The sequence below is a fragment of the Camarhynchus parvulus genome, chromosome 5 (genome assembly GCF_901933205.1).
Source record: "Camarhynchus parvulus chromosome 5, STF_HiC, whole genome shotgun sequence".
NCBI classification, from domain to species: domain Eukaryota; kingdom Metazoa; phylum Chordata; class Aves; order Passeriformes; family Thraupidae; genus Camarhynchus; species Camarhynchus parvulus.
In genome coordinates, this window is record NC_044575.1 from 44,201,472 (window position 1) to 44,311,213 (window position 109,742).

The window sequence follows — 109,742 nt, forward strand, 5'->3', positions numbered from 1 at the left end:
GATGGCTGCTGCACCCTTGCAGAAGAAAACTTTAGTTTACAGTACAGGCTGGTGTTCCTGAGTTGCTTGAAGATGCAGGAATTAGCATCTTAAAAGAATAGGCCAGCTGTTACAGTGCTTTTGAAGGTTAGGTTATTGTTACATAGTAATACAGTGACTGAGTTTTGAATTTGAAAGAGAAGGTGAACTCCTGAATGTGCCCTGTGCCTTTGACTTCTCTTCCATAAGCAGGAGCAGTCCAGGAAAACAGTGCCTGTTTTGAGGTAACTCTTACCAGATTGGGTAATGTCAGTTACTTGGACATTTGAATTATCTTATAAAATCTGGTGTAACTAAATTCAAAATAAAACTCTTCAGAGAAAACCATGTTACTAGGGAACACTGCACCCCTCTCTGGGGAAGGTCTGATTTCACATTGCCTTTGTCACTCTGTGCTGCACAGTAGGAGGGACGTGTCCTGGCTTGCACCAAGGAGTTTGGGACCAAAGTGCCCTGAGAGTGAGGTGGTTCAGTTGTTCACTGCATGGAGGGGAGGTATACAGGAAGGGCAGCTGAGTGCAGCTGTGTGAGTGCACAGCTCGTGCACTACACCGTGTGCCCCACTTGGGAAGGAACTAAGACATGCCCCAGCCCTGCTGCACCTCTGGCTTTTGTGTGCAGCAGATGTTTGGGGATTTTGCTCCAAGTATGAGCTTTTTACTCAATTTTTTTTCCCTCAGACTTTTTCCTAACTGCAAATTTGCTGATAAATGTCTGTTCATCCATCCAAACTGTAAATACGATGCAAAGTGCACTAAGCCAGACTGTCCTTACACTCACGCCAGTCGACGAACCCCCCATCCATCTCCTAAACCAGGTGAGCACATCTTATTTTCTGAGCTTTCAGTGATAGTGCTAAAGAGACAACAGTATTTTTGGAAACAGAAACTGACAGTGATGAAAAAAAAAATTTTTTGCTTGAGTTGACCTACAACTCTTAGTGCAAGATGAAGAATAATAATCCAGTGTTACTGCAAGAACTGTTACCAGAAAAATCCTCCAATGCTCTTACGCAGGAGTCCATATGAAGGCTGTGCAAGGCCAAAGTGGTGACTTGCACAAGTTGTCTGTTTCTTTGAAGGGATTAGCCAGCACTGCAGTTTTGCTCAGATTTTTTTCTTAAATTGGACACATGTTGTACCGAGGGCTTGTGACACACACTGAAAACAGAGGCTCCTGCTTTTGAACATTTTTTTCATTAATGCTAGTGTAGGAGTGAAGTAGGTGTAGTGATAAGATGACTTTTGGGGTGAGGTTACTTGATGAAGGCAGTAGCTGTGTGATGTGGGTTGGTGTTGAGCCTTTGAACCATGCTGAGGTGCAGGGCCTTTACTGCATGATCTTTTGGAAGTAATTTAGCCCCTAGTCACAGTTCATGCAGTTTTATTACCTTGCCAGACCCCAAGCACAATGTGCTTGTCTTCTGTTATCATTTCCAGCAGCTCCTCCATATTTCTGGAAAGTGCAGTGCCTGTGCTTCTCAGTTTGGTCAGTTGAAACTCTAACAGGCTTCCTGCTGTCTAAATTTAACATCTGAGATTGTCTGCCTACCAGAATCTCTGTGCAATTTGCTGGAAGTTTTGCCTTGACCATGGTACTTCCTGTCCCGAAATGGTGAAAGAACCAAATTAAATGATTACCTAATAGCCTTGTTTTACTCCAGGATCTACTAACTGCATTGGGAAGTGCTGTCTCTATATCTTGCTGAATTTTGGTGTATTATAAAACGGAATTTTTAGCAGAAAGATTGATATATTTGAGATTGTGCAGAGCTGTCTTGAAAAGGCAATATATTCTGATCCAGACTCACTTCCTGATCTTTTTGTTTCTGCTATTAGCACCCGTGCCCACACTGTCCATACCCTCCAGTAGTCCACTGTGCAAGTTTTTTCCAGCTTGTAAGAAAATGGAGTGTCCATTTTACCACCCAAAAGTAAGATATATCTCCTATCTTCCTTCCTTTTTAGAAAGAGACTTGAAACATGCTACTTTGGGGCATGAAATGTTACCAGGATTTAACACTTTTTGCTTTTACTGTTCACATTTTAACTTTGCCTTGTAAGGAGAATACACAAAAGTAGTGACTTAAGGAATTTGGAAAATTATACTTTTAACTTACCTTTTTACCAAATGCTGCTGGGGAGCTTCAAACAGGCCATATCTCTTCAAAATATACCTAGCCAGGATGCTGGGACCTTTTGGGAAGGAATATGTCTCAAGACTCTTGAATCTTCCTTCACATAACTGCAACATGCAAAAACTTTAAAGATTGCCCAGTTACCCTAAATTTATTAATGTAATCTTTATACTACAGGAGTCTATTACTTGGGTACTTCTATAGAATTGTGTCCCTGCATCTAATGCCAGGAAGTGTAGTGCTTTTTTTCAAAATACCCATGCTCAGATAGTATTAGCCAGATATTCTGGCTTTTCTCCCCCCTCAGGTAATGGTGTGTCATGCTCCCAAGTTGTGCACAGAGATCAATTCAAGCTGAACTCTGTAAACTCTTGCGAGCAAAGGAATTTCCACAAGTCAGTGCAGTGGCAGTTTTGGAGCATGAAGTTCATAGTTGGTACTTCTTAAAAAGGATTTTTTGTCACTGGGTTGAGCTGGTTGCACTGGTGGAGGTGGGTGTTGGCTCAGTTGCAGGTGAGATGTGTCACACAGCAATACCAGGGTCACAGTGCATTTCAGCATGTTCAGGAGTTCAGGCAGCCAGCACTGAGCAGCCTCTTCTGAAATACTTTTGGTTTCAGCATTGTAGGTTTAATACACAGTGTACAAGACCAGACTGCACTTTCTACCATCCCACTGTCGCTGTACCTCCACGCCATGCCTTGAAATGGACTCGAACTCAAGCCAGGTGAGAAATACTCTAAACCTAACCAAGAAAAAGAAAAGGTGTGTTATGACATTAATGTAGTTTTACTCACAGAAGTAATGCGTGTGTGAGAAACAGCAAAGATGTATGAAGAAACATACCCCTTATGGGCAGCTTTCTTTTGAAGACAACCCTGTGCTGTTGTTTGGTAGTAGTTGTATAAACATTAACTAATGTGATGCAGGCCTGATAAACAAGTGCCCTGCAGCTGAGACAGAGCAGTCACTGGAATCCTGACCTGGACAGGTGGTGTTTTCTGAGTTGTATTTGAATAAAGCTGAAGATTCTTTTACCATTGTTTTATCTTATGTCTAAGCTGTCTTTTCCACAATAGGTTCAGCTGTTTTCTTGGAGTGTTTCTGGCAGAGCAGCTCCTTCCTGTCATCTGCCTGTGATTTCATAAACCAGTAGCAGACTTCCCAAAGCTGCAGCTATGGGCCTGCCATAAGGCTCATGTGATTTAATGATCCAATCTCCTCTGCAAAGGTTTTAACCATTAGAGGGGTAGGGCACAGAGCAATTCTCAAATCATCTTTACAGAGGGGCAGAATTGCTTCTTATGGAATTGTTTTTTACTTCCTCCTCAGTGAATGAATATGATACAGCCTGGGACTGAGCTTTGCCTTCTCTGGACAGTAGAGGACAGGAGGATCAACCACCAGGACACAGGATGCTAGGAAAGACTCATACATTTTGGACTTTGAATATACATTGTTTTCATAAAACGAGGTTGATTGCATACTTGAAATGTCTCTAATTTTCCAAGTTTGTAAGTTTGGACAATTTTACATTTTTTTTACGCTGTAAGAAAAAAACATCTGTGTAAGAAAAGTTTTACTTTAAGTTCCATTAAAAACCTTCAAAGCACATTTTGTGTTCTGTTTGTGTAATGTTCCTTGTTTAAGGGTTGGTGTGTTGAAGAATAAAGTATGGTAGCAGAAGCACTTAGAAAGCTTATTCCTGTGTTGGGATCATCCTGGAAGTACTTTTTGTGCAAGTGTTTGGTACAGTGCACATGGCTGCACTGCTGTCCCAGCACCCAGGGACTGGGTAAAGACAAATGCTTTGTCTTTTGGCTGTTGTTCCAGTGCAGTGGTTGTCACAGTCCTTCTGCTCTTTAAAATGGGAAAAAAAAAGACAAAGGAAACAAGCAGCTTCATAAGCCAGAACAATTAAAGAATTACTGATACTGATACTGTTCGCCACTTAAAAAGCCTATGAATTGCCACTTCACTTGAAAATAGATACTCTGAGATGTCTCCATTTATACCCAGAAGAAAGAAAGTACCACTGAACTTCTAAGGAATTCTTTTTTCCTTCTGAGCACACTGTGGTTTTCTCCTTACAGAAAAATAATGCACACACATGCCCATAAATACAGTTCAGTGATATTAAAATGATTAAAAGTGTTGAACAGTAACATAAATGCACTTTTTTATTAAATCTTTTTTTATATTTTGGGGAACTACATTTTCACAAAAATATACAAAAGAATTTCTTTTTACAAATATTTACATTCAATATCAGAAAAACAATGATAGCTACATATTTTAAACTTAAATTTGACAAATATAGTCTTGAATTCTGAAACTTAACACTCCAGGAAAAGTATTTTTAATTTTTTTTAAATGAAGTACTCAAAGTTCATATTCAAATTTTTAAAAATCTTAATTAATGCAAAATCTGACATTTAATTTTTATATATATATATGCATATATATATATATATATATATATATACTTTAAATAAACATACAACATTGTTACAAGAATTAGATGTTCATGGTGGAAACCAAAATGGAGTACACTTAAACCTGTGATCCATATAATAGGTGACCATACCTTTGGACTAGTTTAAAATACCTTTTTTTTTTTTTTTTTTTTTTTTTGTTAAAGCAAGAGGGATTATCTGACACACTCCATAATGAAACAACAAATCTGAACAGACAACTGCATTTTAAGCTTAAAGAACTACAGTAAAATATTTTTGTAGGGTGACCTGACAGGGGGCTGGAGAGGAGAGGAGAGGATGTGCTCTGGTGTTGCACAGAGCACTGCTGGAATGGGTTTCCAGATGAAAGACTGCAAAGAACATTATTTTTCTACAGAATTTCCCAATGCCTTCATTAGCTGTCCCTTGCAGAAATAGCTGCCACCATGAAGCTATTTTCCATGTGAGATGAGGAGACAAGAATTTGTAAGGGCAGCAGAAGACCAGGACCATCTCCATTGCTGCATTTCCACTGCTGTGCTGGGCTGTCACCAACCCACAGTGTTCAGTGTGAGAAAAGCTTTTCCTCTGCTAAAAACAGTGAACAAACCAAGCTACAAAGCTAAACCTGCATTTTTAAAAAAAATTAAATGGTTCTAATGCATTTACTTAGTTTGTTACATTTTCAAGTTATCATTTTGGGGTGGAGTGTATTCTAATACGGAATTTGACATTAAAAATGCTTTAGCTTGCTTCACAAATCAGTAATGCAGCTTTTCCAATACTTTATTCTGTATACCTATAACTGAACTAAAAAGCAGAAATTAAGCTAATTACCAGATACTGCTTAAAAAAATTAAGCTATTTTGCACCTGAAACCACAACACCAGGGTACATAGTAGCAAGAAAAGGAAAAACAGACCAGAAATGTGTCAAGTACTACCCAACAGCACCAATGTTTCACAAAAGTACAGGAAACCATTGTTATTTCATGCAATGTGTGTCTGTGTTCACGCCTGGAGTTCCTTTAGAAAGGATATTTACTGGATTCCAAAACAATACAGTGTCACACATGTCCTGGGTGCAACTGGTGGTTGAAAAAATCATGGTGTTATGGCAGTACCACTTCCAGCTCCATTGCATGGAGAGATCCATGGAATGGGTCCAATGGATCCCCCCTTCTCCCCCGTCTCAAGAATTTGCAATTAAGTTAATAGAAAATTAATTTTCAGCAACAGAATGCTTAGGATTGGCTTTAGCCATTACAAATGACCACCAGCAAATCTGTGGTTAAAGTTGGCCTTCTCAGCCACTACATTGGAAAAATAAACTTATTTGGTGGCTGGGAGGGGGGAGCTGGGACTTCTGTGGGAAGGAGGCAGAGTAGTAAGAGCCAAAGCTAATGAAGGAATAATGGAGGATATTACATAAACATGTCCTTTTTTACCCTAAAGGCTTACAATCCTGCAGAGGACTGAAACTAAAATACCCCTCTACTACAGCCCTTTTTCAGAACCCACCATTGCAATGCTCATTACAATAATTTACATTTTATTCTTATGGCCTCATCTTCTTCCTCAGCCCCACTGAGAGCAGCTGAAGGCAGCACCAGCTTTATGAGCACCACACACAATGGGACAGTGGCAATTGTCCCTTCATCTTAGAAAACTGCTAAAGCACAACTGGCCTTAATCCTCTGGTTTCACACACCCATTATGTGGGTGCCACTTAGTAGTTAAGTGGATACAACCTGCTCTCCTTTACAAAGTGTGAGTCATATAGATCACATCACTGGAACATGACAATACTTTGGGGGATAGCATTAAAAAACAAAAAACATTTGAGGTTTTGGTTTCTTTCTGTTTTCAATAAGCTTTCACGTGACATCAGTGCCCAAACTAAGCAAGATATGTGCTGCAAAGAGCAAAATCACTTTGTAGGGTCTTGAAGGTATCCCACAAACAGCAATAGAAACTAAGGAAATACCTACAATGACTTCTGGAAGAGAAACCCAAACATACCAAGCAATAGGAATATCCTGCCTCTCATGTCCCAAACACAACTGCCCTTTTGCAAGTGGAGTAGGATCAGTCCTGCTATTCATGCACAACTTTTGTGTTTCTTACAAAGAGTTGCTACAAGTCCAGTTGTCTAACCAGCACCTATAATGGGCTTGGATTGTTTTTTACATGAAGTTTACCATAATTATTTCCCTTTTTAGTAATGGTGTACTATGGGATAAAATAAAGAATTTTATACTGATTTATTTCTCTGATATATACTAATTTATATACTCAGATGTATTTGTTGGGTCTAATTACATTCACCTGACTACCTCTATATTTGAATGCCCATGGCATGGAAGCACTGAAGGAAAATTTGGCTCAGGTAGGATCTGAACCACCCTCTGCAGATTCCTCTAACTGTCACACCTTGAGTTAAATGTAGAGCCCACTGCTTTCATGTCTGTCATCTTAAGTGTTGTGAATGCCTGGGAACTGAATCAAGAACTGCTGAATAGGAAAGAAATGACAGGCAGTAATCGCAACAGCTTGGTTAAGAAGAGTTTTCTGAAGTATAATGTTTCTTTGGTTTAATATTTTTTGTTAGAATAACATTTCCAGAAGAAGCCTATTAAAACAATCCAGGTTTGATTTAGGTAGAAAGACAAGTAGCCTTTTAAAATACATCCTTCAACTCTTTTGCCTGAGCTCTCAGTACTGCAGAGCACTTCTGTCTTTATAGCCCTTTCTCTGTTCCACTGCAGCCACTGCAGCTGTGGGTAACCTGCACTTTGCTGCTGCACCTCAGCTCTGAACAGGTGTCCCACAGGTATGGGAGTGGAGACAGCAGTGAGTGAGGGTGGCTGCATCTTCCCAAAAACAGAGCAACCAAAGTTGCCTGCAGCCTTTCCTTGAGCACTCTGCGGCTCTCCAGTCCTTACACTTCCCAAGCAGCCACTGAATGCTTCCCACTCGAAACAAGATGTTTGCCACTCACCACTACCCATGTCAGTTCTTTTGTCTTTTGCCTATTTTTGAGTGTTTCTTTCTCTGCTTTCCTTTCTTCTGCCTTTTCTCCATGTTTCTTTACTGATTTCCTGTTACTTCTTCTTCAAGCCTCTGTTCCATAATTCCAAAAGGAAGAGGAAATGATAAGCATTATGGAAATTAGAATTGCCTACTGTCATCATGCTAAGATCTTACGCCTTTTGTTGTTTTGTTTTTAACAGAGGGGTGGAGAAGAGAACACACAATCCATGCTTTTTTCCACTTCCTTTCCAAAGAAGTAGTGAATGGGTTGGATTGCTGATTTCACACTTAACAAAAAAGATAGATCAAGGTTTTGACTAGTTTACTGATAGCAAACTGAGAAAAGGATGGTGAGTGTTTACCTGTTCTAGCATCAAATAGACTGAGAAAACCACCTAGTACTTCTTAAATGCAAATTATTTTGGCAAGGAAACTTATTGTGGCTTTTAAGCATATTAGACACCTAAAACTATGCTGTTTGTATTTCTAAAAGCAGATATATAGAGTTAAATCTTAAGTCAAAGCTAAGTGAAGAGCAGAAGGCAGGGCCAACAAAATAAATGGGCTTGGTGTAATCACCCAACAGTGAATGGCATGAAAAATGACAGCAGGCTTTGGCAAGCACATGAATCTGTCCACATAAGGAGAAATCAAATGCTGCTAAAAATTTTAGTAAAACAGATCCAGTTGCAAGGAAGCATAAAAAAACACTCAGAACAAAAAAGCACACAAATGCAATGCAACTAGGAGTGTTTACATCACTGATGTGGCAATTCATTTTGTGATTTGTAGTCTTACTTCCCCTTCTGTAGGGTCTACAGGATGCTCCACTTTGTCCAAAACATTGACAAGATGACATCTCTCTATAGCTTATGTTAACAGAATTATCAATAACAACACTTTCAGGATTAAGGCTGGTCACTGACACTGATAATGAAACAGGGAACATGTCACCTTGCCCAATTAAATGCTGTATTTGAAGCCAAGATCCTTTGCTGGTGACACTCTTACATCTTGTCCAGCACATCCAGCCCTGGGTGGGATCCCAAGGCAGGGGAGGTGCTGCATGGCCGTGCGTGGGGCAGCTCAGGGGCACTGGGTCTCTTGGCAAATTTTCCTTCAGCTCAAACAGGGGGCTCAGGTGCTTCAGGCAGCAGCTGAGAGAACTGGATCATGGTTTTAAACTAAGCCACTCCTGAATGCTATCCAAGTCCTGCTCTTGGTACTGAAGTCCTTTATTTTGGTCTTGTTTTAGACTGAGGAGATGTCTCGCCTGCTGGACCTGCTTTCTGATGGCACAAGTGCAGGTTAGCATTAACCTGACTGCACTATGGCAACTTTCAGTTCTAAATGTGTTTATTTTTTATATTTCCTTGCTCCTAGGAGCTGGATTTCCCTTACTCTCTTTTTTTTTTCTAATTATGTTTATTAGCTTTCAAGTGCATATTTATTTTATTAACTGAAATGTTATTTTTACTCAGTTCTCCAGTTAATTTCTTTTATTACCAAAAATATTGCTGACTAAAGATCCCAAAGATGTACATTTGCTGCTAACCAAAATGACAAGCTACAGTAAAAAATCATCCACTGTAAGTTATTAAATTATACAAAGACCTTTTGCTTCCCCTTCCCTGGTGCAGAAGGGGTTTTCTCCAGCTTCAGGCAAAGGCCTCCTGCTCTCAGCTCTCTCTGATGCTTCCAGATGAAAGGCTGTCACTGCTCCCTCCACATTCCAGCTTCTTCCCTGACCTATCCTACAGGGTTCTGTCCTCCTCTGACTTCTCTGTGGAGCATCCAGCCTCCAGCTCCCAGTGCCTGTCAGAACAGGCAGCCTGTCCTCATGTACACATGCTTCAAGCATGGGTGGCAACAATTAGCAAGTTACTACAGTAGCATTTAATGTAAACAGCAAATGAGGCACAGTAGCAAGCACCATCACAGACAAAAAGACCAAAAACACCATAAAGCTGCCAGCTTGGGCCACGCTGACAGCCAGCTCTTCCCTTCAGCAGAGAATCACAGCTACAATATGCTCCAAACTGTGACTGAGGTTCTGCTCACTCTTCTCCTCAACATTTGTGATCATTCCCAGCTGGTTGCTCCCATTTTTACCTGGCAAACCACAGAGCAGTTTCACCAGGGAAAACACTGGCTACCAATACAGGCTGCAGGAGGAGGAGCAATGCTGGCAGTTTAGCTTTTAAAGGGCTCCTCAGCTTCCAGCTCCCATGCCAGCCCTTTAGAGCAGCAGTGGGGTTTGAAGGAGAGTGAAGAAGCAGGGAGACCTGGAGGCTGCAGCCCTCAGCCTGGTCCCTGCCACCCCTTTCTGCTCATCTTCAGCTCTGGTGTGGCCTTTGGGATTCCTCAGGGGAAAAGCACCAATGGACAAATCATCAGTGGAGAGGCACAGCATTCATGAAGGGCATAGGGGGCGGGAGGAGAAGAGGATCAGTGACAGGGATTGGAGGAACAAACCCTCTTGATCCACATAGCTCCTTCACTGGGGGAAGGCCTACAGAAGAGCTCACAGAGCCTAGGATTTTTTTGGGGAAAACTCAGAGACAGAAAAATACAGACTTTGATCTGGCAGTCTGAGTAGGACAGACTATGAGTGAGTTCTGAAAAGTCATCCATCTTGATCCAACAAAAGGCAACTTTAAAGTAGAGGCAGGACAAATCTCACTTCAAGTGCGAAAGTCCTGCACAGATGTGTTTAATAAGGGATAGAATCACAGCCATAAAAGAGCACACTGCAAACCATTTCTCTAGTAAAGAGAAGATATCAACACCAGAGACTAATTTTCACATACAACAGACAGACAGGAAACAAGGTTATGAGACACATTAGGTCGAATCACAATTATCATATGCAATTCACCTAAACTCAAATACATTACTGCCAAAATCTCCCTGTACACTCATGACCAAATCCTCAGAGTTTTTGCTCCTGTAGAATAGCAGCTGCATGACTGGCAAGACTTTGCTAAGAACCACCATGCTGAGAAACCTGATAACTGTTTAGTTCATCAACTTCTTTATAATAAATATTCATTATAGATTGATATATAAAATATATTAGCTAAGACAGTTGGGTAACTAGTTTTGTATAGCACATAACAAGGAGAGCACAAAAGTTTGGCTCTGTAACTTTTCTCCTCCTTCTCTTCTACCTGCAAGCCCTCCCATTCCCTCTGTAACCAACACGCACACAAGATGATGACAAGAAGAGATGAGGTTTATTTCTTTTTCATCTGGCATAAGAAAATGCAAGAGATGAAAAATACCAAAGCCTCTTGACTGACCTAAACAAGTGCCACTGTCAAGCAAGGCTGGCTTACACAGAAAGAGCTTTCTGTGCACAGCAGAATGCCACAATGGGAGCAGCGCTGATAATTAGTGATTTTTGATACCTGCTATATTGCATGAAAAATAACTATCTGTAATGTTTCTCTATGGCATGATTTAGACAAACAGCTGATGAAACCTTCCTCACTTGTACCCAAAACACAGCTTTGTTCAGGATTTTATTATCACTGAAATGTTTTTCCAACTTAGAATCTCAGTTATGTTGCAGGATAGAGTAAATGCTCGAGGTGACAGCAGGTCCATTCAAAGAAGCAGATGACTGGACATTTTTTACAGTCAGAAGAGAAATCTGAATAGAGACATCTCCCAGCTAGTCCTAACTCTATTAAAAGTTCAAATGTATAAAATATAATGCTCAGAAAGTTCTCTCTGAATCTCCCCTATGATGCTGAGAAAATAAAATCAATTCATATTGCTCTGAAATTCTATTTTTGCCACTGCTGACATCCCAAACTTTATCAACAAGAAGACTACAAAAATCCTCACCCTGGTCCTCATTTCCAGCAGAGAGGCTCACAGCCCAGTCAAGTAACACAGCAATAATCTCTCTTCCACTGAGAATACTTTTATTCACAAGGCAAAAATTGGAGTTAGACTTTTAGGTAGTGGGCAAGGCACTCGCAAAGTGAGCAAATCTATTTTTGCTCATAGAACTAATTTAATGTTTAAGTGCAACAAAAACACTAAATTAGCCATGAAGATCATGCATATCCAACGGCTTTCACCAGACATGACTGTGACCCAGGCCTCTAAATACAGAAATCTTTCAGTCATAAGGAATCAACTCTATTATTTTCTGCTTCATCAGATATGATGTTTCCTTTTGACCAGCCATAGAAATATAATTTCTATTATAATAATTAAACATTTATTAAAATACTATATATTTAAGAGTTAATATATGGTCTCTCTCAGTAATAAAATATGGAATACTCTTTTTATCTATGCTATTTAGATCTCAAAACTTAAAGGAAAAACATTCATGCTGAAAATAGATCAATGTACAGCACTAGGTCAGAAATAGCATCTCTTGATTAAAACCCCAAGAACTTGCTGTGAAACTGTACATTGATTACAATTCACTTTTTCCTTTCATCCACATATTTTGTTTCAACATCTGGCAGTGAGTGGAATACAAACCCAGATTATCTGACACTGAAGCAAAACTAGCAGCCTCAGTGTGTCCATCCTTCTGGCAGACTCCAGGTCCTGTCTGTCAGAGACAGACTGCTCTGTGTCTTGTGTCATATCTCACGCATGCAGGGCACAGCAGAATGTCACATTGCAATCCTGGGTGTTTCATGCCTGGTACTTCATGCAGTTTCCTCTTTGCAAGTCTCCATGTCTCTCTCAATGAGGCATATGCACACACTTCCAAACAAATAAGCTGTGTTTTCAAAAAGATATTAAATATGAGATATAGAAGTGATGTTAAAAGAAATGGCTAACACAGCCAAAAGAAATTCTCATTAAAAGTATGATGTTCTGAATATTCATGTGAACATTTTAAGTTATTAAATATTAGCTGTTCACATGAACATTTGGGATATTTATTTAGTCACAAATATGTTTTTCTCTGTGTACGAACAGGAAAGCAAGCACATGGACAAAAGGCTGAAGGCTGAATTTAGCTTTGCATTGCTGTGGACTGTCCATGCGCAGTGCTGTACAGATTGTGGCAGTCGTGGCAGGAACACCTACCTGCAGTCGTCCCCTCCAGCACTGACCACGTATCTGTCTCCACTTGTGAATCGAATATTTGTTAAGTGGGCAGAGTGACCTAAAAATCGTTTGTGTTTTGCCTGGAAAAAACCGAAACAACAGAATGAGAGAGTCTAAATATTCTGTAACCTCCTAAATCAGAACAGGCATGCATGTTTTTATCTACCTTTTTATTGCATCACATATTTATAATGTTAGAAAGATATATAGGTTATCAAATGTGAAAGATCTCCTGAAGGAGAACTCCTATTGAGCTGCAATGCAGATTAAATTGTCAGCCAATAAGAGAGCACTTGCAAATTGGAAAGAATGCTCAAGTTTTCTTTCAACACAAAAATACTAAATACATCTTGTCACATGACTAACTTCCAAGTTTTGTGTAAAATTCCTGACACTGAAAAACAATTATTTTCATTGCAATTGTGTGAGCAGTTTACCCTGTGCAGTCTCAAATCCTGAAAATTAACAGTGAAAACAAATGTCAAAACCATTATAAATTAAAATTACAAAAACTAGTGAAACAATTTAACAGTGTTAGTGAAAAATCTGTAAACTTTTCATCCATGAAGATCCACAGATGGGACTAAAATCACCATCTATCTTCCTCATCTGTCAAATGGATCAGAGATGTGGAAATTACTACGGGCTTTGAGATTTTTCATTAGGCAGGCAGTATGCTAAAGCAGACTGGCAGACAATATCAACACCTACAAGAGGTTCTAGCAAGAGCTCCTGCACAAAATGGTGGGGAAATTCTGATGTGGAGCATGCGATGCGACTATGGAGCTAAGGAGGTACTAAAAAGCTACAAATTAAGAGAAGAAAATATTTCCATCATATGTCTTCTAGAGAAACAAGACAAGATCCTAATATCAACAGTACTTGTTGTTGTAGCCAGGCAAAAACAAGTTCTTACAAATTTTTCAGGACATGGAAAGTCAAAGAGTTTGACCATGCCAAAATCATCGCCTGTTACGAGATTGATTCCCGAGTGAGAGACACAAGCACAGTTCACATCAGCTTTTTCAGCATGCCTGGACCAGATTCCAATCACTTCGTCCCCTAGAACACTGAAACAGAAGACCAAGAAAGGTTTTTGAAAAACACTGCAAAAACAAGAGTCAGATAATAGATCTCATATTCTAACTGGTTCTATAAAAATGCAATGTTTACATTTTATTTTCACACATGCACACCTTATGTAGCTTTTATTCTGTAATTAATTTTTGAATCATTCCATGATTGCCCCCCTGTGTACTGAGGGAATCTGCTCTGTAGTGCTTTTTGCTGTACTGCATTTAGGGGAGCTGCTGCCAGAGCAGATGGGTGTGTTAACAGAAAATATCTGACTGAAGGGATTAAATATACTTTTAAATAGTAGGTGCTTCTCCTGGAAGTTTCAGGTGTAAATACATGAATCATTTACCTTGTCCAAGTAGCCCATGTTATTCTGTCAATCACAGCCTGGTCCACAAGCTGCTTTCCTGAAGGCACTTCATATACTTGCCTTTTGTAAGACCCCGTAGAGACCTTTGAGGTGACCACAGAAAATTTACAATAAGTTAACTTGTTTCAAAAGAGAAAATATAATTCCAGAGGGCTTTGAAAAGCATTTTTGTGACAGTTACTTTTTACTCCATAGAGTACCAGCTATCAAGAAAACTTAGTCAATGAGTTGAAAATTCTCAAAAATCTATACAAGCATATAGCAATAATGAGAAAGCATAAGAGATCTTAACATTTAAATGCCTAATTAGTAAAAGATAACTGAAACAATTCACATTCTGCATGCATGTGTTAGTATGTCAGTATATACAAATAAGGCAAAATAAATTCCTATCTTTAAAATTGACACAAAGGTGTTCCTCTTGGGCTGTAAATATTAATTTGATAGTGAGAAGAATTTATTTCTCCTTTCAGATGCAAATAAAATATAGAAAGCATATTATATTTACTTTCTTTTCATTTTAAGAAATGTCTTCAGCCCTCCTATAGTTGGCAGTTGCGACACCATGACTTTGGTGCTGCTCCACCAAGTCTAGCACTAAAAAGACCTGTAATGCCATCATGCTGATCAGAGGGACAAAGAATTTATAGATCCCCAGGCCCTGCAGAATGACAGACTGTACTCCTTTCTCTTGTAAGATAGCCCATCAGCATCAGAGGTAAAAAGGCAGGGAGACACATCACAGGAGGTTTGAAACCTGTCTCTCATTTCTTTGCTTATTTTCCATATTTGAACTCCAGGAAAACTATTCAAAACTAAGGGCATCCACTTACCACTACAACCAACTAAGTCTAGTGACAGCAACATACTCCAACACTTAGGTACAAAACTTAGAAGCTGTCAAAGGAGAATACTTGCAGAGTATCTGTCACAAGTATGTTTCCCATTCAGTACCTTGAACCATTAATGACTGATACCTGGAGATAAGAGCTATCAGCAGAGAAGTCCATCTGGATCACAAAACTTGGGATATCCTTACAATAGCTGATCCGATTTAGTGTGGGACCCAAAGTCAGATCATAAAAATCCACTGCATTCTCACTGGAACCAACTGCTAGGTAACGAGAATCTGGGCTAAACCTGAACAGATAAAAGGGTTTCATGAGCACAGGTTGGCACTTACAACAGATTATAGTATTTGAGAAGTGCAGAAATTTCCATTTCAGGTGTCTGCTATCCAGAACTAGAGTGATGCAGAATATTCAGTCTGCTAAGCAAAATAACTTCTGAAATTAAATTTTCAGAGAATGCATATTCAGCAGAAGGTGGCAATATTTTTGGTACAGATTACACATATAAGTGAACTGGTAACATCTCTTGAATAACTCTGTTCATTATCTCATTTCATGACCCCCTCATGGTCTAAGAACTTGTGACATCCCCCTGATGACACTCTGACTCCCTTATGCTATACTTACAAGGTTAAAAACTGGAAAACTGAAGTACTCTAACTGAAGAAAAGCTAGTTCTTCTAGATGAAATATGTTGAATAAAAAGATGTAAATCCAACCTTTTGTTTACCCAGTGTATCTTTGCACACTGGTTTCTTTCTTCCAGTTTTCCTTTCTAGTCTTGAATCTCAGCAGTTTCCTGAGCTGAACAAATCCCTCACAGCCACTTCTGTGTTACTGGGGAAGTTTCTTTATTTCTATTCTCTCTAAAATATATCTTGGGACAGCTTTCCAGCTCCAGCAACCCCCTGACTCCTAGCAGAGCTCTTCTGCAAGGTCTCTCTTTGCTTATATTTCTCTCCCATCACACTCTGCTCTCCAAAAATTTCCTTAACTGATTATAACCAATTTATCTCACACAAGAAACAGTTTGTTCCTCCATGCAGGAAACAGAAGCAAAATTTTACTTCTAACTCCTGTCTAACAAACACAACAAAGTGCAAACTGACAGACATTTCCATTATCTCTCACAATCTAGTCTTCATCTCTAAGTGTCTGATCTCATTTTACCTTCTAGGAGTGCCTTCCCTCAAGCATGTGGACCACACACAACCCTCAGTGTCACTCATTGATTCTAGCTCTCTAAAATATCATTGCAATGTTTCCCAGAACACAGAATTGTATTTTTAAAAAGCAAAAAACTAGAGATTTCTAGCACACTACAATAGACCAGGAATAATATTTTCTGACCTGATATCTTGAATTGCTGATCTTCTGTCCCTTTTTTTCCCCCAAATTTTTAGAGAAGTGACAAGCAGGATAATAAATTCTCCATTCTTCATGCCAATAGCTACCATATCACCTTCTGGGCTGTAACAAACAGTACGAGCTGCATGTCCTAAGCTGACTTTATTCAGCATCTTCTGCGAAGAAATAAAAACCCAGAATAGTAACTGCTACTATTTGTCCACATTTTAAAAGCATCTTATGCTAATAGCTCATTAACATGCTAACAGCATTACATGGATAATTTTCAGAGTACAATAAAAAAACAAGTTTCAAGTCTTCAACACCATCACAAGTCTATTTTTTTTCTCTAAACAAGTATTCTCTAACACCTACCTTTTCAGCAATATCCCAGAGTCTTACTGTGCCATCTTCTGCAGCAGAAAGGAAAAAGTCTCTGGATGGATGTGTTGCTAGGCCCCAGATGGGTCCATCCATATGACCATTAATTAGAATGTTACATGCAGCATTTTTCTCTCCAACTTCAATTATTTCAGCATTTCTTGTCCCAACAAGAATTTTGCCCTTAAACAATAGTGAAAGAATTATCTCTGATAAAAATACATTAACCTCTCATGATGAACAGTAATTAAAATATTATCTAGAGCTATAGTTCTGTCAAGAAAGTTTGCTGAAATCAAGTTATTAAATAATCAAAGAAAATTTATTTTTTAAACTCCTCTGAGTTATTAAAGTACAAAGCTCTGTAGATAGCATGATACTGGCTGAGTTACTGCTTGTCATTTGATATTTGATATCAAAGTGTGAAAAGAAAATAGAAATTAAATCCTTAATTAGTCTTCAATAAAAATATATATGGAATATTGTTCTAAGAAAGACTGAGATCTCACAAACTAGTTGTTTTTCTGCTACAATATCAGTTGAAGACACCTTCTAGTTTAGCCTGTAATTTCAAATACTAGCTAGAAGAGAAAGCAGAACTAATTTATCTGATACTCAGAAATCAACCACAAATGATGAGCTTTATCTTCTGGTCAGGCAGCTTTGTTTACCTTGCCCCTGCAAACAGAGCGAACGCAGTCTGTCATTTGTCCTGTCTCTAGTCTGAAGGCACGACATCTTTTCAGCTCCTGGTCCCACAGCTTGACTGCCCCTCCTTCCTTTGAACTGTGAAGACATCAGGAAGAACCATGAGTACAACAGCTGCCACAAAAAGGACAATTAATAGATGAAAGAACTACATTATTTAATGTACTGTACTGCAAATGAGGCATTTTAGTATGTTTTAACAGCTTTGATTGCTGAATAATCTTACAAAGAACTTCAGAATGTTTAATCACAATTACTGATTTGTACTATTATTATTATTATTATTATTAAAAGAACAATAATGAATTATAAATTGATACTCTTTGCAATAATATATTTTTTGCTTCCCATTAGCACTGTTTGACATATGAATGATCATTATACTCAGCAAGAAGATTTTACCAAAACAGGCTGGTGAACTGCAACTAAGACAGAAAAAAGTACACAGTCTTCCTAAATGAAAATTTGTTTTGCATACTGTCAATACTTCATTTTCCCACAGGAGATGAATTCTGGGTTCTTATTATTATTCGATACTATTTGTTTCAGGTCAAATACTAATGATTAAGAGCCTCTGAAGCTAAGTGGTAGAGAGAACACCCTCCAAATAAAATCACAACAACATTTATAAATACCAGAAGGGAATATTTCAAGCACAGAAGTAAGTAAGTTTTCAGTTGGGTCTGAAAATACAAGTGGCCTGTGTCCTGCCAAATGTGGCACTATCATGTCACCAGATGGACTGTATTACAGCTGAAGCATTTACTTATCACTAGGAAGGCACAAAAAAAATTAAAATGCTTGAGGAGATATTTTGCTTGCAACCCCAGGAACAAAGAACCTTGCTGTACCTTAGATTTGAGAGAAGACAGCTTGCCTCTGCCATCATAACTAAGCACCTCTTTCCTTTGAAAGAAGTTGTGCATCATACTGCTATAAAATTTCTGATTCATATATTCAATCCCAGCTGTGCAAATCCCTTGTGTTAACAACCTCAGTACAACTTCAGTGAAAGAAGTAACCTACAAGGACTAGGTAGCTTTTTAGTGCTTAAAGCTAAATGGCTGCTGGAGCTAGAAAATCTATAAGAAAATCTAGAAAATCTAACCATTCTATGATTCTAAATTTCAGACTAAATGCTTTCTCTTATAATAAATGGGGAAAATATCTGAGTTGAAGCTCATATGGGATTACCTCCACTTTGGAGGTGGTGACTGCTCTTTTCTTAATACCTATCAGGAATCTGAAAGGGACTACTCTTCTACCTTTAGTGTCTCAAATAGTGTTGATGGGATGAATCCAAATCATTTTTAAAGAGAAAACATACATGCAGAAAAAAAAAGGAAAAAGAAGACTCACGGCCTTTCCTTGCCTCCTGTAACAATCAAGCCATCCCTCAGTGTAGTGTACATGGTGAACACAGGTCCATTGTGAGCCTTGGCCACAATTCGTATCAACACATGATCCTTCCAAACACAAACATCTCCACTGATAGTACCTGTAAATGTCAAGTTATTCTGAAAAGGGGAAAAACATACTCATCATCTGATTCTGAGTAAGGTAGGAAGAAAAACATTCAGAAATCAACACAATTTGCATTTAGAGGCTAAATTGCTTTTGTTTGCTGCTGCAGAAGAGGAAACTGTGGAAGAGGCAATAAGGACCTCCAGGGACAAAACAATGAGCTACCATACTCCTTCTTGAAGTCTGAAAGATGCTTTTTTATAGCTTGAAGAAAATCACTGCATTTCTTTTTGCAAGAAAAAATGCAATGACTTAAGCTTCAGTCATATGGTTATCTAAACTTTCAGCCTATCAGGTGTGCAACGTGTGGCAAAAAAAGTAGAATACCACAATAAGTACTGACATTCTACACAGGCACACAAGCAGGCAATTTGCACCCCCTTGCTATATACATTATGCTTGCAGTAACTATTGTGTTTAGGTGAAGAGACTCACACAATCACAGCAACCTTTAGTTCAGGAAGAAAACATTTTGACTTAGAATTAAAAGCTGCCTTTTCTTTAGTTCTGCTTCCTGCTCTTGAAAGGTAATAAAAATAAATTTAATTACTTCTGAAATTAAAGTGGTATTTATTAGGATTCCAACAGGAACTGGTTATTGAACAAAACTGGTTTAGTAACTTAGATGAATCCTCAAATTCAGTATCATGTGTAGTATTATCATGTTTCAAGAGTATCAGTACACGTGCACATGTGGCACAAACACGTTCATTGACTGAAGTGGGTTGATGCTCTACATCCTTTTTTTTAAGGGTGCCTGTGTGTGGCTCTAATAAAGTAAAAGAGGACTGGAAATGAAGCTGAGAGCAGACCCTCAGACAATCCTCCCAGCATTATTGTTGGGATGTTTCCACCTTCTGTTTAGGGAGAGCTGAACAAGCTCCTTCTGAGACAAAATCAAGAAGAGAACTCCCAGAACTGCTCCCTACAGAAGTATGGAGAACACTCCATGTTTGGTTTTATTCACTTTGCACAGCTTTTTAAAAAACTCCTGGAAGCTTTGCATCCTCAAACCTCACACCAAACTTCAGGTCATGCAGCATACAGCCTGATTCTCACACTAAGAATCTGTCTCTTCCTAAGAAAGTTTACAGAGCTTTCCCAAACGTCTGACTAATGCCTGGGCTGGGCATCAAAATAGTTATAATTTGAAAAATATCTTGGTGTTTTGTAAGACCTTAATATAAATCAGAGAGACACCACTGTGTAAAAGAGATAGTGTAGCAAAAAAGGCAACCACAGGCAAGTTAGAGTTTCAAAAATCAAAATCAGTGTAAATTTCACTCTGGACCAAACAGTCAGTTGGTCAAACAGGACAGAAATGCAGACAAATCAATCAAAGCAAAGGACCACTTTACAAAAGGTATCTGTGCCTTTCTGTGCCGCTGAAGATATGAGTACTGCTCATGCAGAGCAACTCCAGTGCAGCAATGCTGTGGTACTTAGCAAGATGGCCTGCACACGTCCAAAAACCCCAAAGCAAAAGAAACCCCTAATGCAGTTGCCTTACAGCATCAGATATTAATGAATGCCCCAGGACAACACTGCTCTCTGATCACCCATGAGCAGTAGCACATTCAAATGACAAAACTATCACTTTCAGGTGGGCATAAAATCAGCTTCATTTCTACTGTTTGGTTCTTGCACTCTAGACTCAGTTTTGTTTTACCTGGATTAAATAACAAGCAGCGTGTTATCAGTTCAAGGTATCTGTGGTTTTTTTCCAGAAAACATACAAACCCATAGTCTTTTCTACTCTAAAGAAAGCTGGTACTAGTTCTAGCTAGCAGGTAAGTATTAGGAATGCTAAACTGAGTTTAAACTGAGTAAAATAATTTATATACTCATCAGCAGGTTATAAAAGTCTCATTGAATTGAATAAAGGCAGAAGGGTAAAAAAAGTTTGGTTTTATGCATTTTCAGGTGGTTTGTTGAAGTACATACCGCTCCAAAAGCTACAGAAAGCATCGTCTGCATGCGAGCGTCTTCTATGGAGCTCAGCAGCCCTTTTTTACTGAGGAGAGCTCTTCCAGCCAGTGTCCAGAACCTTACATGTTTTACTCCCACAGAAACAAACTGTGTATCTGAATCTGGCCTGAATTCTGCTACAAATATACGCTGGTTATGACCAGCCCGGCTGGCAATTTTGGCACCTGGCAGAAAGAAAATGGACATTTTGAATTTGCTGAGAAAAATACACATTTCTGGTTAAAAATGTTAAAGTAATTCTGACCCATATGAAGATTCCTCAGTTGGGATCCTTAGCTGCCATTCTGAATGCGTATCAACCCTTAAAGATGAACACAGGCATGTTCTGACCACACATCCTTCATCCGACCTAAGACTGTATAAGATGGACATTGCATCCATCCCCACAGGATCTATCAGACAAGCTATGAAACACCACTTGTTATTAACTTAATAGCTGATATCTAAAATTCTGAGAGTCACTAGTTATCAACAGCAATCCCCAAAGAGAGAGAAAGTAAACCTTAAGACTAGAGAATCAGATCCATAACCTGGGCATGGCTTTGTCAGGCAGAAAAGAGACAAGGAAAGGAGCTCAAATCTCTTTAGCCTAAAGCAGAAATACAGATCAAAGCTGATCTGAAAACATATAACATAGCTTAAGGCAGCAATTATATAAGATGCATAGAGGAGTTATCCTGGCACCCCATTTCTGCAATTTGCAACTTTTGGGAATAATTTCAGGAGTATGACAACCTCGTCAGTAATCAGACTTCAGAGAAGAATAAAGTAGTAATAATAATAATGATGATGATGACAATTTTTAAGAAAAGAAATCCCTACATTATTCTTACTGGAAATCAGTGAACTATCTTGATCTTTACACAATCGTTTCAAAGGAGATATATTCAGCAATCACTAGAAAGGGTAAACACATCTATTTTAGATCTTGTACAGAGCATAGTGCACAACATTCATTGTAATAATTTTTGATCAGCTGATGCTTTAAGGTTACACTTGCTCGTGACTCAAGCCAACATATCTCTAACAATGTAAACAAAACCAGTCTCCTACCTTCCTGCCACTTCCAAATGGTAATGGTGTGTTCAGGATCCAGCCCTACGGACAGCAGCAGTTTGCCAGTGGCACTGAAACTGATGGAGCAAACGCCCTTGGAATGGTAGCACCGCAGCACCGACAGCGTCTGCTTGTTCATTGCATCCCACACGTGAATAGAAGGAGCTGTAGCTACACAAACAGAAAAACATGCCATTAGTAGTCATTTTGAAAATGTGTAATGATTTACTTATCGAAGCAGTTAATACTTTTTATAAGACAAAATTCCTGTGATCAGATGGGGGGAAAAAAGGAAAGAAAAGAAATTTTGGCCTCCATTAGGAAAACAATTTATGACAAACAGGATCATTAGGTAGGATGAACAAGTTGGCCTCATTACATTACCAGAGATGCTAATTTATTGCTTAATTTGTTATGGGACTTGTGAAGCACAGCAGAAGTTCTAAAAGCAAGAGCTGTCTTCTCCTGTTTTTCTCTTATTAAAACATAGAGCAGCATGCTAACTCAAAAACCGTCATAAATAAAGCTGCTCATCAAGAATGTAACTTCTCCATGGGGCTTTTGGACAACTGATGGCTACAGAGAAGTCAGTTTACAGTGCAGGGCCAAAATCTCCTTTCTACAAAATGGCCACCTGTCTGAAATGTTTGCCCTCTTAGGAGAGCATCAGCTGAATCGTCAGCTTGCTTGCTGACACAGAACTATGGTATTGAGTCTGCATTGTTTAGACTGCAAAATCTCTGCAGGAAAAAATGTCTTTCCATGCTACTAATGTATGTGATTATCTCTAACATGATGACAGCTGTTTTTTTCTCAAATGCAATGCCTGCTCAAAAGATCTTCCCATCTATATATAGTTTACAATCTCTGAGCAGCATCTAAGGCATTTCCAGTACAGTAAGATTCTTAAACTTCTTCACTCCTGATCTCTAATAAATTTGACTGCAGAGTCCTAAGGTTTCTGGCTCTTGTCATAGATCCAGATTCACATAAACTAAATTCTCTTTTGGATTCATGCTTTGTGTTTCTAATAGATAAATCTAGGCCCTCAGAGGCATGCATGTGATGGGAAACAGTAGGCACAGGAACTTAGGCAAAATTTCAGCCACATGAAACTCAGTTTTTGAGCACAATTCCACAGCTGTTCTGAAACAGTCTTTAGAACACACTTCCTCATTTCTTTTATTTCCCATTTGAATTTCCTCTCATGGCAGTAACAAGATGTTATCATTACCTTTTGAGAGGTACCACAGCATAGTATGGTCATGCCATTAAAACAGAAAGGGCAGGAGTTGACAGCAACTAGCACTTCCCAAAAATTGTCAGCAACCTCCTTGCTGTTCTTATGGGAAGCTGAGGGAAGGGGAAGATTTATTATGGCTCTGAACTGTTTTTCACTCTTTAACCCTCCTCTTGGTAAAGCTTTGCATTACCCATGAATAGTGCACCTGCTCTATAACCTTGGCCAAAAGTTTTCTTTTGGATGGCAGACTGAAACTCTCCCCTAGTTCTCCTGAATAAGAACTGACAAAATCAATCAGAGCAAGATCTGCAAGACAGAGAACATGGACTCTGAGGTCCTTCCATGTGATGGAGTCCTTCTGAAAGTCTCTGTCCTGACACTGAACCCTGCCTGTATAATCAACACTTTCACAAGACAGATGTTCTAAGGCATCATCTCCTTCTGGGAGCAGTTAGATAAAGCTACCATGGGCTGGCAGGACAGAAAAAATCTTTAGTAAGGTGGACCAAATCTACACAAAATCATTAGGAAACCTTAATTGCCATTCCAGCCTAGTACAAACATTACTGGTACAAGAACACCTGCATCACTGTAGAAGACTGAAAATCTGAACTAGAAAAGCAAAAGTTGTTGGCAAGGATGCCAAAAGCCATCAATAAATTTTAAGTAAAACTATTCAACTTTCTAATGAAAGCAGGCAGCAGCTTGGATTCCAGACTAATGATTCCAGAAAGAAGAAAAAATTTAAGTGTGCTCATTTCAGGCAGTGACAACAGAATTTAGTAATACACAAAAGCTCAAACTGAAGTTGCAGTAGGATGAAGGCACGTGAGACAAGGAAAGTGTCCAGCCACCATATACAGGACTATAGATGTTCTATCATAAAATACCCATATCATCATTGCTTTTTTAAAATACAGGCTAGAAGTGTGGAAAAGGTAACTATATTCTTCCTGCCATCCTTAGAGCAAGTACCATTTGCCATATTTAAGAGAAGTCAACACACATTAAAGATGTCAATGTACATTTGTTCTTACAGAACAACCTTTAGATCCACATGAAGATTATTACACTTTCTATTACACATGACCACATTTATGCATCTCTGAAGATTCTCCGCAAGACAATTATGGCTGCTCAACAATGAACTCATTCGCACATGATGGTGATGAGTTTTTGCAATTACAGTTGAAAAAAAAACATATTAATAAAAAATATCTCAGTCAAGACTGTCAAAATGTCAAAGACCCAAAATGATAGAGGAAAAATTAAACTGACATCATAAAAAGCATTTTGGATCAACGGTAATAACTGCATGACAATTGTACATAAATGTGAAAGGTGATTTGTTTTTTCACTCAGTCACCTAGGCCTCCTCAGTAGAATTTACTTTAGAAATGCATGTTTACAATTACACTCAATTGAAGGTCTAAACCAAATGTTGTCAGCCCCAACATGTCTACAAAACTGGCAAGCATACCCAGGAATGTATTAGAACTCACTAATCACTAAGCAGCAAGAAGGGAATATGCTTCAACAAGAGTAGTTCTTAAGTGTGTTCTATTATTAATTAATTTTTCTATATTTACAGTATGCTGAGCTGTTTTGACTTCTATTCAGTGCTGACAGTAATATGACTGATACACGGGGTTTAATAACCTAAAAATGAATTCACACCACTTATGGCTCTATAAAGCTGCAGATGGCTACTAGATAGACTAACTACACCTGAAGATGTCAAAATTTTGTTTCCCTTACCTGACATATCTGCTGAGTCTCCTGTAATGGAAAAGCAGCAGAAAAATAATTAGATCAGAAATAAGTTAAGTGCTAAAGAAAATATATGCCACATTCAGTGTAGTTTCTTAACACACACACCTTGATGTCATCTTTTTGCATTGCAGCAGCACCAATACTGCTGTTAAAGATGACTAATTACTGATAAAAGGAGGTTACATCAGAAATAAATCATAGAATGAATATTTTGAATGAATGAATGTCTTTTGATTTCCATTTTGAGCTACAACACAAAAATCTAGTTTTGGTGTATGTTAGGTCGCTCTCAGCCAAAATAAATGAAAAACATATTTTTTCATGTCATTGATATTTTAAAAAAATAAGTGAGAAAAAATGTTAAGAAGAAGCATGTGAGTACCTGAAGATTCAATAAATCTTTTTAAATCATGATGGTGACACTTTTTGTGCCAACCATACCAGTAGGAAAAGTAGCAGCAGTTCTTTATAGAGTATATACACTCGTCAACATCACTTCAAAGTTAGAAAATAAGTGCTGTTTTAAGATATTTCACTTCCAGCTTATTTTTAATTTTCTGCTTTAAAGTATATGTAATTTCTAAGTGTCATCTGCCTCTGATTGGTATGCCTTAATCCACATTACAAAACAGTTAATAACTGTCCTACTGCAAGTTGATGCAGAAATAATTATGAAAATAAAAAAAGGATTAAGTCCTGTGTTTTGTCTCAGGTAAGATGAACAATGTAGAAGAAAAATTTTCACATCCCTCCACTACAGAAAGGCAAATAGGGCCAGATTAAGAAATATGATGAAAAAGCAAATTCTTAAAGGCAATAAAAGGTTTGTAATTCCTGCAAATGTTCAAACCATAGACAAATATCTGCTGATGATTTTTTCCATTTTAATAATTTCCATTAAAAAATTGTTTTAAATGATGTGAGGCAAGAAACTCACCAGGAAAGAAAGCTATTTTAGCTAAGAGGCTACTATTATCAATGAGTCAATTTTAATGAGACAGGCACCTAAAAATCCAAAAGACACAGGAAAGCAGATAATAAACTCTGCAGAACTGATTTTATTTATATGAAACTTCTAAAACAAACCTAAAGGAAATAAAAAGTTATTTTGGCTGAAATCAAATAAGGGTTTTTTTTTTATTCTATGCCCTGAAGAAAATAATGTGGGTTTGAATCTCCTGAGAACCAACGGAAGATATGAAAACTACAACCAGATTGTAGGGCTAAAAAAATCACTTCTACAAAATCTAGAAACAGCAATTTCTACCAGCTATGCCAATGTAAAACATGGGAGTTTTTTTTTTTTTTTTTTTTTAACCTGGTTAGTTAATAGACCTTTATGTCACCATGAAATATATACACATTTTCCCTCTATATCTCAGTTTATCTGTAGGGAACCCCATTAGGGTTTTGGTTTTGCCTTTAATAATACAACTATAACCAACCACCAAGTAGGTGTTATAAATCTACCTGATCAGGTAAAACCTACATAAGACTGACATGTATTTTAAGAAGTGAAGGTTAGCTCTATTCAGCTTCTTTGGAAGGGCAGTGACTCTTTGGAAGGTCGAACACAAGCTGATAATTCAATACAACCAGACTAATTTAATGGGGCTTAAGATTTCTGAAAAAATAGTTTTTATAATACTCCAAGCAAAAGATAAGTGTAATCTTTCATGCCTCAATATTTTTTGTCAACTTTATTCAATTACACTCAAAGGAACATATAAAGAGGACAGGTAACTGAGTAACACTCATACAAACGGAGATAGCATAATCAAATATTTTTATAATTTATCATGAATTTACAAGGTCCTGATTGCATGCTGTTAATTCTTTTTACAAAAATACAAACATACCTACTTGGCCAGTTGCCACTATGTTGGTAAACTTGGGGTGCTGATTCACAGTGAGGCACAAAATATCATCATTGTGTTCCTGGTAAAATGACTGAGAGCCTAAAAATAAGAAAAGAAATTTCAAACCTTAGTTCAACTTTAATTAAAACATTTATACACACATAGACATGGCTAATGTTTGAAAATTTTATAGTATTTGTTAGAAAACAGCATCATGGTCATGTTGCATTTTGAAGCTTAAAACCAGAAAACAGAAACTCCTAATTTTTTATCTGGACTTAATACACAGCACTCAGTAACTCTAAACAATTCCCTCAAGTTTTCCATATGAAGTTGCTTAACTATCTCAGAAACAAATGACAGTGTGTACTTTTTTAAAGGTCCAAGTTATCTAAATTAACTGGGTTATTGTGAAAGAATGTACGTGATTCAGATGACTGAAAAGTAAACCAAATCAAAATATTAACTTGTTCTTAGAAAAAAAATTAAATTACAATTACCCCATTGTTCAGCTCTTTTAGTTTCTGTGATCATTTCAATATGCAAATTTCAGAAAGCTAATACAAAAAGAACCCAAATCTTCACTTCCTTAAAGCTCAGCCTCCAGGAACATTTCAGTACACTTGTTTGCTTATGCAGCTATTATGAATATTCTATACAGACTGAAATTTAGGAACAAATAATTTTTTTTCACATACTTTTACAATACTTAAAGTATATTAATTACTTTATAAACTGCAACTCCATGAGTGTGAAGAAACATTTTCCCTCCAGTGGGTTTTCTCCTACCTGTTGCCACATTATACAAGATGCCAACAGATGCAGTGTGATAAATTACATCAGCACCATCATTCAAATAGTGCACATTGTTTCTGCAGTCCTTGCCTCGGTACCCAAATACCAGCTCCAAAATTAGGTCCTAAAAAAGATATTCACATCAGTAGATTTACCAAACCTTAAAGCAGTTATGAACTTCACATTCCTCTGTAGGATTTAATTTTTTAAATTATGTCCTTATGTAGTAAGTGACGTGTCAAGGCAACAGAAACTGGGCTGGTGTCTCCCCTGTCAGTTTACAGAGCTGCTCATTCTTGTCACACACAGCTGTGTCACCTTTTTCCCCTCTCAGGGGGATGCTGCAGAATGTGCATATAATACACACAGACATATATATACACTGAAAGAGATACTCATACACATGCATATAAATAAATAAAATGCAGTGAAGAATAAAGTTCTTATAATGCAGAATACAATAAGAAACAAATAATGACAAACAGTGGTCCACAATTTAATTCCAGCCAGCAACTTGAAACCCAAATTACAGCCTAAAACTTCTAGAGCACTGATGTCAAAAAAGCTGTTTATTATGCTACACCAAATATTTTACAGAATCAACAAGATTTGGGTTGGTAAAGAACTGCATTTTCTAAAGTTAGATGAAATTTTCACTTCAGAATAATCAAAAATTGGTATGTTTATTTGCAACTGCCATGTAATGAAAAAACAGGTGCCAAAGCTAAACTCATATTTAATAGAATTTTTAAAATTATTTTTAAAACTCTTATCATGATGAATTTAAATGGAAATTTTAAAATAAATTCTAAGAAGATTGGAATTAAAAAATGCTTAGTTTTATTAGCAACAATATACCCTTTAACAATCCAGTTATCTATACAAGGCATCCTGCTTTCTACAGCCAGTTCTAAGGTTTCATGATTACTAAGAATTGAGTTACACTCCATTTTATTTGCAAGAAAAAGAAATATAATCTTTTATTATTCACAAGAAAAAATTCTCTCCCTCTTTTTCTACTATTTGCCCAGTATCCACTATTTCCACCTTTGATATATTTAGAATAAAACAATCATTTAATGTGTTCATAAGTGTGCCAGTTTCTGGCAAAACAAAATCCTAAAGGAAGAAGAGAAGAGCACCATTTTTCTTACCTCTATGGGTCTCTTTTTTTTCCCCACATTATTTGTCTGCAGTTTCTCCGGCTGAGGCAATGCCCTACTAACTGGAGGTCTGAAACAAAGAACTGTGAATAAGAGAAGGCTGTCCGTCACCCATTCCATGCTAACAGTAACCTTCCAACCTGCTAAGGCTTTGGGAAATCTTACAGCCTGTCCTACTCTACTCATATTCATCTTCAAAATAAATACCTATGTCAAAGGAGAAGGACAAAACCTAAAAATCCTTTGTTTAACATGCTAGGTTCTCTAATTCTTCAACAATCCATGGGGTTAATGCAAAAGCTTGTTTTAAAGTGACTGAGCACTTTTTAAATATTTTTAGCTTTTTCAAACTATGTTTTTAAGGTACTTTCATCTTCTCTGCAGTAAATTTACTGAAGAGAGGCTAACCTGATTAATCTAATAATGCCTGCGACATGCCTTCAGCAGACCCCCTAAGGTTTTTTTCCTATTTTTGTAATAGTTTGTAAAGAACTCCAGATGCACCTGCCCATCCACTCCTACATCAACTGAAATGTGATATTGATCAAAGCTTACGTGGAAGAAAACCAAGACCATGCAAATGCAGGAGTAATAGCCACAACCCATGTTCCACTGTTCTGAATAGCCCAGATTTAATTAAGAACTCTCAATTAGATATGTTTAACAAATATTCATAACAACTTTCACATTACATTCAACTGTACCTATACAAAGAAACACAAACAAATAAGCTTTATTATTAAATATATGCAACTATTCCTAGTAATTTGCAGGAGCATTGGTTATTGATTCCATAGATGCAGCATTTGTGGCTGTGATAACAATCCTTTAAGCTTGATCTTTAAGAAGAACAATTCATTTTAAAATAAATTCTATGTGTAAATTCAGTGATATCCAGATTATTTAATCCAGTAGGCAGTGTAATACACTAATACCAAACATGAAGCAATAGGTTGCTTTCATATTCCTTTTTAGTATGAAGTACTTCTAATTTCATCTCTCTTCTTGAGTGATGACTTTGATTCAAAATAATGACTGTCTTTTCTCAGAATGATAGAATATGATTTGTTTGTACACTCTGTAGTTTGAAGGACAGGTGAAAAGCATTTTCTCAGTAATTCAAATAAAATACCATTTTCTTGGATTTATTTCTTTATTGTTCCTGCCTAACTTTAGAACAAATGTTAGGCATTCGTTCATTTGATCACTCCAGCACAGAAGTCTTTGAAAGACTTTATGTTTTAAATTTCTCATTTGTCATGGACAATTCTGCAACAGTCTCACTACTAGTCCTCTAGAAATTACCAAAACACAGCATAAAAAGCCCTTCTTCCACTTGTCAGCCTCACATTTGACACAGAGCACTCAAACCTCATCTCTTTCGTCTTCTCCTACCCTGGCCCTAATTAACTTCTGTCCCTGAAACAAAGAGGGAAAAATGAGTTGGAGGGAAAAAAAGGGAGAAAAATTAAATATAGCAGAAGAACATATTTGAAGTTTGATGAAAGCAGTAGAAACTGAAAGGACATGATTCTTCTAGAGGTTTACTTTACTGGAACTGAGTATTTCTCTGCTGCTTGGTTCTAAAATGTAGCATTTTTTTAACATTTGCTGTCTGTAAATCCCTTGTGCTAGAAAGGGAGAAGAAGCAAAACAATCTCACATTTTACAACTACTTGAGAAGACCATCTATACTTAAAGGCTCTACAAATGAAAATAAACACAGGTTGATATCATCCTTAACTAATCATGAGAGTACATTCACATATTACCACACAACAGAATAAAGTGAATGTATATTGGCCAGGAAAACCTGAGAACTTTTACTCAGCTGCATTATCTCACAGGTCACCTAAACAATTTCTCTAAGTATCTGGCCAGGAAAGGCTAATTCTGTATTGATCCAGAGCAGTGGAACTGGAATGCAAATTACAAGCACATATGGATTCTCTTCCCAATTAAGTTTCAAGATGACTTGAGGATGAAGGATATGAGAATACATCTTCCAAGTCCTTTTTTGTGAGTGAGAGCTGAAAATGTTTTTAATTTGTTGTGTAATGTGCAGCAAAGTGACTAATGGCATATACAACACACAGTGGTCATATACTCGCATGCATAACTTGCTGCATGCTCAAAAACTGTGTGGAAAAGATGGGAAAGACAGCATGAATAACATGTTGGGGTGAATTCACATATGGATAGGGTCAGTTTTCGCATGGGGAAGGAGAATTCCAGCCATCTATCATAAGGGAAATAAATACCTCAATATTGGCACTTTATTTTCAAAAATAAAATATATTTGGTATATGTATTTTAATATTTGTTGTTATGAAAACATAAAAATCAAGTACAAGCATTTTGAAGTAGTTTCTGAAACAAAAAATACCTTGTTCACAGTTTTAGACATAGCTTAAATATTACTACCCATTTTTGCATGATGTATTTCATTCCATATTTTCCTCATTGTTACTGAGTATCTAAAGTTACTAACAGAACAAGGAATGATTTTCTGTCATACCACATATGTAAATTACCACCAATTCTTTTAGTTCTGTGGTAATTTATAACAGTGTGATTTACAATATTTATTTCTGTTTTAAAAATACAAGTGTTATTTTGGGCACTATTTGATAGAGCAAATTACAGTAGCTGGTACAAAAGAAAAAAAGTCCCTGTGTTGAACACCAAAATTGCACTTCATACTTAGGGGGACTTGCAGAGAACTTAGCAATTGATTTTGCACTACTCTTCAGCATGAAGTGTCTTGCTCTGCCCTCCCCAAAAGGTGTTGGCAAGCATGAAGTAGAGAATGAATTTTAAGAGTAAGGAGGACTTCTTTCCATTTACTCTTGGCAAGTTCTTCAAAGTCATTTGTGAAACTTCACACAGATCTGGTTTCCATTAGAAGATAATGAAGGGTTTTTTAAGTACTGCCTCTGGACAAAAATTACTTATAATTATTTCATCTGTTCTGTGAGCAATAAGACCCAGTTCACACTCACTAATGCAGACACAGGGAATCTGATGCTCAAATAATTCAGTAACATATAAACCTAGGCAAGTCAGGTGAGACTGTCAGATCATCACATGTAAAACAGCTGTCCACTAGGGGGCTGGAAAAAGTGCTAATATTTGTACTTTAATAAGTATTACTGAAGAATACTGCTTGTGAAACATTGGAAAGTAATAGTTCATGGAGTTGGGGTTCATATTGTTAGGTAAAACAGCATCTAGCTCATTGTATGAAACAGAACTACAATGCATATATATAAATCTCAGATTTTTCATACAGCAATATTCTAAAGAGTGATAGGTGCATGGTATGGCACCCAACATGACAGATGACTTTTTAAGGAAAATGGGAGGTGGCATTAAAAGATGGACTAGATAGGAAAACAAAAGCATTACCTGGAACCTCTTTTCAGCAGCAGATAGGAAAGAGAAAAGGATTACTTATACAAGTTTGGCTAAAAGTTAGGTGCCAGTGAATTATTCATACAGGTAATTATTGCTGACTTCCTGGTTTGTATACTTCTTTTTACAAGGGAATTATTCACTTCATAGACTATATAAATCTATTATTTGTATAGAAAACTCCCATTCACTTAAATGGGAATTATGAACATGTGTTGGCATGAGAATATAATTCTTTGCAATAACTCTACTGTAAATAGAGAAAAAAAAGCAGAAGCAGAAAAAAAACCCCCTCTGAACTATACCAAGTGTTCAGAGTCAGCAAACACAACACCTAAATAACCCAAAGAAAGGCTGTGCAGGTTTAAATTCCTGAAATAAGCTGATGGAACAGTCAACTCAATATTAAAGACAGATGTTCAAGTTTAGTCACAAAAATACATTCATTTATACTAAAATTAATTATCTCAGCTAACCAGAATGTGTGGGGTACTGAGCACTAGTGATATGTACTATTTTTTCATGACTACTTAATTCAGTTTATGTTGATTGAAGATACTTTGCACTGGATAGGTTTCCTCAGTCATATATGATGGAATACTCCTATAATTTGGCCAGCCAAAAACCCTCATTAATAATTAAAGCATGTGGGCATGCACAGATTATTTCCTAATATTTGTAGTATGCATGGGCACTTTACATGAGTTTGATTAGCTGGTACACTTCCATTGGTTTGATAAATTCTTTTTTTAAGAGCCACTAAACAACTTCACTAGGTGAACACTAGTTAGTTTTTCTCACTTATAAGTTAAGCAAAATAATTTAAGGAATAATTTAGGAAAAAAAATCTTGAAAATTAAGAACACAACGTTAACAACTCATCAATTTACAGACTGGTTTTTTTCCCATACTGAAAACAGTGGATTTTACTGGATGTCTTCTACATACTTTTAACTTTATTTTTCAGTGCAAGACTGATGCACTATTTATTCATATAGGAAACAGCTAAACCTTTCCCACAATAAAATCCAAATGTAGCTTGAACAGGTTTTGCAGTAAATAGCATGCAATTCTTCAAGGAGTATGAAATTCAAATACCACCAGATATTTTTCACAGTAAAACAGTGAAAAATTTTAACTGAAATTCCTGGCTGTTTAATTTTGAGATCTCTTGGTACAGCCATTTGTCTGTAAGGTACATTAATCACAGCACTGCCCCTTTCACAGCCACATATCGCCAGCTTCAGGGAGTATAAGAACAGAGTAAGAATGGAGCTTTATTCTCCAGAGGCATCTCCCAGCCTTCAGTGCTGTGCAATTCAGGGAGTAGCACAGTCAGAAGCATTTTCAAAATCAACCATTATAAGAATTTTTTCTGAGTAATTTACCTAGCACAAAAACATACTAGGAAGGAACTCTTTGTAAAGGATAGAAGAAGTTTTCAAATGTGTTTTGTGTTGCTGAGTATCTATAATGTTATTACACAACCAAATTAGACACACAGTACACATCTTTTCACATAAAAATATTACCTATAAACATTATTATTCAGAAATGATAAATAATTCAAATTACCAATCTAAGTGCTGCCTCACAGCAGTGCCATTTTGTGTTTCCAGCAGAAGTTAAAATAATTATTGCAATTTCAATGATATAGCATGGTAATTTCACTGCTAGAGAATACTATGTCATTAGCACAGCTGGCAGTTAACACTGCAAGCAAACTTAGACCAATTGAATCAGAATGAAATCTGGAGTTCCAGTCATGGAGGCAGCTCAGTCTGCAAATCTGAAGGATGGCAGTCTGCAAGTCTGAAGGATTTGTTGTGCTGCAAATTTAACATCATGTTTTTGCATGTGCACCTATTCTAAACAGAGCAGGTGCAGAAGTTCATAACCTCATGCAGGCACCTACACCAGAGACTGCTGTATGAGCAGGAGGTGGACCCAGCAGCTCAGACCCTCCAACAGCACAGGTGCACTAGCAAAATGCTGCAGCCAAGGCAGGAGTGCTCCCTGCACCCCTGAAGCTTCATCAGCTCCAGCAGGGTGCTGTTCACAGAGTGCAATGTGCTCACTGCACTGCTCCAGCCTGACCTCTAAGTGTGTGCTGCAGACATCCACAAACCCCTGAGCAAGATCTCTGGCTCAGATAGGGAAGTCAAGCTGTTCCTTACCCCCACCAAAGTATTGAGGAAAGGAGGATGAGCTTTGATCATCTCCTCCTAGAACACTCTAGTGTTGACTCAGGTCAACTCGGAGTGAGAGCTGCACTTATGTTTTGTCCCTTAACCCTTTTCTACCTATTAACATGCTACTATTTAATAGTAAAGAGGTAAATCCCTCACTTCTGTTGCAAATTGTAACTACTTTTCCAAGCAGCTGAAGTTATTAAAATCCATTTAATCCTGGACTTCATGTACATGAACTTACCTTACTACCCCCTGCCTTCATAGGAAGCAAAAATAGAGAGTAGTAGAAATAAAATAAAAATTAGTATCTATGACAGTAGACTAAAGCACTTCTAAAACATTTACCCATCTTATACAATATTAACATCAGAACAGAAATCAAAATACATATAGTAACCATAGTCTGGTTTTATTCTTCACAAAAAAAATGTCTTTGAAGTTTTAGGGCCCCAAACTTTTCAACAATGCAGGTAATGGAATTCTTTAATGAATTTTTTTATTCTGAATCACAATTTAATTACTTTAGTACAGAATTAATTCTCTTAGTAATCTATCTGAAACTGAAAAACACAATTCACTCAGCTTCCAGAAACAGCTTTTGAAAGAAACACAAGAGTCTTACAGTTTCATTAAAAAGAAAAAGAAAAACCTTTAATCAAAGCTTTCATGCCATGCACATTATTTCTTTTTGATTTCCACATCAAATACATCTAATTAAAAAGGAGAGACCATTTCTCATAAATTCAAGACAGGGAACCACAGCTTTATACACTCTCTCCCACAGCAACACAACTTAAAAACAAAATATGACATGAAACTCCCACCAAAGTCACACTGCATTTCTCAACAAGGGTATCACAGACCTGCCCAGCTTCACTGTGGAAAGAGGCTTGAGCATTGCCACAGAACTCCTCACAGTCCTGCAAAACTCCTGACCCTTCCCCTGATCCTCACACCCCCTCATACCCTGCTGTTTTCCTCACTTCCCACTTTTTAATATTAGCATTCCCCAAATGCTGAATTAGGAATTCCCCCTTCCTTTTCTCTCACATATACTGTCCACATCAATTTAGTGGACAACAAACAACTTTCAGCTCAGCTGCAGATTCTACAACAGATAATGTTCTAGATGTTATAAATTGTTTCTGTTATTTTGCATCTACTTTATTTTCTGGGTTTATTTTAATCTACTCCCCATCCTATTCTCTTCTAAAGCATACAACAGTGAATCAAGATCTAAAACTAACACTGTGAAGCAACCAATTCCATTTTCCAAGATTCATTAACAAAAACTGCAGAATCACTGTGGACAGAATTTTTCAGAGAAAGGTAGAAGTTAAGTGGAAACTGAAGCAATGCAAGGAGCAATTAGAATTTAATTCCTCAGAGCAGTTTGTTGGCAGAACCAAAAACCTGAGAGCTGTCCTTCACTAAAACAATCCTACAGCCTCATGCCTATAATGCCATCACTAACTGCCAATCAGTATTTCAGTTTCCAAAAAACCATATTATAAACCAGCAAATAATCATCTCAAGGAACTCCCCGAACATAAAATTATGCATACATAGTTTTTAGTTTTTTGTGCTCTCTGAAAATAGGTACAGCCTAGTCCTTTGAGTCACCTTACTTTTTTTCTTCAAAGAAGTATTTTGATTCTTTTTATACATATCCTTTTAAGTTAAGACTCATATATTCCAATATAATTTTATTCTACTATTGTCTTTTCGGGTTGATTTCTTGGCTAGAATTGTAATTTAGTAATTACCTTTCATCTAAGGTTGGCTCCTTTTGTTGCAGATGAGGCTTAATTCCAAACATTGGTCTAATGTTTGTTGATAAGGCTTTGATGGTGTAATTAATTTCATTTTCCCTTGTCACATCACTGTCATAACCTAACAAAACCAGAGGGAAGAGTATCAAACCAAAATAAGGTACAAAACCAACAATTTAATCTTAATTTGTGCAGATTTCAACAATGTACTAGATTACAAAAACAATTATAGCATGGATTATTAGTACCATAAATACACAATAGAAAGAAAGTAGCTGGGAATCATGAACGTTGTTAATAAAAGACATTCAATGAAAAAGAATTCCCTACAATATTTTTGTGGAAAAAGAATTATTAATGAGTCACAGGACTTCAAAAGCTCCATTTCTGCTTGGTTGGCCTTAATTACAATCACTAACAAAGAACCTCTCTACCTGACATCTGCTCTTGAGACCTGTAAGATTACAGAGACCTGTAAGATTAAGAGAACATCAGTGCCTGGATGTTCTCAATTCCACTCATTACCATGGAATCTATAGGTCTGCCCAAGGTTCCTACACAATGCTTAGGGCCAGCAAGGCACAGGATGATGTTTACTATAGTAAAATAAACATGTTGGAAAAGCTAAGTTGTGACAGGGCTGTTAATTACTCTCCCTTATTTTGTTTTTTCAAAGATCAAGACTACCAATGCCAACAGTGTGATGGTGAATACTTCTTAACTCTAACTGAAATTAATAGGACCCGACCTAGAAAAACTTCTGTGGATAAAGATGTCTGTCTTTTCTTGTAAATCTTCACACACCTCGCTCTCTTTTAGAGTACTTTTGAACCCACAGCTTAAGAGGGTTCTGTGTAAAGCAGTAGAGGCTAGGGAAGATTATAGGGCTAAGATGTTCTAACAGGTCTCAAGCAGAGGCTGAACAGAAACTCTGAAGATGGCAATTTTTGACTAAGAAAGTTAAAAGCTGACAAGTCCTCCTATAGGCAACTAAATTACTCTGTGTATTCTTCAGTATTTTTGACAAGAAAGACAGTGATTAAAAATTATTTTCCAATGAATCTTTAATATGTCTTTAATATTTAATGTATTTCTTTGGTCATTTAGCTCGTTTTAGTGACAGCTGAAGTTAATTTATTACACAGAACTATTTAATGAGTAGCAGAGATAGTTTAAAAATTCTTGAACACTGAGAAATTGACAAAGAGGAAAAACCACACTTGGGAGAAGAGAAAACAAGTCTGGAGACTCATAGACCCTTGGAATTATAACATGAAAAAAAAACCATAAGTATGGAAAGACCAGCAGAAGTTAATGCTAGAAAATAGAATTAACACTTTATAACTACTGATATTGTGACCTTGAAACAGGTACGTAAACATCAGTCTACTTCAGTGTCCTATGTCTCCATGTTATGGAAGCAGATGCTACAGCATCAAGATAACTATGATCTCACATTATACAGATTTCAAGAATTAGTGACCAAATTCCAACTGTGATGATTCTATTTTAAACATAGATTTTTTTGGGTAGCTATGTATAATTGATACTTAATATTTTTAATTTAGAAGATATCAAGAGTCTCTTTATGTACTCTGACTCAAAGCAGTAACTCAAACACTTCATTACCATTTTCTCCACATCAGTTTATCAGTCCTTTCCCCAAAACCAAATTTTATTTAACATTTTTGAAGAGTATTTGCTACTTAAGATAGAAACAATCCATAAATTATTTCTAAATTTTCAGTTTTCCATTAATAAAGTCTTAAATAGCACAATCCAGCTAGCTGTATGAATTATTACAGACCTCCATCTTCTTCAGAATCTAGATCAGACTCCTCACTGTCACACTGCCTGCTGTCCCGATGTCCTTCCACCTCATAAGTCCACAGCATCAGGGAGGTGTCAGCTCCCCCAACAGTGACCAACAAACTGTCATCGTAGGTCCAACGCACATTTGTCACATGGGTGCTGTGAGCAACATACCTCTTAAATTTTCCGAATTTTCCCTGAGAAGGGGAAAAAGAAGGCAAAGATCAAATTTACCCAGTCTGCTAGACAAAACTGAAGTTGCCAGCACAATGACATCATCTTAACTTCTTTACAGTTCATGCTTCAGCTGTTTTGCATTTTATATGGTTTTAACACATGATTTGCCAAGTGCCCCTCCTACAGAAACTTCATGGAATGTTAACCTTATCTTCAAGCATGAAAGAGTTAGTCTATAAACAGATTCCAGCAATAAACACTGGATCATTTTTTCTAAGAGAGACAATAATCTAACTGATTTGGAATAAAATTCACATAGAATATTTTGAGTCAGTACTTGTACATTGTTACTATGCTTAGCACAGCAACATTTCAAAATTGAAGACACATTTTCCACCAAATATATGGGAAAACTAGAGGTACTTGAAGAGGAGTAAAATACAATGTGCTTCTGGAATGACTTTTCTATGATGTGTGATTAAATACTATTAAAGGACTTCATCTTAGAAAAAAAATTACTAATATTGGACAGAATTAATGTCCTTAAAATCAAGAATGCAATGTAGGTGAAAAATACATGTTCATTGTCTTCCAAAGCACTCTCATTCTTAAAGTTGTTCCTATTCATTTGCCACAGTCAGCAGCAAGACACTGCATGAGATGGCTCTGCAGTCTGACCTGGAATGATCATTCTTACTCATTGGAAGTTTAATGCAATGCAAACTGCAATGTAATACTAAATGCTTTCTTTGATCAAAATGAGAAAAATATAAAAGCATTCTTTTCTTCTGAGCGATTAATTTTCACAGTTTTGATAAGGCAGATTTATTAATAAATACTTTCCATAAACAGCTGAAAATTACTTACTTTAGCAGGGTATCGAAATAGTTTCACAAATCCAAAATCATCTCCTGTGGCTAATACTTTACTATCACTAGTGAGGCATGAAGCAGTTACATCTGTGACTTCACCAATTATTGGCCAGATCCCTTCACAGCAAGAGCCCAAAACACTTGTCCATGATGCCCAGCCAATCTTTTCTACCTACAAAACCAACACATTTGAGACAGAGAATACTTCTTAGGCATTTTTCTTCCATATCCAATTTCAAGAAAAATTCCTTGCACTGAAAGATACATCACATCTAAAAGATAGTATTTTAATATATTAATCACTTATTTTTTTACCATTCAGAATTTCATTTGAGACCTGCAATTTTACCTCTATGAACTTTCAATTCCAAAACTTAAAAAAGTATTTTCAAAGTTTTTCCCTTAGCTGCCCTTTCAGGCTAATGAAAACAAATTATGTTTTCCAACACTGCCTTTCAACACCATGGAAAATATCATTTGGAAATTATAGATTTTTGCTCTCTGCCCTATGACAATGCTCTCTATCTGAGAAAACAAAACAACTACAATATACTACTCTTGCCCATATGTATTATGTAAACTGTATTTCATTGTTCTATAAAGACAAACATGAGGTGTTCCACAGCAAGGTTAGGGTTAAGTAATCTGCAATAGGTTTTCAAAGGTGTTTAGGTACCAGAAAAGACACAGAGAAGTTTAGTGAGATTTTCATTACTAAATCAGCTAAATGTCTGTTTCTTAATAGAAGAGAAAAATGTGAAATCCCCTACATATGATATTATTTTAAAAGTCTAAAATTACAGTTTTATACATCATTCCCTCTTATGTAGTATAGGTGGCTGCATAATAATTTTAATTTGCAAGCAAGTTAAGAAGGCAGTACAGTTCCTACCTCCAAACTCGGGATAGTCTGTTTTTTCCCCCGAGGGGCTTCAAAAAACAGCTGCTCTTTAGCACCAGTGTTGACTTGCAAAAGTTTTCCTATAAAACATATGACATAGATATTGTATGTTAACATAGAAGATTCCATTTTACAGAAGGAAAAAAGAAAGGTTAGTTTGAATTTTTTATTGCTAACAGCATTGCAGTAATTATTTGTTTCTATTGGAAAAAACTGCATACATAAATAATGGATCTGAAGTATGGTCTTCTAAAGAAATCTAAGTCCTTTGACCCCTTAAATTCATAACCCTTTCTCCTCTCTTTGAAAACTCTACTAATGCATCACTTTTCTCTCTCCTTATTTTGGCTGTCCCATCAGATGGTAGACAAAATGTACTGGGTGTAATTCAAAGCTTGTTTATGATTACTGGCTGCTGATGCTCTTGGGATGGGGAAGCACAGATGCTGCCTGACCACCAGCTGATCCCAAGCAGGTGACTTCTTTGCACCTTTATACAACATCATTTCTGAGGGAAATTCTCACCAATGTTTCTGTCCTCTTCCTTTTTAAAACCTTCAATGGAAGCTAACTTACTCCTTCAAAATTAATCACTCTTTCAGAAGTTATTATGTAGAGGAATAAGAACCTGAACAAATAGATTGCACAATTGCACAGCCTTGCTTTTTAATGAAACAGGACTAAATTTAGTATTTTAATTAATCACATATTAATACCCTGGAACACAGGAAATCCAGTCTTTCTGCTATGTGTGACAAGGATATGTACTCCTGAGCTACAGATACAACCATATTGTACAGTATATTATTAAAGGAGTAGAAACACAGAATCATAGAATGTTTGGGGTTGGAAAGGACCTTAGAGACCATCTAGTTCCACCCCCCTGCCACTAGACCAGGCTGCTCAGAGTCCCATCCAGCCTGGCCTTGACCACCTTCAGGGATAGGGCATCCACAACATCTCTGAGCAGCCATTTCCAGAGCCTCACCACACTTACAGCAAAAAATGTCTTCCTAATATCTAATTTAAACATACCCTCCTTCAGCTTAAGGCCCTTCTCCCTTGTTCTAAGTGCCCTTGTGAAGTCAAATGATAAACAGAAAAGATTTTTTAAAAATCCAAACAAACCAATCTATAGAGACAAACCATTTTACTTCAACTCGCACAGCTTCTAAATATGTATGTGGCAGTAAAAATCATGGGTTTAATATTTATTCAGATGCTGTGAGAGCATACTCAAAAGCTGAAAAATCAAATCTGTCAGTGATAGAACAAACAAATACTATACATGTACCTTATTAGTCTATAATGTATTCAGTCTTCCAGCACCTTTTTACAATGAATGCTTCTTACCTCTTATGTCCCAGTCCATGTGTGTGATATAGCTGGAGGCTCCCTTGCAGATTCCTACCCTTTTACTGCTCATTACATTGTAAATATCTACAAAGTTGTCACAGGATGCCACAGCTAAGTACTTTCCAGCCCCTAAAACACATCAGTAGAAAGAGAAAATACTTTCAAAAAATTTTAGTGCACTTTGTATTAAACGCAAGTAAATTCTGGAATTTAGCCATATGCAATTTCAAATTCTTCGATATCAGCTTGTTAATTTATACATATTCTCCAACAAACTGATTTTCATATCACGTAATCAGCATGAAACATAAAACTATGGTATCATTACATTTTCAAACAATAAAAACCATTTGCTGAAATTTTAAGCATTTATGGTATTCAGAGAATGATAAGGCTTAGGGAACCAGAAAGTAATGTTGTAGGGGAATTGGTATCAGTAATTTGCATCAAATTTCTCCAACAGATGAGTATTTTAACTAAAGTAGGCTATGCATTTTGAGTTCCTAAAATACGAGCTGTAAAGTTGGGAAAAAAAACCTAGCCTCACTGTGAGTGCTAAGGGGGGGAAAATAAGAAAAAAAAGGTTGCCAGAAGTTTCTGACACATCCATTTCAAGTACTCTTATTAGATAAGGGTAACATCAGTGATGTGCCAAACTTATGCAGGTCATAAAGTGTAACCCTAGGGAGCTGCTGGATATTCACAATTTCAAACTGGCTGTTGTACTCAGGAGGTCACTATAGGCAAATCTATTCCAATAATCTCATCCTTAAACAAGCAACACAGGACTTCACACCATGGTCTTTTAAAATGTTAGTATTATTTTTACTGACCTATTTTCTACATCTAGAAGTACTACAAATCTTCCCCACTTTTAAATGTGATAAGTCTTACTTGAACAACCTTGGTATTAAAATTTTCATTTAAAAAAGAAATCACTCACCAGGAGAAAATCTGATTTCTGAAATAACATCTTTCCTGTGCTGGAAAGAGACCAAATCCTCCAGGGTATCTGCATTAACTATCAAAAAACTTCCATCATTGAGACCAACAGCTAATGCTTTTCCATCAGGAGAAAAGCAGCAACATCTGCCTCCTATGAGAAATAAAGAAATTGCATTCAGATACATTTACGGTGCATTATCCTTCTTTCAGATCTATTTTTCCATTAGTAAAGGAAAGCTATTCTTTTCCTAGAAAAATTCCAAGGAAGCTTTCTAGATGCTGCCAAAATAATTTCCAAGCTGTGACAGCATATGAACAGGTACGCAGGCCCAGAATGTTAGAGTTGCGTCTTAATTGATATCTGTTCTACATTAGTAATGCAGATTAATCACTATTCTCTGTATATTTCTAACTTGATCTCCTTCTTTGTAGCTGGTGCTGCCTGCTTGTTACCATTTGCTCTGATAAGGAGAACACAGCTGGAAAAGACTCTCTGGATTCACAGAATTCAGTAATTTGCTATCACAAATAGTCATAGAATCCTTCCAATAAACATGCCAGTGTTGTTTGAAAAACAGTTTAATTTCCAATTTAAATTTATGTATGGTCAGCTTATATAGATTTATTTTTGTGCTAGAATTTTCTGTTAATTTACATATTTTCCGCTACTATTTGCTCCTCTGATTAACCTGTAGACAGCAATGTTTTACTTAGATGGCTTCACCACAAGGTTTTGCATTCATTATCCTGTAGTTCCTCCATCCATTCTCAACTTTTAGTTTAACTATATTCAGCTGAATATGGATGAGAAATGCACACCAAAAATATCCTGATTTTTGTCTTGTAATTTACATGAACACTGCACAATGTCTTGGGGAAAATACCTCATTACCACATGTAATTGTCACCCTGCATTCAACAACATCCTGAGCCTTCTGCTCTTTAAGTTACTCCTGACCTACGCAGACATTTTTCTTACAGTCACTGGATCTGCCTTTTCTCATTAACAAGTTTTATTTCAATTCCATTACTCAGTCTGCAGAAGCATACATCTTTTTCTGTACAGTACACAGGAACTTTTTAAGATTGCCAAAACATCTCAAAATGTGTCTCATCAGCAAATAGTCATCAGAGACTTTTTTGCCAAAAGTACTCTTAAACATATTAAGAAATATCAGCTTTAAGACTTGAGCAGAGCTCACCAGCTAGAAACTTTCTTGTTTAATCCCTCCATATGTGAGCTTGTAACTCTTCTACATTTACTTGGCCAATCTAAATAATCTTCAATTAAGCTTCCCATTATGTTTGAATCAAACTGCATTGCTGAATGCCAAACAGATAAATCCTACTGTATTCTTTTATCTAGCAAAGCATACATAGAATTAGAAGCTTGTCAGGGCCAGTCTCATCTAATCCTGAAAAAATCACCTTATATGATGTCACTTAAAACAGATTTTCCATCTGTCAAAATAGAATTTATTTATATCCTAAACCACAAGTAAAATTTTTATGATTTCTCTTTTCTTGACATTCCAGATCCTTCAAACATTCACAAAGAAAATTACAAACATTTATTCTAAGGTTTCTTCCAAAAAATTCTAGATTCAAAGTCTCAAAAAAGCCTTGGAATATTATAAGCAACATAGCAACATAGCATTTATGTAATTGATTCAACTTTTATTGCTAATTCACTGACTTAAATAAGTTGCAATTGCAAATAATCTTCAGAACAGCACTACACAGAATTTTTTGTGCAGATTCATTAGCTTAAGGGCTACATAACTAGTGAACATAGCATTAATAAAATAATTTGAGTAAAGAAAGGAATTCATTCTGCTCTCAAGTCCTGCTTTCAAAACATTCATAATGCTTGTAAATGTCAAAAGCATCAGTAAATATTTTTTCATACTAAGCATCTTACCCTTTTTCAATTTGCGAACAGCTAACATACAATGGCTAGGAGATAAATCCCATATTCTTAAGGTTTTGTCATCACTTACAGTGGCACAAATAGGTAAATGAGGATGAGTAGCTAGACCCCAAACTTCCCCCTCCATGTGACCCTGAAAAAACACAATAAATAATATGTTTAAAAATTTTAAATTGAAATATGAAATAATACATTTATGAAAGTAAAAAAAAAGAGAGAGAAAGAATATGCATTATTTAGAGAATAATAAATATCTGAATAAAAACACAGAACACCTGAAAAAATTCACTCTGCTACTTGTGCAAAATTATAGTAATTTGTACTATAGAAAGCTTCTGCAGAATAATCCTCACACACGTCAGTGGCACGGACAGTGGGACTGGGTGCACCCTCAGCAGGTTTGCAGATGACACTATGTTGAGTGGAATGCCCAGCAGGCTGCAGGGAGGGCATCCCACCCAGAGGGGCCTGGGCAGGCTGGCAGGTGCCATGCTCCAGGCTGCAGGGAGGGCATCCCACCCAGAGTCTTTACTTGAGAAATAAAATCGTGTTAGTGGTATGACATATTTGACTGCTATTTAACACATACCTGAACCAGCAGAGTTATTGGTCCACTTTTATCCACCTCCAATATTTCACCATTCTTTGTGCCCACTAGAATATGACCATGTCCTAACGATATGGCACGTATAGAAGGATTATCTTCTAAGAGGAGACCTAGAACATTAAAATGTTAGAAGATAGGATTCTCAATTATGCCTTAAAGAGGATTTTTCACACTTATGCAAATTATATTCTCACTGTAGAAAAATCTACTCTCTTACTGTAGAAAACATTCCTGCACAAAACAATATGTCTGGATTCATTTGTGAGGAATCAGCAATACATCAAGAAGTTTAATAGGCCTGACTCTGTACATGTTAGTTACCAACTATAACACTTTATTGCTACCAATGATGGTACCTCCAATTCTAGCTTCTTGTAAACAAGCTATGAGAATGAGACACTCTGGAGTGCGATGTTTTCATTAATGAGTATTTACATTCATCGTGTTTGAAAATCAAATCATCTACTTTAGAACACGGCAAACATAATTCTAAGGGAAGGGGAAGGAAGAGAAGAAAACTATTCAGAATGAAAATACAGGGAACTGTAAATTAGCATTAAGATCAAGAATAAGTGGTAGAAATGGGAAAATTAGGAATGAAAATGTTCTTTAATTATTTCAAAAGACATATGCATTTACAGAAAATTAGCTACTAATACCTTGCAAAAGTAACCACAATTCTGAATTCCTTCCCTTTTCTGAACCAAAAAAGATCAGGTAAGATACTTAATTATCAGAAATATAAGAGGCTTTTTGCTTGCTACTTTAACAAAAACAAAACAAAGCAAGAAAACACCTGGATGATAAGAAACTTACAGCTAGATCAATTAATTTAGGCTAATAGTAAACTAAATATTATGACCTGCACCCACCAAATGTAGAAACTGACCCTACAACACACAACTCTACTCCCAACAGAAAAATTACTTACTTAGAATCAATGAAGCTTAAAAAAAAAATATTTTAGTATTCATTATGCCAAATGTGGATTCCCTCTTACTGTGGAAAGCAATTTCGTAAAGATTTCTAAAGAAAGTACTTTAAAAATAGAACAAAACATAGGAGAGAGTCTGTGTTACCTTTGGATCCAGGAGCCAGAGCAGCCCTTTTGATGGCATAGGTTTTGAGACAACGTTCAAAGGTATCATCCCAGAGAGCCACCACCCCATCCTTTCCCCCAGTGACAAATCCCTGGGGGAAAAGAAATAAAGATCACTGGTTATATTTGATTATTACCTTTCCTTACTTTTTCAGTGATTTCTGCCAATACTGAAATGGACTATATACAACACCGTAATGCACAGATCTACAGATGTTAGAGATGAAAAGAACAGGAGCAACAGGATGAGTGATTTCTCCTCCTGATGAAGGCAGCACACTTCTGTACAGTGCATGTACACAGTTCTGGATTTAGAAATTCTAACCTGTATGCTTCTACCATTCTAGAAAAATAAGAACCAACATATTATAGTGCTTTTCCTTGATATTTAGCCTCCATATCCCTTTGGCATTTTTTCTCATTACTCAAAACAAAACTCAGTACTGCAAAAATTTAATTAGCAGTTATATTTTTGAAATATATGTGCATTTGTGCCATTCTGTCTTTAAAAATTATATACAGGTATTTAAAGAAGCAACAGGTATGGTTAATACTGAAATCATTAGTTCTTTCCTTTGGAGCACTCAGTTCTTGTAGTATGAATAACACATACTGTCCAATGCTACTTTTCTGAAATGCAGATATTGGGATGTGGAGTGACTTGGTCTAACACAGCAAAACACCAACATAACATTAAAGACATATAACATTAAAGACAAAAAATAATTTAACTGGAACACTCATCCATATTTAAGTACATACTTAAAGGCTTTCCTGGGCTAAAAAGAAGCCAAGAAACTGGAGAAAGTACTTAATGATTTACAGACTGAATTTATCTATTGGTAGACAGTAATTACACTACAAAATAGTACAAGTATGATCTCTCTCACAAGCTCACATATTCCATTGAACATACTGATGCTTAAATCAATTCCTGCTATTTCTTTAGTAAGAGCTTATGAAAATTACTAAGATGTCACTGGCCACAAGGGTTTGAGAAACAGCATGCTACATAATAAGAATAAGAAACTGCATATACACTATTTTGCACTAATGCATAAAACACTATTTTGAATCTGGACCACGCAAGGCTTTTCTGTAATGCAAATAAGGACATGGATTCCTGAGTGTGGGAAAGGTTTGGCTTTATCATAGACTCTTTGTCCAGACATAAAAAAAAGCAATGAGCAGTTTATTTACTTTTTCCAATGCGTGCATGCTGAACACAGGACCATCATGTGCTTTGACAGTTTTTATGAGAAACACATCTCTCCAAATACACACATCCCCCGTGGAGGTTCCAGAGAACGCCATCTCTTCTGTCCAGCCATACACTGCACACATCATTGTGTCAGTTCTTCCCAACGCACCTATGCAGCCCTTTCTCCCAATTAGTCCTCCTCCTGGTTCAGACCAAAAACAAGTCATTAGACATCTGCTTGGAACTATAGCACAAGAACTATATAACCATACCCAGAGCAACAAGTCCTTTTCTTTTAGTCCACCCATGCTCCCCAAAAAAATGAGATTTAATACTATAGTAAATAGTTATACTGTCAGTAACAGAATATGCTCTAATTCTGAAAAGTGTTCTTACCTGCTCTCCGCCAGAATTTCATGTGTTTAATTCCAACTGTAATCAATTTATCAGGCATGTAAGGATTAATCTTAACAACAAAAATCTTATCTTTGCTTCCCCTGAAATGCAAAGCAAAACCATTTAAATATAAGTGTAACTCTTAATATTTTTAAATAGGGTTGGGAGCAGTTTTTTGTTTTATTTTTATGTATACCTGCTCTATCTTGCTAACATTTACTTTCAAATCATTACTAATAGTTTATAATGACAAAGTAGAAAACTAAAGAAGCAACATACTGTGTCCTGTTCTATTTTCATTACTTTTCAGTTTCCAAGGCAGGTGAGTAATTATGTTACTTCAAAGAGGTACAAGGAGGCATTTTCTTTGCAAATGAAAATGTATTTGCATTAAGTTTGGGTATATGGCATTTAGATCTTTGGCAGCTTATAATGATACTTAAAGGAGTGAAGTCAAACATCTTATTTTAAGTTTGCTTATCTTCGAAACAAACTGCCATTGTCATTCAGCATTTAGCTGATATTTTCTGGTTTTGTTAGAAAAAAAATTATGCTGCTATTACATCTTTGATGGAAATTACAGTTAGTTCTAAAAACATTAAAACCTCTTGTGTTTTAGATTTCTTTCTTTGCTTCTATAAAACTAATGCTTTGCTTCAGTCCTACAGTTTGAAAAGCAGCTTTCAACTATGTTTGCCATCTATGCAAAGCAATGTTTATAGATTGTTTTTCTTTACTTAAAATGCAGAAGAGCACCCAATCTCTAATTTTTGCTCCTTGTTCAAAAGGGGCAATAATCTTTTATTTTCTGTCCTTTCAGACCACTAGATGAACTAGTGGCTGAATGCATGAAACAGTTTCTTTCCAAATTCACAGTCATCTTCAAAGTACAGATGCTGCTCTTAAAAATTCTAATCAATTCCTTCAATTTGTGGGTGGGAGAATTAAAAAAAATTAGGTGAAAGGCAGATAAATATCTTCAGAGAAGTCGAGCTTCAGAGAAGCCGAGCTGCCTGGGCTTTTGACAAGTAACTAGGAATGGAATATCCTTCTTTATCTACATCTATTCAGAATTTTCACTCTTTAGTGGATAAGAAATTCAACATGTGTTTAAAAATAAAATGTGAGTCAATTAAATGAAAGAGCAATAATGGATGAAAGGGAAGCTGACACTTTTTTAACTGTACTGTAGACAGTAATAAATCTTTTTAAAATCTACCTAGAACAACGTTTAGAGTATAAGCACTGAATCCAGACAGAATGGGACAAAACCTACTCACACCCCCAGGCTGGTAGCATTACTACCAGCTCACACTACTGCTTTATTTAAAGCAATAGATCCTTAGGGGGAAAAAAAGTCAAAGGTTTAAATAACATTACTCAAAATTAAAAATAGGATTCTATCTTGTAGGTTAAAACAATTTAATAAACATATATTAAATAATCTGTACAGACATAAAGAAACTTGAAATATTTAACCTTTGGATGTTACTTAGACCAATTTCCTGTTCAAAGCAGAGCTGACTTCAAAGTTAGATTAGGCTGGTCAGGACTCAGAAAGGAAAAGGAAAGAACCCTGAAGAAAAAAGAACTCTGCGAAACAACAGCAAATGACTATTCCAAGGAAAGTGTGACGTCTGATGAAAAAGATCTGAACATACCATCTTTAAGAGGGCCAACACAAGTGCATAGAGTTTTAAAGAAAGTATTTCAGAACACAGCAATGTCGTCTATGCCATCTTTCTTCACTAGTTGAGCAGTCACTGTAATAGTTCTTGTTGACTATCAGACCTTCATTTACTTCTTCCACAGAAAGTTTTTAACATGACATAAATGTTGTTGCCTGCATCACTTATGTAACAGAAAATGCTAATTTATTAGAGAACTCATATTTTTAAATTAATATATTTTTCTTACTGACATTTGATAGTAAATCTAGGTACAGATTTTAAAACATAAATGCCTACCTTACTGCTGAAAGCTTTTCTCCTTTCTTCCAATCCCAGAGTACAATAGTGTGATTATCATCTATTCCAACAGAAGCCAATCGTTTCCCGTCCGCTAGAATAATACATTTATTATTAAGAGAGTAGATAGATAACTATGTTGCAATAATAAGAAACCATATTAAAATATTATAACTTCACAAATATTATAAGAATTTACAAACAAGTAAATAAACATATGATGTTTTTAGAGGCATGCTTTTTTATCCATCTGCTTTTAAACTTGGATGAAGTGCAGCACTTTAAATTATCCCGTCTCAAATTTGAACTTAGATGCACTCTGTTCATATTAAATCCCTTGTTCAGTTAGCTGCTGACATAGTTGCACAAAAACATTCACTATAGGTTGTTCTTGTGAAAATTTTATGTTCACTCTGAAAATCTCTGTTCATTTCCGAAAAGGAAAGCACTGAAGCCATACCATGAAATTTGTGAAATGCCCTTAAACTTAGTAGTACTATGAAGTCTTGGAAAAGTTTTGACACAGATTCCACATAAACCTTCAATAAACAAGCTGTTTGTGCTCAATCTAGATCAATGACTTTCTGACATGCATCCATTTTTGGAATTGCTATATATATCCATGTCAGAATTTGAGAAATGAGATTCATATCTTGAAAAAGGAGAAACCAAAGAAAGAGGCATCAAAAACCTCAAACCATTCATCTTTGTGATCACACATTGTCGCTGTGAGTTCAGAGATTTTATCCAGGAAATCCAAACAATTAAAGAATGAATAGAAGATAGTGGAGCAGAGGAAATTTAATATTGGTACAGGAATTCAATGTAGGGTGTGTAAAAATCTCAAGGGATTTAACTGATAGTCTTATGTTAGTTTAAAGTGGAGACAGCGCCTGTGTTTCTGACCAGAGCTCCCTGACTGGCCTTCCTGAATGTATCAGTGTGCTTTCCACATGGCTTTCAGGATTTCATTTAACGAAGAAAAAATTGCACAGCTGATCAATTGGCTCAAAAAAGCGTCTTACACAGCTGTAAAGCAGACACAACACTCCAGGTCTGTGCACCTGCCTCGTGCAACCAAAACAAATTCTGAAGTGCTCAGCTCAGCTGAGTTAAACAGGACAGTACCTGTTCTTGCATTTCCTATGCGCAAGACTCCAAAGGAGGTTTTCCTAATGAATGTTCATTTTAAGACAGCAACTCTCATTTGGCATTGAACACTGGAGAATATTTTTAATACAAAATTTGCAATGTAAAGGAACCCCCAGTTTCTCAGTAGAACTGATTATCTTGTATTTTCACACAGAAAAGGAAAAGTTTAAATAAATAAATAAATAAATACTTATTACCTGAAAAATCAACAGCACAAACACCATACTGGTGATAGCCCTTTAATACTGAGAGTGGCTTTATTGTTTCTGTATCCCAAATGTGTATTGAAGAATCTCGACCAACCTGAAAGTATACATATTCATAGCCATTTTTTTCATTTCTCAGTTATTTCACACAGTTGTTTAAAAAGTATCAAGAATACTTCAAAAAGTATTTGAAAATAAATTACAGTGATAGAATTTGCTTAGTATTACTGTTGTCTGGCTAGCAGAATATTATTCCTTTTGCTGCTTCCCAAAGACCATTTCCCAGCTAACTTAGGTACATTATTGACAATTAACTAAAGTCCTCCTGTGGGGGAAGAAAAAAAGCCCTTCATTGATTGCACTGTAGCATATTTATTCCATCAATTTTTCATCAATCATTCCCTGTCTAAAAATAAAAGGCTATTTATATTGCTAGTATGTCAGCTTCTCCACATTTCAGAAATCAAGGTGACTTCTGCTGCTCTCTGGTGTCATTACAAGGCAGATTCTAATACACTGATACCTGTGGCACAAAAATGAACTAGTGTAGGCAACAAACCTGGTAAGAAATGGAATATAACTTATTCTTTTCAATTATGTACAAAAGCACTATTAGTCAGCACTTAAAAGTTTATTTGCTATTCCAAGGCTTTTGCACCACAGTGCACAAATAAAAAGGTTGCAAAACCAGAACAAAACTCTCTTGCATTTAAGGCTCAGAAAAACTAGGATCTATTTCTGGTTTTGTCAGAAACTTAACATTAAGTATTTGCACAGCTTTTCAGAACATCCACTATCAGGAAGATCTGAACCAGGGTGGTATAAGGAATTTGATTACTGCATTACCTAGTTTCCTCATGTAACATAGTATACAACAATATGCAATGTGTATGTATAAAACAGTATATAATGGAGTGTATCTTTCTGCTGACAGCAGAAGTTATTGTAAATTCAGGGACATTTTTATTCACAGCCTTTATTACTCCAAAATTAAATCAACTCAATTCTTATATTTAGGGCTAATTTCTTAACTGACCCACAGAGTTACGTTAATCTCAATATTTTTATAGAAATCAGGAGCATAGTAAACAAAAGTTTATTTCTAGTAAAAAATTCAGTTCACATGTTTTCCAATTTATTATACAATTACAAGACCAACAGTGATAAAAATTACAGGCATAAATAAAAAACCATGAAACATCAGCTCAAACATTGAAGTCCTAGTGGATAAATGTTTACCGGAAGAATTGTTTGTTTGAAAACATGAGTGAAAATAATTTATCCAAAATAAATATCTGGCAAAAGATAAAATTAACTATTATTAGTATTATAAAATGAACTCAAGCAACATACATCCCTTTGTTGTGTGCACAATCAGTACACAGTTTGTGTATAGGTGATAATGAAAGACATAATGCATTAAAATGGAATGCCAGACTGTAACAACTGCTCACTTCATACTGTAAAATAGTAAATGAATGCAATGCTAATATAGCTAACTTCACAAAGCAGATGTTAAAAAAATATATTTCATCTGCACATTTCCTCCACCTGTTATCAAGAAGCTGCAACATAAAGCCGAATAAAAAATATTAATCTATTCTTAGTTTTAAATGATGTTCAGAAAAACTACGGAGAATATACTCTTACCATGATACAAATAAATGTAAAAAACACTTCTGTATCAGTATTTTACCACTATTCCATCTGCAACAGAAATGCAGTCCTTCATCTGAATAAATGTAGACTGGATGCTCTTCCCCTAAGACCTTTCTAAATACAGTAGTAACAACTTCAGATTGTTATTGCAGACAAACATGAATCCCACCTGGCCTGTTGCCACGTAGTCCTTGAGGGGATGGATAGCAAGGCAGAGGATGTCGTCGTCGTGGCCCAGGTAGAAGCGCTGCGTGTTCTGCTGCCGGTTGTACACCACCCCCACTGCCGCCACGTGGTACACGATCTCACCCGTCTGCGTGTAGAACAGATTGCTCCGGCAGTCGTAACCCCTGTAACTGAGGCAACAAAAAAGGTTTGTCCACCAAAGCCATAAACATCTATACTGAAACTGACAAAGTCACGCTGGTGAATTTTGTGAGTGTAAAACTCACGTTACTTACCAATTACTGTTTTGTGGTTTTAAAATTATGAATATACTTTCCCATTCTTAAAGGGACATCAATTTATCAATCTAATTTACTACTCAGACGCTGGTACTACAAGCACTAGTTTAAAAGTGGCACTTAATTGTTACTTTCCACAGCTAGTTTAGAAGAGAAAGTAATGGCTAGTAGTTTTTTCAGACCACATGGAGAAGTTGGGCATGCAACATGTAGTTAAGTAAAGTAGAGAATGTCTAAAGTATTAGTTTTGGCTATTTCCTACTGCTCAAAAATCAGGCAGCAAAACATGACCATTTCTGGAAACTTGATAAGAGGAAAAAAATGCCTTTTTTTTATAGAACAGTTTCCTTTTCTGAAGGAAAACCTTTCTAGTGATACAGGAACTGGCACAAGTAGGCCAATTCCCAACTAAGGTCTGTATACACTATCTCAGTACACTCATTTCTTCCTAGGTGTGACTAAGATCATGAAGTTACACCCATCTTTCCTTATGTACACAGTGCAACCATATGCACTGGGGAATTAATGAATCTGTAAGGCAGCTGATCAACTTCAGTTTAATGAATATTCCAAACACCACAAATCCATGTTCATAAACACTAGATCTGTGCATTACTGGAAAACAACAGAGCACATACTTGGAACAGATTTGAATATAATGTATTTCACTTGGCTCACCTACATTACACACAATGGTATTTATGTCACTGTACGTGATTAGAGAAAAATTACTAAGATCACCACACAAAGTTCTTAAACCGACCAGCAGATAGTCCAGGTCCACTGCTCCCCAGAAGAAGAATATTGTATTTCATGAACTTGCATCTCAGACTTTTGGAAGATCATGAAATTCCTCCCTGCCCAGTTCTAACCTGTCCAGGTCCCTCCAGATGGCAGCACAGTCATTGGGTCTGCCAGCCTCTCCTCCCAGCTTTGTACTGTCTGCCATACTGTGAAGTCCAAAGCTGGGTCTCATTAGATCACAAAAAAAAGAAAATGAACTTCTTAAACCGGTGGAAACTGTGATAGCATAGAAATAAAGCATTTAAATAGGGCTCCCTTCAACTCACTGTTTAGATTGGTATTCACAAGCAGACTCTTAACTTCAGATTTGGTCCTAGTCCAGCAACTTTTCAGTGTCTGCTCAGCTACTGTCCCTTCAAGGTCTCTAGCAGAATCTCGCCTCACATTTGATCTGAGGCTCAGCTATGTCTGCTCCCTGCTCTTCTCAAAGTGACCAACAGCTTAGACTCAGAATACAACTGCAGGCTCTTCAGTCCTGCTGTGCTCTCCCTCCACCCGCATCCTTCACTAACAACCTTCCCCCACAGCAGCGTGTGCAGATGCTTGGAAGCTGATTTCTGCCTAACCAGAGTGCTGTCTGCTTGCAGCCTTCTTAGTGTACAGCCACTAGGTTTTTAAGGAATAGAATATACAATGGCCTACAGAAACTATGAAGAAAAAAACAAAAATAACCTATCACAGTATGTAACATCACCATTTTAAGTACATGACAACACTCTGTGAGGGGCAGGGACTATAAAGGCAGGCACAGTGCCAAAGAAGATACCTGAACCTATTGTTGCTCAGACATAATTTTCCTGTGCTTCACTCTGCACTGTACTCTGTTAAACATGCTAGATTTTCTTTGCAAGCAAAAGTAATTCTAAAAAAAGGCCAAATATTCATCCTAAAGGAAAATATTAAAAACACAAACAAACAACAAAAACCAACATCTATGAAAATATGCGTGCTGAAAGAAATACTGGACATTGAGGAATTTCTTGCAAGCTTAGCAGTCACCTATAAAAGTAAAAGGTGTGAAGACAGCAAAAGAGTTTCAGGTCCTCCTACACACAACCCAGAAACTCAGAATTTTCCCAGCTCATGAGAACAATTGCCTATATACCCTAAATTAAACCTAGTGGAACTGAGTTCATTAGTGCCATGTATCACAGGACTACTCAAAATATCCAAAATGTATCTAGGGTGCAGGAAAATGGTTCTTATTATTCATAACTTCTTGTGATAGAAGTTAATTTTAGTTAATTTCCTCTAGTTATTACAAAAATTAGTACAATCAATTGTTTACAATTAAAATACAACATATTTTGCCAAAATACCAAGCAGTGCAAAGATTGTCACCACATTTGGTCTTTCCCATGGGCCAGTGTAGTAACTCCTTGACAATAAAGGTACTTTTTACCAGAGGGAAAGTGATGGGCCTAAGTTAAACAACAATGAAAAGAACCATATTTCAATGTAGAAGATCATTCTCTAGGAATATTCTACACTGTTCCAAAATACTTACATCTCCATATTATTAAACCAATTTAGAACTGAGATTACTAGCTAATCTCTGAAAAAGCATTAAGAGAAATAATTCATTCACATGCAGAAAACAAACCAAAGAAATTTACAAGGCATCTTTATTAGCAACTATAAATCAAACAATAATGAAAGCAAGCTCTGTATTGTAGTTACTGAATAATATATAACAAGGCACAATGAAAGTAAGAATTCATTCTGCCATAGTTAATTATCCAGGCTTGATTCAAGTTAATGTGACAGTAACTATCAGAAGAAGATGTAGCTTCCTAAGTACTACATAGGGAAAAGAAATTGCCATTACCAAAGTCATAGGTATGACTTTGGTAACGGCAAGAATACCAGGGGCTGCATTCAATTTGAGATTCAGACATGTAAACATAGGTGTTCACATGTTTGTTAGATACATTAACTCCTACATTTTAATCAACACAGTTGTAGTCAACAGAGTCAGTTGAACCTGCAGGGCTGCTCAGCTGGCCAACCATCAGCATTGCATTTTACCTGAGCCAAATCACTCCTTGTGCTCTGCTGATTACTGACTGAATCTCCAATGACTGTGATGGAAGTTTAGATATACACAGAAAACCATTTCCTTTTGGGCACATCACTGGGAATTCTGTAACCTGAAGCTGAACCCTCCCCGCATCTGCAAGTTACACATCTGTATCCAGCTCACAGGCAACTTCACAAGTACTGTCCTCTCTGGGAAAAGAGTCAATGTCCATTGCTTGATTAATGCTGTAAGAGTTTCAAAATTTGGATGTTATTCTTCAAAATATATGTGGGAAGCTTCCACATGTAGTCCAATCCTCCCTCAAAATCTCTAGAAGAACCAAATGTCAAAACAAACATGATTGAGAACAGAGTCTTTAGTACAAAGGTGGAGACTTCATTTTTTAAAAACATATTCTGCATAGCAGTAGTTTTCTCAAGAGGACCCACTCACAGGCTATTCCCTTCAGATGCTATTTGCAGGTATTTGTAGGAATCCATGCAAGATGTTATAAGGCTCTCATTACAGAGCATTCCCATGTCATCTACCAATTTGATCTTAAGGTAAAGTTAGTTTATTGAATATCCTGAAATTCAAACTAGATTGTGCTTAAATACTTTGAATATTGAAAAATAATTCTATGATTCTATGAATATTCAAAAATATTAAAAAATCATTCTTGTGAAATCAACAACATAGCTCTGAGAGAATGCAGGGCATGAGTATTATTATTTCCTGCCAGCAAAAAGCATAAGCATCAAGTCCAAGAAAAATGTTCTCCTGAATACTTCATGTTTCTGAACCACCACCCTGCCAAATACATGGCAGAATTAAAAGACAGGAATAATCAAAAAGAGGCCAAATTTGTACACCAATTCAACAAAGTGTTTCTGATCATGACTGAATCAGATCTCTTAGAGAAAGACACAATTGAATCTCCTAATAGAAGTTCTTTCCTCATCCATGTTAGTCAGAAGCTGGCTCACACACTGAATTTTATTACCTTCCAAAACAGGAAGTAACCAGAGGTTTAAAAGATTTCTTACAGGTTATCAAGAGATTTTTAAAAGTTTGTCTTTCACGGCAGTTGACAAATTCAAAACACAACACCAACAAGCTCAAAAACAAAGAAAGGAAAAAGTGCTTCTGATTCCCCTAATCAAGAAAAAGCACCACTTCTTACATTTTCAAGGAACATCCAAGACATTTCCATTCAGCTAAAGAAAGATGAAGCAAAGCAGACTTCCTGAATCAGAGAATATGCCTATTACTCACTTGGATGTGGGTCACTTTAAAGTTAACAGCCTGGACATTGAGAAAAATCTGATGTTCAGCATGGATTCTTCATTAGTTTTCTTGATGCCCATAGGGTAACCAGACAGAACTCAACAGGACATTCTACTTCTGGTCATTCCTGGATATTCTGGTCAAGCTTCACTTCTGTTGTGAAGGAAATAACAACAATACCAAAGATCCAGGGCCCTTGCTTGTGCTACATGTTCTTCAGGATCATTTGGTTTTATTCTTAGACCAACTTTTAAAGACTACATACAGCAGCTACCCACCTTAATGCATTCTCTATACAGATATAAAAATCTTCAACTGAGAATTTGGGAGCACCAAAAAGAGAAATGAAAAACCCCAGCTCTGTACCAAGCTTCCCAGTTGTCATAATTTTCAAAGCTACTATATGTCTTCTGCAGACAAAATTTATCATTTGAATATTAACTATTCTTAGCCAATTAATTTATTAAGCATTGCATGTGGAGCCTAATACAATTGTTTAAGTGTCATTATAAAGGCAGTATCAGTAACTTCTCCCTGCATTTAGTTATATCTGAAAAGAAGCTGTATTCCTGCAAAGAGCTTTCTTTCAAAAGGAAAACTTGACTTGCAACGTCTCACTTGAATAAAGGCTTTGGTTTTGCTTTATATCAAAAGAATTTATATTTCTGATCATTATTCTAATGTAGTAATATCTCGTACCAGTTTGCTTTAAAACACCACTTCTTTTTTCTGATAAAAAGTCTTCACTTATGAAGCATTATGGGAAACTACTAATCCTAAAGATGAAATCATAAGATTTCAAGGATGCATCCAAAAGTCATTCTGCTACTCAAAATAGCACCAAAAAAAAGAATAACCTCATTATTAACATACTTACAAGACCTATTAAGAATTGCATTTAATTCCTAAATTAAGAAAGGAACATGTAAGTTGTTTCAAACTAGATACAAACAGCTCATACTTTTTTTTAATAAATCACTGCTAGAAACACCACTTTGTCCAGAACCCAGTCATCTTCAACTACACAAAGTTTCTGCTCTATCAAAATCATACATCAAAGAGAGCTACTGCTTTCCAGATACTGAAAAGTATGGGTGAGATTACTGAATACCTTATTTAGTCACTTGTATTCAAGCAATAAGTACCAGCTAAAGTTTGACTTCAAATTCACTTCAGAATTCATGTGCAGAATTAGTATACTGGCATCAAAGCTTTCTATTTATTTAGTGTAAATTTATTTCTACAGATATAAATAAAAATAGCAAATCATAAAGCAACAGCCATAAAAGTCTTTAATCAGATTATTGAATTATAAACACCAGTCCATAAAATCAAACGATCTGCTTGTATATTTTAAAGAATGCTAGTTTGCATACCCATGAACAAAATGTAGTCTTATACTGTTCCCTGGGGCTCGCTCACGTCTCTTAGAAGCTGCACTTTTTCTTTTTTCTTTGCATTGCTCTTTAAGTTGAGGTAGATCTTCTTTGTAAACCTTGAAGAAAAAGCATACATAACTGAAAAAAACCCTCCAATACCTATAGCTGGTGACTGTATAGTGCAACTTGGTTGTAAATTGCATTCTAGGATTACATGTAATAATTTTTCTCTCTGTTACTATTAACTAATATCTTAGTTGTAATTATTAATTAATCATTCTATTTTAATAAGCTTGTTCTTTAGAATGCATCAGATAACAAAAATTCTAAAGGTTTTGGTTAGTTCCCATGCAGTCTCCCCAGTTTTGAGATTTCAACAGTCTTCGTAAATGACCAACTTAAACTCTAGGAAGCTTCCAACTGCCATTAGAACTAAAATCTTTACCTGCCGACGATAGGTGATCTGTGTCTCTTGTTCAATTTCAGAGTCCAGCTCTGGAACATCAGACTGATCTGAATCTGATTCATCACTATTAGAATCAACCAGACTCTCTGTCACCAAGAAACAGAAATAAAAAATTAAGCAACCTAAATTACAAGCCAGAAAGAAAGTTTAAACTAACTGCTTAAAGTTTCTGATTTGATCATCAATGCTTATGTTAATACAACATAAAATGCTAATAATTGACAGGAACAATTCTGCTGCTAGATAGGAAATAAGCCATAAATATGATAATTTTAGGTGCTGGAGAGAGTTAGTTTTCATTAACTGAAATAATTTCATGAGCTTTAATGTTAGGAAAAAAGGAAAAGGAAGGTAATTAAGTAATCAGTATAAAGCAGAAACTAAGACTTGCACAAAATTAACAAAGGGTCCAAAGAGAAACTCATGTTAAAGTGAGCCACTGATGCAAGTAGAAATTCTTCAAGTAGATTGAGGGGAGGGAAAAAATTACAGATGGGAAGAAAGAGAAAAATTTTTTGTGACTGCAGAGAAAAAGGGTAGTCACATAAAGTTTGACGCGTAGGAAGAGCCCTTCCATTGTTTCCTTGTGCATTTGTCACTGAGAAGTTCAGCACTGCATCTGTATTTATTCATCTGTTTGCTAAATACACACTGATACATATTCATCTGATCTGAGCAATTAAATGGTGAAACAGCCTATTTTATTGTAACTCTATATTCTCATTTCCCCAGAGGATTCTCTAAAATCCTTTAGGAATTTCCAAGGGAGGCACTCAGTTAACTGTTTTGATTTTAGGAAACTCATGAGAATAACTGTTTAATTAGTGACTAGTGGAAACATGATCTTCATTTTTTCCCAAACACTAAACATCTATATTCTGCTTAAAAAAACAGTTATAATACTTAAATTATCATCGAAACACTTCAAAATTTTAAACAAATTAGTATAAAACTGTGACACCTGAGCATGCAGTTGTTGTCAATCTAGTAAATGGTGATATATATACAGAATTCAGAAATTCCTATCTGTGTTTGAACTTTAAAATTTTTCTTTGTAAGAGTCACAGCAGTGAAGGTTTTTCATACCCTTGCTAGCCTGAACACGCAGGTGTGATGGTTTGACTGTTGACCAAATGCCAGCGCACAGATTTTTTAAATCCTCACCAAAGATCAATTAATGCCAAACCAGGATCACAGGGTACTGGCAAATATCAGACAACTTTATCAGGTGCTTCAGGCATCTCCAAAGTTTAAAGAACAACAACTGTTGTAATTGTGAAGACTGACAATTTTGAATATTTATTTCAATACCCTCACCGAAGAATTTTACCTCTCTTTTAGCCTCCCTGCCTTCCATCCTTTTTTGGTGTTTTTTTCAGTTAGTTCCTTACCTTGGGGTGCTATATGAAGAGTGTCCTTCAGCTTGCGGTCAGGGACAAACTTCCACTGAAAGACAGAATGATCAGCTCCCCCAATGGAGACAACCCACTGGTGATCGTGCGACCATCTGACGTTCGTCACGTGAGCAGAATGACCAAGATATTTTTTAAACTTTGCTCCTAGAACAAGAATAAAAATATCTCTCAATATTTCTGAAAGAAATGTTTCAGAAGCACCTCAGAAAATCATATTAAAGAACCCCTAGAAAAAGTAGTGTTTAATAAACATATTCTAATTTCTACTGGTATTTTAATCAATAGCAACAACTTTTTGCAGTTTTCACAAATTTTAATGAGTGTATAAGATACATTTTTAAGTTTAGGTTCCAAAGTATAACTTAATCAAGTCAAACACAAGAACAGAAGACATATGATAATGCTGTATGAGGTGTATCAGAGATTTTAAAAATTTAACTGTATTAATTTTATTTTATTTATTTCTTTAATAATTTTTACAAAGTAAAATTATTACTTCTACTTTGAAAAAATACAATTATTTAAATCATGTATATTTAAGTCTGTGAAAACAACCCCATTTACATGCTTGTAGCACAAGTTCCCAATGTACAATGTCAGTGCTAAGCACTTCTGACAATTCATCTCCTCCCATGTTTAGCAGTAGAACTGGTAGTAGTAGCACTGTGACAGTGGTCACAAGGGTTTTCAGGATGAGGGAAGCTACATCCAGTCAATGTTTTCATGGCTACATAACCACAACACAATCATTGGATGAGTTAACTGAAATGAAGCTCCTAACAGCACTCCATTATAAGTAATCTTTTAGATCAGAAAGGCTTCATTGTTTCAGAGCTGTTTGAAGAACTTCATTCTACACATCATCCAATGTTAATGCTGGCTACAAATGCATGGATAGATCTTAGGATTTGTCTTCAACATTTATGTATTTAAATGAATGTTTTGGATGTTGTTTTTAAAGACTTGTATTCCCCCATTTTTTAAAACCCTTTTTGAACAAAGTGATATTAAAAGTCATTTAATTTTCCAGTCTTCTAATACATTTTTCTTAAATAGTCACAATTTAAAAACCGGCAATAATTGAATTTAAAAGGCACTACCTTTTCTTAGACATGGGTACCGAAAGAGCTTTACTATTCCGTAATCATCAGCTGTAACCATAACTTGACCAATAAAATTCGCATCCACTGAATTTATATCATTTATATCGGAATATTTGGGCCAGATTCCATTAACTTCAAGGCCAGAAACACAGGTCCATGATGCCCACTGAATGCCTTTCAATTCCTCCTTGTTTGTTACTTCTTTTCCACCTAAGCAAAAAATAAAGAGCCATTTCTCAATATTCACTCATGTAATTTTAAAGAATGCAACATTTTTAAAAACTCTCTAAAATCTGAAACAAAGTACAACAGAATTAAAAACCAACTTCTGAAATGGTCCTGAGCTAGTATTGCCTATTATGACCAACAGTATCAGTAAGAAGACTTCTCAAGACTATTTAACAGAAGATCACAGGTTTGGTACTTTATAGACTTTATTAATTCTTGGTATCCACTTGAGGCTGTGTTATTTTTTAAATGTTTATCAAAAATACATGCAATCATTCTAAGATAAAGTTCATAAAAAATTCTGTTGCTGAATGATTGTAGAAACTTGGATTATTTAGAGGAAGAACTGAAGAACTCACATCTGGCCACTGCAAATTACTAAAACCACCTATTTTGTGCTTAGACCCTTGTTACATTATTTCACACCAGCCCTATCTGTAGTGAGATTGATCCAATCCCACAAGGTAAGAGCTGAGGAACTGAGTCAGACCAAAGGCCCAATAAATAGTGACTGTGTGCTCTGGAAAGGCCAGAAGCCAAGGGCTAGAGCAATGCAGGAACAGTGCAAGCAAAGGTGAAAGCTTTGGTGAGTCAGATTGAACACACACCTGCAGAAGGTGAGCAGGACAACAATCCACTTCTCAGCCTTTCAGTCACGAATCCATGCAAACTAGGATTAACAATACTGTTTATATCCATAACTAAGTCCTGCAGGTCTTGGGCCAGACAACTGTAAGTTCCTTAATTCATTGTGGAATTTCAAGTGTTACACAATTTGATCATTACTTTGCAATGTATGGGAGATTCCTCTAACTCCACTGACTTTGATAAAGTTTTTTTCATAAACAAGGTTTCACAATCCCACATTCTAACATATGAAGAAACTCCAGGTTGAAATCTGTCTTACAACTTCAAATTGCTCCTGCTGTGTCTGTTTGTTACTGTCTAATTAAATTCTCACTATCTTTTCTTACACATCTTCAGCTGCATTCAGTGCACAGAATCAAAAGTGCACAGAATGAATGGAATGCTTCAGCAGAGAATCATAAAAAGCTCCAAGAATCTGTGAATAATGTACAGTGCAAAGCATAACTCTTTATAAATCTGTATAAGAATGGACAATATAAAAAGTGGTGATAATACACAGTTACCACAAATAAAAATACTACAAAGATGAGTGGGAAGAATACAGAATATTATGTGAAGAGCATATGCAACAGACAGAAATCAAGCCTTGTGATAAAAACTGCCATTGGTGCATTCTAAAAAGGACTACTTAAATCTCAAGCTTTAAGATAGCACTATGTGCATGTCCTCTACATAGGGAACTACCTTAATAGAAATTATTTCAAGACTGTGGGACACTTCAGTCAAGTTTTCAAGAAAACTGTCTTGAAAACACTGGCAATAGTAGGATTATCACAAAGTTCCTCACAGTAAAAGTTCTTTTAAATTAAATTTCTCAGTCTGCTGCATAGTTTTAGACAACCAAATGCTTCTTCTGAGCTGCAACATACCTATTATTCCACACACTTCAAAAACCATTCAGTGCAATAAAATAATAATTTATTTAATATCCAAGCTCTATAAGAACAAAGCTGTTAAGCTATTGCAAAATTTAATTTAAATGCTGCATTTTAATTTTTCTAAAAAATGTGGGAGCAAAAATTTATTTTTGAGAAACAAAATAAATTATAAGGCAGCATCTCTAGTATAAAAATATACATTGGAAAGAAGACTAAACATATAAGGATAAAAGTATTTCAGGAACTTTGCCAGAAAAATGCTGTACTTACTCAGATGTGGCAAATAATCTTATGAGCTTACAAAACCCTTCATCTATGCCCCCATGCCTTGAACCAGGATTTACATTTGGGGTTTTTTTTTTTAAAAATCACTATATCTTATTTCTGTTATAAGTAACAAATAGCATGAAGGCAACCCAGAACCTTACCTGGCATTCTATAAAAAAGTCTCTTTCCATTGCCATCATTGGTCTGTAAGTATTTACTGTCTGAGGACCAATCCATATGTGTGATGAAGCTTAAGGATCCAACACATTCCCCAACTTTCTTGTATCGCTGAACAACACCATATATATCCACAGAGCTGTCATTGGAGCCAACAGCGAGGAAGTTCCCATCTGGAGAATATTTGAGTTCATGAATAGCTTCTTTCCTGTCTTTGATATGAACAACCTCAGTCATATCTCTGTAGTATGAAAGAAAGTATGTCATAAGTAGAGAAGAGCCTCATCACACTGTCAAGTTCCCAGTCTAAAAAATGAACAAGATTGTGAAATTACATATTGAACCTAACTATCCTGCGTGCAAACACAATACTGCTGTTATTAGAATTGGTTAGGGCTTCATGGAGGAAAAAAAAGAAGGAAACAGTGACACAAGAAGATGCTTCACTGGGCTGAAGGACAGTGAACAAAAGGAACTGTTCAAGTGGGGTTCACAAGAAATTTCATCAAGTAAATGATGCGATCTTTATTCACCCATGGAAGGAAACTTCACTGACATGAGAAACAAATCTCATTTTCCCTTTAAAACTGTGGGGTCACAGCAGCACAAGGCAGTACTTGTTTTGTATGCATGATGTGCTGACAGCAGAATTCCAACACATAAAAACAACTTACAAAGTAAAGGAAATTTATTTCTTAGTAATTCAGCGATAATTCATAAATATAAAAGCTAAAGTAAAACATTTCCTAGAACACTGCCATTCCCTGCAAATAGACCAGTATACTTTTTCAAATGAGTTGTTATAGAACAACATGACCATACGTAGCACACATTTAAAAAATCAAAGCACCCTCCACAATTTAAAACAAAAACACAAGTGACGACGTGCATGGCCACAAGAGATCAAAACATGAATAACATATCTATATTTAAGTTTTGTACCATACCTGACTCGAAGCACAGTGAAAGAGCCATCCTTCATGCCAAGAGCAAGATGGATTCCATCGGTGCTGACGGCAGCACAGCGAATGGGCTCCTCCATGTTGCACCGGGCAATCAGAGCATGGTCTATTAAACTCCAGATTCTAAAACAAAGTCATGATTTCGCATGTAAAATGGGTGTGCAGCTTTTTCAGAGAGAAGATGAAGCCCTTCATTTCTGCACAATGCTGGACATGGCAGTGTCCCTATTTTAAAATAAGTTTCCACAAGGAAAATCTAAAACGTAAGTGTGAATTATGCATACAGTAAGAAATATTCTTATATTTTAAAAGGCGGGAATATCTCTAATGAGAAAATGTGGGGATAGATTAATTTTGATCTTCTGCATTTGAAAAAAAATATAAAAAAATTATAGCATATGACAATACATGCTTTTTAGACCACTCCTGCAAAAATTCCATTATTTTTCTAATCATTTTTGCCAGAAACATTAAATAACAATTAGAGACTTTGATCAGTATAAACAACTTTTCCTATTATGAATTCATTATTGATAACTCCTTATAACTAATAATATTCAAATATGTGAGTTTTTATAACAAGGTAGATTACATCTATTATTTACAATTATATCTGGAATTTGAGAGTAATAATAATATTAATAATTGAATTACTGATTTGCTTAACTGTGTTGCACTCAAGATATTCAGCAAAAATGCCAACATATTTAACTTAGAAAAGGCAGTTTTGAGAAAAAAAAATAGAGATGAACATGCAGGAGGGAGTAATTTGGGCTTTTTGAGCATTTATATTCTGTTTACAATGCATGGACTGGGTTTGATGAAATTCACACATTAAAAGTTAATTTGCAGCATTTGGAAAAGTAAATATGATAAGAGTAAAATGTGTAAGTTTTTATCCCAGATTTTTTTTTCATTGCAAGCTGTGCATGCTTAACATAACTCCTGAAAAGGAAAGACTTAAAGGACACTTGTCTCTGAGCACTCAGTGTTAGCCCAAACAAAATGTTTTCAAATTTCATAAATGGGGGGTTTTGGGAAATACATACTTCCACTGTATTTTATTACCAGAGAGCACTCATTTCCTGGGTAGCTCAACTGTAGGAGTGCATCAATGCTACATTTTACTAACTTTAAAATGCATACATTTCAATTAGGTTACCTATAAAATGAATTGATTGCCTAAAACTGTATGCAGTTTAACAAAGAAACAAAATTTAACCTGACTGATCGATCATCGCTTCCAGTCATGGCCAGGGGTTTTGTAGGATGGACAGCCAAAGCCCAGAGCTCTCCTTCACAGTGCCCCTGCATTAGCAGGAAAGGCTTGTTACGCTCATGCACCACAATTTCAAAAATTTCACTATCTTGTGTCCCAACGAGTATATGGTCCCCTCTCCAGCAAACACTTCTTACAGAGAGACCTGCAGAAGAGATTGTTACTGAGAGATACATCCTCAGAACTTGTAAGGTAAAGTAAGCAAAAGACAAAACATAAAAGCAAGAAAATGTCAAGAAGTCTCCATATCCCTTCTCTTACTCCTGGATTTACTTCTTTTACTCTTTTTCTCTATTTCATAGATAGTGGCATACTTGCCCTTGGAACATGAACTTTTTCATGACTACTTGGAGGATATATATATAGGCTATACCAAGAGGTAAGACAGCGGAGTAGCAGAAAATGCAATTAAGAAAATGAGCAAGAGGACAGGTCACAGAGACAATCCTCAGAAGTATATATATTAAAAAAAAAGAGTGAAGGGAAAAGAGTCAGAAAACTCATTTTATTCAATATAAGATTTTTTTTTAAAACTGCTTGCTCTGCCATGGGCATTTGACAAGCCAAAAGTTTATGGTAAGAATCTGTTACATCAGAAGTAAAGGAGGAAACTGGAGGTGAGAACAAGAATGAAAGAATGAAACTGAATGAAACAGCTTTCAGCTTTCAGCTACATGCATCAAAATTGAGAAGCACCAGCTGAGTAAATTTAAATTTAAAACAGAGCCACTCTACTCCAGGGCATATTTAAAATTAAATGTGTTCCACCTTGTTGCAATACTTCATGATCTTGGTGGGAATGCCATGTCAATTATACCATACAAAGACTTCACTTGTAATCAGTTATGTATTGACCCTCAGTATCTCATTGCTATCATACATTCTGACACATTTTCAAATTCTTGGCAAGATATTAGAAAATAACAAAAGTGACTGGGGGTGGTGAAAACCAAATGCCAACAAAAGCAATATTGTAAGTGATACTATTGCTTCAGTACATGTTTGTATTCTTATCCTAAATCATTACAGCAACTGTATCTGAAACACTCTATGTGAAGTTTTAGCATGACATGACCTGTAACTGAAGTCATATTTACAAATAAGCAGTGTTCTAAGTTTCACAAAACTGTAGATAACATCCAAATAGTTTTAATGACTATTTGGATAACTAGCAAATGAAATTGTTGTACTGCATTGTTTTACACTGTAGATCTCACTGCCTCAAGTTCTCTTAAAGCATTACTGCTCCTTGTTAAAAACTGCTGTGCTCTAGAAACAATACAAATAAAAAATTGAATCTGTGTCTACATCATCATCACATGTACTGTTTGTAAAAGTAACTGTGACCTTCATACTAGTGGGCATGATCTATTCTATTTCTAGCAAATAGTTCATGGTAACGTACATAAAACAACACTTTGGGTTTTAAAGTCTTTTCTTGTTCAAAACACTGATAAATTTCCTGTCTTACTGGTATAATGACAGCAAGAAACTTCTCTTTACCTTTATACCCCTGGTCTGTTTCCCTGAGATCAATCACAGTAATTGGTTTAAAATTTAAGTCCCACAAGCGAACGCAGCCATCCCTGCCACCAGTGGCAAATCCCTCTTCACATGCATTCATGCTGAAAATTCCTGCCTAAAGAGAGAAGAAAGTTACTTTTAACAACATACACAAATTGGAGAAAACCAGTGTGCAACCAATACAAGCTTCAAATACGAGAAAGTCAGAAATGGAAACTAACTCAAAACGAGCAGAATTAACCACAAGCGACAAACAGAAAGTGAATTGCTGCAGGAATTATTTCCTTCTGATGATCATCATCATGGTGATGCTGCTTCTCATCCCTAGGAAGAGCTTAGTTTTGTATCCTCTTGCCTTAGGATCTGGTCCAACTCTGATAAATGTCAGCATGAAGATTTCCCATGATCTCAAAGGCTTGCTTTAGGGCCTTTGTTGCTAGTACCCAGCTGCTATACAACAATGCAAAAAACATCTGGGATTTTTTTATTTTTTAAACCAAGCATGATTGATTTAAAATTTAAGTTTAGAAATAAAACTTAAGAAAAACAATGATCATGCTACACCATTGAAAACAATATAAATTCTTATTTTAAAGGCAAACATCATGAAACCAAACCTAACCCATTTTCTTCAACTCACTTGACATGTTTTCTTCAGGATAACAAAAAGTCAAAGATGATACATGTAGTATTAAAATAAAGATACTATAGCCAAATAGCCACTATATTTGATTTAACATCATACACATCTAAATGGCATACACACTATTGGGTTTTTTTAATTACCTACACAACTCACTAGCCTTATGTTCAGAAATAACTCACACATTTCAATGAGCAAAGCTACTGAAAGGGCAACTTTAGCTGATGAGCCTATGAGAAGTTTAAAAATTGCTTTATATTTAAGTATGTAATATTCAGCTACAACAAAAGTAAACAAGACAGCATTAGAAACAATGGAAGAGAAAATCTGTCTCAATTCCTATCCAAAAGAAAGAAGACCAGTCAATAACATACACATATCTTCTAAAATATTGGTCTGAAATTTCAGTTTTGTAAAGAAGTAAAGTTCCAATAGTTCTTTAGAGAGGGTCTAGATTTTATAGTAATGAAGCCCATTAACCGCAAAGATCAAAGCAATCTGCAAAGGAGAGATTGGCTTTTGGGAGAAAAAAGAGCTGTACACTCACAGAACAAATTGGATACAATGTGACTTGTAAGAATTCTGGGGTATTCATGACTATTATCTCCTACCAATATGCTTTTTCTTCTTAAATTACAACTAAGAAAAATATCATAATGGACTGGTCATAATAAAATATGGATTGTGTTTGCTTCTCTAGCATCAGGTAACAGGGATAAAATTTTTTATGTTACAAAAAAAGAAATCTCTCAGTTTTCACAAAAAAAAAGAAGCCTACTAGAATGTCAAATGACAGTGAAAACTGAAAGACTTGGGTGACAGAACTTCAAATGTTTTGGCATGTCATGTCCATTCTCAAGAAAGAGACATTTATGACAAACCACAAGTTCAGGAGCAGTACATGTATGAACAGAAACGTAGTGGAATTTTTAAATCATAAACAGATTAGAAGTCTAACTCTCATTAACATCTTGAAAATCTGTTTCTTTAGGAGCCTAGAGATTTCTGAAAATACAGCATGAAGCTTTACTATTGTGAGCAGAAGTCTTATGAGGAGCAGCTGAGGGAGCTGGGGGTGTTTAGCCTGGAGAAAAGGAGGCTAAGGGGAGACCTTATCACTCCCTACAACTGCCTGATAGGAGGCTGTAGCCAGGTGTGGTTTGGTCTCTTCTTCCAGGTAACAAGTGACAGGATGAGAGGAAATGGCCTCACGTTGCATCAGAGAAGGTTTAGATTGGATACTAGTAAACATTTCATCACTAAAAAGGTTGCCAGGTATTGGAACAGGCTACCCAGGGAAGTCCTAGAGGGATAATCCCTGGAAGTGTTCAAAAACAGGTGGAATGTGGCATTTGTGGGTAGGGTTCAGTGGTGAACATAGCAGTGCCAGGTTAACAATTGGACTCCAATCTTGGAGGCCTTTTCCAGCCTTAGCAATTCCATGATTCTAGGTGCCATGGAATAAATATAAGTCTAGAAGAATTTCAGCTCATTTTGTACCTTATGCTGAATTCTGACCAAGTTTAAGTCTTTTCCAGCTCTTTTTGGAATGCAATCTTGATAATAGAATTATTTTCTTTTCTCTAATTAACTCTTTCCAAAATCCATTATTTAATTAGTCAGTATTAAAAAAATAATCAGACATTTGGCAATGCAGGAGCTGGCGGAATGCTCTGAAGATAAAATCAAGTTGATCCAGCATTAATCTGTTTTCCATTCCACAGAATATCCTTATCTTGCAAAGGACATAGTGGTTGTCAAGGAGATTTGGCAGATGTGCTTGCTCAATCTCTTGAAATGCAATAGGACACGCTCATTGCGGTCTTTGTGCCACTGGAATAAGAGAACGAGATTAAACACTATAAAAATGCCCCTCATTAACGGGGACTGCAAGTATCTAATGGAAAATGCTGAGCTTTGCTACATTTCATATAATTGTTAGGCTCACACTTAAAGGGGAAAAGACAGATTCTTTACTGGGGTAGCCGGCCAGTAAACCCTCCACTAAATCCTTCCTTTTAAAAACTGACAAGATTGTTAATGCAAATCAACTTCGGAGTCTTCGTGCTTCTTCAATCCTTCAGCCTAAAATTGTAATCAACATAATTTGATTCTTGATGTTTAAAAACCCTCCAGCAGTAATGAAAGGCAAACAATTGCCCTGACTTTGTTAGATCCAATTGAATGTGAGCCACAAAGACTGTGCTTCTGAATGAAAATAAAAGGTGTAAATCAAAGACTTCCATCTTGAAACTTATGAAGCTTGGCATACAGACTGTATTCTTCTTTTACAAATTCTTCATTACACTTCCTAATGAATGTGAAAATTCTGGAAATAATATCTCAAATCCAGCAACATTTTCTCAGAATGCTATTTCCTGTCTTTCCAACATAACCAGCTGGTATCACATCTGTGTTCCCTCAAATTTAAGAAAAAAAATAGTTGAATGAGAGCAAGTAAAAAAATAAATGACCAGATCTACCAGAAATTATAGTTGAAAGCTGGAGAAGTACAAGAAGAATTTGACAAAGATGATTCCTCCTGCAAGAATACTTAGCCACTACTTGAATCCAAGAAGTTTCCAATACTGAAGCAGTTTATGGTTTTTTTACTGCTGCTGGACCTATCTTGCAAAAATCAAGTGTCAGTTTATCTAAACACAATTGTTTGTATAAAATCTACCATTCTGACTATGCAATTCCTAAAACACATGATGACTACAGCTAGCTATAATTAGGACCAAGCTTGGAAGATCATATGGAAACTTAGGAGCAACTGACTTCGATTGAGCAACATGGAGAACAGAGACACTATACCAACACAAAACCAACTCCAGTGCCTCCTTTTTACTCCCAGGTACACTACAGGGCACAGAAATGTAAAGCAACATCCATGTTGGGCACTCACCCTGAGTCTCTCCCAGTACACACTGCACAGTAAGGAAATGGATTGCAAACATTTAAGATAGGTGTCAGCGAGTTTACAGAGGAGAGACACTGCTGTGAAATGTGATCTTCCAGAATAACAAATAATCCAGAAAAGAGCTCAAAATGTGCATATTACTATAAAAAATTAAAATAGTTGTCCATAAACCTCCCATTAACATATATATAAGATATATATCCCATTGGCTAAAAGAAGTGGGCAGTTTCCTTTGAAACCAATGACTAATCTAAGCAGCAGAAGAAAATACTGCATGACTTAATGGTCATGGTGTTGGTACATGATACCAGTTTAAAACCATTCATTTAAGTTCATTATATTGTTTCCATCTATATTTAATTAGTATCCAGCACACTGACATAGGCGTGCAATGGTTTTAACAGAGTGCCTGTTATTTAACCTCAAGCTTGTTATTTAACCTCAGTTTCTGACATCAATCCACACAACTTTAATGTGTACCTCTGAAAGACTATCTCAAAATTAATTATTCATCTGCTGAGAAAGAGTCTTATGTACATTTACTATGCAAGGCAAAAGCATAGCACACAAGAATCTTTAAAACATACAGTGTTTTAACTAAGCATACAAATTTGTTTTAATATCCAAGTAACATCTTGTATATATCTTAATAGTCACGGACTACCTTGAATTTAGAACATATAAGGTGGCAAGTGAAAGATTCTATAATCGGTTCTTCGCACTGGTACACAAATGAGACAACTATTAATTTTTTTTTTATTAGTCAAGGTATTTATTAACTTTCCAGAGCCAGATCCATCACCTACAAATAACCTCATGGAGTATTACCATTGCCAGTGAATTTACACATGCTTTCATGTTATTGTTTTCTTTCTCCCCATTAAAATTTTCATTACTAAGATTATTATTTAGGAGGCAAATCTGGAATTGGGAAGTTTGCCATCGTTATCCATTGTTCCCTGCACATGAACTCCGTGCCTTTACTCCTAAACACTGCTCATTTCCATCTTTTCCTACTTTGCATTCCTATTTCTGTTTTAAGGGAACTCCCTCATCCTCTTCCAACTCTTAACTTATGTGCTTTCAACTTTTTGTTTCTACTCAAATTCAGATGGAAATCTGCAGGAAACTCTACTTTCCTCTCTGTCAGTATTGCTATGACAGAAAACAGATAATGTGTCTGAATTAAGAATTCTTATTTTGCTTGTTAGTGTTAAAAGTTGCTGTTTCCTTGGTTGCTCATACTGGGAGACCATGCCTTATTTTTCACATTGAACTATTTTTAAAATGAAAAATGTTTTTTCAGCTAAGGCAACCACAACAAAGAGAACTAACCTTTGAAAAGAACAGGTTTTCTATATTAATGCAGACACTGTCTTATTAATAACTTAATAAATCTGGGGCTGGACTATTTCTCCACATCCCTAACATGCTTTAGAAACTGTTTTCCAGTATCTCAGATATCTGCTGGTTATGCTGCAGGAAAAGAATGGTATTTATGCAAATAATGAGACATCTTCCTTCAGTAAGATTACAGTTTATGTCACACCTGTTGTGGAGTCATGATGCAGGATGATGAACAGGTATACAGGGATGACAATTCCAACACTAGCACACTGCAGAGAAATTTGTATCAATTCCCTACTACAGTGCACACCATCCCTTCAACAAGAGACATACATCATAAATCTTGTTGTTTGCACTTGTATTTCCTTTGGACAAGAAGGACACAATTTATCATTTATAAAATTAAGTACATTAATTTATTAAATTAAGTAGCCACAAAATATCATGATAATGTTTCAGTATGGCTGAAGAGATGTTGTCATTCCAAGTTTCCATATGTTGGGCTTAGAGTAGTCTGTCAATATTATCCTTTAAGGTAATTTTTAATTGAAAAACAATGTTTCATTTTGTTGGAAAGAAGTTTCCATATTTTGTTGGGGTTTCTTTCCCCTAAAATTACCGTAAGATTTGCAGTGACTCTAATCTCTCATAAAAATGAATTTCAAAGACATGAACTAGTGTTCCTACTTAATTTTCAGTACTGCAAAATACAATTCCATTGAGCCTAGATGACAGAGCCAAAAATAGAAGGCTACCTACTCCAAGGTCATCTGAGCTCTGTCCATTGATGTTACTGAAGATAAGGACGTCACTGCACTTCAAATTTGATCTTATGGTCAACTCAGAACTGACACAGCACATAAGGGAATGGAGCAACAAGCTCTCATCATCTTATGTTTATCAGTTGTCATTTGATACTTAAACAGCTGAAAAGTACTGCATTATTCTGAGAAATAAACTGTTGCCAGTCTAAACAGTCCAAGTAATAAGTATGTTAATATGCAGAACAGCTGTTTCCTGCAGCACCAACAGGATGGGAGAATATTTTGGCATCAGTTTTCAACAGGAGACTAAGTACACTCTTTCCTCTGGGAGTCAAGGTCTACATATGCAATGTCCAATCAATCATCTCAGGAAAACACAGAAAAGAACAGAACACTATTGAACACTTATTATGAAAACTGAAACCAGATCTGAAGTTATAGACCAAGAATAACTCCACACCATAAATACCCCCTCATACTTCCTGATTCATAATTTGGTCCCTCTTGAATACATTTTATATTTCTACAGATGCATACAGGACAGTATGGGTTGTCTGGGTTTATCTGTAATTTTCTTGTCTGGGTTTATCTGTAATTTTTTTTAATTTATATATACATACACTTCTTTGTAGATAAAGAAACCTCAAATCCAAAATATAGTCTGGGATACCTTTCACACACAGATGTTCTCCACAATTTATCTTTGTTCATAAGCAGAGACAGTGTCATTATACAACTGATAGAATAAGCACTCCAATCACTTTTGAATTATTAGTTCATTGAACAACCTGCAATCATCCTCAATGTGTATTTCTAAATCCTTGGTAAACCAAGAGTCTGCTTACCACAACTGACTGCAACCTCTCCCACACACATAACATTCATCACTTCATCCCCTCCACTCTACCTGATTAAATCAAGAGTGACTCTTCTACTTCAGTTACAAACATCAGGCCACCCAGTCCTACAGGCCAGTTAAAACAAACACATTCTTACAAGCAAGAATCATTAACTTATTATTTAAATTTTTTATTAATTTTTATCTAGAATTTTGAAGCTACAATATCAGAACTCATATACTTGCTTTTTCATACCATGTTAAATTGCTAAGACTGGAACTTCAAATACTATCAAGAAGTACAATGCTTTTCAAAACAAAAACTAACATTCAACCAGCAAATCATTTAGCTTTATAAAGTGACCTTAGCAGTTTCATGCTTCATAGGTTAAACCAACCAGCACCTGGTTGGCTTTGTTTTTCAGTGATACTTGCACAATTAGAAGTCAAACACTGCCTATTACCAAATGAGAGGTAATGAGGATTTTCACAGTTTAGTATGCACAAATCAGAATGCAAATCAAAAAGTGGGTTTTTTTGCTGCCTACTTTAATCACAAACCCATATGCTTTAAAACAACATGGAAAATGCAATTAAAACCTATATAGCAAAATTATAATCACTTTTTATTAATATTAAACATTTCAATTAAAAGAAGATATTACCAAGCTCTTTGGAAAATTTTTGTTAAACTTTCACTGAGATGTCTTCACTTTTCAAATCTGTATACTATTCTAAAAAAATATTCCAGTATGAAATCCTGAGTATCATTGAAACCATTTAGGAACACAGAAAAGATGACCTCGTGTTGCTCTTTCTGGCTTTCCAGAAATCTACTTAGCATTCAGCATTAATTTAGAAAGGGACACTTACAGCATGGGCTCCCTGTATTGTCCTGACGAGGTTGATTCCCTTCCATACGTAAATATCTCCGTTCAGGGCACCTGAATACGTCACCTCATCCCTTGCACAGGCCAGGCACAGGATAGTCTGGAGATCACCGGTCTTGCCAAAGACACCACGTTTTGGTGTCAAGGAATTGCCACATAAGCTCCAGAACTGCAACATGAAGTGATTTAAAAATGGTTATTTTGCTAATACCTTATAAATTAATATGTACATCTGAAAGAGAAGTACCTTGCCTGCAAAAGACATCACCATTCACCCCCTTTTCCATGACTTAGCTCTCCAGTTTAACAGTGTTTTATGTTATTAACCAACTTTATCTTTCCATAAAATCATCATAACAGAGTAGTTGGGAAGGAATTTTGGGATAACAGTATTAAATTAAACTAAAATTCTTCCAAATAATAATTTGTGAGTCAGTTGTATTTTCAGTTATTTTTGAAAAGTATTTAATAATAGAATTATCTTATCTTTCTTTGATGTAAGACTTTTATGCTGAAAATGGCGTATTTGTACTTCACGTTTGTTTATACATTTAAAGACGCCACCTAAGCATGCAGATTTCTGATAAGACTCTACGTGCTCTGTTTGAAGGCAGCTGGTTTTATTTGCAGATGTATTTGTCATCAGAACCATGGATCACACAGAGTAGCCATCTAAGCAGAGATTTTAAAGAACTTTCTAATAAACCCTTTGTGTGTAATTGCAGCAATCACACAAGTGTGAATTCCCTTCTAGGTTACACAGCATGTACCAATGAATCCTGAACTAAAGACAGGCAAAGTCTCTTGTCAGAGCGCAATACTTGCCAACTAAATCTCCAGATAAACACTGTAGTTTCTAAGATCTCTGCAAGCAAGAAGCACTTGCTTTCAAACCCTCCTGTCCAAACATGTAAATGTGCACTGGAAAGTGAAGCTGCTGATATAATCCAATGCAAAACATGAAAGCATCAATGCTGGCAGGTTACTCTTACATTGTCTCAGCATACAGAGTTTCCTGCATATGTGTTTAGGGAACTGTATTTCACAGCAAGGCACTCTGTTACCAATAATCAATTCAAAATTCTGAACATACTTCAATCATTATGGGATAATGTAAGAAGTTACCATGAATAGATTTTTGTACCTGCAATACTGTAATTCAGAAATAAGCAGAAATTACCATTACTGATTAGAGTAACTAGTACTTATTACACAAATCCCAGTATCTTAACTAGTTGTGCTGGTTTGGGCCGGGATAGTTAATTTTCTTCACAATGGCTGGTACAGGCTGTGTCTTGGATTTGGCTGAACACAGTGTTGATAATACAGAGATGGTTTTGTTATTGCTGAGCAGGGCTTGCAAAGCCAGCGGTATTTTGCTTACCTACTGCAACACTGGTGAGGAAGCTGGGGGTGCATGGGAGGTTGGGAAGAGACACAGCTGGGAGAGGTGACCCCAACTGACCAAAGGCATATTCCAGATCAAATGGCATCATGCTCAGAACAAAGTGAGGGAAAGAAGTGGGGGGAGTATTTGAGGTGATGGAGCTTGTCTTCCCAAGTCACTTATGTGTGCTCTTGTGAAGATGGCTGAACACCTGCCTGTCCCTGGGAAGCAATGATTTAATTCCTTGGTGAGCTTTGCTTGCATGTGCAGATTTTGCTTTCTCTATTAAACTGTCTTTACCTCAACCCATGAGTTTTCCAGCTTTTACCCTTCAATTCACTCCCTAGTCCTGCTAGTGGTGGAGTAAGTGAGCAGCTGGTTGGGGCTTAGCTGCTGGCTGGGGTGAAACCCCCTATGTAGGTTTTAATTTATATTTTTTTAACTAAAGTACAGATTTCAAGACATAGACCATGTTGTTGCTTGAGAAGCAACTACCAATCACTGCATAAATCAAACACCTAGCTCCAATGTGAAAGTGGGTGATGTATCTAAGAAAATTCCTCAATATCAGTTCACATGGAATTATCTACATAACTTGATTAAGTACTATTACAAGTTGCATAAAATATCATCTGAGAAAAAATACAATAGTATTAAAAACCTGAAAGTAATTCTTGATATCTGAATGAACAAGAAGGTGTGGTTTAAAAAAAACCACACATCAACAACAATCTCTTGCCTGATCCAAATGCCTAAATACCTCTAGAATTCTGATTTTTCATACTGGTTTCCCAGAGGAAACAGCAGTTATTTTTAAAATAATGTTTCTATTTAGAAAGGCTTTGTAGAGCTTTAAAATTCGCTCAAACTTTTGCTTATCTAAATAGATATGTTTTGACATCATAAAGCCATCTTAAATATACTAAATCACTGCTGGCAAATATTAGCTTACTACTGGCATAAAGGTCCTTTAAGAGAAGTAGAAAAAAAGGATCATTATTAAACAAGTTCATGGAATTCTGTAAGTGACACGCTAAACACTTGCATGCCAAATCAGACTTATGCAATCTAGCCAACAAATTTAAGACTTTTTCTTGTAGGCCATCAACACATATTACTCTACAAGTTCATTGTATAAAAGGCAACACATTGCCCCCACCATGGGAACCTCCACACAGCAACAATACAGAACTTTCAAGCTGCCATCTACTGCTGTGATATGGTAACACAGAAAACCATTCATGGGAGAAGATGACGTGAAACATGGCTCCTAATCATTGATAACCCTGCTGACAAAGTTAAACCTGAAAAATAAGTTCTTTCTGCACAGAATTTGCTACATGGATCAAACAGAGCACGCTTGAAAAATACATGAATTGTCCAAATTATGAATCCTGTAACAGGTACAGAGTGCTCCAAATGACAAAGGTACAAATACAAGCAGGGAAAAGAATTAAAAGAAAGGAAGAGAAACAGCATTTTCCTTTCTCTTTCACTGTCTCCCCATACCCTCTCAAAATGGTAAGAAATGGTTTTTCAATTCATTTCACCTCTGTAGTGCAGCACTTCCATTCATTGTCCAAGATTCAGAAACTTGAGTACCTGGAGTCACCTTAAACATATGCATCCTGTCTTACACTACTCTGGATTTCAAACAGCATGTTTTAGAGAACCTAAATTTTAAATTATATTACAGTCATTACATACAATGCTACTGACAACTATTTCATTCCTACTACATTACTTCTGCCAGGGCATGAAGTCTTTGAGCAGAGAGGGTCTGTTTTTCACTAGACAGATCTTTTAACGTATATAACGTAGTCAGGTGTGATTTGTGATTCCAGTTCTAAGAACTAATATTGTTCTTACACAACACCTTCCATATTATCATTCTATATTCCTTTTAGATTCTATTTTTATGCATTTCATAGAGCATATATTACTGCAGCTTAAATATTTTATAAAGGACAAGTAATTTCATTACCTTGATGTGTTTTACACCACAGCTGACGAGCTTGTTTGGCTGGTATAAATCCCAAGAAATATCAAATATCTGCACAAAAAAACAAAGGATGTCAGCAGAGATGATCTTCCTAGCATGGGACAGTTAAAACAGTAAAAACATTTCGCAAATTGACAGGGAGTCTGAAATGCTTTAAATGGATCTATTGGAAAGACTTTTTTATCCTCTCATTCCATACTAAAATTTCAATATATACCCAATATAGTTCTGGCTTTTTTTTTCCCTAGAGTAATTAAAACACATGATAAAACAACATTAAGGTTCATTTACAGACTAGAAAAAATTAAGCAATTATTTGCATTTTGATTTCCCATATGGGGATTAGGGTCTAAGAAGTGCATTAATTATGCACTTCTCCTACATGTTTTCAGTCTCAACAAACCATATACAAATAAATATTGAGTTACACATTTTATTCTAGAAATAAATGCACACATCTTAAATATCTTCACATCTTAATGCATATCAACCTTTAGGCAAATTCAGTTTCTGAAACCAAATGGGTTTTGGTCAAACACAGGTCTAGTACATATACACAGACATGGTTCAACAAGCTAAAATGACACTGATGCTCAGACTATTTAGTGGTACTTACTCTGTCTGTATGACCAGGAGCCATTGATAACAATTTTCCTTTTCTCCAGTCCCATACACAAACTGTGTTTTTTGAATCCAAACCAACCGAGACCAAACGCTAAAAGTGTCCAAATTAAACAAATAAAAATAACTCAATATATCAATGAAATCTGAAGTCATTATTTTGAATGAGTTACAAAAAATGTGTAACATATTTGAGATAGAAGCAATAGCCCCATTTTGATATAGAAGAAAACACAAGCTGTATCTTACACCAAAGCTCATACAGATGCATCTTTTCAGGTACAACATCATGACCATAAAGATCTTCTTAGATAACAATGTTTCTCTGATCTATAAAGTTCAATATTTATCTATATAATTATATATAGCACGCAGGGCAAGCTGCAGTCAGGAGACATTTGCAAAAAAGGAATAATCACTGACCTTAATGAAACTGTATGTGTTTCCCTTAAATTACATGTAACTTGCAGAATTTAGGATTTATTTTGTAAGTCAAGAGATACAAAGAAAAAATATTTTCTTCAATCTTCTTGAAAACAAACAAAAGATCAAAAACAATTAAACGTTTTAAAAGTCTTTTGCTTGATTCTTCAAGACACATATGAGTAAATATTTCTTTCCAAATCCTTTCTCAAACCACAATTAAAAAGGCCCCAAATATAATTTCATGAAGTCTTTATTATTCAGAAAGAACTTGAAGCCATTTACACTGTAAAACTAGGATAGACAAAAAGATTATTCAAAAAATAAAGAAAAATAAAATTTTGAGATCTTCCCATGCTTTGCAGCCTGTCTTGTCCTGACTATGAAGACACCTTGCACAGATTTCCTGACACAAATGATTGACTAAACTAGCCACTTTCTATGGTATCCTATAGAAATTCTCAACAGAAAGACTAACAGGATTGAATTATTTAAAAAAAGCTGAGCAATTTGGTTTAATTTTTAAAGAAAATATGTATTTTTGTACCATTTTTGCATGAATTGTGCCATCTTGATGTTGATAAATGAATCTTTTTCAAATCTTTTGGGCAAAGCTTTTTTCACCGTTCAGCAGTTAATACTTACACTCATTAAAGGCAAATTTAGCTTCAATTTCTACACAGATTACCTAAGTGTGTTTATAAAAGCAAAAACAAACTCCATACTTGAATCGTAATCTTTTTTCCCCAAAGACAGAAACCCATTCCAAATAACATAATTCCTTTACTGTCGGAAAAACTCCAGGATTATGAGAAGAAAAATAAACAAGTTAAATACAATTTCTATACATGCTTCCTATTTATTAATTCTACAAAATCTAACCTTTCTATTCCATCTTTGAAAAATCAGGGTATTTAATTCCTTGACCTTAAATTATGAAGAGCATTCAAGTGAGGGAGTGACACAAGTTTACACAACAAGAACAATGTAGAGGAAAGATATTGCTGTGAAGTAGAAATGATGTTCTAGAAAGAAACTGACTCTAGAAGCTGACTGCCTAAACAGTGAGAGGTCATTTCAACCAACTCAGAACATTCCTACAACAATTACAACATGTTTTAACAGAAACAAGTTACAAGTAGCCTTTCCTCTTGTGTTCAACACAGCTCCACTTGATATTCTCTTAATGGTCTCCACAATACATCCTCACTTGAGGAAACAGTAGTAACTAACAGACTAAATTGACCATTTTAGGAGCTAGGGATACAGCTAAATCTGAGTATCATATTGCAAGGCTGAGTGGGAAGGAAAGAAGTGTTTCATAGACCAGGAAAGCACATCTCCAGATTTTCTCAGGATTTTCTCAGCTAATACCTTTTCAGCTGCTACCTAACATGTAAAAATAACCACTAAATTTTCCATTTCCAATATGGTCAAGAAAGCCTCTTTACTCAGAGGAGCTAAAAACAATCTCCCTTATAGGTAGCAGCTCTGAGAAACAATTTACTACTCAGAAAATGTTCAAAAGCAACAAAATTATAATCAAATTAAACCTTTTTTTTGACCCTCAGATACAGGATAGATGAGTGTAAACAAAACACAAAATGTGGAGAGCCACCAGTGAATGTAAAATGTGTGACAGAGAAGGGGATGCTGCCTGAAGGAGTCCAAGGTGAGACACACAACAGGGCTACCATCACCCTGGGCACAAGACATGCCCCTGCACAGGGGAGGGCCACTGTCTCCAGTTATTTCGTCTAACTCTGAACTGTGGCTCACAGACAACAAGAACCTCCCTACCACCTCATCTCCATTCAAAAAACTTTTGAAGTTATAATTTTCTTCCCAAATGTAAATATTTGGCATTCATTAGTAATGCAACTTGATCTTCCTCAACTTGAGGACAAAGAGATAGAACCTGAAACAATACACTGCCTTTTTTTAAGAAAAACTATGTGACAAGATTTCTAATAGATAAACTATACAAGTGTTTGAACAAAGAATATTAAGTACATACCTGACCATCTAAGTCAAAGGCCAAGCAAGCTATGCCATGTGTGTGAACATCTTTCAGGACCGATACAGTTTGCACAGTGTATGAATCCCACACACAGATGTATGGTTCCTTCCCAACTTGACCTGTTGCCACCAACACACGTTCAGGGTGCAAAGCAAGGCTGCCAAAAAAAGAGATAAAACATTCCTGCATGAAACTTTGGTATTTGCCTAGTTAGTTGCACTTTTTTTTCCTTAAAAATTCTTTTACAATATTTTCCTATGGATACTAGATAATAAAAAGTCATTTTGTATCACAGATTCCAAAATAGCTGTGAAATTCTAAATATAGTACATACCAACATCTTTCTTGAATTTAGCCTTCAAAAGCCTTCTACATTTAAATTAGTTTCAAAATAGTCAATAATCCTCTGTTCCAAAAATGTTCATGTGATAGTGGTCACAAGGGTTCTTGATTGAGGGAAGAGACGAGAACATTGACTCCATGATCAGAAGGCTTGATTTATTTTTTTATGATATATATATATACTACATTATAACTATACTACAAAGAAAAAGAAGGAGAGATTTCCAGAAGCTGCTAAGCTAAGAAATAGAGAAGAAAGAATGATAACAAGGCAGCTCTCTCGGACTCTGTCTGAGAGAGTTCCGCCCCGGATTGGCCATCAACCACAAACATCCAAGCCGGGCCAATCCAGACGGACCTGTTGCATTCCACAGCAGCAGATAACCTATTGTGTACGTTTGGTTCTGAGGCCACAGTCTCTCAGAAGGAAAAATCCTAAAGACAGATTTTTCACAAAGAGATGTCTGCGACACATTTACTAACTTCGGTCAGATTTTCATGCACTGAGAGAAATACCTCTTTTCCTTTCTTTATATTTCTTAAAACTCAAAACCACAAACAACGGAAAACAGAAGTTGGTCTTTAACTATCTACACATCAATCATCAATGGAGAGAGATGCACATCTCGAGAAGTTCTCTATTCCACACAGTATTTGATGTCCTTTTTACGAGAGGACAGCTTTCTGGAGCGGTCTCTGCTGATTGTACAGCAACCCAAAGCATGCCTAGCTTGGACTAGAGGCAATGACTACACTGCAGATGACTGAACTTAAGAGCAATTATCTTAAATGTCTTAATTTCAATATAGAACAATTGGGAATAAATGGGTTTGAATAATTATTAACCCTCACATTTCTAATATTGTAGACAATTTTATTATAGCTTGTGTTTCAGTCTTTCAGAGTGCACTTGAGTTTCATCAGAACTGTTTTGCTAAATCTGGGACCAAGCTAAAAAACATTCTAGTCAGCAAGATATTTCTTTGTTTTGTTTATGCCAGCAAGCTGTATGGGAGAACATGGGGTCTGAGGACTCAGATTTCATAATACAGAAAAGTAAGAGTATATTCTAACAGAAATCCAAGCAAACTACTTGATCACACTCCACACATACTAGGTACAGCAGTGCAGAATGATGTAGAAATTCCACATAGAAGTCAGGAAGACATAATTTCCAAAGCTGGCTGTTTAATTTGCCTAAAAAATCCCTAGCCTGATATATGCCAGGATAATGAATGATCTTGAGAGACTGGTAGACAGAATCACTAACAACACACAGTAAATATATTAATTTTCTCAAAATTATTTGGAAAGGAGAAAGTTTGAGCACTTTGCAAAGGTAAGATGATCTTTAACTTGAACACAGGCTTTGATAAATAAAGTTCAAAGGGTGAAGACAAGGGAAGTCTATAAGTATAAACAAAACCAGCACAGTTAAAGCTAGCCAGGAAATGACCAGAAAAATCTTCTGATTCAAAAGATGTACACATTTTCTATATACAGAGAGAGCAAGAGGAAACCACATTAGAAGACGCTTAATATTTCATGAAGTTAAATACAGTACACAATACACTTCCATATTTTTTCTGTTTTAAAAGAGCAGTTCAGTTTGTTGACATTGCTTGACGAATTCCACATGCAAAACTGAGCAGAATTCCTAACTTCAAAGGTGAAAAGGTAAAAAGTCCTGAACATTTCCATTTTGCTATGGGAATTTCTGCTCTTGGCTACTCCCTGTTACCCTCAGCACCAGGGTAAAGTAACCAATATTTCCCCACTTTGTTCACAACACTTCCAGAGTTGTTTATTTGACAGAGCAACTTCACAATTAAAAAACATTGCAGAAAGGAGCTGGTAGCAAAACTTAACCACATTTCAATTCAGTTCTGCCACCTAATCCTGACTAACACCTGCACATCTCCCAGAGCACACAAAGGCAGATGGTGAACTCACAGGACAAAGGAAAAACATCTGGAGGGAGAGAAAATGCTGCATCCAAAATGATCTATTTTTTTTAATGGCACCACAGAAAGGGAGCAATTAGACCAAATGGACAATAAAGAAATTTGGAAAGGTAGTGAAAAGAATAAGCAAGAAAAAAGAGACAAACTAAGAGGAAAATAGGAAAAACCCAGCAGTTTCATGTCTGATTCCCCACCTCTTCAGTCCTGTCCTGATCTGTGCTACAAGTGCATAGAGCATTTTTAGAAAAGCAAAAATCACACCTCAAGTACAACAAAACACTCACTGTATGTGTATGGACACACATACATGCAAAAGCACCCCCACATCACACCTTGCAAAACATTTTATAGCAACCAAAAATTAGCTCTGTATGTTTTTAACTGAAGCGCAGAGTCTTTAGAGAAACACAATGCATAAGAGATGGAAGAGACAACACTAAAGGCACTACCAAGGGAAAGGAGAACACTGTCCTCAGCCCAAGCATTCCAACTAATTTCATTCAAAGAATATTAGGTGAATACAGGGAAGGTTTCCTCTATTTCTAATTAATAAATGGCAAATAACAACTAATAGCAGTATCACAGTATTTGTTCTTTCTACATCACAATACAAAAATACTGGCTTAAACAACTGAGCTCAAATTCTGCCTTGATATGGGATATAGTAAACTGCTAATAACTTTTCTAGACATTCCTTGAAAGAAGAGGAAAATAAATGCACAATAAATATTTTAAGACAGCAAGCTCTTTAAAAAAATGCAAATATGGTGAGTTTCAGAGAAACTATTTAGCAAAGCTGGTAGAAGAGTCTGAAGAAACACCTATTTAAAAATACCTATCCATGTCTTTTCTTAGAGACCAAGGAGTGAAGGACAATTTAAAGTATCATCTGTAGGTATTCTATCTCAAAGGCTGTCAGAGCAGATGAAAAAGAGAAGCATGGAAAAAGTCAAAAGTATTTATGCTACCAACACTAAACAAATTAACTACTACATATATTTATATTATTTTGATATGAGACATGAATGAGAAGACAATGTTTTTCCTTAATAACCAAGCCTTAGCTATTATTAATCCCATGGGGAACCATGCAGAATTATGGATTTGAAAATTTTGGGTCCTTATGAAAAGTCAAGGATTAGATTCCAATTTTACACATATGGTGACTCTTTTCTGTTCTTTCATTGGACTATGAGTGATCAAGCAATCCCTATAAGCATAGCAATCAATACAAAAATACAGTATCTTGATCTGACCTCTAGAGTAGAAGCATCAGCACAAGTCACATACTTGAGAACGTTCACTGCTAGAACAGACCTGAGCAAAACACTTTAAATGGCTTCCTAGTGCAGAGAGAAAGAGCTTGACTGGAATGGGTGCCCAGAAACAAGTAACAATAAATATTTTCCATACATGGACTATAGGAACTTCTAGTATGATACAGTTAACAGGATCGAACAATGAGTTTGATCTCTCTCTGGATACTCTGGGTATGATCTTCAACACACCTCTATTGAGGTGTCAAAATCATACAGCTGTTGGGATGGTACAGCTGCTTGCCATTCATCCATTCAGTTCCTGAGATCAGGCAGAAAAGTATGGCTATGGTTCAGCTCTAAAGGCAGCTTTCAAATCTCTTAGTGTGGGACTTGTGGGCTTAGGTACCCTCCCTCACAAATATTCTCTTGCATTTTCTTTCTTAGGGAGAAGAAAGAGATTGCTTAGTGGTATAAGAAGCTCTGCACTCAGAAGAAAAGGGCACATATTCCCTTTACAGCACTCAGAAGGAGAGAATTCCCTTTACTATCCTGGTGATGAGAGCTGCTATGACTCTCCAGGTTAGACTGCTGGAACTGTGCTTGCCTCTGGCCCACACTGTTAGACTGTAAACTGAAGCTTGAGTTCTTTCCTTGTCCTTGAAGGATGACTAAGCTGATGAATGAGATATTGCTGCTTGTCCAGAAAAGGAACCAGAAATTCCTAATGAGACATTCCTCAGGCCTTCTTGTTTGCCTCTGGCCTTTCTGACCTGGGCTCTTCCACAACAGATGTTAGATCTAATGCAGTAACATGTAACATATGTAAGAACATGTCCAAAAGGCAAACTTTATAATGAAAAAAGCAGGTATTAAGCTAACAAACTGCTAAGTCAAATGAATTTTTAAATTGACTCTAGAACTTGGCACTTCTCAGAAGAGTTCAGAAATAGAAAATTAAAAAAACTTGTCTGTCACTATTGCAACAAACCAAGTAGCTGGACTTGTAGTGAGCTGAGGTTTCCACCACTATGTCTGAATGACAGGTCTTTTCCTAGACAGATACTCCAACTGGGCTGAAATGCAGGAGTAGAGTTTTAACAGCCTACTGAAAAAGCATGTGTTTCTCACCCTAGTACATTCAAGCTCCTCTTTTTAATGCATTCAGGAAAGGTTCTTTCTCCCTTTCAGAGAAATATGTAATCATTCCCCAACATTTTGACCAGATCCATGCACTGTACAAGACCAATGTTCAATTGTTATATTAAATACTAATGGCAGCCAATGAAAAAAAATAAAACCTGCCCACGTTGTGTCTGCATGGAATGAGATTAGAGACATGGACAAGACCCTCCAATTTGTGTGAGGTTTGAAGTGGCAGGGAATCCTGAAGGAGAATAGTCAACAATAAATTACTTGATAATAACAGAAATTAAGATTCTTTTTCATCTTTCCTTGGTTTGTGCTGAGCATTAGCAGGCATTGATTAATACAGACAAGCTGCAGACAAGGATACAGTATTAAAGATGATGTTTCCTTAGCAACAATATTGGATGAAAATCCAAGAATATATTCATGTGACTACTCCTGAGCTTCATAAAACTAGGGCACCAGTAAAAATGCACAAAAGAATACTGCAGTAAAATAACAGCATCTCAGACATCTCTTAATTAAGAGCTAGTTTTAAGTGTGAAATTGTTTCTATGCTTAAATAAAGCAAAATATTTTCATGGTATGTTTACAGACATTTTACATACACTAGAGAATATTTTCTTATTTGCTGTAATTTATCCATATTTTCCAGAAAGAATAACAGAGGAAGCTACAAACCATTTCTGTCATACTATTTAAGATCTTCAAGCAGAAAGAGCTGCAATCAGCAAACATCTCTCATCAAAGTTTAAACAGATCAAGTCAGAGTACACTTATTTTCCATAGACAAAACAAAGCAGTGCTCATCATGGAGCACCACTGCCAGCCTTCCATACAGTTATTGCCCCAGAGCCAATTATGTCAAATACAGCTTTCTGAAGCTTCCTTAAATTGCACAAGCATCCAGCTTCTAAGCAAGAGAGGCTGAAGTGGAGACAGGGACAGCGAAGTCAAACTGTACGTTGGTCATTCCCAGCTGGAGTTTATCTCGCTACAATCCATATTTTCTCCTATTGGATCTGAATGGTTTTAGATTAACAAGAAACATTTAGACCCCTAAAGGTTACTTTGGGCTTCTATTTGTTCCTGAACTCCAAGGAGGGGGCAAAAATAAAAAACCAGATGTACTTCAAAGAGAAGGAAAGTGTCAGAGAGTGACTAAAGCAACACTGATGTGAAGTTCCCAAATCATCAAATATGAGAACTGAGTAAAATATTCTGGGAACTATATGCCCCTATATGAAGATGTCCATTTTTGTCTTGCATTGTCATATCCTCCACTGCTGAGGAAGGTATTGGCTTCAGCTTTCTGGTAAGTCATCATCTCTAGAAAACTGATTAAAAATAAAGATACTCCCCTTTTCAAATATGAATGATTTTGCCAATGCCAACAGGAGAACTCATGCTTTGACTGAGTGGGGTTGCTGGATTTTTACAAATTCTACATGATTGTGACAATTTAATCAGCAGGTTTTCACAATCTGAGGAAGAAAATTATTTTCTAATATGCCCCTTGAAAAAGAAGATAGCAAAATTACTTACATGTTCCTAGCTAAAAAATCTTCTCACATCAAAGTTAGAAATACCATATACTCCAGATTCATTTAGAGATAAATTGGCTAAGATAATGTCCTGATATTCTTTAATAGCTATTCATATTAAAGAACTGGTGGTACAATAATGAGACATACTGGACCCTGAAGATAAGTAAGAATCCCAGCTAAAAAAAAATCCAACTGCCTTCTTTCCTTGCAAGATAATGCACAGACTTGACCAATTATTTAAATCATTATTACAAATGAAGCGTCAAACATGACACCCCTAGAACTAGCAGCAAGGGAAAAAAAAAAAAGAGAGAGAAGAAAAAAAGGAAATAGGAAACCAGAAGTGCAAGATCTGTGGAGAGAAGACAGTGCAATCAGCTGTCAGGAACTTAGGAGGCAGTGCAGCTGTTCAGCTCCTTTGGGTCACTAGATTTGAGGACCCAAAAGAGATCCCTTAACAAATCAGGAAGTACTAGTAAATGGTTTGGTTAGGATTTTTTAGCCACAAAATTAGAAAGCAGTCCTTTGCTCCAAACACGTATGGTGAAAAGCATACAAACCAACAAAATAATCCCAGATTAAAAAAAAAAAAACCCACAAGCAGTCTAAAATTAAAGTGGAAACATCTATTTCCCATTCTAGCCAGTCTAGACACTTGATAACAAACTACTGAAAATTATCATGCCACAGCCACTTAATAATGGGGAAACTGAGACAAACATGTCTATAAAATATGAACAGAATTAATTTCAAATAAATTTTGTAATGAAATACAGTCCAGAAAGTGAAACTAAATGGCAAAAGTTCTTATCACAATCAAAATTACTCATTTTTCAGTGCACAAAGACTCATTCCATTGCTGAGTTAGAAATCTAATGAATAAATTATTTAAGGTCAAAGAAGCATTTACTCCAAATTTTTTAGCCAAGACCATTTCAAAAGTTACTTTTCAAAGGAAGGTTATTTTGGATGCTTCTGACCATAATTTAACTAAATAAACTTGCTTGACATACCAATTTTTCCTGTTTCTAAATCTTCCACTACTACTAAAACCCTTTGAACATCCCTTTATCCAGTCATTACGATTTGCTTCTTCTCTACAAGATTTAGAACAGTTTTTAACCTCTAGATTAACCTTCCATCTATTACTTTTAAAATTTACACTAGATTTTCTAGTATCACACAGAAAAAAAATCACAGAATGTACTATTTTATTTCATATTTCTGAACAAGTATATCAAACAGCAATTCAATCTTTTCTCCTATGGGAGAAAATGAAATATTAATTAAATCTCTCAATGTGCAAGAACTTATCATCTGAATATTTGAGTGGAGTCACAGAACAACTAGTGACAATTTTTGAAAATTTCTTCTTTTATAGAGAAAGATAATCCTGACAAAATTAGCAGTTGGCTTAATGTAAGGACTGGTGGGAAGAAGGCAGTGGCAGAGCTGCTATTGAAACAAGCTGAGATAAGCACAACATTCATTCTGTGCTTCAACTGACTGTACTTCATTACCAACCAAAGAAGCTTTAGAGCAGAAGAAAACAGCATCTTGCCAGCTCTGGACACTGCAGATACACCAGATTTCTTCAGGAGTTCTTGAGTATATCAGGCCTACAGGTGTTCTGCAGGTGTTTGACAGAGGTGTTCTCCTACAGAAAAAAGTCAAGGATATCTCTAACACTCGTCACAAATTGACCATCCCAGCATCTAACTTTGCACCAGAAAAGTGAAAGGAAGCAGGATACCACTTAAAATTGGGACAACATCTGAACTCTTGTTTAGAAAAAAACTATAAATATGCTATAGAGGCCACAAAAGTACTTACACAAAAGACCATCTCCTAAAACAAACAAAATCCCCACATGTACCAGAACCATAAATAAAACAGGAAAGAAGCATAGGAAAACTAGAGAATATTAAAGGGACTCTGAAGTCAACATGTAGCTGGTAGGCAATGAAAGATGTCACTCATGTAGGCTCACAATACTTAATTACTGAAAACCAATAAAAAGGGGAAGATGGCTAAAGATCATTCATGTGCAAAACTCTCAAGAAAACACAAATCTTCTGCTTAAAAATTATCTTTATCTCAAGAATACTGATCCATTGACTAATCCTAATGAGGAATGTAACATAATGTAATACTCATAAACGCATGCTGTAACCTGCAAAAGATACAAAATAATGATTATTTATAAATTATTACTGAATAATTTTTCAAAGGCTATTCATTTTTTGTGGTATTAATTTATAAGGCAGAAGAAACAGCAATTGAAAAAACAGTAAGCAAAAGAGGAACCTGTAACTAAAAAACACAAATATGATCTAATGTGCAACCTTGATCTAAAAAAAAAAAAAAAACCAAACAAAACATTTACCAGTTCTTCAAATATTTCTTTTATTTCCTCAAGTACTCCAGAAAGCTTTTTCACTTAAAATGTCACACTCACCACAATAAATCTTCAGGCAATTTCCAAATGCTGTCAGATGTCTTGTCTTGATCTAAGATAAAGCATCATTCACCTTGCTTGCTCTTGTAGAGGGATTATAAGCAGGGAACAGGGATTAGCACAGTTCTAGAAGTCAGGAGAAGGTTTATACTGCTGTCAGCTAACCAAAACATAGAATTAATCCACTCATTCTGCATGCAAGCTGTCTTGATAAAATGGAGACATCTCACTACCACAACTAAAATGCATAGTTTCTTTAAAGTGATTTTTACATTTAAATACATTTTGGGTATATATAATATTTGTGTGCACCTTTATCACAGTCTGACATTTACAGGAGCTTTGCTCTTGAAGTCACCCTATGGTTCAGAAAATTGAAGGGTCACTGTTATTTTTAAAATATCCAACTAGATTTAGTTACAAGAAATGTACCACATAAATAGAAAGAATCAAAACAGCAAAACACTCTTTGAGAACATTGTTATAAAAATATGACATATCTACAAATTTCATTCTCAGTTGGGGTAAAGTAAAAAATACATTAAGTAATCAGGAGTGAAATGTATGAACATTGTGAGAACACAATGACTTTAATGTAACTATGAGCAATCTCTAAACATGATTTTCATCTTTTGGACACATTTTCTTTATTATTAGGTTTGGTCCTTTGCCTCAGTTTAGTTTCTTTCACTTGAATTTTTCCCTTGAATCAAGTATTTATTTACATGTCATTTCATGCCAAATATCTTACCAATATACTTCATATGAAGCCAAGGGAAGTTTAAGGTGTAATACTTTCTATAGTCAATACAGTGTAAAAGGCAAATGCAAGATTTCCCTAAATATAATCTGTCACCAAGGTGGCTAAACCATCAGTGGAAGCACTAGTGCAGGTACCTCTAGAGCTGATCGTTTTGTTCACACTGATGTTATTCTCTCCATTTACTCACTCTCTGGACACATTTCTTCCAATTCTTGAATTCAAATCCCAAAAAAGGAGCCTCTAAAAATATTTATCAAAGATGACCCCATGAATATTTGAGCAATCAGAAGTTGGACATTGCTGTTAGACTAGAAGATTTAGTTTTGAATGACTTTTTGGGGATTTTTGTGGAATTTCTGAGGCTTTTTGCTAAAATGACATGTGCTTTTAAGGCAAAGTAATCAAACTGACCTTTGCATACAGTTATGAGTCTTGATCCATCCTGTCTGCAGCCCAAAGCAATAGGCACTACAAAGGAATTCCTCTGAAAAAGCTTGGAAGATCAAGCAGTGAAATTAAATTAGAAACCTATGAAAAATGGTTGGAAGGATTGTTCACTGAATTTTCTGAAGTAATATCTGAATACCCAGGGCTTTCATAGAAAAATAAGCATCAGGCACCATCTTACAGAACTTATTCAAAAGAAAGGAGTCCAGCAGGAAGCCTCTCAACAGTGATGAGAATTCCCCGTTAAAGGAAAGTCTTTTGCAACTAGGCTGAGGACAGCTACTCTGAAGAAAAGCTATAGTATTTCTCTGGAGATTTAATGATGCAGGTATCCTCTAGCAGCTAGGTAAAATAACAAGGAACACTGCTTTTCTAACTGAAGTGGTCTCACAAAGACATCTTGCTTTAAATGCAGAGTAGCAGTGGTGTTATCAGATGGTGCGCACACTGGAATCCTTTGTGGAGTCTATCTTTTGCAATATAAAAGGCATCATAAACCTGACTTAAAAATTCAATCCTAGCTTTTGCTACCAAGAGTTAAGGCAATCTTGGCTGATTCTGACACCTTTTTTGTGCAAACCAAGCACTGCATTTTCAAAGCCTATTACTATGGTAATAGCTACCAGCTATTACTATTACTATGTAATAGCTAACAGCAAATAATGATACTGGGTATTTCTTGTAGAAGTGGAAGTCTTTTGTTGCCAATGGAGTAATCAGAGCAATCTGTGCCCTAATGAAGGTGATTTGTATGTACCTATAACATTCTGTAAGGTACTTCACTGTTAGACCAGGGGAAATTCATACCACACCAGAATCTCATTGGGCAAAATATCTTCACTACATGTATTTTAAAGAGAACATTCAACACCATCTAGGTCAAACATTCAACCAAATTATTAAGATGGTTATGGCAGCTTTCAGACTCTGCTACCTAAGTTCAAGGAAAATTACAGCTTTATTTTTCTTTTCAAGGTATTTCAAGTGCCCAGTAGCTTTGCTTACCATGTGAACGTAGCAAAACCAATAGTTAATGTCTAGTCAAAAAATATATTGTGAATAAACCAATTTCCTTGATCATATTATAACAGCACTATAATTTAAGTGTACCTTAACAAATCTAAATTTTAATGCGAGCATATGCCTAATCTTTACCAGTACAGAATAGACACCTTTGCCACTTTTATGAATAATACACTATTTTCCCTTTAAAATCATTGATGACACAAAAGTGCTGTCCTAAATCACAAACACAACTCTGTGAGTTGTGAAATAATATTTTGAAAAACTAGGTAAACTACATCTTGAAGTAAAAAAAACCCTTGAGATATTATAAAAGGTATGACTAAATTCTATGGATTTTTAGCTTAATGTCAGTGTCAGCTTAAACTTCAAAAACCTCAAAATGTACATGACATAAAACAAGATATATCTTTTTGCAATTATTTCAGGTTCTGTTTCAAACACACATCTTTTTTAAAAAGCCTACAATGTTTGTGTTATTAATTACAGTAAAGTCTAAACTAATTTTTTGATATGCAATACAGAACGTGTACACTACGGTTTTCAATCTAAAAAAAATTAAAGTCGGGGATAAAAAGATCAACAGTTCAAAGTTATTGAAACATTCTAAGTTACTGCTGTAAAAGATTAGGGCAGACTTCAACATTTCTGCAGAAATACTCCAGAATTTTTAGGAATCAAACATTATTAAGCTTTTGAGCACATTTCCTGTTTTTCTCAGATATTGTCCTAGAGCCTCATGTTGTTGCAATAGTTCTGAGAAAAAGACCCAAGTACCAAATCAAGAAAAGCATTTTCTACAGCACCAAGACATTTTCCCATTTGAGTATTGACCTGACCTGACCTTGGCTGTGAGTGCTGACAGAATCAGATCAGAAGGTGATGTGACTGCTGGCTATGAAAAGCACAATGCATGAAAGCAAGCTCCTAAGCCTAGCTCCTTGCTGTGTTGATCTACTTTAATCAACTTCTAGTATGTTTTAAATGTTCAGTTCTGGTTGGATATTTTTGGTATTTCTATTTGTGTAGTTTTAACTAGGAAAAGTAAAGTTTTCCATGGTATGCAGGTGTATTAAACAACAGGCTTATTCTAGTCTCACTTCAAACTGAATCCAGGAATCTTTTTATTATGTATTCCTAAAATATTTTCATTTTATCAAATCAAATTCAAGAAAAATATTTTTTTAAAGATGATGTACAAAACTGTAGGTAAAAAAAAAATTTAATGAAGTTTCAAAACTAAATCCCTCAAAAAACATCTTTCAGACAGTATAACATGTTCCAGACCATGAGAAGAGTTGGTTTTCCTGAGGGAGAAGGCACATCATTGTCTTTCATCTCTCCCTTTGATCTGTTTAAGATATGCACCCAAATCTTCCCTTCAGACTTTTAAACATTTGACAATTTGAGACCACTTAGTCTGAAAAGCTGGAAAGAGCTTAACTGGGACTTTGCCCTTGTGAACCACAGTATAAAATGGTCAGCAGGGTCATCATCTCACCTTGTCCTAGCAATTGCTTCTGCTGTAAGAAATGCCATTTTGACTGATAAACAAAAGATACTGAAGCTAGAAGCTTACAGGAGGACTGGTTAGTTTAATAATGACACAATTTAGGTTTTAAGTCATGACTTCTTTCATGGAGGGAAATAAACTGAGTATGCTCACAAAGATCATCTGGAGATGGTAAAGTGAGTTGAGTTATCTTTAGTATAAACAAACGAACAAAAAAAAAAAGACACCACATAGGCCGAAAGAATAAGCTAAGGAGAATACATGATTTTTCAGCTGGAAATATAAACTTTCTGGGGAAAAAGAGAAATCATTTCCTCAAAAGATATTCAGAAAAGAAAAATGCCTTAATGGTTTATTAACAAAGTACAATAGCTTGATGATTGAACCTGCTCAAGTGATTTGGGTGCCTGTATTTGACCTCTCAGAATGGTACATCACATGACTTCAGCATTACATTGCTTTCATCCTTTGAAGCAAGAACGTGGTTTCCTCATCAAGTGCAAATGGAGAATGAACCCCAAGTGCCACATTTCAGCAGGAACCTACCAGCACACATCCCAAAGCCTACCTTTTTAACAGAAAATAAAGTCTTTCGTTTCACAGTAAGCATTCTATTGCATAGCAAATCCCATGATCTATAGTTCAATGATCTATAGTTCATACCTAATTTTCTTCAAGAAAAAATAATCTGAAAAATTATTTCCTTAACTAAATTCACATAAAATTATTTTTATGTAAAAAGAAGAAAGCAATAAATAATGTTTGTAGTAAAAACACTGAAAATTTCAAACTGAACCGTCAATTCTGGAAACTCCTACTGTTCAGCATGGGCCTCACAGGTTTTATTCTTGGTTGGAAAGTCACTTGACTTGTCACTGAGCACCACTGAAAAGAGCTTGGATCCATCTATCTTCTTCACGTTTTTGCTTTATCTATTTATTATATGCATGGATCAGATGCACTCTGAGCCTTCTCCTCTCTGGGCCAAATGGTCCCAGCTCTCTCAGCCTCTCATCAGGAGGGATGGCCAAGATACTTAATTATCTTTGTGGCACTTCAGTGGAACCTCTCTAGTAGTTCCTCATGTCTCTTGTCCTGAGGAACCCAGAATTGCACACAGTAGTTATGTTTTAATTTATGCTTGCAATACTCCAGGGGCAGCCTCACCAGCACTGAGCCAAGGGGAAATACTCCTACCAAGGACCCTCCTTGAGGCTTGGGAACAAAGACTGGTTTCCCAACACCAGGTATAACAATCCAGGCTGTATGCACCTTGTATGTTTCCTAAGTATTAGACAAGCTACATTTTGAGGTGTTTCTATGCATGATCCATTTCACATTTGAAGCGTTACTATAAAATGGATTTTACTCCTGTTTTCCTGCAGTTATTAGAGGCTACAATGGGGGATGACTGGCCTTCTTTGATGGCTATAATTATTGAAATAGTTTGGGAGATTACCTTTCTGCAAATGAATAAAAAACAAAGGTCTTTTCTACAAAGATATGAACTGTATAGAATTCAAGTGCATACAAAGAATTCCTCACCAGAACATGCTTAATTCAAATGTCTGTCATATTCATAGTTCAAAACACACAAGAAGTTGCACATGATAATTAGAAATCTTTCCTAATGCGACAACCTACTATTCATTCAGTTACATTCCCTGAAATCCAAACTACACAACTAATCATTAAATTCCTAGTGAAAATTCACAGATCTGCTGCCAAACTAATTAACAGAATTTCACCTGACAAAATTCTGTAGCTGTGCTTAGTATCCATTCCTTAACATTTGTGCTTGACTGTCATCTGGAGTTTGGTCAGAAATATACACCATTTATTCCAGAAAAGAACAAAACAATAAACCTGACAGCAGATAGCCCAACATTCAATTGTTCCAACTGTTTGTTGAGGTTTTCTGAGAACTCTTAAGGTGTCAGACTACATGGGGAACACAAAACATGGGAAGAAAATAACTTCCCTCTATGTTGTTGCGAAACCTGTTTGGCTCTTTTTCTGAGAAAATAGTCTGCTTTGTTCATTTTTTTTTTATTTTGATTACTAGCATCTAATGAAAAGGGATCAAAGAAAGGCAGAATGATACAATGAGGTGGTAGAAATACTGAGCATCTTTACTGAAAAAGTCCAACAGCAGGTCATCCAAAGTCATAACATTGCATAGTTAATGAAAAGAGAGGAGGAAGAAAAGATCTGTTGCCATTCAAAACTAGGATGTGACTAATCACTGCACTGCTAGAATTTCTGCTTGCAAACCACAGCTGACAGGCACACAGAGGAAGGCTGGACCTGCCTCCCAGAGAGCATTATCTAGGAGCAGTCTTAGAAAGCAGCTGACAGAGCCCAGCAATTCCTTAGATGTTGATGGTTAGAATAACACTTAGAGTGTGGCAATAAATAGATAAATCAGAGTTGGCAGACAGCACTAACACCAGAGAGAAGAGATGATTTTAGTGGTTTTGATTCTCACTAGAAGTTAAGAAATGTTGACACTAAAATGAAATGGTTTATTTTGCCTGGGAATACAAGAACAAAATCATAGTATCTCAGGAAGGAGATTAAGTTGAAATTTGAAATATAAAAAGATGACAGTCTCAAATCAAGTGCCTGAAAAGATCACAGTTCAGTGGCCAGAGGTTTGGCTGCTTATTTTTATTCCTCAGGAAACAAAGTTCAGGTAATCCCTAGAGTTCACAGCAACAAGAAAAATTGTCTTAAGAAAAGTGATTTAGAGAAGCAAATTAATTTGCTGGAATCAGTCAAATCCTATCTCTGTGAGAACAGAGACAAATGCCTTGCCATTCTTTCCACCTGTCTTGCAAATACCTCTGCTCTCTGTAAACATGCAATTTACCTCTCGACAGTCTTGGATACAGAAGGGTACAAAGGGGAAAACCACCAAGTTTTAACTAAACAGAAAGTACAAGCATTTATTTCTCCTCTGATTTTGTAGCATGATATTGGTTAGTTTCTGGTACTAGAACTCCTAATAGTAAAGAATTTCAGTGTTTTCTGAATAATTTTTAAAGTTGTCTTTGCCCGAAAAGCAGAACACTGCATGAGTCCTGGGGCAAATGATGGATGATTTCTTTTCCCCAATTTAGTCCAAGACAAGGAAAAATACACAGACAAGGAGTTAATTTCCCCTCAGACAAGGAGGGAAATTAACTTCTAAGACACAGCCTAGAGTTGCTCAACAGCAGAGCCATAAATGCCATTATCACCAGAGATTCAAGAGTTCTTACTAGCACAAAATGTGCCAGCCACTACCTTAAGCAATAAAACCTAAATGTACCACAAACATCTTAATCAAGTAGTCACAGTGATTAAGTCTTAGGAAGAATATACAAAAGCACTACTATTTGCCAGCTAGCTCACATAATGGATATTAAAAAAGTAGGACAGATAACAACTCTTCCTCATTTGTTTCCTTCTGACAGAGGAACATAATTCTTCTTTCTGTGACTGGCACAGTTGTGTGGTTATTTTGTGTCAGCATAAAGGTAATGGTGCAAAAGGAGAATTACAAATAAGTGCTAAAGTTTGAAATCAAGAATCATGGAAAGCAGAATATAAAATTTTCCCAAGTCTACTAAAGCTCTCAAAAAGATGCACTGGTTTAATCTTTTGTTTTGATTTTATTTTTCAATAGCATTATTAATGTCAGATGAAAAGTTAATTCCCACTAAAATTCCAGTACTTTGAAGCAAAAAAAAAAAAATGGTCACAGGGCTAGAAGTATGGAAAAAAGGAAGGAAAGGAAGGAAAGGAAGGAAAGGAAGGAAAGGAAGGAGCAAAAAAAAAAAAAATACATCTAAAGGAAAAATTATTCTACAAGCCACCTTGGAGCATGTCAGTGGTCTCCTTGGAGCACATCAGCACAGAGAATTATTCTTATGACATCATAGGCTTTTGCCAGTAGACAGCCATTTAAAAAGGTGGTTAAGTTCAGGGTTTCCAATCTTCTCATATACAAATATGAGAATATATATATATGTGTATATATATATATATATATACATATGCCTTAACTAGCCCAGACAAATAAGGAGCCTCAATGTGAGCATGAGTTTTACAGTATGACAAGTTAAAACTCCGAGGGCATCTGAAATCTTGATTCAGTTCAGATTTAAATACAATCCCCCTAAGGTGTCTCTGAAATTGAAAGATCAGCCAACACTAAAAATCCTATGATCCTCTAAACCAATAAAATTATGGAGAGACCAAAGTTAAGATCTAACCTGAACACACCAAGATACTGTTTCTTCCTCAGCAACCAGAAAGTAAACCATTCTACAGATCACAAGCTAGTTTGGTGATGCATGAAATCCTAGAGAACACAAACTTCAGTAGCTTTGTAGGAAAAACTTGCATTTTCATTCAGTATTAGTATCTCCTACACATACACAGCCATGGTTGGACAGGGGAACTTATCTTCCACAAACACAGGAGACATCCAAGTTATGCTGCTGGCAACAGATCAAAGCCAGTCACCTGAGATTTCATGTACAAGATTTTTCTCCTTATTTACTCCTGAAAATATAAGAAACTCAGTTAACTGCACCCCTGAAAGACACAAATTTCCAAAGCATTTCTGCAGCTGATACTTTCCACAAGTGTTTGCACACATTCCTGGACATCAAACATAAAAATACGCAAATGAATAAGAAATGGGGAAAACACGTAACTGTATCCTCCAGAATAGTGAGTTGATTTCTGGAAAATAATTCTCAGATGAGATAAAAAAAAATCCATAAAAAGCAAAAGCTCACCATCAAGCAAGAAAAGTACTTTTAAAAATGGATTACAACTGAGATTGTTCAAATTAAAAAAAAAAAACAACAACAACAAAAAAACCCCAAAGCAAAAAAAAAAACCAAACCACCAAAACAGACTAATAAAAGATGCTTGAAATTATCCTAATTATCCTCTTTTAGTCCAAAAGAGTTTTCAATACATCTGAGGGGCAAAACATTGAAAGAGAGCTCTCTTACTTTTACTATACATTTAACTGAGGCTGAGGAGTTTGGGGTGTGGACACCATGATTAAAATTAAGATTAGACACTCATACTGAAAACAAATCATGATAAAACACCTAATCATATAAAAATATTACAGCAGGTTTACAGGGTTTCATTTAACAAAAGCACGTAAAACCGCAAAGCAGAACAAAAACTAAATGCTAGTGTTAGAAATTTCCAATGGAAAATGTCCTATGACTGTCCATTACTCCAATACTGTTTTCTACTACTAAAGAAATGGTCTCTGACTTAAGAACTACAGTTCCTCTCTCCTGATTGATGTTTACAATTAAAATGTCATCCAAAGAATGATAACAACATAAAAGTTCTCATAATGAAGAGTACTAATAATATCACCATGTCGTGAGCAATATTTATGCTTAGTCCCTGTAGCTATGGAGCTAGGCTCATGAAAGTTTGATTCTTTAAATATATAAGATTTTCAGACTCTAGAACTGCTTTCACAAATTAGATCCCATACTTCTAAAAAGACACTTAATCCTCCCATTGCTTTCACTAAAAAATCCCAAATATCTCAGCATGCACAGTACTTGCTGAGACTGTTAAAGCACAAAATATATTCATTCTTTTCCAATACAACAGTTGAGTTTATCTTCAGAGAGATAATTTAGTAACACTGATTACTATATTATATAATCCAATTTTTGCACCTGCTTTTTGGGCTTTGGGTTTTGTGGTCGTTTTTTTAATATTTGACCTTCCTATGTCTCCTTTAAATATTAAGAACTAACATGTTTAGATACTCAAGTTTAGTCAGCAAAAGTGTGAGATGGCATTTAAATGGTACCACATTGCATTTTAGAGAAAGTGGCAAGTGAAAGACATCAATGCAAGCCTAATCATACTATTAGAAATAGCCACACTCCTTTTAAATCAAACATTCCTCTTTATGCATACTAATATTTCTGTATAGCTTTTGCATTTCAGAACCATGCAAAATTCTAACTGCATACTTATCATACTTAGAATTATATTCTCACATCAATACAATTCAGAGCAGAAGAAGCTGCTATATTTGAATGGGCCATGTTATCATTCAAATCAAAGGATATACACAAACCAGACACACTTTCTCTCTTCAGTTAGCTGACTTACAGCAGATTTTTGTTTGTTTGTTTGTTGGGTTCTGCGGGGTGTTTTTGTTTAGTACTATTCTAAACAATTCTGTCACATTTTAGCCAAATGTAGCACACTGTACCAAAACTGAGAGACTGAGCAAGAAACTGTTACCACATGCAAACAAAAAACTTGTCCGGTTGTAGCTCAAGCCATTTAATTCTTCTGCTATAAGAAGTGCTACTGAAACAAACAGTGTCACTCGGAAGCCCTCCTGAATAGATGGTATTAAATGTGTAATATTACACTGCCGCGACCTCAGAACGAGCGGGAGCCACCGCTTCCCTAGCACAATAGCAAGGCGCAGATCTGGATTTCCCGCAGCACCTGACATCACAGGTGGCTAGCAGTTCTTAAGAAAACAGTTTTTCTAGGATTAAAGTGAGAATGTTAAAATATTAAGCAATGCAAATAATAGTGATTCAAACTCCTGACTCAACACCCCTAGTACGACACTCTACCGTAGTACATGGACTACATTTTATTCACATATCTAGCACCAAGGAGAAACAGACTATGGAAGTGACACCCTTCTTAGGAACATTCACAGCCATACTTCAGAGCTATTTAAATTCCTTCCAAGAGATTTAAACAAAGGAAAAAAGTGGCCATGATGACCAAGTTTTCTAGTGTGTCTAAAAGCTTAAATGAAAGACATAGCATCTATTCTGCTCTCTACAGGCAATACCTGTTACTCATGAGTAACACATACAGAGGTATGCCTTGGAGCACTAAGCACCATAAAAACAAATTTTGTGCTGTTGATCATACAAAAGACCTATAAAAGTATCTACTGCTAGCTCTTACCCCAACAAGAAGACCAAAGCAAATCAGAATTTAAAATCCATCTGCAATGACACCTACTGTAAGGGAAAAGATTGATGACTCAGGCTCACATCTGCCCTTCATACTCCTCAAATTCTCTTACTGATCTCACAACACCACTAGGCTTACAAAAGCATCCTTGGAGTGGAAAGACATATAAGAAATCATACCAGCATACTTCTTTTGCAACATCAGTTAGTAATTAATTTTTTAATGGACTCAGCACCTAGTAACATTCCCTGCCAAATGAACTACTGAGCTACAGAAGAAGCCGCAACTTCTCAAGAAAGGCTGTTCTTTTAAGATTACCCCAAAAGTTGCGTGAGTTACAGGCAGGCCACTAATTCCCCATGTGATCGTCGCCTTTTAAACACCAGACAAAGGTCTACCTGCTACAGATTAACCTCCTCCGCAGCCCGGGTGCTCCGGGAACACACGCGATTAATGCCTCTCCTCCCGCCGGCCCTCTGACATTCAGGGGCGGCCGGGGACCGAGCGGCGACCCTCGGGCTGCCGCGCCGGGCACAGGCGCCCGTACGAGTTTGGGCACCGCACACCGGCGGCAGTGGGGGCCACACAACACGGCTGATTAAATCCGACAGCTAAAAGCCATTTCCACGCTGTTTCTACCCACGGCGAAGCCCGGGCGGGGGGGGCGGTGAGGAAGCGCTGACTGTCCTTGATATATTTCGGTCCGACCCCCGGGTCCCCACAGCACCGGCGGGACGCGCACCACCGGCGCTGCCCGGGACGGCACCGGAGGACACTCGCGCCCCGCTCCAGGGGGAAGGGAGGAGCGAGCGGGGGACGAGCCGGGCTGTGGGGCCGGGACGGCCGGAGCGGGTCGGAGCCCGCGGCGGGATGCGGCCCGGGGGCGCGCGGCGCCAGCGGTACCTGATGATGTCGTCCTGGTGCCCCAGGTAGAATTTCTGCCGGTGCTCCCGGGGGCTGTAGACCACGCCGACCCCCGCCACGAAGTAGACGATCTCTTTGGCGGCTGTGTAGTAGAGGTTGTTGCGGCACTGATGACCCCGGTAGCCGTAGACCCACTCCAGCCGCAGGTGGCAGCTCGGCGCGCTCCGGTCAGCCATGTCCACCCGCCCCCGCCAGCCGGGTACGGCTCGCTCCCGCCGGAGACCCCGCGGGAAGGGGGCGACGGGCCGGCCGCCCCCTCCGCTCGGCTGGGTGCCCGCCGCGCTAATCCCTGCCCGCCGACATGGATGCACGCCGCCGCCGCTCGTCCGCCGCCGCCGCCGCCTCACAGAGGGCGCCGCCGCCCGAGCGCGCCTAGCCGCCCCGCGCCGCCAGACATGGCTGCGCTGAGACACCGCCCGGGACGCGGAGCGAGGGGCGCGGCGCCGCTCCGGCCCCCCGCGCCCCGGATGCGCCTGCGCCGAGGGCGGCGCCGTCAGCGGCCGGGCGGGCCCGGCGGGCGGCGGGGGGCGACGCGGGCGCACAGCGGGGACCGAGCGGGGACAGAGCAGGCACCGAGCGGGGACCGGCCACCAAGCGGTGGCGGCGAGCGGGCGGGCGGGAGCGCGCTTCACCACGGCGCGTTGTGGCGTGTCGCGGGGCTTTTCTATATCTACCTTTTCTTTTTTTTTTTTTTCTTTTTTCCCTTCTCAAGCGTCTTCTCCCCTTTCCCCAAGCTGAGGGGGGTTTTTGTTTTTACTGCCCCTTCGGGGAACATCTCCGTTCCTTGCCTTTCCCCCGACGCCCCGCCGCCGGCTCTCGGCAGCCCCTGGGGCTGCAAGAGCCCCAGCCCCTTCTGGGCCGTGCGTGCAAGCCGCCCTCGGCTCTCGCTGGGGACCGGCAGCACGCCAGTTCCCTGCCATCCGAGAAGAAAATGTCAACTGTAATTTTTAATGACGATTACTTAACCCTTTCAGCCCACTGCCTGAGTCATGCACCGCGCAAAAATTACTTCCCCTTCAAGACCTAATTTCCCCATACACAACTTTTCAGCCTCAGTTCTCAAAGCGTTTGCCATGGCAAACTCACCACTTTCCGACCTCAGGGACATGGAAGAGACTTCTCCGTGCTGCATGAGGCAGCAGCGCCGGGGGACCCCCTGGCCACGTCCGGAGTTTTGATCAGGAAAACGTGCTCCCCCCAGCTCTGTCACTCTATAGAGTACCGTGCTGGCTAAATAAATATACAGTACATGATCATGCGAACAGCTTTGTGCTATAGAGTTGAATTCTGTTCTAAAAGCTCCTGGGTAACTGTCTGGTTTGACAATTTAAAATAACTCGAATTTTTTTCCCTCTTACTTTCAGCACAAGTTTGGCTTACCCAGTGTATTTCTTTTATTAGGATTTATTTTTAAATTTACATTTCTTTATCTTCTTTTGCTCTTTTACTATGTTATTGCTCATATTGACTGTTCTCCCACAAAATATTTACTCTTAACTAGTTAGTTTGTACTGGAGACATTTTTCTGTGCTACTTAATTTTCATTTTAATTAGAGGGAATTTTTTCTCTTAAATCTTTCTTGCATAAACTTAATATTTTATTAGTCCTCTCATTGCTTTAGAAGAAATAATTATTTTTTAAAAAAGAGTGCATGCATTTAAGCATTCCAGTCAATTACCTTTATATTAACATATTTTCACGGTGTAAAACACTGAGAGGCAATATTTTTCTCAAGCTCTTACAATGACAGTGTTTGTGACATCAGGCTCAGATGTTTCATTTCCACACATTTAATTAAAACAACACAGCATGGAAGAGAAATTTGCAGAGAAATTCATGTAGCCTGAAACTTGCACCCAAGAAAACTTACCCTTCCATGAAACATACAATTTTACAAATTAAGTAAAGGGACTTTAATCCCTAATCAGGGCAAAAATATATATTAACTAAAGCAACTCTTACTCTCAGAAAATCATAAGCTGTTTTTTCTCCTTCTATTTGCTTCCTAAGCAGCTGGAGCACCTTGCAACCTAGGGAGCCATATTTTCTCTGGAAGTTTCAGGAGGGGTAAGTAGCCAGAGAAATGGACTGGACAATTCCCAACTAGCTTGTCTTAGAACTGCAAAATGTATTATTCTTTCTAATCAGATATTAACTCTGCATGCCTCCTCTGTATTGCTATCCCATGGGAAAGGTGCTTAGAGAAAAAGTCTATAATGATGCCTAATCTCATTCTGGAAATTGGATTGATTATCAGCAGACATAGGCATCTGATATATTTTACCTCTAATGTTGCAAAAGCTCATTGAAAGTGGGAGTATTTTTATGCTATAAATTAGGAATATATTCCTTTTCTATTTACTGCCTATATAACATATATTTAAACATGTATGTAAAAAAACTGTAATTATAGTTATGGTCTTTACTTTCTTCTACTCTATAAATACTTTTTTTTTCTTAGATTATTACTAAAAGTGAAATTCTGATTCTCCTGAGATCAATACCAATGTGCAGTATTAACTTCAGTGAAACTAAATTTGTTAATCTTGTTGTCTTACTTGCAACTCAGAAATTAGAACAAGAGAGTATTTGGTAGGGGAAAGTAAGTAGGCTGTTTTCAGTCACCTGTTCCAAAACTAAAACTGAAGAGAGAGGAAAAAAAAACAGCAATCAGGAAGAAAATTTAGTATGTAACAACATTGTCGCCATTGTCTCTAACTGGAAGTCGCAGATCATATTTTGTGTAATGAACAGAAGAACCCACATCCATATTCAGAAAAACTACATACATGCAGTGTGAGGAGGGCAACAGCTGCACATCACATGCCCCACACTAACAGCCAGCATTTTCTTTAGATTTTTCAGGAATCTACTACCATCTCTAAAATGGGGCAATGCCTGAGAGAAAATTACAAGAGAAAAACTATTCATTGTCATAGTTTATTAAGCTTATGCTGGTGCACAAGGGGTGCAAGTGGAATTTTACACACTTGGCATCTATTCTTGACAGGAATAGGAAGCAGCGTAGTGTAACAACCTCTTCCTCTCTCCTTGCTCTGTCCAGCATTCCCACTCGGACACACATCATTCCCTTGGCCTCTGGATGTCTCCACCCATATCACTCACTCACAGCGGGCACTCAACGCTTTGGGAGCCACAAGGCCCCACAGCATCCCTCCATCAGTGTGGCATTCTTGTATGCGTTGCACATTTACCCCAGAACTCAGACACCAGTTCCTGCCGTTTCTCCTTCTCGGCAGATGCAGAAACTGAGCACGGCCAGACCTTTCCGAGCTGTTCTGGAGCCGGGAGCATCCCCCGCTCGCTCCCCGCAGCGCGGGACGCGCGGCCGAGCCGGCGGGACGGGCACGGCGCTGTCCGAGGTGCTGATCGCGGCTGGCAGAGCGCGCCGGGCCGGGCGGGGCTCGCGGGGAAAGGAAATGTCACAGACTGCATAGAGTATTCTGCGTTGGAAGGGACTCACAAGGGTCACCGAATCCAGCTCTTATATGGATGGCCCATACAGGGTTTAAGCCCACGACCTTGGTGTTATCAACACCATGGCCTGACGGCTGAGCCAATGGCAGGGTCAGGTATGCCTTATTGCCACTATTGCTGTACTGGGAAACAAATGACATTTTAGATAAATAAGACATTTTATGTTCTTCCAGGAAGGTATTCCACAAGAGTTTGGCTGTTTTGCCTTAGCTGCCTGTGGTGGGGTTTATATCTTTCCTATTATGTTCTATATATTCCTACATATACATCACTGCAAATGATGTTTCATTAGTGTACAGTGACACAGGTACACCGCCTTCCTAAATAAAATGCCATAAGTAGCATTTTTATGTCTCACAGTGCATACCTCTAAGAAAACATACTTCTTAGCATATTGCAAATATATTTACAAGGTATCTCATGTTCTGCTAAATGGAACAAGGCTTAGAGAAGTGATTTCTTGGAACAGCTAATTCCAGAGCACACAAGATGAAGGATTATTCTCTGTTAAGTCCTAAGTAATACAGAGTAGCTGGTTCAAGTAGTAATTATAGAATATGAAAGCGATGAACAACAGTGACAACATTAATTTCAACATTCTTGGGGATTAAAAGGTCCCAGTCTATTATGGGAACACAATGTCTGAAAATAATATTCTGCAAAACTAAGAAACCTACTTAAAAGAGAGTAATAAGAGTTACCTGCTTCCATTTAACAGCACTAAAGCAAACATGTCAGATCACAAAGGCCTGCTTACTATTGGATAAAAAAAGAAATTGAGGAAAAAAGACAGCATCACAAACTCAAACACTAGATGAGTTAATTCCACTTCAGAAAAATGAAAGTTCAATGAGGTATTTTATACCATATCAGCAACATACTAGATGTAAATGATTAAAACTTTTTGAAGAACTAAGATATTTTATTAAATTAACAACAGAGATTTTTTGTAAGAATAACATTAGAAACAAGACATAATCAGTAGGTCTGCTGCACCACCAAAAAGCAAAGGAATGAGTAAAGGATAAGAAAATGGCACAGAGAAACTTACTAATTTCTTCACATCTCATCTCAACATAAAAGAGTCTGGGAAATACAGGATAGGAGCATGTACAGAGTGTGGTCACATAAGGAGGATTCTTTATAACAAGGTGTTGGAAAATGATGAGGTAAAGAGCAATAAGCCATGAGTACATTATACTGTACTTCCAAAAATTCTGACAATTTCAAAATGGTACAGCTGATATGCTTTGAAGAGAAAAATACAACTAGTTTTTAAAATCATGTGCTATGCCAAAGCATCATCCAATTCTGTAACCATTTTAAAAGCAAGTTCTATTATAAACTTGGTAACTATGAATACATGTTTTCTTTTAGTACTGTTTGATGAACTCTATATAATGGTTGACATTAAAATATAATAATTATATGTGTATAAATTTAAATATTACAGACTTTTTTTTTCTATTTCTGCAAGTTAAATTACACCTTGATAATTATAGGAATTGTATTAATTTGGAAAACATTCTTGTTAGGCACTGGAAGAAACAGGCAACCTTTGAAAATACAATGAAAATGTCACAATAAAGACAGCAACCAAGGCCACCATACATTTATTCACAGAAAATTGAAAATTTATTTAGAAATGCCATTAGGCGATGGTTTCCCAACTTAGGTCTGGCAAAGGGATGAATAAGATAGAAACATTATTGAAATTAAATTAATCCACAATTAGTATAGAAAGCAATAATTTCTGGACATTTGGAAACGGTGCAAGTACATCAGTGAACAACATCAGCTGAAACTTCTTTTTAGTCTGCAGATAATGAAAAAACCACTGTGTTTCTGACTGCCAACAAACTGACACCAAGATGCATTCTGATGCCTCTCAGTGGAGCACTCAGTTTCTTTCAGAAATGACATTGTGTTTACACACCATGGGTCTAATCAACATACACACAGCTTGGGTCTAAACAGCTTTCTTCAGTGTGCATTTTAGGTAAAATTATGTGTGTACTGAAATTATTCATCTAGGTGATTAGAAGAATTTGTATCAAGACCAGCACTTGACATAGCATAGGACAATCTCAACAAGGTTTAAAGGTTTACATGCAGCACAAGGTTTAAATGCAGCACATAAAGGGATGATAGTTAAATCCCATGGCACTTTCTATCAATAGACTTTTTATAAAAATCTGATTCTGAACTCTTAAAATCAATTTCTACTGTTGACTAATGACTAAATATAGAATGCAATTTACTTTAAAGTAAGCCATCTTAGGCTCCATTTTATGATATGATCAAAATGAATGTGAAGCACCACCTTTGCCCACAGTCATAATTTTTATACCTGTTTTAAATCCTTTCTTTACAACTAGGATAGTGTAGGATGATCAACCCCAAAACATGTTGTCAATATTGTTTGGAGAATGAATCAAAATTTCAGCTAGCTGATGATAATTATGAGATTAAAATTGTGGGGTCAAGCTGACCTCCTTTTACACAGTAGTTGACAAGGTTTCAAAATACAGTGCACAGTACTGACTTTGCAAAAGGTCTCAAAAAGCCCAGCTGTCAAAAGGAATCATGACATATCTTAACCATAAGTCTGTATAGCATCTACACAGCATCAACATACAATACTGTAGGTTTATCAAATATGATATAATTTACTAGCAATGATACAAACTTTCAGAAGAACTGAAGGAAATAAAATATTTAAACATTAAATAAAGTAACAGTATTAACACTCATAATGGCAAGAAACTTAAAAAGTAACATAATACTATTAAGCAGTGGAATGCAGACCTTGAGTTCATTAATTTCATTTTATGACTTCATAATACCAGATTTAACTAAGCTCTGGAACACATCAGTTAAGGACTGGAATACAGTAACACTGCACTTCTGTCAGTCTGCCAACTGAAGTAAAGTAAACCTACTTTTAGGACAGCAAATAGTTCTTTTCAAGTGCTTCCAATTGTAAAAGAAAATAGGGGCCATAAACTGTTACATGATATAATTTTCTAGCATAACCCACTGTGCACAAGCGTATAAAAAGGCTTTATAAAACAACCACTCCTTATAAAACTCCACTCATCCTCAAAATAGATCTTTTCCCCACATTTTTGCTCTAAAAATGTTAAATAAATAATAAATCAGACTAAGACTCCTAAAAGAAAGAAAAAGGAAGAAAGTAGATTTGTAGGGCACCTAATTTTTTTTTTTTTGTGTGGGGGGGGAGCTAACAGGTATATAACAAATGATGATGCTGGAATGGCTTGTAATTAATACAGTAGGCTGAGGAACAGGAGATCTGTATTTTCTCCCCACTGCATTTATATATACAGATATGTAAGGCCAAAACTATTTATATCAAGATTTCCAGGTATGACTGCTAAGTTAGTATTATTACCAGGCTTCCTACTTTGATATTTAGGATCCACTGCAAAGAAATTAGCTTAGCTGTCTAAACTCGAAAAATGGTAAAGTCCAAGTATTTTTAAGCTCAACATCCAGTTAATCAGTGGATCCTTTGCAATTTTTTGCAGCCTATCTTTCAATGGAAATAACATGCCAGCCTTTTTCATAGGCCACTGTTTGGGTTTTTATAGCTGCATTGATTTCTTCTAGTGTTATGAACACCAATCTATATTCAGCACAGCATACAGAGCATCTGCATCAAACAAGAAATAGTGCCTCATATGAAGCACTACAGATAAAAAGAAAGGAAATAATCTCACTTGAAAAGCATCCCATTCATCCTCTACACTGAAGGAGGTGTGCGTGTGATTACAAAGACTGGGTTCAGTCAATGTATAAATAACAGAGGACAGACATAAAGTCCTATGAAGGAAGGTTAAGGTTGATGTTTAGGACCTGAACATTATTGCCACCTCATTTCTATTATCAACTGCTGGATGGTCCTTTTTCACCTAGACCATGGTAACCATGATTAGGTTATCATGTATGGTAAGAAAGAAACAGCAGAATTCTTATTTATGATTGCAATAATTGCTATTGATGCGTGTTGTTCTCTTGGCTGGCCACAGAATGAAAACTGAAGCTGTTACTACAAATTACTTTCTCAGACAGTGAATCCATGCATCAGAACAAAACTCTACTCTTAATGCAATTTCATTTGCATGACATCTCCTAATTTTCTACAGTCAGCAAGAAATGGGTTCTACAAGCAAATATGCGAACTCAGCTTCAGATGTCAAAGTCCTGGCTGAAAATAGCATATATAGAGGGAATATCCTCTTTGTGCCCTTCTGCAACATCTGTGTGCCTTCCCAGGCATGGCCTGATCTGTAATCCTGTTTGGGGTCCTTCAAAGAACACAAAACAAAACTTGCTCTATGCTCTGTTGTTCTCAATTCCCCTGATACCAAAGGTATCTGATTCATCAGAATGAACCTTTTTTGCATGTCAACTTTCAATATGCCAACTCTTACTCAAAGGTGAGCAAGACATTTCCAGTTGAGGCAATCTGCAGGTAGATGTGTCACAACTTCAATATTTTTTTCAAGCCCTTGTTAATTGTATTGAGCTGCAAA

The 109,742-nt window shown here is 36.6% G+C and overlaps 2 protein-coding genes across 3 annotated transcripts in view; one reads left to right on the forward strand and one right to left on the reverse strand.

The window, feature by feature from the left end:
• The window catches only part of ZC3H14 (zinc finger CCCH-type containing 14), a 21,127-nt gene extending 17,339 nt beyond the window's left edge, over positions 1–3,788 (forward strand). The window contains exons 14-17 of one of the 2 annotated variants that reach the window (XM_030949539.1): positions 720–856; positions 1,878–1,972; positions 2,797–2,903; positions 3,509–3,788. In XM_030949539.1, the coding sequence (XP_030805399.1) occupies positions 720–856; positions 1,878–1,972; positions 2,797–2,903; positions 3,509–3,515 (346 nt within the window). In that variant the 3' untranslated portion in view covers positions 3,516–3,788. Of the gene's footprint in view, positions 1–719; positions 857–1,877; positions 2,761–2,796; positions 2,904–3,508 lie in introns of those variants that run through there. The other variant, XM_030949538.1, reaches the window with a different exon arrangement.
• Positions 3,789–11,940: 8,152 nt separating this feature from the next.
• Positions 11,941–102,003, reverse strand: EML5 (EMAP like 5). Its single transcript, XM_030950016.1, has 44 exons — positions 101,664–102,003; positions 81,303–81,462; positions 78,858–78,956; positions 78,224–78,292; positions 74,836–75,021; positions 67,427–67,562; positions 65,867–66,068; positions 64,630–64,767; positions 63,667–63,923; positions 61,482–61,694; positions 60,358–60,525; positions 58,946–59,052; positions 58,498–58,616; positions 52,716–52,902; positions 50,879–50,984; positions 49,530–49,623; positions 47,563–47,663; positions 47,166–47,368; positions 45,946–46,057; positions 44,849–44,976; positions 44,251–44,392; positions 42,328–42,480; positions 41,382–41,513; positions 40,020–40,108; positions 39,123–39,299; positions 38,074–38,275; positions 36,261–36,387; positions 34,736–34,750; positions 32,297–32,305; positions 28,880–28,958; positions 27,720–27,849; positions 26,931–27,029; positions 25,057–25,077; positions 22,053–22,226; positions 20,955–21,163; positions 18,846–19,003; positions 17,450–17,564; positions 16,773–16,961; positions 16,401–16,573; positions 15,177–15,339; positions 14,179–14,282; positions 13,669–13,822; positions 12,732–12,832; positions 11,941–12,417 (listed from the first exon to the last, which is right to left on the reverse strand). The coding sequence occupies exons 1-44, from the start codon at positions 101,858–101,860 to the stop codon at positions 12,381–12,383; spliced, it is 5,934 nt and encodes a 1,977-aa protein (XP_030805876.1). The 5' UTR covers positions 101,861–102,003; the 3' UTR covers positions 11,941–12,380.
• Between the last annotated feature and the right edge of the window lie 7,739 nt (positions 102,004–109,742).

Coding starts and splice junctions, on each gene's coding strand:
- EML5 (XM_030950016.1), bottom strand. CDS start 101,860: ATGGCTGACCGGAGCGCGCCGAGCTGCCACCTGCGGCTGGAGTGGGTC. Junction 59,053..60,357: donor TCTTCATATAGCACCCCAAG/GTAAGGAACTAA, acceptor TCTTGGTGACAG/AGAGTCTGGTTGATTCTAAT. Junction 42,481..44,250: donor TGTTCGCAAATTGAAAAAGG/GTAAGATGCTTA, acceptor TATTTCTCATAG/GAGGCAGATGTTGCTGCTTT.